This window comes from Phyllobates terribilis, unplaced genomic scaffold, assembly GCF_046119375.1.
Source record: "Phyllobates terribilis strain yellow unplaced genomic scaffold, ASM4611937v1 Scaffold_11__3_contigs__length_659146591, whole genome shotgun sequence".
NCBI classification, from domain to species: domain Eukaryota; kingdom Metazoa; phylum Chordata; class Amphibia; order Anura; family Dendrobatidae; genus Phyllobates; species Phyllobates terribilis.
Window position 1 is genome coordinate 330,902,680 of NW_027362771.1, and position 144,179 is coordinate 331,046,858.

The following is a 144,179-nucleotide window of genomic DNA, read 5'->3' on the forward strand; positions in this document are numbered from 1 at the left end:
TGCTGCCATTCACCCTCTAATATCTAACAGGCTGGAGAAACTTGCACCTACTGCCACTCTATCTTCAGCTCCTTTGTGAGAAAATGTATTTGGACAGCCACTCAGTCTACCAAATAAAATTCCTGAGAAGGAAATTGGGGATGGCTTCGCTACTGGTCCTGGGGGCAGTGCTAATACCATGGCGTCATACCATAGTTTGCTGGAAATATTCCAGGCTGGTAGGAGGCAAGCAAATTCCCACAGAAAAGTACCAGCAGTAATGTTCAGGGACCCGTGCTTGTAGAAGACGGAGACAGCACCGGGAGAAATAGTGACGGCTGGGGACCGAGTATGGACACGAGGCATGTGGTTGTAAAAAGCTTCCGCCTCCACGAGCCTAAAAGGCCACATTTCAAGTGAAAGCAGCTTTACAGGACTTCCTGTGAGAAATGACACGCAGAGTAGATAGGGTTTCCCTCTATGCCAGTCCTTTCACCGAGCTAAATACAACAGTCAGCAAAAAAAGTTGTGGACTGGCTCTGTACCGTCCCTGGCCACATTCACCTGTCCACGTGTTTGTGGTTAGGCGGTCCTTCCCAGTAAGTGCACTGGGGAGGGCATGGGTAATGTTGTGGGACCCGTGCTTGTGGAAGGCGGAGGCGATACCGGGAAATATAGTGGCGGCAGGGGACCGAGTATGGACACCTGGCTGCCGCCGGCATGAGGTTATGAAAAGCTTCCACCTCCACGAGCTTAAAAGGCCATATTTCAAGTGCAAAAAGCTGCCCAGAAATCTGTCAGTTTAGTGTTGCGGCCTGTGGGTGGGTGGGTGGCTGGCTGCATACTTGCACTTGCATTCCAAGTAACAGAAAACTAAGCAGATGGTGGCCTCTATCATCATCATGGCCTCACCTCGGCACTATGAACTCTCCTGAAGGAGAAGCCAGGGCCCGCCGGAGGAGTCTCCGGTTCTCTGGTGGGCCCGTCCAACCCTGCCAAAAAGCAGCCCTGGCTAAGAAAAGTGTGGGGGAAGGTTCCCGGACACTCTATGGCTGCTTTTTTAATGTGGATCGGCCATGCTTATGCATGTTATTTCTCAAACCGCATTACAGATCAGGCCATTGTCCAACTCTGTATTCATGAAATTAAATGCGCAAAGAAAGATGTGTGTGTGTCAAAGCACCACCGACAAGTGCGAGTTGATGTTGGACGGGCTGCCATTGCTTCTGCAACAAGCTGCATTACAGGACTTCCTGTGAGAAATGACATGCAGGGTAGATAGGGTTTCCCTCTATGCCAGTGCTTTCACCAAGCTAAATACAACTGTCAGCAAAAAAAGTTGTGGACTGGCTCCGTACCGTTCCTGGCCACATTCATCTGTCCACGTGTTTGTGGTTAGGCGGTCCTTCCCAGTAAGTGCACTGGGGAGGGTATGGGTAATGTTGTGGGACCCGTGCTTGTGGAAGGTGGAGGCGATACCGGGAAATATAGTGGCGGCTGGGGACCGAGTATGGATACCCGGCTGCCGCCGGCATGAGGTTGTGAAAAGCTTCCGTCTCCACGAGCCTAAAAGGCCACATTTCAAGTGCAAGCAGCTGTCAAAAATTTGGCAGTATAGTATTGCAGCCTGTGGGTGGGTGGGTGGGTGGGTGGGTGCCTGTATACTTGCGCTTGCATTCCAAGGAATAGGGTAGGGACAACTGAACGCTGCAGTGGGACAAGGACATGGATGGTGATTGTTGCAAGTTTGCAACGACAGGTTCATGGTGGGAGGCATCTTCGCATGCGCCAAGGATCACTTATGATGGGCACACTTTTAGGCAGTGACCTGGGAGTCAGAGATGCTTCCAGAGGTCTGCCCCATGCTGTTCCCATGACTTTTCAGCACTGTATGCATGTGTCTGATGATGTGTCACACACCACATGGCCAGATAAGGTTGCAAAATGTTAAAATGAAATTTCCTGGTGAATGCATTTGTCTTGGTTGAAAGCAATTCAAAAGTGCAAAAACGCATCAAAAACGCTACGTGTGAACATAGCCCAAGGTGTGGAGGAGTATTTTTGTTTTTGGTTATTTATTTTGCTTTATATACATTGTACATGTCATGGAAAGGATGTTCTTTAACATATTTCCCAGGAAAATCCATTTTGGTTTCGTTTTGGTATGTTTTATTGTGAGTCCGTAAAAGTGGCGTAATACTCTGACAACATTGTTGGCAGCAGTGACCTGGGAGTCAGAAATGCTTCCAGGGGTCTTCCCCATGCTGTTCCCATGTCATTTGAGCTCTGTTCCCATCGATTTGGGCAATTTTTAGGCCCTCTGCAGACCGCCGGGGGGAGCCGCCTGAAAAAATGCTCGAGTTTCCCATAGACTTACATTGGGCTCGTTGCTCGGGTCGAGCACCCGAGTATTCCAATGTGCTCGACCCAAGCAAGGAGTACCTGAGCATTTTAGTGCTCGCTCAATACTAATAAAAATCTATATTCATTTGTACTAGTTTTTGTAGGTTTTTGTTAAGTGTTTTTCAGCCTATATCACAGTTGGGATTGGTGCCTTAACGTCTTATTTTATTTAAAATTATCGCTAGGTTTGCACCAACCATTTGATAGCTGCCCTTTTTGTTCATCCAAAAGACACTGGTTGGGTGGTATGCAGGGGCTAGACCCCAAGGAAGTTGGGTGCGGAAGACCAGTGAATGACAATGTAAAGACTAAAAACAAAAATAATTTCAAAGGGTTAGAACCACATTGCTCACACAAACTGAAGCAAGGTTTTCGATTGCAGGGCTAAACCTTAACAGACAGAGGCCTATGGGCCTTAAAGAGGCCCATAGGCCTCTGTCTACATATTGAACTGGACACGATATAACAGAGGCTGCAAAGCAGAATAAAACGTTTGCTAATATCTCCAACAGAGAGGCAAAATTAAAAACAAAGTATTTGGCACCTTATGTGTTGGACTTAGCTAAAAGTTAAGTAGGTGTTTTCACTGCGAGTGTGTATGTGTCTCTGTATGAGTTGCTATGCTATCTGATGACACCCACTTGTACTTAAAAGTTAACTCATTATGTGCCAATACTTTCATTGCTAATATCTCCTCAGCAGAGAGGCAAAATGAACCCTTTCACAGCCTTTGAGGTACCCATACGTCATGGTTAGGTAGGGGTTCCCGATCTTTGACGCATGGGTACGTCATGGTGATCGTGTGCGACCACTGTGCGCGATTGTCACTGGGAGCTCAGCTCATGTGTCAGTCGAGCCCCGGCTGTCAGTGTCAGGAGAGGTGTCCGCTGTTTAACCTTCTAAATGCCACGATCGATGTAATAAAAATTATAATATATCATTTTTATTTTAGGACTTTTTAAAAAAATATATATAAATATTATATATATTTTTTTAAATAAAAAAAATGAAAATAATATTATATCAATAAATAGGTATATTTATTTAAAAACAAACAAAAAAAAGTAAACATTTGGTATCGACGAGTCCGGAATGCCCCGCCCTATAAAATTGTCATTCTAGTTAACACCGTAAAAAAAAAAAAAAGAAGTGGCAAAAAAACCCTGCTTTTCCATCATACTGCCAAACAAAGTGGAATAAAACGTGACCAAGAAGTCGAATGGAAATAAAAATGGTATAGCTGAAACAGTCATCTTGTCCTGCAAAAAATAAGCCGCCATACAGCTTCATAAGTGGAAAAATAAAAAAGCTGTAGCTCTCAGAATACGGCAATGAAAAAAGAATTGTTTTTGCTATGAAATGTTTATCGCGTAAAAGCACCAAAACATAAAAAAGCGATATAAATGGTGCATCGCTGCAATCGTACTGACCCGAAGAATAAAGCAGCCTTATCGTTTTTATCATATGTTGAACAGCATAAAGAAACTCCCAAAATACAATTTCTGAACTGCTGTTTTTTTGTTCATTCTGCCTCCCAAAAATCGGAATAGAAAGCGATCAAAAAATCCGAAAAGGACACCAATAAAAACTCGTCCTGCAAAAAACAAGCTCTCACATGACTGTCAACAGAAATATAGAAAAATTATAGCTTTCAAACTATGGCTATGCAAAAACTTGTTTTAGTGTATGATAGCAGTCAAACATAAAAAAATTATATAAATCTGGTATCGCTGTAACCCGAAGAATAAAGTCGCCTTATTACTTATACCGCACGAGGAATGGCGTAAAAAGTAAATAAAACCATTCTTAACCTGCTCTTTTTTTCATTCTGCCTCCCATAGATCGCAGTACGGCTCGGCTCCGAGCGCTTACACCGGGTTTTACGTGTAAATCTCTGAAATTTGTGATTCGGATGGAAACCTCCGGCGGAAGATTCCCTATAATGAGGCAGATGGAGACACTGTTGACACTGTCTCGCCTATGACCCAGCTGTGTCCGTCTTTTTAAAAGTGTATAAAAGCGCGGTTGGCCACAGTTTTGTGCTCCTCTGAAAAGGACACCGCTGAACAGATGCTAGACGGAGTGCAGAGTAACTCTGCTGCCTCATTATAGTGAATGGATCCTTTGGGGGTTTCATTTGAATCACGTCCCTTTGAGATTTAGATGAAAACCCCAATGTAAGTGCTCAACGTAGAGCGCAGGATAAATGTGATCCAAAATGTTAGGTAAAATGTTCCCAACAAAAGGTTCAACTCAAGCCACAAAAAGCCCCCACTCAGATGCATCATCTGTAAATGGAAATATAATGGGCTTCCACGTTACTTGTAGCACAAAAATCTCTAGTAGAGCGTTTCTAGCCCCCCAAAAGAAATCCAGCAAATGATGCGCTCCCAAATTCAAATGCCCCCTCCCTTCTGAGCCCAACCGTGTGCCTAAACCACATTTAGCGGCCACATGTTTGCCATTTCTGTAGCGATGAGAGCCCGCTTAAATTTATGGCTGCATGTCTCCAGAAGCACGAGCTGGGCACAATGTATGTGCACTACAATGTACTGGGCACTACAATGTATGTGCACTTCAACGACAGATTTGAAATTTTCACTTGGCAACATCCATCTGCTGCTTGTTTCTGGAAAACAGCCATGGAGTCAAAATCGTCACTAAACCTGTAGATAAATTCCCAAAAGGGGTATAATGTCCAATATGGGGTCACTTGAGGGAGATTATATTCTTCTAGCACTTAACTCTGTATATGGAGTCCTCCAGAGTCTTGCTGTGTGGCTAAGCAGTACTGTACAGCCACATATTGGGTATTTCCATGTTCAGCAGAAATTGTGTGACAAGTTTTGGTGCCATTTTTACCCAGTTCCTCATGTGAAGATGAAAAATCTGGGGCCAAAACATTTTTGTGGTAAAAATTTATTTTTTTCTTCACTGGTCATATGGTATAAAATTCTTTAACACACCTGTCTTGCTAATACTATCACTGCACCCTTAGATGAATTCAATGAGAGGTGTAGTTTGTAAAATGGTGTCACTTAAAGTGGAGGTTCCACTGTTCTGGCACCTCAGGGGCTCTGCCAATGTGACATGGCACCCTCAAACCATTCCAGCAACATCTGAACTCCAATATGGTGCTTCTTCCCTTCTGAGCTTTTCACTGTGCCTCAAAAGCAGTTTTTAGCCACATATGGGGTATCTCAGTACTCAGGAGAAATTGCATAACAAATTGTATGGTCCATTTTCTCCCATTATTCCTTTTGAAAATTGAAAACGTGGGGCCAAAGAAACATTTTAGTGGGAAAAAAAATGGTAATTTTCCAAAGACTCAGCCAAATGTTATACAATTTTGTGAATCGCCCGAGTATTAAAAAATGCTCACTACACCCCTAGATGAATTCTGTAGTTTCCAAAATGGGGTCACTTTTGGGGGTTTCTGATGTTTTGGGACTCTTCAAACGTGACATAGCATATGCAATCTATTCCAGCCAAAATTGCGCACCAGAATTCAATTGGTGCTCCTTTTCTTCCAAGCCCTGCCGTGTGCCCAAACAGTAGTTTTCCACCACATATGAGGTTCTGGCATACTCAGGAGAAATCACACAACAGATTTTGGGGTCCATTTTCTCCTGTTATCCTTGTGAAAAGCAAAATTTAGGGCTAAAATAACATTTTGCGGGGAAAAAATACTTTTGTGTTTTCACGGCTCAAAGTTATAAATTTCTGTGAAGCTCCTGCAGGTCCAAGGCGCTCTACATAAGTTCCTCTACATAAGTTCCTTGAGGGGTGTAGTTTGCAAAAAGGGGTCACTTGCGGGGGGTTTCATTGTTTAGGCACATCAGGGGCTCTGAAAATGCAACATGGCGTCAGCTCTCTTCCAGCCAATTTTGCGCTCCAAAAGTCGAATGGTGCTCCTACCCTTCCAAGACCTGTTGTGCACCCAAAACAGTAGTTTTGCACCATATATAGGGTATTGGCATACTCCGGCTAAACTGCACAACAAATTGTACAGTCCATTTTCTCCTGTTAACCCTTTTGAAAATCAAAATTTGGGGCTTAAGCAATGTTTTTGTGCAAAAGAGTACAATTTAAAATTTTTCCTTCCACATTGCTTTAATTCCTGTGAAGCACCTGAAGGGTTAATAAACTTATTGAATGTGATTTTGAGCACTTTGAGGGGTGGAGTTTTTAAAATTAAGTTACTCTGGGGTATTATGTCATGTAGGCTTTTCAAAATCACTTCAAATGGGATGTGGTCCATAAAAAAAAAGCTTTTGTAAATATAGTTGGAAAAATTAGAAACTCTTGATTAACTTCCTAACAAAAAATATATTGTGTAAAAGATGCTGCTGATGTGAAGTAGACATGTGGTAAATGTTAACAAATTTTGTGTGATATAACAATCTGGTTTAACCCCTTTACGACCTATGACATACGTACATCATAGGTAACCTCCTCCTATTTGGTGTGGGCTCTGGCGCGGAGCCTGCACCTTTTCAGGCACATGACAACTGATTTTATTAGCTCCTCCCGTCACATGATAGCGGGGCGCCGATGGGTTGGCAATGCCACCCGGGGTCGGCAGGAGGCCCCTGTGGTCGTCATTGCCGAACTGCCGGCGCTCATAGCAGATGAGCAATTTTGTTACACATAGGAGACTTGAAGCTGCGATCATCTGCTATGGAGACTATTGAGACATGTAAAATATATAATATATATTTATATAATAATATGTAATATATGTATGTTCAAATCACCCCACTTTTGCCCCATTCAATATAAAACAAAAAAATAATCAAATACACACATTGGGTATCGCCGTGTTCTGAATCGCGCGATCAATATATAAAAAAAAAAATTAATCCGATCGGTAAACTGCATAACGAGAAAAAAAATAAAAACGCCAGAATCACTTTTTTTTGGAAGCCGCAACATTGCAATAAAATGCAATTAATGGGTGATCAAAACATTGCATCTATCACAAAATGGTATCAATAGAAAAAAAAGACAGCTTGATGCGTAAAAAATAAGCCCTCACCCGGCCCCAGATCACAAAAAATGAAGACACTAAAGTGTCTCAGAAAATGGCACCATTTTTGATTTATGTTTACAAACGTTGGATTTTTTTTTCACCACGTAAATAAAAAAAAGAACCTATTCATGTTTGGTATCTACAAACTCGTAATGACCTGGAGTATCATAACAACTGGTCAATTTTAGTATTTAGTGAACATGGTAAAAAAAAAAAAACACTTTGTGGAATTGTGCTTTTTTTTTGCAATTTCACTGCACTTGGAATTTTTTCCCCGTTTTCCTGTACATGTTATTGTAAAATCAATGGTGTCGATCGTAAATACAACTCGTCCTGCAAAAAACAAGCCCTCACATGGCCATATTGATGGAAAAATAAAAAAAAAGTTATGGCTCTGGGAAGAAGGGGAGCGAAAAACGAAAACGCAAAAACTAAAAAATCCAAGGTGGTAAAAGGCATACAAATTCAAAGTTATTTGTAAAAATGTTTGATATTTTCATGAATAAACGGAAATCATATTGACCAAAAATTTACCACTAACATGAAGTATGTGTCACGAAAAAAACACAAACATTCTCAGAAATCACTGGGATATGTTGAAGCGTTCCAGAGTTATAACCTCAAAGTTACACTAATCAGAATTGAAAAAATTGGCTTGGTCATGAAGGTGAAAACAGGCTGGGGGTGAAGGGGTTAAAAACAAAAAAACAAAACGTTATTTTCCGCTCTGCAGCCACTATTATATTGTGTGTTCAGTTCAACATAAATAATTTGGTGTTAGGTCTTCTTTAGATGACGACTGTTCAAACTTAATCTCGCTGCTCGGTGCTTCACGGTGGAACCCATCTGCTTTGATTGACAGCTTTGGCTTCATAGGCCCAGAGAAGGGTGGAGATGGAAAACAAGCAGGTGGGAATGTGTACATAAATGATTGGTCCCGCCATGAAGCACTGAGCGCCTGTACTTGGTTTGAACAGTCGTTCTGTGCTGACAGAATCCCTTTAAACATCCGGATAACAAATGTCTCCACAACCATGCTGGAAGACGTAGCTGTGGAAAGGTAAGGTGGAAAGGTGTACCTAGAGAAGGAGAGTGGAGCCAAAAGACATAGGCTACAGAACTGCAGCAACCAAATGAACCAAGTAGAAAAAAAACAGGCTCGGCACGGCTAGAGTGTAGAGATGTGCATAAAAAGGACTCCACTAATGACAAATTGGTGGAAACATATCTAGAAGACAAGCCTACTCTTTTGGATCCATTGCTTTTTCACAGAGAAATCATAATAAAAAAAAAAACTGTGGTACAGCAGACCACTCCAGAGATGTGGACATCCCAAGTTCTGCTCAGTAGAAAAGACTAGTATCCTTCTTGATAGTGGAGAGTCCCCAGGTGCCCCCTTGGAGTGCCCAACAGACTAGAACCATAGACCGTGGCTCAAAAGGAGGAGGCCTATAGGAGGGTAAACCAGTTTGAAATATCTGGGAAGATAGCTTTCAGTTCCATGAGAATGCACAGACACTCCCAGTGACCAGAGATCCTATACAGTGTGTTTGACAAACAATGCTGCCCAACCCAAAGGAATAAAATGGTAAAAATGCATCACTACCTTCACAGAGCGGCAAGGAAGAAGTTGGACAAGAGCTAAGGGCTCTTAGTCCCAAAGGAGATCGCTACAAACTTGTACAAGATGAATGAGAGACTAAGGAGCACACTGATTTGTCCCCTACAGAGGTCCTTTTCTGTCTCTATGCTAAAAGTGGGAAATTGGGCACAGTGAACTGCTTCACAAAACAAAGGTTGTGCCCAGGCCTTTCATGCAGATGGAAACATATCATCATGTATGAGATCTGCACTCACAGATTAGATCCTCTGGACAGAAGGGAGGTGAGCTTGCTTGAAGTGTGGGGAAGGGGGGGGGGGGGACCTACTGAGGGGCTTCATAACAGACCCTATTGTAGCTGTCTAGACCTGTCAGTGTAGACCCTTTGTCATTGGAAAATGTGTAAAAAGCAGTATATAGAGTGGAGCCTGCTGCAGGAAAAAGGCCACCATGGAGACGTCTGCCTTCTTCAGTGGATCACTGAAAGACGCTTCATCTCTTAGAGGCAAAGTGATGTTGATCCTCAAGATCCTCTATATAAAAGTCTATATAAAAGACAATTCCCCCACAAAAGGAAATAAGGCATCAGACCTCCTAGAGGTCACATGCTGGAAGGGTCTGTACTATTTTCCAGCAAGGAGGTAATCAACGTCCGTGTGAGTAAGACAGGACAATTGTGGCCACAAGCACTCACAGAAAGAAAACCAGTCTCCTGGCAAGGAGAGAACAATTTTGCTTGTGGATGTTCTCGCACTACCAGTGTGCAGTCCTGAATGGCTGAGGCCAGCTTGACATTCAGCTCAAACTCCGAGTCGGAAATGTTCCCTGAAGATTCAGACTGGGCAGGAGGTGATGACCCAAGTACCAGGATATTATTATAAATAGCTGGCTACCATGAGAGCTGTTGCAGAAGAGAACAACTAAATCGCTAACTAACGCCACGGAAGTGACTAGGTGGAAGAGAACAGTAATATACTCACCTTTCCTGATATATAAGGGCACCCGCGGTTCCCCTCTTTTGGTATCCTCGCACAATTGTGGAGACAACATCACTCCGCTGTGGAGCTCAGCCATGATCGATGGATGACCGGTGGAACTGTGGCGCCCGCAGGAAGGTGTGTCCTTCATAGGATGAAGGGAAGAAAGCGGGGGACAACCACGCAACCCTAGAGAAAAAAGACCCAAAACAGGTCGTGCCTGCCTCCTACAGAAACTAGACTAAAATTGAGCTGCTAAGCGTTTAAGGAGAGGGAATAGCCCATTGGGCAGAGCATTCATTTTTTATACTGCATAGTGTCAGCCTCCCAGTGGCAAGGGGTATACCCATGGTACTATGTGACCCAATGTTATTAATAACAAAAATGTGTGTGCATGAACTAAATCTTCATGTTAAAAGAAAACCAGGCAAATGAGTGTGAAAAAGCGACCAAAATATCTAATAAAGTATTATTCACCATTAAAACCCTTATTAAAATTTCCTTTCAAATATCAGCAAGTTAAATACAAAACGAGGGTAAGGATTTAGGCATCTTTATTTCAGAACATATTTAATAAGTCTGGTGTTACCACAACCAAACGCAAGCATCTTCCTTTCCATACCAGGATGGATACATAGAGTTCATCAAATGAAAGGATAGTTTTTTTTTCTTAATTTAATAATTTTTTTTTTAATTTATTTATTTTTTTTAAATAAAATGGTATTGATCATTCAATACTGCAGCTACCGGAAGTTCAAAAATAGCAGTTGCGTGACTTAAAGAGCAAAACTGTGCACAAGGCTTCAGGATAAGTCAAAAAGTACACCTGCAAATGAATGTGCAAGTAGGAATAAATGCGATGATTGTTGGTTGTCCCTAGGAGGGACTAAGGAAGGCATGCCCATAGCACCAGTCTTCTATTGAAAGTGCTGGAAGAAACTTCAGTGACTCTTTTTTCCACCAACCAGAGTCTTTAAGGAGGCAAGAAAAGTACAAGCACACAGGAAGCATCTGTACAATCTGAGAGAGTTCATAGTTTCTCTTTGCTGACATTATTATAAGTATTTCCGGGCCACATAACTTAATATTCCTCCGTGCTTGTAGAACGTGACTTCTGCTTCATTGTTAAAGGCTGCAATTACTTGGAATATCTTTCCGGTGTTTGTCTGAAAATAATAATAATAAAAAGTGCATTATAAATCAAATCTTTGTTTTCCTCACAAAAGAAAAAAAAATGCAAGGACTGCACAATCATTTTAGTAAGAAACAAACATCCAGACTCGCCCATCCTATCACAACTACATTATATTTTTTAGTTTTACTTTGCTATTCTTGCCTTCAAAAAGACCCAACAGTTTCATTTTTCAAATCGACAAAACTGTAAAAGCTTGTTTTTTTTTGCTTTTTTTTTTTTATTTTTTTTTAAAGGAAATCAGAAAAAAATAGTGGTGGAAAAAAACAAAAAACAAAACAAACCACAGCAATTTTGACATGTTTATGTTTACTGTGCAATAAAATGGTTTAGTTATCTATATTCTGAACAGTAATACCAAATCAATATAGTTTGTTTTGCTATTACAAAAATGTAAAATAAAAGTAAAAATGTAAAATAATAAAATCAGGATTGATGTAAGGTTTCTGACAATAATGCATCTTACAAATATCAGAACAGAACAGGAAACCATCATCAGAAGCTGGCAGTACTGCAGCCTTAGAGTATGTTTACACATTGCGTTTTTGCACCAGATTTTTTCTGCACCAAAAATCAGAGTGGTGGCAGGAAAAACACCTTTTTGTTGTTGCATTTTTACATCTCTTTTTGTAGCATTCTTACTTGTCCCCCCCCCCCATTAATATTAAGAAAGAATTGACATTCTATGTCTTGGCAAAAATGCAACAGAGCTCAAAACACCCACAGGAAAAAAAAAACAGCATTGATATTGCTGGTACTGTAAAATGCTACGTATTTTAAGGACAAAATATATTGCGTAAAATATGCATTGAAATGCCATGTGTGAACATGTCCTTAGGCTTTGAGAATGTAACTTGAGGCAATATTTTTTAACACAAACTACAGTGGCTTGCGAAAGTATTCACCACCTTGGCCTTTTTTGTGTTTTGCTACTTTACAACCTGGAATTTCACTTTTGTTTGTGAGGGTTTGCATCAGTTTATGTAAAGAATATGCCTAAAATTGTGAATATTTGGTTTTCTTTTTATTGTGAAAACATCTGAAAAATAACTGAAAACATCAGTGTGCATAATTATTCACCCCCTAAAGTCAGTACTTTGTAGAGCCTCCTTTTGCTGCAATTACAGCGTCAAGTCACTTTGGATAAGTCTCTGAGCTTTCCACTGAGATTTTTGCAGATTTCTCAAGGTAAAACTGCTCCAGCTCCTTCAAGTTAGATGGTTTCATCTTGTGAACAGCAATCTTCAAGTCTGACCACAGATTCTCAATTGGATTAAGGTCTGGGCTTTGACTATTCCACTCCAACACATTTACACATTTCCCCTTAAACCACTCGAGTTTTGCTTTAGCAGATTGCTTTGGGTCATTGTCTTGTTGGAAGGTGAACGTCCTTCTCGAATCACTGACAGACTGAAACAAGTTTTGCTCAAGAATATCACTGCAATTCGCACCATCCATCTTTCTCTCAACTTAGGCCATTTTCCCTGTCCCTGCTGCCGACAAAATGTGGGAGTGGTGTTCATGGGGTGATTAACTGTGTTGGGTTTGTGCCAGACATAAATGTTTTCCTTGGTAGCCCAAAAGTAAAATTTTGGTCCGATCTGTCCACTACACCTTCCTCCACACATTTGGGGAGTCTCCCACATGTCTATGGGCAAACTCAAAACGAGCCTTACAATTTGTGTGTGCAAGTAAAGGCTTTTTTCTGCCCACTCTTCCATAATGGCCACCTCTATGGAGTTTATGGCTTATTGTGGTAGTATGGACAAATACTCCAGTCTCAGCTTGGGAACTCTGCAGCTCTTTAAGGGTGACCTTTGGTCTCTGTGCTGCCTCTCTGATTACTGCCTTTCTTTGCCTGGGCTGAGAGTTTTGGTGGGCGACCCTCCTCTTGGCAGGTTTGTTGTGGTACCATATTCTCTCCATTTGATGATAATGGATTTGATAGTGCTCCGGGGGATCAGATTGAATTTTTTTAAAATTTTTATAAGCCAAACCTGGCTTGTACTTCTCAACAACTTTGTTCCTCACTTGTTTGGAGATCTCCTTGGTCTTCATGGTGATGTTTGGTTAGTGGTGCCTCTTGTTTAATGGTGTTGCAGCCTCTGTGGCCTTTCAGAAAAGGTGTGTATATACTGACAGACCATGGGACACTTAGACTGCACACAGGTGGACTTATGAAGGTAAATGCTTGCACCAGAAATGTTAAGGGACTTGATAGCAAAAGGGGTGAATACATATGCACATGACAATTTTTAGTTAGCCATTTGATACCATAAATGTAAGCCTATATTTTTCTCACTTCACCAAACTAAAGTATTTAATACTGATGCATCACGCACAAATCAGATTATAAAAATATTTATAACACAGGTTGTAATGTAACAAAATAGGTAAAAGGCCAAGGGGGGGTGGGCGTGGGGGAATACTTTTGCAAGCCAGGGTATATACATACTACATATATATGTAGTCATAACGTTGCACAGCATAAGCACGATGTTAGTGAATTGTACAATAACCAGCATGTAATGTACAGCTAAATCCTACCTTGACTTTCAGACTTTCTCCAGATACTAGTTTGGCAGGAATAGATAAAGAATACTGTTCTTTCCCAGAAAGGCTAAGAGATTCTGCATTTTCTCCAGGAAGAAACTGAAGAGGTGCAATTCCAATTCCCACTAACTGATCCTTATGGATATTCTCATAGCTTTCAGCTATCACAGCTCGGACACCCTGATGGCAGACAGTCATGAAAGAATGAATATTTATGGAGAGTATGAAAGTAAAAAGTCCATTAACAGAAAATGTTCAAACATTTTCAGCTAACCCATTGCTGCAATTTATTTATTCACTTACCTTTCCTGCAGCTGGTGAGAAAAAAATATATAAAACATATTCCCAAACTATTACAAAAAGTATTTGCTCATTTCCAAGGTTTCTACTAGGTCTCCCCAAAAATATAGTAAACTGGTGTCCCTCTTCATATCTGCTGCATAGTGGACAATAGTAGATCCAGGGGAAGTTAAGAGCAATTCCCTCCTCTAAAGCCATATCTAGAATGTGAGATAATCCGCAGTTCAAAAGCATAGTTGGTATATGACACAACATGGTATAGAAATATGAGGCTCTATGGTCAACATGAATTTCCACCTGACCTGCATATCTGGGGTTTTTCTGGTTTATGAATTTCTGACACACAACTTTTTGGTCACCATTGCTTTAGTGGGCTCAGGGTTGTATTGTATTTACATATCTACCATATGTGTTTTAGGCTATTGCTCAACTAAACTGTTTGTATTATTGGTCCTTGCTTTATGACAAATAACTAAATATTTCCACCCAACTTTCTGCCACCCCTCCCCAATCATTAGCCTATTCATTGTTGTCACTTATGAGCCCTAATAAGATTCTGTATCCCCGAGATGTTTGGAAATTTCCCCGATTCAACCTTTCTAAACAAGTTAAAAAGTTGCAACTTCAGACTTGACCTAGGATATTCTAGATTCAGAGACTAGAACATTAAATACTGGTCTTGGCAATATGGAAAATGAGGATATATAAATATAAAGTAGCAAAAACATACCAGCAGGAATGGTCCCTTGGCTGCCCAGTCTCTTGAGTTACCGGATCCATATTTTTTCCCAGCTAAAATAATTAGGGGGATATCAGCTTTCTGATACAAGTCTGCTGCTTCAAATACATCCATCTAGGAAAAAAACAGGAACAAGTTTAATTCCCAGTGTGTTCAGAGTCTTTAGAAAGTTTGTTCTGATTTTACATGTTTCATTCAGCTGGTGGAAAATTTCATAGAAGTAGGGAAAAGCTAGAAATCTCCACATCAATCTCCTTCAAGACCTGGATAAATGTGGTCCAGTTCATGTCCACAATTCTGTAGGCACTTTGTTTTCCTGATATAAATCCCCCAAGTCCCCTCAACACTCACAGATTTAAGAGACAACATGCTGGCTACCGACAGCGACTAATAGAGGGAGAGAGCATACAGCATACACTGAACTGAACTAGTACAACGTAAGCTTCCATGTTGCAACTACTGGGGGCAGCACGTAGTCACCATGTTATGTATATGCCCAATATTAAAAAAACAACTCTCTAATGAAATTATGGAGGAATTTTCACTTTACACATCAGTGAAAATGACTGATAATTTGATTTTCCTAAAACCCAAGACAGCACCTGAGAGTGTGGGATCTGCCTGCCCCCATCAAAGGACTGGAAGCCAAGAGCACAAAATAAAAAGGCAACTCACTTCCTCCTTCAATATGGTTTCCAAGAAGTCATGTAGGAGTCACCCAAATTATCATCATTATTCACACATTCACTCAAGCCCATTCTTCATTGTGAGAAGAGAAGATGGAGAACCACCACCAGTTATAAGCCAGATGGAGGGGAGAAAAAAAATAGGGGTGACGTCATTGGGTTTCAGGAAAATCGAAATTACCGGTAAGTAATTAGCATTCTTCCCCTCCCCCATGACAGCACCTGAGAGATGATGAACAAGGAATCCTCTGATAGGGAGGGATACCAAGAATATCCTAGTTCAACGGATAGTGCTTGAGAAAGGAAGATTGTGAAAGCTTTAGATATCATTCAATCAAGATAATGTCTATCGACTTGGAGCTCTAACAAAAAGCCCCAAGAGCAAAAAAAAAAGAAAAAAAAAAGAAAGGAATTTTTTTTACTGATTACAACAATTTTTTTTCCCACTGAGAGGGTCTATATCTGAATTTCATCAGATATTCTGTACTTGTTAAATCACCTAACCAACAACTTAAGTATATAGGAACTGGTACTAAGATTTAGCATGTTAATGGAACCAGAAGTCAAGTGATTCAAAGAACCTGGTAACCTTAACAAGGCCTTGACTAGGGTTCCTATTGGTAATGGGCCCAGCAACTGTACCTGTTTAAATATTACGTAACATCAGACACAATATTGTTGACATTTTCCATTGAAGTGAGGCCCCCTCCAAGACCAAGATCGGGCATCCACCGCTTGTTCTGTGGCATGTGACAGGCGATGGATGCCGCATTCCATATGCTGTCTCCTCTCTTTCCAGATCACATGCTTGAAGATTCTATTACTGACAATGGCACACATGCCTTTGCTCACAACTAGCCTTGCACTATGGTTACACTGATTAAGGTCCTTGTGGACCGAAACGTTTGCTAGACTACTATTTTCTATCATCAATAAATTACTCAAGAATTGCAAAATCCTTTGAATACAAAGTTTCTTCTACATGGCCCAATATACAAGACATGAAGCCAGAATGAGGCAGGTCCACCAGACACTACCGAGATTCGAACACAGGATCTCCTGCTGACAAGACAGGCGCTTTAACCAACTAAGCCACAGCACCTAAACAAGAAACCAAAGGCTGCAAGGCCACGCGCCCCCAGCTGCAAGGCATGCGAGAATCACAAGGCCCCAGGCCGGACATCAAACATAGGTAGGTACTGAAGCATTGAATCTAGATTCTCCCAAACGGATATTAGCATTTCAGCACCCAACTGCCTGTACTCACTGCCATTCTTACTAGCTACAGAACACGTTATGGTGTTGTATGATTCGCGGCTGCTCCAGCCGTATGCTCAAGGCTTCTAAATCCAAAGGACAGGAAATTGGAAGTGGGAATTGTCTTTTTATTTTGTGCTCTTGGTTTCCTGTCCAGTGATGGAGGCAGATTCCACTGGAATATAACTCCTATTGGTTATATCTGCAATTCAACAGCTTTGTACACTGCGGGACGTGTAGAAATATTAGCCAACATTCTTAGGTACATGCAAAAAAAAGTATTACATTTTAAGGGGTGCATTCTTTTATAATGGCTCAATGTTAGAGTGCTTTATTAAAGTAATTCTGCCAAAGTTAAAACACATTACATTACAATACATTTTATATCATGGGTTGTCAGAGAGATGTCAAATCCATTTCATTATAGGTGTGTATTCCAAAACTTTGTCACATACACAGGCATCAGTAAAAGCAAATCTTCAGATATTTTTTAACAGATATTTTCATGGAAAGTCATGGGGGTGCCTTATTTATTTTTAATGGACAGTCCTAAGTAAAGCCCCAAACAATCAGCTTAATAAAAGTGCCAGTGGTCACAATGCAGAGACTGACACAAAGAAATACCCTTCTGTTTATTTATACTTCCTTAGATATTACGATCAGGATCATGGTTCTCCCAAGAGATTTGGGTGCCATTCAGACATTCACAACATATACCATGGATTTATCATTAAGGCCTAAAACGTCTCTTAAGTAACTGATCTGGGTGAAATCTATTGATAAGAAATCTACAACGGTAAAGGTCTTATAATGGTCATAAATAGGCTCCCAAGATGTCAAAGTCTTCCCTGAATGGACATGATCATTGTATGCAGCAGAAGTATTTCCAGACTTATATGACAACTGTGCACAACAGATGTGGTGTACACATAGGTCAAGTGATGTTAACCCCTATTTTGAAAGTCACATTCTCAGAGTATTTTATTACTCACCATCTGTCCTGATGGAAAATAAATGGTTTTTGGCCCGGTTTTTCCAACAAGTTTGTTAAAAAGTTTCATATTAGCAAATGTTCCTCTAGTCATCACAGCATCATTGCCTCTGCGGGCTCCATATGAGTTGAACTCCCTTGGCGCTAAGCTTAATGGGGAGGAAAAAAAATAAAATCACTAAAATGGAGAGGATGAAAACAGAAGAAACAGTGCTGAAATGGCCACATAAGTGGTTGCATGAAGGTGGTTTACTGACGATAACATACTTTTTCTGAATCAAGTACTTGGCAGCAGGACTTGTACGAGAAATGCTTCCCGCAGGCGAAATGTGGTCAGTAGTGATGGAATCCCCTAAATAAAGTAATACATGGGCTCTTTCAATTGCTGGCAGGGGTGCTGGGGCTTTTTCCTAAAATTGAAAGATTGCAAAGAAGTTATTCATAATATACATATTATATATACATACACACATAAAAGTTTGGGCATCCCTGGTCAAATTACGGTTATTGTGAACAGTTAAACAAGTTGAAGATGAAACGATCTCTAAAAGGGCTTATTAACCTAAAGAAGACACATTTCCTTTGTATTTTAGGCAAAAAAAAAGATATGTTGTAATTTTTTACATTTTAAAAATTACAAAAAAGGAAAATGGGCCAATGCAAAAGTTTGAGCACCCTTGAAGATTTGTGTGCGGAGATAACTTTGAGCAAGGTTTCAGACCTCAGTTAGCCTGTTATGGCTACGGATTGTTTACTATCATCGTTAGGAAAGGCCAGGTGATGCAAATTTCCCAGCTTTATTAAAAACCCAGCCTCCTCTAACCTTGTGCCAAAAGCCTGCAGCCATGGGTTCTTCTAAGCAGCTGCCTAGCACACTGAAAATGGTGGAGCCCACAAAGCAGGACAAGGCTATAAGAAGATAGCAAAGAGTTTTCAAGTTGCCCTTTTCTCAGTTCGAAATGTAATTAAAAAATGGCAGCTAACAGGAACAGTGGAGGTCAATATAAGTTTTGCACTAAGCACATAGCACTTTACACGGAATTTGGGGTTGGTCAATTTTTGACCTTGTGGTTTTGAAACCATATAAACTCAAGCAAACCAGCAATATGGAGTAGGGACAATTCTGATGTGGACTGTGTTTCCGCTTTTAGCAGCACTGTGTGATTTTAATGTTTTTGTATGTATGTATGTGTTTAATAAACAATTAATGTTTGGATATTAAGACTCTGGTCTACTGGGCTTTGTTAGGCTCAGGTTTTGTGATATTTATATTTTACATGCCACTGTGTATATATGTATGTAAATTAAGTAGAGAGAATAGTGGGGGCAGTTAGCTTTTAAGCTCTGTGGTATTGCTAAATCTAAAAACCCTGATTGTGTCACAACTGCTGCACCCAGTAAGCTAAGTGTAACATATCATTAGATTCAGCGTCTCTTTGCCTACATCATGCTGTTCTCAGATAAGGTAGCAAAAACCTGGTGACAGATCCTCTTTAAGGCTATGTGCACACATTCAGGATTTGAAGCAGAAATTTCTGCAGCATTTCTGCATCTCCTTGGCAGGAAAAACGCTGCAGAAAAAAAAGTGCGTTTTTGCACATCAATGAATGCTTTTTGGAGCTAAATAAAGTTATTTGAAAAGGAACGTGGGACATTGCTTTAACAGTTGGATTACCATCAGAACTGGGGTGAGTATATTGGTTAATTTAAGAATGTGTCTGTTGTATTTCAAATCAAGTGTTTGCACTGTGTCTGGGTGTTTATTTAACTCTTTACTTTAATTAGGTTTGGTAATGCAAGGGTCTGATTGACACCTTGTCATCACCAAACAAGATACCTAGGTGTCAGCTAATCCCATATACCCAATCTTCATTAGCCTTCCCATTCATGCATTTTCTGGGGCAGCTGAGAGCAGCTATTTTTAGCCTAGCAAGGTGCCATTAGGCAAACATGTTCCCTGGCTATTAACAGCTCACAGCTGTTTCGTTAGCTGCTACGTCCCCACGAACAGCAACAAGCAGCACTTTGGATGCAGCGTATTTTTGCTGCGTCCAAAATGCGGTGTTCTAAAGGCGCACTTTTGTTGTCGGTACATGTGAATCCATCGAATATAATGACACTTCAATTGGTCAAAATCTGCAGCGGAGAATAGAGAGTGTCCGCTACAGAAATGGACATGCTGAGGGCGAGTTTGGGTACGTGGCCACGATCAGGAGCCGCTGCAGGTTTGACGCTGCGTATTTATACAGCGGGCAGGTGTTACAGCATAGTGGATGGGATCTCTAGAAATCTCATATCCACTATGCGTGCATCAGAGGCTGCGAATCACCTGCGGACACGGACATGCAGTGTGTCTTTCAGGACTGCAGCATGTCAAATTCTCTTGCGGAGTCATACATTTGACCACTAGAATGTACTGAATGCGGTAAATACGCATTGTTCAGTGAACACATGAGGATTTACGTGCGTTCAATAGAGTGCAAAGTTTTGGACGCAGCAAAAATATGCGTCCAAAGCCCTGCTAAGTCTGAATCATGGGCACAGAGCCTAATTTTTTTTAAAAAAATGGCATGGGCTCCCGTGTCATTTTCATAACCAGGTAAAGCCGACCGCTGGAAGCTGATATTAGTAGCCAGGGAAGGAGCCATTAGCCAAAAATGTTCCGTGGCTATTAACAGCCCACAGCTGTTTGCTTAGGCTTTACTGGCTAGATTACAGGGGGGGGACCCCAGAAAAAAATTGACATAGGGTCCCCATATAAATCTAACCAGAAAAGGCTAAACAGCTGTGGGCTGATATTAATAGCCAGGGAAGGGGCCATGGATCCTGGCCCCCTCCGCGGCTAATAATATCACCCCCCAGCAGTCTTATGGATGCGCCAGTTCTGAGATGCGCCAAATCTGGCGCTTAGCCTCCACTCTTCCCACTGCCCTGTGGCGGGGACGAGTGGAATGGGGTTTGGGTTCATGTCAGCCTCCGCATCATGTGCACAGCACATCAGGATTGCCATTGCATTAGCTGGCAGACCGATTACCAAGCGTTTTTGATGCATTTTAGCGCGGCCACAAAAAACGCATCAAAAACGCTATGTGTGCACTTAACCTAAAGGGGATCTGTCAGGTTTGTGTTAAGTAGTCTAAAAGAAGCATGATATAGGGCAGAGATCCTGATTCCAATTATGTGTCACTAGGCTGTGTGTGGCCATCAATAAAATCAGTGTTTATAAGCAGGAGAGTATCACTACAGGACAAGAGGTTTTGTGCCTCCTAGTTAACAGCTATGTATAACCAAGCCAACAACATTTATTAGCAGCTTTCCATCAATGAACAGATGACACATGATTCAGTGGTCTGGTCAGAAGTTATATAGAGCTCAGTATTCTGTGAACTGGTTGATCTGCAGCAAATGAAAAAGGGGGATTGTATAAAAATTACAGCATTCCAGTCAAGCAAACAACATAGCTAGAATCAGGGTGTCTGTTCCTACATCTTGCTGCTCTCAGATTATATAATCTGGTGACAGATTACCCAAAATGATGAGCTACCCCATAGTTTCCCAAGAACTGTTTATGACATTCTTGATTAGCCACTCCCCTGTTTGTCACTCATGTCATAGTAGTCAAAAAGAGCATGAGTGTAGTGCTTTCCTTAGGTACTTTGTATTTCACTCCGATAAATATTTTATCCCTAAATGGGAGGGAGGGAGGGATGGATTTATATTATTAGCCCCAATGGGGACAGATGATGAGGTCTATAAAGTGCTGTAGAATATGCTGGTGCTATATAAGGCTATGTGCCCACGATGCAGAAATGCTGCATATTATTTATGCTTCTCCCTGGCAGGAAAAATGCATGCGTTTTTTACATGCGTTTTTCCCGCCAGGTAGTAGCGTTTGTCAAGCGTCTTTGCATGCATTTCTGCATGCGGGTTATCAAGCGCTTTTCCAAGCGATTTTAGCATCACTTGGAAAAGTGCTTGACAACTTGTTCACACTATATAAATCCATGCAACCCGCATGGATTTATAGTAGTGTGACCAAGTTAGTTAAAAAAAAAAAAAGAATAAAATGGTAAAAAATAAAAAAATAAAGTTTATACTCACCTTCCGGTGTCCTCCCGGTGTTCTCTCTGCCGCGTCCGGTGTGTTGGGCGGCTCGCGGTGACGTCATTGAGCCATGTGATGGGTCACATGACTCAGTGAAGTCATGGCAGGTCCTTCACAACAGCGGGAGCATTGCAATAGACTGGACGGAGCAGACAAAACACCGGGAGGACATCGGAAGGTGAGTATAAACTTTATTTTTTATTTTAAATTCTTTTTTTTTTTTACAGTTTCTATGGTACCCAGGTCTGGATGAGAGTCTCCTCTCCTCCAGACTTGGGTACCATCCGCACATAGAAACGCATAAAATGTACTGACATGGATATTATGCGTTTCAATGCAAGTCAATGGCGGCGATTACGCTGTGTGTCCGCAAAATTAATGGACATGCTGCGGATTTTTGAACGCAGCATAAACGCTGCGGATTTCCGCAGCATGGGCATTGACATTGCGGCTTGTCATTGGGGACCATGGGGGACGGATTACCAAGCGTTTCCCAAGAGTTTACGCTGCGGAATTCCACAACATATACGCTTGTAAAAAGCTACGTGGGCACATACCCTAAAAGTGAGCATAAGAAATAAAGGATTAGATAAATAGGAGTTTTACATACCAGCCTGTTGAAAAAGGGAGGACTTCTGATATAGGTGGATCTAAGATCCCAAGGAAATAAAGTGCTGTCTGGTGCATCCAAAAGGTTCCACCTTGTATTTTGTTTCTTTGCAAAGAAGATAGAGAATAGTTACCAAATACTGTTTGAATGGAAAAGTAAAAAAACACATGCTGCAAAACACTTTTCCAAAAATAATGTACATCACGTATTAGATTAATTTAGCTTATGTAGTATTCCAATGACACTAATGTTATATCTCAAACAAATAATTTATTTAGAAGTCAGATCACGCATAACAGGTGTACGTTAAAGAAAAAAAAATGTTTTCAGATATTGTTGTTCGATACTTGTTAGGGCGCCCTCTACTCTTGATTTTGAACATCAACCCAATATGGCCAGTGCAGATAGTCAGACGTTCTTCGTATCCCAGTGACATCTGGATCCTTTAGTACAGAACACTAGAAATGGCTTATGATCACTAGCGCTGGACATTCTATGCAGACATTCTGAAAAGGAGTTTAATCCTTCCCACATTAGGACAGGAAGAGGTCCGCAACGTGTGGAGAGGCTCAAGAGTGGAGCTACCTCCACATAAGGCTATATTGCATAGCCTGCATCAGCCTTTAACAGCAGAATTCGGCAATGACTTAAAAGGGGTATTACCATCTCCAAGATCCTATCACAATATGTAGTAGGTGTAATAACAGCAATATTAGCAAATCCCTCCAATTAGAAATTTAGTATAGTTCTTCAGATTCGCTATGTCGCTTACCATGTCGTATGTCACAACCATGTAAGCTACTGCAATGCCCTGCATGAGGTAAGCGATATAGCAAATGTGAAGAACCTTTTTTTGAACTAGAAGATGCACCGGACCATAAGATGCACCCAGGTTTTAGAGGAAAATAGAAAAAAAAAAAAAAAACGCAAGCAAAAAATGTCACGACATACTGTTATGACGCACTGCTGCTGACACGATTATGGTGGTAATATCTCCACCCTTGTATGCACGGGCCCCTCCACCCATCCTGGTGTGCACGCCCCTCCCTCCCCCTCATCCCCATCCTGGTGTACATGGGCTCCCCCTTACCATCCTGGTATGCATGACCCCCTCCATCCCCATCCTGGTATCCATGGCACCCATAACGCTGTACACAAAAAAATAAAGGATTCTACTCACCTCCCCTCTACTCCAGCGCTGCATCCTGTTCTGCGGCTAGCAGCTGATCTCAGCGTGTAAGCTGCGCATGACGTCGCAGTCATGCGCCCTCACACGCTGAGGTCACCTGCCGTAATATTTACTGTTCCCCACGCCCGGGACTAGGGGCATGGAGAGCAGTGAATATTAATTTACTTTAATAGCGGGCACATGCGTTAGTTGCAGCTGCTTGGCAATCATGTATGCCCACTACTAAAGAGAATGAATACTCACGGTTCCCCAATCCCCCGGGCGTGGGGAGCAGTGAATATTCATTTTCTTTAACAGCGGGCAGTGTTAGCTGCAGCAACTACTTCCCATGACCCGCACCTCCGCCGCCCCCCCATCTACAGCAATATAACGTACATTCGGACTATAAGACGCACCCCCCACTTTCCTCCAAAATTTTGGAGGAACTAAAGTCAGTCTTCTAGTCCGAAAAACACGGTAGACTAAATTTCTAATTGGAGACATTTGCTAAATATTATTATTACACCTACTACATATTGGGATAGAATCTTTGAGATGGGAATACCCCTTTAACACTTTCGATGCCGCTGTCAATCTTTGACAGTGGCATTTAAAGGGGTATTCCCATCTCCAAGATCCTATCCTAATATGTAGTAGGTGTAATAATAATATTAGCAAATACCTCCAATTAGAAATGTAGTATAGTAGTTTTGATTTGCTATGCCACTTCTCATGTGCAGGCAATACAGGACCTTAGGTATCCACGGTTACGACCACTAGCAGCTAGCTACCTGTCACTTTATCAGTGGACATAACCATGGATACCTAAGGTCCTGCAATGCCTGCCTTAAGGAAAGATAACCTAGCGAATCAAAAAGACTATACTACATTTCTAATTGTAGGTATTTGCTAATATTATTATTACTACACCTACTACATATTGGGATAGGATCTAGGAGATGGGAATACCCCTTTAAAAGTAATGCGCGACAGTGCTCACGTGCGCCAGCTCCCATCGGCCGCTGTCTAACCACGATAAGTCTGTTCTTGTCGCTGAACCCCATAGGAGACAGACATTTACCTCATGTATTGCAATACTACAGTATTCCAGTATATTGTACAAGCGATCAAATGAACACAGGTTTAAATCTGTAAGGGGACTAAAAAAAATAAAAAAATTGTTATATAAAAATTCATTATTACCCCCTTTTTCATTAAAAATAAAATAAAAAAAAATACATATTTGGTATTGCTGCTGCTGTAAAAATCCAATCAAAATATAGAATTAGTTAACCCCTTCGCGACCTTGGGATTTTCCGTTTTTGCATTTTCGTTTTTTGCTCCCCTTGTTCTCAGAGACCTAGCGTTTTTATTTTTTGGGCAATATAGCCATGTGAGGGCTTATTTTTTGCGGGACGAGTTGTACTTTTAAACGCCATTACTAGTTTTACCATATCACGTACTGGAAAATGGGAAAAAAAATTCCAAGTGCGGTGAAATTGCAAAAAAATGCAATTCCACAGTTTGTTTTTTTTTCTTTCCACATTCACTGGATGCTAAAACTGACCTGCCATTATTATTCTCCAGGTCATTACGAGTTTGTAGACATCAAACATGTATAGGTTCTTTTTTATTTTAGCGGTGAAAAAAAATCCAAAGTTTGCTAAAAAAAAAAAAAAAAAAAAAAAAATGGCACCATTTTCCGAGACCCGTAGCGTCTCCATTTTTCAGGATCTGGGGCCGCGTGAGGGCTTAGTTTTTGCGCACCGGGCTGACGTTTTTATTGATACCATTTTGGGGTAGATATTATGTTTTGATCGCAAGTTATTGCAATGTTGGGGCGACCAAAAAAACGTATTTCTGGCGTTTGGAATTTTTTTCTCGTTACGCCATTTACCGATCGGATTAATTCTTTTTTTATATTGTTAGATCGGGCGATTCTGAAAGCGGCGATACCAAATAGGTGTATGTGGGGTTTATTTTTTATTTTATTTTTTAATGGGGCAAAAGGAGGGTGATTTAAAATGTTATATTTTTTAATTTTTTTAAAAACATTTTTTTTTTCCACTTTTTGCTCGCTTCTATAGTCTCCATAGGAGACTAGAAGCAGCAACTGTCCGATCGCCTCTGCTACACAGAGATGATCAGCAGATCACCTCTGTGTAGCAGAAATGGTTCTGTGCTATAAGCGCCGACCACTAGGTGGCGCTCATAGCGATCAGTACATGACAAACACTGGGGTCTGCTGCAGACCCAGGGTTGTTATGACCACCCAACGGTGACCCGCGATCACGTGACGGGGTCACCGATGGGCGAGTCTAATGCCTCGCTTCAGGCGCGGCGATGTTAAATGCCGCTGTCAGAGATTGACAGCGGCATTTAACGTGTTAATAGCCGCGGGTGGATCGCGATTCCATCCTCTGCTGTTGCGGGCACATGTTAGCGGTAATAATCAGCTGACATGTGCCCGGTTCAGTGCGGGCTCAGCGCCGGAGCCCTCACTGAACCGGGGGGTGAAGGCCTGGGGCGTACTAATACGCCCTGGGCCAGTAAGGGGCTAAAAGGGTTGTCCACTACTATTCAAAATAGCCCAATGTATTTTTATGATGAAAAGAAGCTTCTTTATAATTACCTCCTGCTGCTGTTTCTGCCTGTGAGCGGCGCTATCACTGGCCGCTCACAGGCAGCACGTGACCCCCCGCTGACGTCACGTCAAGTGAGGCGTGACTCAGCGCTGGGGTCCCCGCGGTGGCTGCTGGGTTGTGGGCGGCTTAAACCCACCCACAGCCCAGCATCCACCGTGGAACGCAGAAGAGGGAGACCCCCGGCTGCATCCGGAATCATGACATGACATCAGCGGATGTCAGAGCCGGGTGCAGCCGGGGGTCACACGATGCCTTGAGCGTCCAGTGATAGCGCCGCTCACAGGCATAAACAGCAGAGGGAGGTAATTAGAAAGAAGCTTCTATTCAGCATAAAAAACACATTGGGCTATTTTGAATAGTAGTGGACAACCCTTTTAACCCCTATGGTAAAAACCAAAGAGAGTAAAAAATCAAAAAGCCAGAATTGTGTTTTTAATTTTCACTCCCACCTCCCCACCAAAAAATGCAATAAAAATGCGATCAAAACATCGTATATACACCAAATTGGTATCAACACAGTGCAAAAAAAAATCAAGCCCTCACGCCGCTCCGTCAACAGAAAAAAAAATGTTTGCAGGGGTCAAAAAATGGTGACAATGCAAAAAATATATATTTAAAAAAAAATAAAAAATTATGCAAAATTCATAATGTCAGTGCTGGGCTGCCAGTTAGTAATCCATGACTGCTGGAAAACTGCACTGCGAAACTCCTACTAACATGGCAGCTAGACCAGGGTCCTGTGAGTCTTTTAGCTCAACTCCACACAGAAGTATTGTTTAGTGTGATCTAACAGAGTAAATTATTCATTGCTCATTGGAAAACGGTTTTAGAAATAAGTGACAAATCAGATATACTTTTGTACCTCAATTTTCATTTTTAGCTCTTTAAACATGGACGGTATAACAAAATTCTCTTCTACAAGTAAAACCTCTTCACGGCTGGGCCAAATGTCCCGTAGGAAGACCTTCTCACCCTGAGCATTTACGCCTGAAAAAATACACAACATTGGACCTCAACATAAGTATATTAATGTACATGTTCCAAATGCAATAATACGATTTCTAGGATTAAGAGGTATCTAGGGGTAATATTTCTCCTTGCGGCGAGTGATGTGTTAAGCAGATCTGGTGAGGAGACTTAAAACTGCAATGCTCCTCTGGGAAATATGCAAATTGTCTCTTCAGAGACAGAGAGAAGAGGACTGAAACTCTAGTGCCACCTACAGGAAGTAGCAATCCTAAGCTTAGCTTATGATGCAGATACTGCCTGTGAGCGGCGCTATCTGTGGCCGTTCACAGGCGTCATGTGACCACGCGCTGACGTCACGACAAGTGAGGCGTGACTCAGTGCTGGGGTCCCCGCGGTGGCTGCTGGGTTGTGGGCGGGGTTACCCCCCGTGTCACACCCAGCATCCACCGCGCGTTATCCCAATGAATGGGGAGAGGCAGAGCGCGCGGTGGATGCTGGGTGTGACGTGGCGGGGTAACTCCGCCCACAGCCTGGCATTCACCGTGGAATGCAGAAGACAGACTCCCAGCTGCTGCCAGCACTTGTGACGTCAGCGAATGTCAGAGCCGGCTGCAGCGGGGGCCACGTGATGCCTGTGAGCGGCCAGTGATAGCGCCGCTCACAGGCAGTATCTGCAACGTATTCTAATTACAAAAATCCTTAGGAGCCCCGGGGGGATACATTGGGGGGGGGGGGAAATAATCTAAAATACTGGACAACCCCTTTAAAAAGTCTCCTCACCTGACGTGCTTAACACGTCACTCTCCGAAGGAGAAATATCATCCCTAGACACCGGTCTGAAGCCTCTCATCCAGTCGAACCAGAACTCTCACTTTGCACTAACTAGGGGCAGTACCCCGAAACAATGTCTGCAAGCTGAGTTTCTGGTATTGGCTTTTATCCTAAGTCATGTGACAAGGCTGGTTAAAGGGTCACTATTGACTTTTAGGATTGCTACTTCCTGTAGGTGGCACTAGAGTAATGTACTCTTCCTCTGAAGAGACAATCTGTAGAATTAAGAGAGGACATTGTTCTTTTAAAGGGGACCAGGTAAAAAAAAGGAAGCAGTTATGTGGTTTTATTTCTTGTTAATAAGAAAAAAGTTGAATTTTTTTTAAACTTTCCATTTTTTCTCCTGTGCATGTGTTTTGCACTACAGAAGCAGATAAAACTATTCTACTACAGCCCAAAACATTACACGTTATGTAGTTCATACTTACCCAGAGCATCTGTTTGCAGGTCTATGTTTACTGTGCCCGCCAGTGCATAGGCAATAACCAGAGGTGGTGAGGCCAGATAATTGGCACGAATACAACTACACCTACTTCCCTCAAAATGCTTGTTTCCTGAAAAAACACCACATGCCACCAGCTCCCCCTAGAAAAAAAAAATGCAGGTAACACATTTAACATATCCGATTCATATGTATTTGCAGACCTTTAAAAAAGGACAGACTGTACCAGCATACCTCTTTAATAGCAGTGACAATTTCCTCAGGTAATGGATTGGTATTGCCAACACATCTGGAGCATCCATACCCAATAATATCAAACCTGGATGAACACAAATGCAAAAATTACAATTTGTCAAGTCAAAGTTATATTTAAAAGGATCTCAAAATAACGTATTCATCTATTTTTTTCCCAACAGTTAAAGCAAAGCTTCAGATCAATATTCCTAATAGCCAAAACAGCACAGAGAATGCTGTACAGTTGTGCTGAAATAATGCATGGCACAAAGTTTATAAGTCCGGTGTATTTACGAGGAAAGCGCTCTCTGCAGTGGCTGATAAATTGCTGTAAATACATCAGACTGACATTGTGCCCCAGTAGGCAGGTTCCCCGTGGGCCAATGGAGTCCATTCCCCATTACTGTATAGTATTACCGCATTCTCTAGTATAGTGACTGCCCAGCGCTTCTACACATTAGATCCAAATCCCTTCCTCTTCTCTTATTATGAACAGAGGAAGTCAGAACTGAGAGCATAGGGAAGGGAAGAAAATGACAGCTTTAGTGACTAGAGGTCTGACATCTGCATCGGTAAATAGTTCCAATAGTGTGTATGAATTGAGAGATTCCATAATTTTTCCCCACTGCTTGGTCTGAAAAAAATTACCCTAACTGAGTACCACATTTTTCATCTTGATTTCTTTTAGTGTTTCTTAAAGCCCTAAAGTTGCCATTTGAAATGACTTTAGTTTTGTGCCATGTCTGTGATCTGCTTTTTTCTCAACAACATTAAGCAACTGAATGAACATCCTCCGAGCCCGGTGATTCCAGAATTTTTGCCAGGGGTAGTATGTGGGTGGCTGACATCCATTTATATGTTCGCTATTACAGGTATCGCCATCATTGTGCTTCTCTGTTCAGAAGGACATCTATTTCTACAAATTTCTTAGATTGTCTTTCATGCATATACTGTATATCATGTGTAGAAGATTCACCATTAGCTGTGATAGAGTATTCCTGTGGGGTATAGTGCTATCCTTGTACTAACTGCTTTGTTTTACTCTAAAAAAAAAAAAAAAAAAGTCTGTCTAGCCGAGGCCTGAGTGAAATCTGTCTTACCATCCCACTTGTTAACAAAATCAACGATTGGTCAGTATGTAGGGACATGGGCTTTTCACATTGGAAGGGTAGTAGTACTGATTACATCCTGCATACCTGTAAGAACATGTGCATAATAGACATGTATTGTGAAGATCCTATTCTAATGAAAAGACACGTGAATGTTCCTGACGATTGTGCATACATCCTCGCAGGTATGTGCAAACATTAGTGCTGCTCACCTTTTAATGTAGAAGTGAGCAACACCAACCCCACAATCCTTGAAGGAAGTGATGAGTGGCATGCCAAGCAAATAAAATGGCATCATACATGTGTTGCTCTCAGTTTTTTGAGGTTTGGGTGGGAGACAAAATGATATGTGGGCTGGTGTGGTTGTGTGCCAGGGCTGCTTTTTAGTCCCAGTCTGGCACTGCTGTCAATCATTTCAGAGAGGGGCAGGAAGGAGCACCCTCCTAGTTTTTGCTACAAGTAGTATTGATCTATAGCTATTAAGATGACAGATCCACTTTTCTTCAAGAATTAAACGTGGATCACTTTAGAATTTCTTTCTGCTACATCTTGCACTAACCCCAGTTGGTTCAAGAAGGGCAGCACTCCACTGGCAGTGAGGTAATGTGTGACTGTTCCACTTCCAGGTGATAAGCTTGTCCTGATATACGGCTTCACCTTGAGTCCAGCTTCTGCAGCCTTTTTAGCCAACAACCCTGTGAGAGAGTGTCACCGTCATATTTTGTTTTTACATAAAATCAGTGTAAAAATAATCAACTTGAATATGTAGTTTTGTTTTCTGGAGCCAGGGAAAAGCATCTACAGCTTATTGTGAACAATAGTTTGAGCTTTGCTTAGGATGACAAACCCTGTCAATGTACCAGAACAGGGCATCCGAGAGGCAGGTGTTAATGGCTCTCACGTGATATTACGGTGAAAGCCCAGAATTTCTGAGGGAACTAATGCTAACAGGGAAAAAATTAAGGCCAAAGCCAGCCAGACATGTAAGGGGTTGTCTGTACTGAGACGAGCACTCATTTTTCTCCATGTTAAAGCAGATGTGTATCAGCAGCAAAGCAATGTCGGTAGAAAGAGTAGGAGAGACAGTCTGATTAGAACCACTCCGATGAGCATGGCATTATTGAATCCTAGAGCGATCTGAAAGTACTTAAAGGGGTATTCCCATCTCCAAGATTCTATCCCAATATGTAGTAGGTGTAATAATAATAATAATAATAATATTAGAAAATTCCTCCAATTAGAAATGTAGTATAGTTCTCCTGATAAACTATGACGCTTACATAATGTGCAGGGCAATGCAGTAGCTTAGGTATCCATGGTTACGACCACTAGCAACTAACTGTCACTAGATTAATGGTTGTAACTATGGATACCCAAGCTACTGCAATGCCCTGCACATGTGGCAAGCGACATAGGTCATCAGGAGAACTAGACTACATTTCTAATTTGAGGTACTTGCTACTATTATTACACCTACTACATATTGGGATAGGATCTTGGAGATAGGAATACCACTTTAAAGAGAACCTATAACCACAAATACCTAATCATAACTAATTTGAAAAAAAGCTGTATAAAAAGGTACACCGGTACCACCAGAACAGCAGATATAAAATGTCAGCCTAATATTACCTGCAGTTAGCATGACAGAGGGGTTGCAGTTGTTGGTACAGCTGATCACAGCAGCAATAAGCACACAACCATGAGACAACATGTATTCTGTTCTGCCACATGTAACAGGAACCTCCACCTTCTGCTTTTCAGCTGGGATTTGAAACCCTCTCAGACCCACCTGACAAGACAAAACAAAAAAAAAGATGATGCACAATACCACAAAATGGTGTGAATATAGCACACTGCTACATTTGCCTGAAAAGAACATTTATGTTTGCCATACACTATCAAAAAATTCTAGAAGAAAAGAATAGCATAGAACCTGAAGACGATAGATGCTCAGCTTCTTATAGACTTCTATTAAAATCAAAGGAGCCTATAAAAGTCTGTTAAAAGCTGCGCACACAGTCACAGTTAGGGCACATTCAGACATCCGTACAAATCGATACGAGATCAGACCACAATGCACGGACTGGCATCAGCTTCATAGAAATATATGATGCGGTCACACTCTGGTCGGGAGACCAGTGGCCAGTCCGTGCATTGCAGTCCGTGTCACAATGCAATCACATTCACTTAGAAAAGGGGACCATTGCGATCTTAATGTAACATGGTGTGGCCCTTATCCTTAATTGGCTGCATTAATTTTGTACCAAATGAACATCTAACTCTCTAAAACAAAGCCATTGATAATAGACAAGAAAAACCTAGATGGATTTGCGTTCATCCCAATGTGGCCGGTCTCTATCACTGCAGTTCTCACTAGAGCTTTTAAACTGTGATAATTCTGTTAAATAATGTGGAGGATTTTGCGGTGATTTTACCCTATGCATTGCAAAGGTTAAAATATGAATAAACCAACAAGGTGCAAATGTAAATTTCTGCAGCAGATTTTTTCCAAAACACAGAAATGAGATTTCGTTGACTCTCATTCACACTAACACTGTAATATGCAGTGGATATTCTGCAAGTGAATCCTCAACTGTATTTATGGCTAACGGCTGCAGATCCAATTAAGTATTGCAACAAGTCGCTAAAACCCTGATGTAAGTGGGTTAAGAACTGGCTCAGTGATAGGAAACAAAAGGGTGGTTATTAATGGAACACACCAAGACTGGGTCTCAGTTAACAGTGGGGTACCACAGGGGTCAGTATTGGGCCAGCTTCTTTTTAACATATTTATTAATGATCTTGTAGGGGGTATACAGAGTAATATTTCAATATTTGCAGATGACCCTAAACTCTGCAGGATAATCAATACAGAGGAGGACAATTTTATATTACAGGAGGATCTATGTAAACTAGAAGCTTGGGCTGATAAATGGCAAATGAGCTTTAACCCCTTTACCCCCGAGGGAGGCTCGCACGTTAATGACCAGGCCAATTTTTACAATTCTGACCACTGTCACTTTATGAGGTAATTACTCTGGAACGCTTCAACGGATCCCCCCCGATTCTGAGACTGTTTTATCGTGACATATTGTACTTCATGATTGTGGTAAAATTTCTTCGATATCACTTGCGTTTATTTGTGAAAAAAACGGAAATTTGGTGAAAATTTTGAAAATTTAGCAATTTTCAAAATTTGAATTTTTATGCCCTTAAATCAGAGAGATATGTCACACAAAATAGTTAATAAATAACATTTCCCACATGTCTACTTTACATAAGCACAATTTTGTAACCAAAATTTTTTTTTGCTAGGGAGCTATAAGGGTTAAAATTTGACCAGCGATTTCTCATTTTTCCAACAAAATTTACAAAACCATTTTTTTAGGGACCACATCACATTTGAAGTCACTTTGAGACGTCTTTATGACAGAAAATACCCAAAAGTGACACCATTCTAAAAACTGCACCCCTCAAGGTGCTCAAAACCACATTCAAGAACTTTATTAACACTTCAGGTGCTTCACAGGAATTTTTGGAATGTGGAAGAAAAAAAATGAACATTTAACTTTTTTCACAAAAATGTTACTTTAGACCCAATTTTTTTTTATTTTCGCAGGGGTAACAAGAAAAAATGGACCCTAAAATTTGTTGTGCAATTTCCCCTGGGCACACAGATACCCCATATGTGGGGAAAAACCACTGTTTGGCCGCACGGCAGGGCTCGGAAGGGAAGGAGCGCCATTTGACTTTTTGATTGTAAAATTTGCTTGAATAATTAGCGGACGCCATGTTGCGTTTGGAGAGCCCCTGTGTGCCTAAACATTGGAGCTCCCCCACAAGTGACCCCATTTTGGAAACTAGACCCCCCAAGGCACCTATCTAGATGCATAGTGAGTACTTGGAACCCCCAGCTGCTTCATAAATTAATCCGTAAAGATGAAAAAAAAAAACATTTTTATGGATTAATTTGTGAAGCAGCTGGGGGTTCCAAGTGCTCACTATGCATCTAGATCGGTGCCTTGGGGGGTTTAGTTTCCAAAATGGGGTCACTTGTGGGGGAGCTCCAATGTTTAGGCACAGGGGCTCTCCAAACGCAACATGGTGTCCGCTAACAATTTGAGCCGATTTTCCATTCAATTTGTTAGCGGACACCATGTCGCGTTTGGAGAGCCCCTGATGTGCCTAAACAGTGGAAACCCCCCACAAGTGACCCCATTTTGGAAACTAGACCCCTCAAGGATTTTATCAAGGGGTATAGTGAACATTTTGAACCCAGAGGTACGACACAGAATTTGATAACATTAGGTCATCATATTGAATAAGTTGTCATTAGTCTTGAGCGCAAGTGCTCGCTACTTGAGTTTGCATCGGGTACTCAGGTATGCACCATGTACTGCGTGTGCTCGAGTGACATGCTCGAGTCCCTGCCCCGCATGTTTCACGGTTATTAGACACCCAAAAAAAAACCATGCGGGGATCGCTCGTGCATGGCAGGCAATCCCCGCAAAGTTTTTTTGGCCGCGAAGCATATGGGGCGGAGACTCGAGCATTTCACTCAAATACCCACGATACTCAATGCATACCCAAGCACGCGATGCAAACTCAAGTAGTGAGCACTTGCGCTCAACACTAGTCGCCATATCGTCATCTTTTTTTCTTACTTTTGAAAAAAATCCCAACCCCATTACAACCTTAACCCCTAGCCCAACCCTAACCCTAGCCCAACCCTAACCCGAGAGTTTATTTTTTACGCCATTCCTCATGCGGTATAAGTGATTAGACGACTTATTCTTCGGGTTGGTGCGATTACAGTGATACCAGAATCATATGGGGTTTTTATGATTGACAGCTGTCACACACTAAAAGACGCATTTTTTGTAAAATCTAGTTTTTGCATCGCCATATTTTGAGAGCTATAATTTTTTCAGATTTTGGCAGACAGTCATGTGACGGCTTGTTTTTTGCGGGATGAGTTGACGTTTTTATTGGTGCCATTTTCAGGCACGTGACATTTTTTGATCGCTTTCTATTCAGATTTTTGGGAGGCAGAATAAACAAAAAACAATTCAGGAATTGTTTTTTTTTTTATTCTGTTCCGCGTGTGGTAAAATTGATAAGGAAGCTTTATTCTTTGGGTCAGTACGTTAACAGCGGTACCACTTTTACATCGTTTTTCTATGTTATTCACTTTTACATAATAAAAGCAATTTTATAGAAAAAATAATTTTTTAGTATCGCTTTATTCTGAGAGCTATAACTTATTTTTCGGCTGATGGAGCTGTATGGCGGCTTGTTTTTTGCGGGACGTGATGACGTTTTCAGCGGTACCATTTTTATTTATATTAGTCTTTTTGATCGCTTGTTATTCCATTTTTTGTTTGGCGGTATGGTGATAAAGCATTGTTTTTTGCTTTTTTTTTTTTTTTTTTTTTACCGTGTTCACTGAAGGGGTTAACTAGTCGGACAGTTTTATAGGTCAGGTCGTTCCGGACGCGGCGATACCAAATGTGTACTTTTATTGTTTTTTTTTTTCATAATAATATTTATTGATGGGTACATTATATTTTTATTTTTAGTGGATTATTTTTTTTATTTTTATTTTTTTTTATATTTTTACAATTTTTTTTTTCACTTTATGACCGTTTTTTTTACTTTGTCCCACTATGGGACTTTCACTTTTTTTTCTCTGATCGCCTGCATGGCACAGGAACGGAGCACCATCCCTGTGCCATGGAGGCTGTCAGCGCTGGACAGGGAGAAGATAGTTTGGAAATGCACTGCGCATGTCCAAAAAATCTTCCTGCTGTCTGGTGACCCGGATGTTGTCATGACGACATCGGGTCGTCATGGCAACATCCAGGAAGCCGCGGCAGACAGCGCTCGAGGCTGGAAGAGGAGATGAGTACACCGATCACCTCCCCTTAGCCACCGCAATGCTGTGATCGACTTCGATCACAGCATTGCGGGGTTAATGTGTCGGGAGCGGTACGGGACCGCTCCCTGCACATTGTCACAGATTACACCCGGGGCTATCAGCTGACACCCGGCGGCGATCGCGCCCGCACAACCTGTGTGCGGGCGAAATCGCCATGGCGTATTAATACGTATCTGGTCCATAAGGCCCAGGGCACAGATACGTATTAATACGCCCTATGTCGTAAAGGGGTTAATGGGGATAAATGTAAGGTAATGCACTTGGGCAGAGGAAATGAAATGTATAATTATATGCTTAATTGTAAAACACTGGGCAAAACTGTAACTGAAAAAGTCCTGGGTGTATTGGTGGACGACAAGCTCACATTTGGTGGCCAGTGTCAGGCAGCTGCTGCAAAGGCAAATATAATAATGGGATGCATTAAAAGAGGCATAGATGCTCATGAGGAGAACATAATTTTACCTCTATACAAGTCACTAGTGTGACCACACTTAGAATACTGTGTACAGTTCTGGTCACCAGTGTATAAGAAAGACATAGCTGAACTAGAGCGGGTGCAGAGAGAGCGACCAAGGTTATTAGAGGACTTGGGGGGGTCTGCAATACCAAGACCGGTTATGACACTTGGGGTTATTTAGTTTGGAAAAACGAAGGCTTAGGGGTGATCTTATTACTATGTACAAGTATATGAGGGGACAGTACAAAGACCTTTCTACTGATCTTTTTACTCTGAGGCCTGAGAGGGACAAGGGGGCATCTTCTACGTCTGGAGGAAAGAAGGTTTAAACATAATCACAGACGGGGATTCTTTACTGTAAGAGCAGTGAGCCTATGGAACTCTCTGCCGCATGATGTTGTAATGAGTGATTCACTACTAAAATTTAAGAAGGGCATGGATGCCTTTCTTGAAAAGTATAATATTACAGGTTATATATACTAGATTCCTTGAAAGGGCGTTGATCCAGGGAACTAGTCTGATTGTCGTATGGAGTCGGGAAGCAATTTTTTTCCCCCCAATGTGGAGCTTGGTGTTTGCCACATGGTTTTTTTTGCCTTCCTCTGGATCAACATGTTAGGCTATGGGTTGAACTAGATGGACTTAGTCTTCCTTCAATCTTAAAAACTATGTTACTGTTTCATATCCTCTGCACTGTGCAAGCTAGGAAAGTGCCACATGGCTGTAATATGAAAAGTCACTGAGCCAGGAGAAAAATTATGAGGCGTATGGTCATAATGAGCACCAGCACTAAGGATCTTAGTGACAGTACACATAGTAATTTACACTACTTTTAATGACTGAAAGATATATTCCATTTAAAACGTGGGTAAGCGTTTTAGGCCAAGTTCACATTTCCACTTTGTCTGTTCCTTTTAGGCTATGTGCCCACGTTGCGGACCTGAAGCATATTTTTTACGCTTCTCCCTGGCGGGAAAATCGCATGCGGATATTACATGCGGTTTTCCCGCCAGGTAGAAGCGTTTGTGAGGCGTCTTTGCATGCATTTCCGCATGCGGGTTATCAAGCACTTCTCCAAGCATCACTTGGAAAAGTGCTTGACAACTTGTTCAGAATGGTAAAAAATAAAAAAAATAAACTTTATACTCACCTTCTGATGCATTCTCTGCCCCGTCCGGAGGCTTGAGCGGCTCACGCTGTTGTGTGCAGGACCTGCGGTGACGTCATTGAGTCATGTGGTGGGTCACATGACTCAATGACGTGGCAGGTCCTTCAGACAACAGCGAGACGGAGGGAAAACATCAGAAGATAAGTATAAACTTTATTTTATTCTTTTTTTTACAGGTTCTTTGGTACCCAGGTCTGGATGAGAGTCTCCTCTCATCCAGACTTGGGCACCATCCGCACACTGATTCCGCTGCGCTTCCGCAAAATTAATGAACATGCTGCGGATTTTTGACCGCAGCATATACGCTGCGGAAAAATCCGCAGCATGGGCATTGACATTGCGGAATGCCATTGGGGACCATGGGGTGCGGATATACATGCGTTTTTCAAGCGTTTACGCTGCGGAAATTCCGCAGCATATATGCTTGAAAAAAGCTACGTGGGCACACAGCCTTAGAAAAAAAAAAATGTGCAAAATGGGTCTGTTCAATAAATGATTCAGACAAAAACAGAGGCCCCATAGATTATTAACCCCTTAACGACCGCAGATACACCTTTTAACAGTTGCCGATATGGGGCCTTATTCCTCAGTGCTGCTTTTTCACAACACTCAGGAATAAGTGAACAGCACCACCAAGCGGGTGCAAATCCCTCAGGTGACAGCTGTATGTGACAGCTGACACGCTGCAGCATCAGCTCCGACCAGCTTTGGATCCGATCAGAGCAGATTAACCTCTTAAACAGCGCCGTCAATCGCAACAACGGCATCCAAGTGCTTAAAAGTGGGTTGAAAGGATTATACCCACGATTGAAATTGCAGGTACCGATTGTTGCCATGGTACCTTCAGGTCATCTGATGACCGCAGGGTACGATGGCCTGTTAGACCCAGTTATAGGCAGGGTCCAACAGGCACAGTCTGTGAGTCACTGACTGACAAGTCTCAGGCACTGCAGTCCACAAGTACTGTGATGCATGAGGTCAGCGTAAAAAATATTCATGTACCACAGTGGGACCAAGTGAAAAAGTAAAACAAAAGTGGAAAAAAGTACCGGTATGTAAAAAAAAAAAAAAAAAAAAAAAACAAACCCCACAAAGCGCACACAAATCACGAAAAGCTGTTTTGCCACTAAAAATGCAGCATTTCTGATAAAACAAAAATAAAGAAAAAAAGTACACAATTGGTATTGGCGCGTCTGGAACAACCCGAACTATAAGACTGTCACGTTATTTATTCCGTACAGCGAACACCATAAAAAAAAAATAAATAAAATGATTGTCAGTTTTTTTTTTTTTTTTTTAAATAAACCTGTTGCCTTTTCATCATAAGGACACAAAAAAAAAAACTGAACAAAAAGCAATCAAAAATCATATCTAAGAAGGAAAAAAAAGGCAGAAATGAGAACGCTAAACCGTCCTGCAAAAAAAAAAAAACCAAGCCTTAATGTGTCTCATTCGGGGAAAAAATAATTTACAGATCTCAGAATATGGCAATGCAAAAACAAATACATTTTTGTAAAATATTGTTTTTACTGTTTAAAAGTAGCAAAGCATAAAAAAAACGATGGTATCGCTGTAATCGTACTGACACGACAAATCAGTCTTATTCCTTTTTTTTTTTACTTCACCGTACGGTAAAAAGGTGATAACTGAATTGCTGTTTTTTTGTTAAATCTGCATCTGAAAAATCCCAATAAAAAGCGGGCAAAAAAAAAAAAAAAGGCACCAAAAAAATCTCACCTTGTCATACAAAAAATAAGTGTGGTTGACCACAGTTCTGTGAATAATGATGGCTGGATAACACAGGAACAGACCCCAAACAGGAGTCAAAAGTGTCTCCATCTTCTTCAGAGTGAATGGTTCAGTTGGGGGTTTCGTCTGAATTGCAATTTTGTAGGTTTTAAACGGAAACCCCGACGCAAGTGCCCAGCGTAGAAGACAAGAATGTGATTGCAGCCTTAGGGCTCACTCTCACTTGAGATTAAATCGGACGAATGTCCTTAGCATATCGCCTTCAGATGCTCTTGCAGCGAATGCCATACGCTAGTGGGACACCAGCCTTATACTGAAAGCTATGAAAAAATGTTACGTACCCAAAAACATTACCAATAAAACCCCTAACTTATCCTGCACAAAACGAGCCCCCACTCAGATCAGTCATCTGTCACTGGAAATATAGGGGTTTCTCACATTACTGGTAGAGCAAAGACTTTGGAAAAGGGAACACAGCTCCCACGCCCTCAAATAAAATTGAGTGAAATCTGCGCTCAAAAAACCCAATGCCCCCTCCTTCTGGGCCCCTCTGTGCCTAAACTGCAGTAAGCGGCCACATGTTTGGCATTAAAGAAGTTGTCCACTACTCTGACATTGAAGCCCTATCCGTAGGATAGGGCATCAATGTATGATCGGCCAGGGGTCCCGCACGCGGCACCCTCGCCAATCATACATTGATAGCATCAATACATCAATGTCAAAGTAGTGGACAACCCCTTTCATGTAATGGGGAGAGCGCACTAAATTTATGGGGTGAATGTCAGAAACACAAGCTGGGCACAATGTATGAGGGCACAATGTATGGGCACTAAACCGGCACATTTGCAAGTCTCCAGAAAAAAAAAATGTTGTGGATGTTACAAAATAGTCACTGCAGCCATAGATAAATTCATTGAGAGGTGCAATTTGTACAATAGGGTCACTTTGGTGTTTGCTGCTGTTCCGGCACCTTAGGTGCTCCGCAAACGTCACCTGCAAACTATTCTAGGGCTCCAAAAGCCAAAATAGCGCACCTTCCTTTTCAGCCCTGACATGTGGCCTAACAGTAATGTCGGACGACATATGGGGCATCTCCGCGTTCGGGAAAAATTGCGCAATAAATTGTGGGGTCCAGTTGCACCTATTAACCCTTGTGTAACTGACAAATTTGCAGCAACTTTAAAAATAAAAAAAAAAGAAGACATTTTTAACCATCAAAATTTTATTTTTCCACGTCCCAATGTTATAAAATTCTGTGAGGCACCTGTGAGCTCAAAATATTCTCTACATCCCCAGATAAAATCCTTAAGCAGTGAAGTTTCCTATATAGGGTCACTTGTGGGTGTTTCTGCTGATCTGGCACCTCAGGGGCTCAGCTAATGGAGGTCACAATCTTTCAAATGGAGTCTGCATTCTAAAAGCCAAGTAGCGCTCCTTCCCATCCGACCCCGGCTGTGTACTCAAACTGTAGTGTACAACCACATATAGGGTACTGCCATGTCCAGTAAAAATTGCATAACAAATTATGGAGTCCATTTTCTCCTATTACCCCTCATGGAAATTATAAATGTTGTGCTAAAACAGTATTTTAGTGGAAAAAATGCAATTTTTTGTTTTCGCCTTTATATTCTATAAAGCTTTGTGAATCACCTGTAGGTTAAAAATGTGCAGTACACCCCTAGATTAATTAATTGAGGGGTCTAGTTTCCAAAGTTGGGTTACTTTTGGCAGATTTTTGCTGTTTTCACATCTCAGAGACTCTGCAAATGTGACATGGCATTCACAATCTATTCCAGACAAATTTATGCTCCAAAAATCAAACAGCGCTCTTTCCTTTCAGAGCACTACCATGTGCCCAAACAGCAGGTTTTGGCCACATATTAACGTGACCGAAAAAAAATTGCGTAACATATTATGGGGTTTGTTTTCTCCTATTATCCATAGTGAAAATGACAAATTTAGGGCTCAAACATTTAGCGGGAAAAATGTAATTTTCATTTTCACATCCACATTTTAAAAAGTTCTGACGCACCTACAGGTTCAACAAGCTCAACACACCATTAGATAAATACATTGATGGGTATAGTTTCCAAAATGGGGCCACTTGTGGAGGTTTCTGCCGTTTTGGTACCTCAGGGGTTCTGCAAATGAGACATTGTGCCTGCAATGTATACTGTACAAAAATGTCGCTTCTTCCCTTCCTAGCCCTGCCATGTGTCCAAACAAAACTTTTTGACTGCATGTAGGGTAACGCCGCACTGAGAAGAAAGTGGGTAACAAACTGTGGGGTCCACTTTTTCATGTTTCCTCTTGAAAAGGTGAATTTATTTTGGCTAAAGCAACATTTTTGTGAAAAAAATGAACATTTTCAGTCAAAAGACCTAATGTTATCAAAATTTTGTGTAGTATCTGTGGGTTCAAAAGGCTCACTATACCCTTGGATAAAATCCTTTAAGGGTGTAGTTTCCAAAATGGGGTCACCTGTGGGGGGGCTTTCTGCTATTTAGGCACCTGAGGAGCCCTGCAAATGCAGCATGGTGCCAGCAATCTATTTCAGCCAAATTTGTGTTCCAAAATTCAAATAAATAGTGCTCCTCCCTTCCGAGCCCGGCCATTTGTCCAATTTGGGGTATCAGTGCGCTCAGAAGAAACTGGGTAACAAATCGTTGGGTCAATTTTGTCATGCTATTTCTTCTAAAAGTGAAAAAAAATTGGAGCTAAAGCAACATTTTAGAGGAAAAATTATACTTTTTTTTTCATTCCACTTTGCATTAATTTGTGTGTGGCACCTGAAGGGTTAACATATTTTACTGACAGCAGTTTTGAAATACTTGAGGGGTGCGGTTTTAAAATGGTATCACTTTTAAAGGAGTTTCCGATATATAAGCCCTGAAAAGTCCATTTAATCCGAATAGGTCCCAAAAAAAAAAAAAAAAAAAAAAGATTTTGTAAATTTCTTGAAAAAAGTTAGAAATTTCTCGCAAGATTTTAACCCTTCTAATACCCTAACAAAATAAAAGGACATTTGAAAAATGACAGATGTAAAGTAGACATCTGGGAAACGTTAATTAACCCCTTCACCCCGAGCCTATTTTCACCTTCCTAAACAGGCCAAATTTTACATTTCTGACCACTGTCACTTCATGCAAGGAGTCTCAAACTCAGCTGGGTAAATGGGCCGCACACAGAAAAAAACTGAATATGAAGGGCGCTTTTTTTGCAGGAGAAGATGACGCCTTCAGTGATACCATTATTTTCCTATACGACTTTTTGACCATCATTTTTTAACATTTTTCAATGTTTTTTATTCTTTTTAATGGTGTTTATCACATGGGTTATGATACAGGTCTTCTTTTACTTCAGATTTTACATAGAACAACTAAATTAGTGGCCTAATATTTTTCGGGTTGTTTTTTTCATTCCTTATTTTGAATTTTTCTTCTTTTTTTTTGTCCCCCAATCGGCCCCATACAGTAACATTGTTTTACAATTAGCCTCTTATAGTAATTCTGCCTCCTCCATTGTGGTCTCCATTCCGCAATAATATTCTCTATCCAGTAGTAATGTCCCCATGTCCTGTCCTGTAGTAACGGTCCCCATCTTGTAACAATGTCCCCCATTCTGCACTCTTTACATACACATAAAAAATAAAAATAAATGTAACCTCACTGCCTCAGTGAACAGCGGCCTCTTCCTCCTCCACAGCTGAGGCGCTCCGCAATGATATGTGCGGCCACGCCACCGACGTTAACTACTAACTGTTGGCCTCCGATTGGCCAGGGGCTGGTATTGCGGAAGTGCTGAAGTCAGCGACCCCTAACTCCTTGGATGCAATTGTCTCAAGGGCCTCGAGGGCCCGCGTGTTTGAGACCCATGTTTTATGTGGTAATAAATCTGGAAAAGCTTTTTCGTTTGTATTTTATGCTAGTAGTAAATTTAGGACGATATTTTTTGAATTTGTAAAAATATTACAATTTTGCAATTTTAAAATTTTTAACTTTTATGGCCATAAACCAAATAGTTGTATCGCACAAAATGGTTAATAAATAACATCTACCACATGTCTACTTTACATCAGCATCATTTTTCAAATTTTTTTTTGTTAGGAAGTTATAAAGGGTTAAAAGTTTGAGCTCGGAAAAAAAAAAAAAAATTGTACTTTTTTTTTTTTTTTTTTGACTAGATCACGTGTGAAGTGACTTTGAAGGGCCTATATGACAGAAAATACCTAAAACCCACACCATTCTAAAAACTGAAAAATATGCTCTAAACCACTTTCAAAAAGTTTATTAACCCTTCTGGTGTTTCACAGGTATTAAAGCAATGTAGAAGAAAAAAATGAAAAGGTTACTTTTTCCCACAAAAATGTTGCATTTTCACAAGGGTAACAGGACAAAATGAACCACCCAATTTGTAGTGCAATTTCTCCCAAGTACGCAGATACCCCATATGTAGTGAAAAACACTGTTTGGGTGCACGGCAGAGCTCAGAAGCGAAGGAGGACCAATTGAATTCTGAAGCGCAATTTTGGCTGGAAAAGACTGCGAATGCCATGTCACATTCGATGAGCTCCTGACATGTCAAAACAGCAGAAACCCCCACAAGTCACCCCATTTTTGGAAACTACACCTCTTGGGGAATTCATTTAGGGGTGCAGTGGGCATTTTTAACCCTCAGACGAGTCACAAAATTGTATAATAGGCTGAGTAAATGGAAAATTTGCATTTTTTCCATTAAAATGTTGATTTGGTCCAATGTTTTTAATTTTCAAAAGGGATAATAGGACAAAATGAATGGTATAATTTGTTATGCAATTTCTCCTGAGTAAACCAATATACCATATGTGGTCGAAAACTAATTTTGAGGCGCAGTACAAAGCTCAGAAGGGAAGAAGCGTCATATGGGAGTTCAGATTCTGCTGGACTGGTTTGAGGCGGCCATGTCACATTGGCAGAGACTATGAGGTGATAGAACAGTGGAACCCCGTATACGTGGCCACCTTTTACAAACTACACCCCCAATGAATTCATCTAGGGGTGCAGTGAGCATGTTGAAACACATGTGCCTCACAGAAATTTATACCATTGGGTGATTAAGAAAGAATAATTACATTTTTACCACTAATGTTGTTTTAGCCCCAAGTTTTTAATTTTTATAAGGGCTAATGGGAAAAAAATAGACCTCACAGTTTGTTCTACAATTTCTCCTGAGTAAGCCAATATGTACTTGGTAAATACTTTTCAGGCAAAGTGTAAAGCTCAGAAAGGAAAGAGCGCCATCTTATAGTGCAGATTTTACCGTTATGGTTTGCGGGTGCCATGACCCACTGGAAGATTCTGAAGTGCCACATCAGCAGAACCCCCGCACCCCATAAGTGACCCCATTTTACTAACTACACCTTTCGATGAATTCAAAGGGTGCAGTGATCATATTGACACTATGGGTGTGTCACAGAATTTTATACCACTGGGCAGTGAAGAAAAAAATACATACATTTTCAGAAGGGGAAAGGAGTAAAAAAATGGCACCAAAATTTGTCCCACAATTTCTGCTGAACGTGGAAATACCCCATATGTGGCTGTACAGTACTGCTTAGCCACACTCGGGAAGGACAGAGCGCTATTAGACTCAAAGCACGGATTTTCCTAGAATAGCTTGCAGACTCCATATACAGAGCCCTTAAAGTGAACCTATCACTAAAATTTGTGTCATTTTAAAGCGGATGTAATATTATTAACAATTTTACAAAAAACTCATAAGCAAAAGCATATACCAAACCCGAAAAAAAAAAAACTCCTCTTCATGGGACAAGCCTCTGAGTTAGATGAGCCGACTTCAGTTGAAGTCGCCTCCAGCCAAGGGGATTTCCCACTCTGCCATGCTCTGCTAATGTCACTCACTTTCCTTGATGCTAGGCATCATAGGAGAGTTATCTGCTGAAAGATCTGCGCTCTCTCCCCAGAACAGTGCTGAGACTTTGACTCACCCTATCCTGCTCTGAAAGCAGTGGAGCAAGATATGAAAATCAGCAGCCAGGTGATAAGAAGTGCTGACAGAAGCAGGACTGTGGAGTTGGAGTCGGTTCCCATTTTGGTGGAGTCGGCATCGGAGTATAAAATGGACCGACTCCAACTCCTAAAATATATAATAAATTGGGTACAGTAGTTCAATGTAGTTTATGGGGAATATTTTTTCATAAGAATTTGGGAAAGTTATGAAATGTCCTATAAATGTCTGTCCTATTCCTGATCTAAGGGTCTAGACTTTTAGCTGAGATTAATCTGTGCTACAGTAAATTCATCACTTAAACATGAGCCATGTATGAGGGAGTCGGAGTGGGTACAGTCGGTGTCATGGAAATTGAGGAGTCAGAGTTGGGAGTCAGAGGTTTGGCTTACCGACGCCACAGTCCTGGACAGAAGAGGTAATAACTTCTGCACAGGTCTGCTCCACGCAATGGGTCTTTGTGCTGCTGCCTCAAACCCTCCTCCACTGAACAGATACATTCTACAGGAGCAGTTATCTGTTGTAAATGCAGAAGAGGAGGATGTGCTGTACAGGTGCAGTAGGTGTTATAGTTGTGCTCAAAAGTTTACATACCCCAGCAGAATTGTTCCTTTCTTGACTTTGCTTCAGAGAATATGAATGATAACAAAAAAACTTTTTCTCCACTCATGGTTATTGGTTGGGTGAAACCATTTATTGTCAAATTACCGTGTTTTTTAAATCTTAATTACAACCAAAAACATCCAAATGACCCTGATCAAACGTTCACATACCCTGGTGATTTTGGCCTGATAACATGCACAGAATTTGACACAAATGGGTTTGAATGGCTACTAAAGGTAACATCCTCACCTGTGACCTGTTTGCTTGTAATCAGTGTGTGTGCATAAAAGCTGAGTGAGTTTCTGGGATCCAGACAGACTCTTGCATCTTTCATCCAGCCACTGACGTTTCTGGATTGTGAGTCATGGGGAAAGCAAAAGAATTGTCAATGGATCTACGGGAAAAGGTAGTTGGACTGTATAATACAGGAGAGGGATACAAAAAAAATATCCAAGGAACTGATAATGCCAGTCAGCAGCGCTCAAACTGTGATTAACAAATGGAAAATCAGGGGCTCTGTAAAAACCAAACCACGGTCAGGTAGACCAACAAGAATTTTGACCACAACTGCAAGGAAAATTGTTCGGGATGCAAAGAAAAACCCACAAATATCAGCTGAAATTCAGGACTCTCTAAAAACTAGCGGTGTGGCTGTTTCAAGGTGCACAAAAAGGAGGCATTTGAAGAAAAATGGGCTGCATGGTCGAGTCGCCAGAAGAAAGCTATTATTGCGCAAATGCCACAAAGTATCTCGCCTACAATACACCAAACAGCACAGAGACAAGCCTCAAAACTTCTGGAACAAGGTAATTTGGAGTGATGAGACCAAAATTGAACTTTTTGGCCACAACCATAAACGTTACATTTGGAGAGAGGTCAACAAGGCCTATGATGAAAGGAACACCATTCCTACTGTAAAGCACGGAGGTGAATCGCTGATATTTTGGGGATGTGTGAGCTATAAAGGCACAGGAAACTTGGTAAAAGTTGAAGGAAAGATGAATGCAGCACCTTATCAGCAAATACTGGACGCAAATTTGCACTCACCAGCCCGGAAGCTGTGCATTGGATGTACTTGGACGTTCCAACAAGACAACAATCCAAAACACAAGGCCAAGTCATTGGCTACAGCAGAACAAAGTGAAGGTTCTGGAGTGGCCATCTCAGTCTCCTGACCTCAATATCATTGAGCCACTCTGGGGAGATCTCAAGTGCGCAGTTCATGCTAGACAGCCTAGGAATTTACAGGAACTGGAGGCTTTTTGCCCAGAAGAATGGGCAGCTTTACCATCTGAGAAAATAAAGAACCTCATCCACAACTACCACAAAACACTTCAAGCTGTCATTGATGTTAAAGGGGGCACTACACGGTATTAAGAACTGGGGTATATGAACTTTTGATCAGGGTCATTTGGATGTTTTTGGTTGTCATTAAGATTTAAAAAGAGAAAACACAGTAGTTTGACAATAAATGGCTTCACCCAACCAATAACCATGAGTGGAGAAAGTTTTTTTGTTATCATTCATATTCTCTGAAACAAGGCCAAGAAAGCAAAAATTCTGCCAGGGTATGTAAACTTTTGAGAACAACTGTATGTAGCAGCAGGACTTCTATGGAGGAGGAGGCTGCAGTCCCCACTAGACAATAAACATACACTTTACCACAAATAGTGCACACATAGAAATAAATGTATTTATTAAAGAGGTTGCCCAGGATTTAACCCCTTCATGACATGGCTATGTTCTGTTTTGTTTTTTCATCCCCTTCTTCCAAGAGCTATAACTTTAGTTTTCCGTCCCCATAGCCGTATGAGGGCTTGTGTTTTGCAGGACGAGTTGTACTTTTAAATGACACCATCCATTTTATCATGTGATGCAGTGAGAAAAAAAACCATCCAAGTGCAATCCCCCAATTGTTTCTTGGATTTTTTTTTTTTTAATTTACCATGTTCACTTTACGGTAATATGATTGGTATCCGTGTACTCGTAATTTGCGAATTTACTTTTTAAACACTTGTATAGCTTTTTTTTTTTTTTTATTTAGGTTTGTCCAGGTCAGTACGTTGTTACTGATACCATTTTGAGGTACAATGTTTTGCTCGCCTCCTACTGCATTTTATTGCAATGTTGCGGTGGTCAAAAAAAGAAATGTAATTCCGGTGTTGATTTTTTTTCCTCGTTACACATTTACTGATTGGATTAATCTATTTTGATAGATCCGACTTAAGAACGCAGCAATACCAAATGTGGAATTTTTTTGTTTTATTTTTAATGGGGCAAAATGGGGGGGCGGGTGGGGGAGGGGTGATTTGAACTTTGTCATATTTTTCAACACTTTTTTCCCCACTTTTTACAGTATTCGTTAGCCCTCTTAGGGGACTTGAAGCTGCGATCATTCGATCACATGTGCTATACATAGCAGAGCAGAATCACAGTCTCCTATAAATGCCAGATAAACGCTGGCTTTCACAGGAGAATCGTCATTTCAAGCACGGAGGTCTTCAGCAGACCCACAGCGGTCATGGCCACGCCGATGAAAGCATGGGATGACGTGCCCCCCTGCCGAAGCATGTTAAATGCCTCTGTCAGAGATTGACAGCGTCATTTAACATGTTAACAGTAGTGGTCAGAGCTCTGCTCCATCCACGGCTGGTAGAGGCAGATGGCTGAATTAACCAGCCATCATCTGCAAGGAAAAATGAAGGTTTGGCTTGCAAGCCTGAATCAAAGTCTAGGACCCGACATATGAAGTAACTGTACATGGTATGTTGGGAAGGGGGTTAAAAAAATGGTAGCAGGAAAAAATAGAAAGTAATTTAAAAAAAAAAAAAAACACTTGTTGTTCTAGAGCTCAGCACTGGACTTGTAAACTAATTTCCATGGAGAAATCCCTTTACAAGCCCAGTGCTGAATGCTCATCAGCGATGCAGCAGTCCGTCTGCTCTCCGGCCAGCACTGTGACATTGGTAACACTGTATATGCCAAGGGCTTCTGACATTCACTTAGGGATATGTGGTGTTTCGGGAGTGGGGAAGCTTACCCTGTGCAGTAATGTATTGACTGCTGAACACTAATCAGGGGAACAAGCCGCGCAGCCCTCAATTCCTTGCATCAGGAGGCAGTGTCGCTTATAATTTGCAGATGCCACTTATTCCCGTCAGAAGCACCCCGCTTATACAGTTTTAGCGCTCTAAGTGCCGAGTAGGGTGCTAACTGACTGCGGTGTCGATAAGCGCTTAGCACTGGACTGGTAGAGAGATTCCCTCAGGGAATCCCTCCATAAGCCCCGCACTGAGAAGTCTTCATTACCACAGCAGTCAGTCAGTTAACACCCTGACCAGCACTGTGTACCTACACTGCATATGCTGAGCAATGTTAAGCCCTTGTTACACTCACTAGCGCTGGGCTGGTAGACGAATTCCCTTTATCAATCCAGCACTGAGTGCTCATCGGTATTGCAGCAGTCAATGCATAAGGCTGGAATCACACAAGCGTATAGCATCTGATGTGATATGCTAATGACACTCTGCTCCAGCTCTGCTGCGATCATGAGCCGAGTGTCAGTGCACTCTGCTCTAATCCTCTCACATGAGAGAATCGCAGCACAGGTGTGGAGGAGACTTAAGTAATTTCTCCATCTCCTCCATGGCTCAAAGTATATTGGGCTGCACTGGGATAACATCAGAGTGCTGTCTGATGTTTCACATGCACCCATAGACTTGTATTGGTGTGTGTGAACAGAATCACGCTGCCAATCGCAGCATGCTGTGATTGCATGAGAAAATAACAGCAGATGTGGGCTGCCTCATAGAATAACACTGGTCCGAATGCTATGTGATGTTTTATCGCATAGCACTTGGCTGTGTTATACGCTCGTGTGACCCCGGCCTTAGTCAGTCTCTAGCCCCATGGAATGGAACCGCTTATTCAGCGCAGTAGACAATTTATTCTGGTCAGTAGCGCTCAGCATATACAGTATTAGCACAGTGCCAGCCAGGGCACAGAAAAACCAAATCCCTCGACAAGTCCTGAAATGAGCAGTCAGTGTGTCCTGATCGGCACTGTGATTGTACCTATACTTTACATGCTGAGCAATGCTGACAATACTTACACTGCACAATAAATTGTAGGGATATTAATATACATCACTACAAATAACTGCTCAGTGTACAGTATATGTATAAGAATAAAAACAAAAACAAAAATAGCAAAGCAGCACCAATCCACAAAATGCAGGTGACCATTTGATGTCAAAAGTACAAAAATAAAAAAAACAGCACAGACAAAGAAAAGTTATTTATTCCAAGCCAAAGTATGCAACATTTTGTTTACAGGTTACAAGAGAGTAAACTGGCATGGGTAATCCATGCAGCTCTTTATTCTGTGATCTCAGGCGCTGCCTAGCAACCAGCCTGTAATCTGTGGGCGTGTCTCATTAGAACACAGCAAGCGGAGCTGGCAATCCCAAGATGGCCGCTCCCATGAACTGTGATTCTCTCAACATAATTCTTCTATTTACAGATATTATGCTTTCAAATGTGGTTTATTTATAGTACATTGTGCCCAGCTTATGCTTCTGGAGACAAGCACCCGTAAATTAAGAGGGCTCTCATCACTACAGCAATGTCCAACATGTGGATGCTAAATGTGGTTTAGGCACTATGGGGCTCAGAAGGGAGGGGGGAATTTGGATTTGGTAACTGGATTTCTTTTGGGGGACGAGGAGCAATAGCAGTTTTCCAGCGCCTTTGTACTACCAGTAACGTGGAAGTCCCCTATATTTCCATTGACAGATGATGGACCCGAGTGGGGACTTGCTTTTTTTGTGGATTGAATTGAAAATTTATTGGGAACATTTTACATGACATTTTGGATCACATTTATCCTGTGCTCTACGCTGAGCACTTACATCGGGGTTTCCATCTAAATCTCAGAATGACGAGATTCAAAAGCACTGCAATGCATCATATCTGACAGTGTTACAATGACAGAGAAGCCTCTTTGACCATGCTCCTGGCATGGTCTAAACAGGCTACCGTAGCTGGCAGACCCAGAAGTCATCATGAAGATCTCGGGTTGCCATGTCGATGCGCATGTGCCAATTGGACGGGAGCCCCCTTTCTTACTCAGGCTCCTAAATGTTGCAATAGATATTGATTGCGGAATTTAGGGGGTTAAAACAGCGGGGGCGCTGCTGGCATTGCTCCTGGCTGTGACAGCCGTGGCGCGGCTATCACGTAAGCCGAGATCCCAGCAGCGAATGTGCGGGCACAGCTACTGATGTATGCCATCACGGACCTATACATCATTGGTAGGAAACCTCTACTCGACCATGAAGTATAGGTACGTCAAATGTCGTGAAGGGGTTAATTTTTTTTTGTACAGCATGACTAAGCTATTTTAAGGATATAAAAATTGAAAGTTTAAAAACGGAATTTTTCCCAAAATGCTGATATTTTCACAAATAAACAGAAATCCTATCAACCTAAATTTACCACTAACAAAGTACAATGTGTCACAAAAAAACAAACCATCTCAGAATCACTGGGATTCGTTGAAGCGTTCCAGAGTTAACACCACATGAAAAAAACAGGTTAGAATTCAAACATTTCGCCAGTCACTAAGGTCAAAATTGGCTCCATCACTAAAGGGTGTGTTTTGTGTCAGTGTTTAGAACAGAGGAAAGTGCAGCAGGCAGAATTTTTTCTTCCATTATAAAGCAGACATAATGGAACAAAGCCAGACCCCATAATACTCAGTTGGGCCCTCTGCTTCAGCTTGCATCACTTAACAAAATTATTGTCCAAATTGGATCTGTTAAGTTTGTCTGTGCGTCTAAATGCAACAGATGGAATGTGAAAATGGAAATGTTAAGGCTGCGTGCCCACGATGCATTTTTCAAGCGTTTTTGCTGCGGAATATCCGCAGCGGAAACGCTTTTAAAACGCTTAGTAATACGTGTCCCATGGTCCCCAATGAAAATCCACATGTTCTGTGCACATGCTCCGGAATTTTCCACAGCGGATTTTCTATGCGGAAAAATCCGCAGCATGTCCATTATATGTGCGTTTCCGCATGCGGATTTCACTACTCAATGCATTTGAAAAAAGCAATTCAAATCCGCATGTAAAAACGCTTAAAAAACACGTGTAAAATCCGCAAGCGTTTTTACTGCCAAGGACATGCAGAAACGCTGCGGAAATTTTCTGCTTCAATTCTGCATCGTGGGCACATATCCTAACGCAGCCATAACCCCTTCCCTATATTTACAATATGATTCCAGCCTTAGTTTTTTAGTTTGTTATTTACTCACCTTTTCACTTAAACATGCTTCAAAATCCTTCTTCATATCAGTTACTAATACACGGTCTTGTGGTCTCTTGGGGCCACTCACATATGGTACAATGGTGTTTAAATTGATTTCTAAAACCTAAAATAATATAAGGAAAAACAAGTAAAAAAAAAAAAACATAGTAATTTATAATTATTGTGATATGCATTAGCCATTCTTTTTCCGACTGATTTGTTGACAATATAAAGCAGGAGTGGTACAAAAAACTAGAAAAATTATCAAGCAGTTTCTCTAACATTAATGTACAAAAATACACCATGTTGGTACAACCCTGAGTTGTTTTTTTTTGTTTTATAAAAACAACATTGCTGTCAGTGGCGTAACTTGAACCTCAAGGTGCCTGATGCAATAGCGCCAACGCCACAAAGACATTTGACATTAAATGGTCTTCTCATATGGACCAAAGGGATCTTTTTGGCCCCCTAGACTTAAGGGCCCTGGATACAACTGCAACCCGTGCACCAAATGTAGCTACACCCCTGATTGCTGTTGAATGAAGGCAGTCACTATGTACAGGGACTGCATTAACTTAAATGCGTGGAGGATGGGGAGGACAGGACCGGCTCTCTCCTCAAACATGCCAGACTTCTAGGCATGGGTCAGGCATATTCTTGCACAAGGAAATTAGACAAACCGTACAATTTTTGATCCTTCTGCCATAGTACTTGGCTTATAAATATGCTGCCCAGGACAAATACAACATATTATGCACACATCAATGCCGCTATGCATTTCTGACCCACATACTTTTATTACCTTGGAATATCTTTGTGTTATTGAACCATTTTCTTCTCTAAACAACTTTACTGCTTTCAAATACGCTTCAAATACTTTTATTCTGTATGGATCAACACCTAAAATGTGGAAGAAAAGGTAAGAAGGAAGCAGATGAATTAAAAACATGCCACATTGTGCAGGTTACATTTAGTGTTCTGAGGGCCTGTTCATGACATGTTTTTTTTGCATAACAGACAGCTACACGATACAACCCGCCATTCTGTTTTAAAGGTTTTGACCTAATCTTGAACATCCACCCCATCCCCCAAAATTAAATGAAAAATCAGTACCTTTTACCACAAAGCAAAAACGTGACATGACCAGAGCCTTAAAAACAGCACTGGACAAGAAGGATGAGGATGTGGATTGACAATGCTACATGTGATACATTTCAGTAGGCAGCATGTTAACAGGTATCTTCTACAACACACAAAATTTTTTTTCTAATATATATATACATATTATATTATATTTTATATATATATATATATATATATATATATATATATATATATATATATATATATATATATATATATATATATATATATATATATATATTTATATATTACACACACACACACACAATACAGACCAAAAGTTTGGACACACCTTCTCATTTAAAGATTTTTCTGTATTTTCATGGCTATGAAAATTGTACATTCACACTGAAGGCATCAAAACTATGAATTAACACATGTGGAATTATATACTTAACAAAAAAGTGTGAAACAACTGAAAATATGTCTTATATTCTAGGTTCTTCAAAGTAGCCACCTTTTGCTTTGATGACTGCTTTGCACACTCTTGGCATTCTCTTGATGAGCTTCAAGTGGTAGTCACCGGAAATGGTCTTCACTTCACAGGTGTGCCCTGTCAGGTTTAAGAAGTGGGATTTCTTGCCTTATAAATGGGGTTGGGACCATCAGTTGTGTTGTGCAGAAGTCTGGTGGATACACAGCTGATAGTCCTACTGAATAGACTGTTAGAATTTGTATTATGGCAAGAAAAAAGCAGCTAAGTAAAGAAAAACGAGTGCCCATCATTACTTTAAGAAATGAAGGTCAGTCAGTGCGAAAAATTGGGAAAACTTTGAAAGTGTCCCCAAGTGCAGTTGCAAAAACCATCAAGCGCTACAAAGAAACTGGCTCACATGAGGACCGCCCCAGGAAAGGAAAACCAAGAGTCACCTCTGCTTCTGAGGATAAGTTTATCCGAGTCACCAGCCTCAGAAACCGCAGGTTAACAGCAGCTCAGATTAGAGACCAGGTCAATGCCACACAGTTCTAGCAGCAGACACATCTCTACAACAACTGTTAAGAGGAGACTTTGTGCAGCAGGCCTTCATGGTAAAATAGCTGCTACGAAACCACTGCTAAGGACAGGCAACAAGCAGAAGAGACTTATTTGGGCTAAATAACACAAGGAATGGACATTAGACCAGTGGAAATCTGTGCTTTGGTCTGATGAGTCCAAATTTGAGATCTTTGGTTCCAACCACCGTGTCTTTGTGCGACGCAGAAAAGGTGAACGGATGGACTCTACATGCCTGGTTCTCACCGTGAAGCATGGAGGAGGAGGTGTGATGGTGTGGGGGTGCTTTGCTGGTGACACTGTTGGGGATTTATTCAAAATTGAAGGCATACTAAACCAGCATGGCTACCACAGCATCTTGCAGTGGCATGCTATTCCATCCGGTTTGCGTTTAGTTGGACCATCATTTATTTTTCAACAGGACAATGACCCCAAACACACCTCCAGGATGTGTAAGGGCTATTTGACCAAGAAGGAGAGTGATGGGGTGCTACGCCAGATGACATGGCCTCTACAGTCACCAGACATGAACCCAATCGAGATGGTTTGGGGTGAGCTGGACCGCAGAGTGAAGGCAAAAGGGCCAACAAGTGCTAAGCATCTCTGGGAAGTCCATCAAGATTGTTGGAAGACCATTTCCGGTGACTACCTCTTGAAGCTCATCAAGAGAATGCAAAGAGTGTGCAAAGCAGTCATCAAAGCAAAAGGTGGCTATTTTGAAGAACCTAGAATATAAGACATATTTTCAGTTGATTCACACTTTTTTGTTAAGTATATAATTCCACATGTGTTAATTCATAGTTTTGATGCCTTCAGTGTGAATGTACAATTTTCAGTTATGAAAATACAGAAAAATCTTTAAATGAGAAGGTGTGTCCAAACTTTTGGTCTGTACTGATAATATATATATATATATATAACTGTTCCTAGCAGCAGTAGTAGACACGCTTAACGAAGCACTCCCATCAAAGTTTTTATCATCTTAATATATTGCAATCATATTATATATCACTGTGTACTTACAATTGCTCATTTTGCCTTTCTACCCAGTAAATTCTTCTCTTTGCTCTGCTCTATGTGGAAACAGGAAGTCTCTTGTCCCTGCATTTATCATTCCCCTCTTCAACTTATGACCCAGCTGCTCTGTTCCTCCCCCAGCCAGGCACTTTTGCAGTGACTTATGACTCATACAGGGAAAATTGACCTCTTGTTTCTACATAGAGCTTAGAAGGATTCACCTAGTCAGTTTTTAATCACATGATGTCATAGATCTAATGGAAAAGAAGAATTAGCTGGGTAGAAAGGCAAAATTAGGTTTTGTAAGTACACAGTGCTATATAATACGATGATTGCAATATATTAAGAAAAGAATTTTGAGTGCTTCTTTAATGTAATGAGTATCCAGGATGCTCATATTAAAAGGCCAATCTGAGGCATTTGTTTGAAGTTTAATTCCCGACAAACATGATATGAACAGATTCCTAAAATAATTTTCCATGTTCACAGCACCAACATATTCCATAGCATCTTATAAATCATGCATCGTACATAACTGCCAGATAGCCAGTGAGGAATACTTACCAGTTTGTTTCAGGTGGCTAAGGGTTACTTGGTCCACTGGAAAGAAGGCCACTGTGGCACCATACTCTGGGCACATGTTGGCTATTGTGGTACGGTCGACAACTGAAAGCTGAGACAAACCCTCTCCAAAGAATTCCACAAATCTCCCAGCTAAATCAGCTTGTCTTAAGTGCTGGAAGAAAAAATTAAAAGGATTTGCTCCAAATTATTTTCGAGGAACTAGTTAAAGGGGTATTCCCATATCCATGATCCTATCCCAACATGATGTAGATGTAGTAGTAGTAGTTAGTAGTCGTTAGTAGTAATAAATACCTCCAATTAGCGAATTAGAAAAACTATACTACATTTCTATGTCGCTTACCCAATGTAAGGCATTGCAGTAGCTTAGGTATCCATATTTACGACCACTAACAGCTAACAGTCGCTATATGAGAGGTTGTAACCAGGCATACCCAAGCTACTTCAATGGATGGCCTACATGGGTAAGCGTCATAGCGAATCAGAAGAACTATACTATATATTTCTAATTGAAAGTATTTGCTTTTATTATTATACCTACTACATATTGGAATAAGATCTTGGAGATGGGAATAACCCTTTAAGGGTAACTTTTACACCATCCCCTTCACGTCAGCCATTTTCGGTTTTTCCTCCCCTTCTTCCAAGAGCCATAACTTTTTTTTTTTTTTTTCCCGTCAATATAGCCCCATGAGGGCTTGGTTTTTGTGGGACAATTTGTACTTTTGAATGGCACCATTGATTTTACCAAAGTGTAGTGGCAAACAGGAAAAATAGTTCTAAATGTGGTGAAAGTACAATTCCACAAATTATTTTTTTTTTTTTCATTTACCATGACGAATATATTGGTATAACTGACCTGGCAATAGGATTCCCCAGGTCAGTACAACTATGCAGATATCAAACATGTATAGTTTATTTTTTATTTCAGCAGTAAAAAAAAAAAAAAAAAAATAATAATAAATTCAGAAATTTGTATGAAAAAAAAAAAAGTTTTTGCGTTAGTCGCCATTTTCCAAGACCTGTAGCATTTCCATTTTTCAGGATCTGGGGCTGGATGATGGCTTATTTTTTGCGCACTGAGCTGACATTCTTATTGATACTATTTTGGGGTAGATACAATGTTTTGATCGCCTCTTACTGCATTTTATTGCAATGTTGTGGCGGCCAAAAAACTGCAACACTGGCGTTCGGATTTTTTCCTAGTTATGCGGTTTACCAAGCAGATTAATTTATTTTATATTTTGATAGATCAGACATTTCTGAGCGCAGTGATACCAAATTTTTTTTTTATTATTTTATTTTCAATGGGGAAAAAGGGGGATGATTTTAACTTTTTTTTTTCTTTCATATTTTAAAAACTTTTTCTCTAGTCACCCTCCACGACAGCAGCATAGGAGGATAGTCCCCAAACCCTAATGGGGAAAGGAAACACAAAGAGGTCAAATAGCCCCCGCTACTTCCTGTCTCCAATGATTATACAATATTATGGACAGAAAAAGGCCGCAAAAACCACAATTACGAATTGGATCAAGAAGGCGATTGTCGGAGCACATCACAACCAAAAATGGTTCCTTCAGAAAAATTTAAGGCACATTCTACCAAGAGCAGTATCAGTCTCATGGGCTGAGAGGGCAAGCGCGTCAATAGAGCAGATCTGCAGAGCTGCCACATGGTCCTCTGTTCATACCTTTCTGAAACATTACAGACTAGATTTAATGTCCAATGCTGATTTGGCCTTTGGGAGGAAAGTGCTCCAGGCCATTGTCCCTCCCCCCCCCCCCCCCCCCAAGAGTGATTATTTGGCATTCCTCCTATGGTGAGGTCTTGGAGGGTGACTAGAGAAAATAGAATGAGACTTACTAGTAATTTGATTTCCAGGAACCCTCCACGACAGCACGGGTAATCCCACCCCACTAATTATGTTGTATTATTCTTTGTTGCAAATAAATTTTTGAAGCAGTCCTACTGATGATCTCCTATGAACGGCAGTCATGAACCCGAACCGGCGTTCACCAGAGTCTTCTTCAGACCCCAGGCTGTCATAACATGCCATCAGCGCACCACTATCACATGACAGTGGCGCCCGATAAGTGGCCAGAATGACGCGCTTTCAGCCAGCACGTGTTAAATCCCACTGTCAGATTGACAGCGGGATTTAACTGGTTAACAGCTCCAATCCACCTGCGGCTATTAAAGGGATTGAATCAGGTGTCCTGTGCGGGGAAAGATGTGTGCTCAACGCCAGAGACCGCATCAAAATCAGGGATCACGTAAATATTAGTCATATGTTGTGAATTTACTAAACAGTAAATTCATTAAAACTCCCTTCACCTGCAGCATTTCACAACCAAAGACCCACACGGAGAAGGGCACCTCTAGGTACCTCTCTCTGCTTTAGCGCTAACAATTCTGGACTTTCATCTCTAGTTTTTGTCTTTCTGCAGCAAAAGAGACTCCAGAATTTATTTGTAAGGTGGCAATGATGACTGATACAATAAAGCATGATGGAAAAAAACAAACAAACAAACAAAAAGAAAACCTCTTCATTAAACAAGCCCATAAAACACTTTTGCATACAGTACAGACCAAAAGTTTGGACACACCTTCTCATTTAAAGATTTTTCTGTATTTTCATGACTATGAAAATTGTACATTCACACTGAAGGCATCAAAACTATGAATTAACACATGTGGAATTATATACTTAACAAAAAAGTGTGAAACAACTGAAAATATGTCTTATATTCTAGGTTCTTCAAAGTAGCCACCTTTTGCTTTGATGACTGCTTTGCACACTCTTGGCATTCTCTTGATGAGTTTCAAGAGGTAGTCACCGGAAATGGTTTTCACTTCACAGGTGTGCCCTGTCAGGTTTAATAAGTGGGATTTCTTGCCTTATAAATGGGGTTGGGACCATCAGTTGTGTTGTGCAGAAGTCTGGTGGATACACAGCTGATAGTCCTACTGAATAGACTGTTAGAACTTATTTTATGGCAAGAAAAAAGCAGCTAAGTAAAGAAAAACGAGTGGCCATCATTACTTTAAGAAATGAAGGTCAGTCAGTGCAAAAAATTGGGAAAACTTTGAAAGTGTCCCCAACTGCAGTTGCAAAAACCATCAAGCGCTACAAAGAAACTGACTCACATGAGGACCGCCCCAGGAAAGGAAGACCAAGAGCCACCTCTGCTTCTGAGGATAAGTTTATCCGAGTCACCAGCCTCAGAAATCGCAGGTTAACAGCAGCTCAGATTAGAGACCAGGTCAATGCCACACAGAGTTCTAGCAGCAGACACATCTCTACAACAACTGTTAAGAGAAGACTTTGTGCAGCAGGCCTTCATGGTAAAATAGCTGCTAGGAAACCACTGCTAAGGACAGACAACAAGCAGAAGAGACTTGTTTGGGTTAAAGAACACAAGGAATGGACATTAGACCAGTGAAAATCTGTGCTTTGGTCTGATGAGTCCAAATTTGAGATCTTTGGTTCCAACCACCGTGTCTTTGTGCCACGCAGAAAAGGTGAACGGATGGACTCTACATGCCTGGTTCCCACCGTGAAGCATGGAGGAGGAGGTGTGATGGTGTGGGGGGGCTTTGCTGGTGACACTCTTGGGGATTTATTCAAAATTGAAGGCATACTGAACCAGCATGGCTACCACAGCATCTTGCAGAGGCATGCTATTCCATCCGGTTTGCGTTTAGTTGGACAATCATTTATTTTTCAACAGGACAATGACCCCAAACACACCTCCAGGCTGTGTAAGGGCTATTTGACCAAGACTGAGAGTGATGGGGTGCTACGCCAGATGACCTGGCCTCCACAGTCACCAGACCTGAACCCAATCGAGATGGTTTGGGGTGAGCTGGACCACAGAGAGAAGGCAAAAGGGCCAATAAGTGCTAAGCATCTCTGGGAACTCCTTCAAGATTATTGGAAGACCATTTCCAGTGACTACCTCTTGAAGCTCATCAAGAGAATGCCAAGAGTGTGCAAAGCAGTCATCAAAGCAAAAGGTGGCTACTTTGAAGAACCTAGAATATAAGACATATTTTCAGTTGTTTCACACTTTTTTGTTAAGTATATAATTCCACAGGTGTTAATTCATAGTTTTGATGCCTTCAGTGTGAATGCACAATTTTCATAGTCATGAAAATACAGAAAAATCTTTAAATGAGAAGGTGTGTCCAAACTTTTGGTCTGTACTGTACATTGGCCAGATTCAAGCACAGCAGTCACAAATAGTTGGGGCTAATGTTCTATCCAATTTTAATTCTCACCTTAGTGATGCTTAAAACGACATCTATGGATGTGGAAAGCTCTGGTACCGAGCCAGTCACCTCACATCCAATTATTTCTGGTATTGTTAACGTGATGGGTATGCCCAACATAGCTGCTTCTGATTCTATTCCTCCGACACCTTAAAAAAAATAAAATAAATAATAATTAAAAGTGGTGATACAGTTTATTAAGTTGAACATTATTTTATCAAGGGTAGTAAATTATTGACAAACACACAATAAGCGTCAGAAAAGAAAAGCTAAATGACAATTTATAATATTTTACAGTCGGTTTCTTTATACAAATGTCATTTTGTACAAGATATATTTTCTAGGATTCCTATTACATACACATCTTCTACATGAAAACTGAAACTCTTCCTAGGAAGACAACATAAATACAGTGCAGCATAGATAAAGTACCCCTAAAGTGTCCCATGGTTAAGACCTTCGTATCTAGTCATAAAGCACCGGTAGGCGCAAGAACATCCTCACAATATCCTCACTACCAACACCAGGCTGGACTTAGAAAGTTAATAAAGCATTTGTATCAGATCTGATTTCAAACTAATACCATAAAAAGCTTGGAGGTCTTCAAGATGTGATTGTTTATATTGCTTTAAGAAATTTATTAGCCAACATTTAAGAAAGTGGTGAACAAATGTAACTCACCTAAACCCAAGATTCCAAGGCCATTCACCATAGTAGTGTGAGAATCTGTACCAAGGACACTGTCTGGGTATAAGAAGCCTTTATCCTCCATAACTAATCTGGACAGGTATTCTAAATTCACCTGATGGACAGTTCCAGTTTCTGGAGGAATCACTGTGACATTCTTGAAAGCCTTGGAACACCACTGAAAAATAAATCACAGCGTTAACTTTTAAACATATGGATGAAAACCACTTAATTACAGCAGAGGACATAGCCACTAACAAATAATTGAAAAAGAAAATTATAGTTTTTTTTGGAGTGCCTTTTAACCTTAGATTAATATACATAGACACACAGAATAGCTTCAGTATTTTATGTGCTTATAGTTCTGTTTTAATTATGGCATATATCCCTATATTTGAGTGCATGATTGCGTAGTGTTCCCTGTCCAGATTTACTTTAACTCCATATAAGATCTATGATGTATATTTTCATCATGGCTTGCTAAGCCGGTTAGGAGCAGAATCTGCTTCATACAAGGCAAATGCTGGCTGTGTTACACAGCCAGCATTTGCCTGTAAATACATCAACTAGAGCAAGCTCTGATCACTGCAGTTTTACCAATTAAAGGGAACCTGTCACGTCCTAGTTGCTATGTACACTGCCCTCATTGCTTGGTTAGTGATGCCATGTGCATCACCAACAAGCTTTTTTCATTAAAATCGGAAGTAGTATAATGATTTTATAACTTCATATACACTTTGTCCTACCTGCTCGTATTCAGTTATAGGGGTGTGATTCGCTCACTCAATTATGGGTGGGCACAGCATTCAGTCACTGCTGGCGCCGCCCATGTATTTGAATACTGCTCCTCCCGGCAAGGTTGTGTCTAGATCAGAGTTGATTTTTTGTGCTCCTCACTTTAGCCACTCCGATCTAGACACTTCACTGCTGAGGAGACTAGATCAGAGTTGCTGGAGTGAGGGTCTCAAAAAAATCCCCTCCGATGTAGACAGTTCAGCACTGACACTACTAGATGGAGTTGATTCCAGGATCCTCATACTCTCTGCTGTCTAGTTGCCTCTTCTGGCTTTTTAATGTTTTTCTTGTGCTTATTTATGCAATTGCTCATGTTTTTAATGGAGCAAACATCACAAGTCAAAAATGATTTTTTTTACACTGTTATATAATTGATGTATTTTTACAGTGTTAAAGAATTTTGCCCAAATCCATAAAATTATATAAGTGTAAAAATACATAAATTATACAACAGTGTAAAAAAATCATTTTTGACTTGTGATGTTTGCTCCATTAAAAACATGAGCAATTGCATAAAAAAGCATAAGAAAAACATTAAAAAGCCAGAAGAAGCAACTAGACAGCAGAGAGTATGAGGATCCTGGAATCACCTCCGATCTAGACGCAACCTTGTCGGGAGCAATATTCAAATACATGGGCAGCGCCAGCAGTGAGTGAATGCTGTGCTGCCCACGACTGAATGAGAGAATCACACCCCTATAACTAAATACGAGCAGGTAGGACAAAGTATATATAAAGTTATAAAATCATTATACTACCACCGATTTTAATGAAAAAACTAGCTAGTGATGCACATTGCATCACTAACAAAGCAATGGGGGCAGTGTACATAGCAACTAGGACATGACAGGTTCTCCTTAAACGCTGCTGTCAATCTCCAACAGCAGCATTTAAATTACACCATCGGCCCTCTGCAAATTGAAAGATGGGTTACTATGGCAGGCAGGAGCCTGCTTAATGTCCCTATAACTACAATTTTGTTCCCATGTGAAGTTCAACCACAGGCTGAGTCTCATAGAAGAACAATGACTTCACTATATATTGCATTGGGTCACACCGCCACCGATCAGACATTGATGACCTATCCTAAAGATAGGCCATCAGTGAAACTCGTGGACAACCCTTTTAAGGCTCTTGGCCAATAAGTTGCTGCAATGGTAGCAATATAAAGACTAAATGTCCACTATAAAAGACAAGATCAGTCATAGGACTTACTGTCCCTATTCTAGCAGTTTATTAATTGTATCAAAAGCTGCTGAAGTTATTTGAATTGTATCTACATGAGTGATGTGTCTGCAGTACACATCAATATGATCATGAAAGACTTCAGATAAAACTAAATTCAACCCCCCACCGCCTCCAACATGTTTCATCGCACTAGTGGCATTATCAAGGGGCTGAAGGGTTATGACGTGGACTGTTGGTGTGCAAAAGCTTACATCAATTACTATTCTTCATCATGTGAATGAAGCCTTAGAATATAACCAGCCCTTTGGGGGTTTTTTAACCTTACCTTAAAAAATTGAAGCCTTTCCTTATTTCGGTTAAATTCTATTTCAAGACTTTTGAGTGCAGCATCTGGTCTTTAAAAGTAGAAAGTGCAAATAGACAAATGTAAATGTGGGCACTATAAAGAACCGGGGGGTAGCATGTAAAGAAGGGTCTTACTCTGGTATAGGTTGTAAGTGGAAAGGACACAACATTGGGGTGTTTTCAATCTGTTCACGAGAGCTCCTGCTTGAGGCTCCTGAATCACAGGCTCCCTTGCAGGTACTTTGTCCCCTACAGTAGGACTTAGCACCTGCTGATTTGGCTGGCGAAAGCTTGGACGCTGGTCTGTGTGAATCAACTGACGTTGCGATAGGAAAGGTCTGTGCTGTACTGGTGACAGAGACATTCATGTGACTAATTATATAATATTTCATTATTAAATTCACTTATAAGTTCACTTAAAGGGGGAAGTCAAGGACTGTAAAAACATTGCAGATGTGTTTTCCCAAACACTACCACACCAGTCTATAGGAAGTGTCTGGTATTGCAACTCAGCATAAAACAGCCATGTTTTTCTAATCCTCGACAAACCCTTCAATAAAATTCTAGTTTTCAATTTATTCTGAAAAGCTCACAAGAAAAAACAGAAGACTGTACAACACAAAGGTCTAGATCACACATGTCAAACTCCAGCCCATGGGCCAAATCTGGCCAGCAGGTTGGTTACATTTGGCCCAGACACCAGAACCACCACCCCTATGTGGGGCCATTATTCTGTATGGAGGACTACTGTAATTCCTTAAGTCAACACAATTATTTAATAAGAGACAAGTTAATATTCTGTAACAGAACTGGACACATTTCTAGGCTTTATTTCACCCCCTGTCTTATATCTGCATTATACAGACAATGGTGATTAAAGGGAAAAGTATGGTGGCTGCTAGGACTAGATTGATTGATTTATGTAAATAAATACAGTACAGACCAAAAGTTTGGACACATCTTCTCATTTAAAGATTTTTCTGTATTTTCATTACTTTGAAAATTGTACATTCACACTGAAGGCACCAAAACTATGAATTAACACATGTGGAATTATATACTTAACAAAAAAAGTGTGAAACAACTGAAAATATGTTATATTCTAGGTTCTTCAAAGTAGCCACCTTTTGCTTTGATGACTGCTTTGCACACTCTTGGCATTCTCTTGATGAGCTTCAAGATGTAGTCACCGGAAATGGTCTTCCAACAATCTTGAAGGAGTTCCCAGAGATGCTTAGCACTTGTTGGCCCTTTTGCCTTCACTCTGCGTCCAGCTCACCCCAAACCATCTTGATTGGGTTCAGGTCTGGTGACTGTGGAGGCCAGGTCATCTGGCGTAGCACCCCATCACTCTCAGTCTTGGTCAAATAGCCCTTACACAGCCTAGAGGAGTGTTTGGGGTCATTGACCTGTTGAAAAATAAATGATGGTCCAACTAAAAGCAAACCGGATGGAATAGCATGCCGCTCCAAGATGCTGTGGTAGCCATGCTGGTTCAGTATGCCTTCAATTTTGAATAAATACCCAACAGTGTCACCAGCAAAGCACCCCCACACCATCACACCTCCTCCTCCATGCTTCACGGTGGGAACCAGGCATGTAGAGTCCATCCGTTCACCTTTTCTGCGTCGCACAAAGACACAGTGGTTGGAACCAAAGATCTCAAATTTGGACTCATCAGACCAAAACACAGATTCCCACTGGTCTAATATCCATTCCTTGTGTTCTTTAGCCCAAACAAGTCTCTTCTGCTTGTTGCCTGTCCTTAGCAGTGGTTTCCTAGTAGCTATTTTACCATGAAGGCCTGCTGCACAAAGTCTCCTCTTAACAGTTGTTGGAGAGATGTGTCTGCTGCTAGAACTCTGTGTGGCATTGACCTGGTCTCTAATCTGAGCTGCTGTTCACCTGCGATTTCGGAGGCTGGTGACTCGGATAAACTTATCCTCAGAAGCAGAGGTGACTCTTGGTCTTCCTTTCCTGGGGCGGTCCTCATGTGAGCCAGTTTCTTTGTAACGCTTGATGGTTTTTGCAACTGCACTTGGGGACACTTTCAAAGTTTGCCCAATTTTTCAGACTGACTGACCTTCATTTCTTAAAGTAATGATGGCCACTCGTTTTTCTTTACTTAGAATTTGTATTATGGCAAGAAAAAAGCAGCTAACAGTCTATTCAGTAGGACTATCAGCTGTATCCACCAGACTTCTGCACAACACAACTGATGGTCCCAACCCCATTTATAAGGCAAGAAATCCCACTTCTTAAACCTGACAGGGCACACCTGTGAAGTGAAAACCATTTCCGGTGACTACCACTTGAAGCTCATCAAGAGAATGCCAAGAGTGTTCAAAGCAGTCATCAAAGCAAAAGGTGGCTACTTTGAAGAACCTAGAATATAAGACATATTTTCAGTTGTTTCACACTTTTTTGTTAAGTATATAATTCCACATGTGTTAATTCATAGTTTTGATGCCTTCAGTGTGAATGTACAATTTTCATAGCCATGAAAATACAGAAAAATCTTTAAATGAGAAGGTGTGTCCAAACTTTTGGTCTGTACTGTATAAGCAATCACTTAATATCTCTAGTCATTCCCCCTGGCTTTCACACTATTTAAGTACAGTACGCCTGCCACAAAAAACAAAAAAAAAATTCTGGAAGTATAGCCATTTTTATATTTTGGTGGGCAATACAAATATATCGAAGTAAACCAAACATATGGCTTTTTTTATGGTTCATGTAAAAGGGTTTTCCAACTCTGAAAAATAGTTCCCTAAAAAGTCACAGTCAATTACTTTCGCTATGCTGAAAGTATAGCGACATTACCATTGTCAATCAATGTAGCACCACATGTGTAGAGATCCCAACATTCAGGGATTCGCGTTCCTCACAGAAATGTGGTCTACAGTCATAGAACAGTCATATGCTAAGTGTGTGTATTTACAATAAATGCAAAATACCATTTAGTAAAATCCAGCTGTAAAGAATGATCGGCTATGAGGTCTGTTGGACAGACTGGATTCACAAGTTTTGGATCTCGGTCAAATTTCTTCACTGCATCTCTCATTGCAGCAAAGTCAACCATCGCAGGAATGCCACTATAATGAGAAATACACATTAAAAACACATTAAGATTAATGAGAAAAATACAAAGCATTACAACTGTTTCAAAGAAGTTAAAAGATGACCAGGTCAAAAGTAGCCAGATTTTGTTCTTATTTTATTCCGGCTGCTCACCTGAATAGGTCTCAATTTTTCCTTTAAATCCACCATACAGTTCAAGAGGTATGGCCTTTACATTTAGTGCTAATTTTCTGGTCTTTACAAGGGGGCGGTGGTCACAGCATCCTCTGGGGTGTGTTTTTAGGTTGCTCTGCATAATTAACTTGTGAGCCACGCCCCCTTGGTAGATCATAAACATTAGAACTAAATAAAGAGGATTCAGCAAATTCAGTTTTCAAAATAGAAACTGAGAAAAAAAAAAAAAAAATGATATCTTCTCTTAAGAAAAGTTACAAGTAGGTACAGCAGGATTAGGAAATATTTAACATAACTTAATTTAAAACCTTAAAATACCACAACTCAGGTATAGAAGGACACAAACATATATAAACCTGACTAAAGCCCCCGTCACACTAAGCGAGATCGCTAGCGAGATCGCTGCCGAGTCACAAGTTTTGTGAGGCAACAGCGACCTCAGCAGCGATCTCGTTACGTTTGACACTTAGCAGCGACCAGGCCCCTGCTGTGAGATCGCTGGTCCCGCTGGGTAGCATGCATCGCTGTGTTTGACACCTTACCAACGACCTTGTTGACGACTTAGACACAGAAACACATAGGCGTGCATCGTTATACAGATCGTTACGGGTCGCTGCATCGTTGCTGTGTCGTTGGGAAGATCTGACTGTTTGACATCTCACCAGCGACCACATAGCGACGCAGCAACGATCCCTGCCAGGTCGTATCATTGTAGGGATCGCTGTAGCGTCGCTTAGTGTGACGGGGCCTTAAGAGATACAGGTACTGATAAATATATGGGCGTTTATTCTGCAATGGGAGGCTGAAAACCTCACAGCAAACAAAACAGATTTCCCACTACAGCAAAGATGAGATAGAATTCAATTTCCACAACAATAATCAGACTCTGATAACACACTTGATCAAGAGAATGCCAAGAGTCCAATGTTAAAAATAAGATGGAAAAAGGAACAGTACGACCCAGATTCAGCAGACCTAGAGACAGCAGGTATCAAAATTTCAAGATCCTTCAGGATGTCGGCAAATCCATGTGCCCAACAGTCATCCAAGTGACTTGAGAAAAAAAACTGTTTTGTTAATGAACAAACTCCTCCCAACGAGTTTCTTCCCTGTTTGAGATTCATCAGGGAATGAAGTGAATTCATTTAAGATGTGTCAATAAGTCCACCTCCTATGTGTCCGCCTGTTTTACAGACTTTCTCCGAGCTTTTTAAACTACCCGGCACCATTCCCTCACTTTCTGATGCTATGCGCATCATTTCCGTTCAATGGAACACACACAACTCATTGCGAGTGTGCTGCATCACTTCTGGTGCGCAGTGTCCGCGATCCGCATACGTCATCACACCACATCGGGTCAGTGCTCACGATCCATGTACGTAATGTCCGGCACTTCACATCAATGCAGCGCTTTGCCCATGGACCGCACATATAAATTTACTATACCATTGCCTATAATGGGTGGAACAGATGACGCCACATTTGTCAACCACACATATTACTTTATATACCCCATTTTTGCGCACCAACCCCCCCCCCCCCCAAAAAAAAAGGGTGCCTAAACAAGAGTTAAAAAGTAAAAAAAAGACCATTCATAAGTTAATAAAGGCTGATTCCATGCATATTAAACATAGGAGGTAAGGATTTATAGCAACCAAGCGTGTCCTTAATGTCCAGCTTATGCAAACAATATTATTAGAAAAACACACGGCTTGAACATTTATTTTTATTTTTTTAAGGAGTGCTCAGATAAAACTCAATAAAAACAGTATTTTGGCAGTTACTACAAGGATAGATACAGCGATCACTGGTAGAAGGTTAAAGACTAGAATGAACTCAGAAAGTATAAAATAAAGGGGGTCATATCTCTGAAACCTTATGGCAGATTTTTTATTTATTTTTTTTTTTTTAACTGGGAGTCAAGGGAGTAAATAAAACAAAAGCAAAAACCGCCCACTTTTGACCTGAACAAAATCACTGATTAAACAAGGATGGTAAAAAATGACACTGACTAAACACTGATTAAAACAGGTATAAACCACTTATGACACGGATTGCTTTATGCGCACGTGAAAATTCACGAACGTTTGAATCATAGCTAAAAGACAAAATAGTTTGTTATAGGGGAACATGTATTAATCCCCTTTAACTATATGCATTTCTCATTTACCCTTCCCTAAGCCAACATCCACCACACAGACAGCACAAGTTGGTAGCAGCCCACACAAAATAGACAGATAATGGATGGGACACACAGCGAGGACCTGCCTTTAACAGCCACAGGCCGAGTGGAGATCTGCGCATGACAGTTAAATGGGTATTCCCAATCTCGAAGATCCTATCCCAATATGTAGAAGGTGTAGTAACCAGGGCTCTGGAGTCAGAGTCGTGGAGTCAGTGTCCATTTTGGTGGAGTCGGTATAAAATGAACCAACTCCTAAAATATATAATAAATTGGGTATAATAATTCAAGAATTTGGGAAAGTTATGAAATGTCCTATAAAGGTCTGTCCTATTCCTGATCTGAGGGTCTAGACTGAGATGAATCTGTGCTACAGTAAATTTATCAGTTAAACATGAGCCTATATGAGGGAGTTGGAGTCATGGAAATTGAGGAGTCAGAGGTTGGGATTACCGACACCACAGCCGCCAGTGGACGGGCTTCAAAGGACACGGATTTTTACTATATGTAGCAATACTATGGTATTGCCGTATATGATACAAGAGACCAGACGAGCATAGGTTCAAGTCCCCTAAGGCTGTGTGACCACGATGCGTTTTTAAAGCGTTTACGCTGTGGAATTTCCTCAGCGTAAACGCTTGGGAAACCTTCCCCCATGGTCTCCAATGCAGTTCTGCACTTTCAATGCCCATGCTGCGTATTTTTCCGCAGCGTTTATGCTGCGCTCAAAAATCCGCAGCATGTCCATTAATTCTGCGGAAGCGCTGCGTTTTCGCCGCCATTGACTTGCATTAGAAAGCGCCAATTCCGCAACACTGCATCTGTACTTGCGTTAATTGGCACGTTCTAATGTGCGGATGGTACCCGGGTGTGGAGGACAGGAGACTCTCCTCCACACCCAGGTACCATTAAAAGCTGTAAAAAAAAAAAGAATAAAATAAAAAATAAAGATTATATTCACCTTCCGACGGCCCCCGGACTCCTTCTTTGTGCTTACCGACAGATCGCGCAGGACTGAAGGACCTGCGGTGACGTCACAGTCATATGACAGCAGGTCCTTCAGTACAGCGTAAAGCGACCTTTTGGCAGCCAGGAACGAGCGCAGCAAGACTCGGGGGCCATCAGAAGGTAAGTATAGGTTTATTTTTTTATTTTTAACCATTCTCTCGCGTCACACTATATAAATCCATGCCGTTTGCATGGATTTATATAGTGTGACCTAGTTGTCAAGCACTTTCCAAGTGATGCCAAAATCGCTTGACACCCCGCATGCGGAAATGCAAGTGAAGAAAGCTTCACTTCCGCATGTCCCTGGCAGGAAAACGCATGTACAATCCGCATGCGTTTTTTTCTGCCAGGGAGATGCAGAAACGCTCAGGAAAAAATCCAGAGCATTTCTGCATCGTGGGCACATAGCCTAAGGGGACTAATAAATATGGAATTTAAAAAAAAAAAAGAAGTTCAAATCACACTCTTTTCCTTCATCAAAAACAATAAAAAAAAATATACATGTGGTCCAAAAAAGTTCACTCAAAACATAAGATTTACCCAATCAGTAAACACGATAAACAGAAAAAAAAAAAAAAAAAAATGCAGTATTGGCACTTAAGTACACGCAGCACAACAAAAAAAATGCTGTAAGAAGCTATCAAAAGGTTATATCTATACCAAAATGGTATCAATAAAAACATCACGACACCACGCAAAAAATAAGAAATCACACAACCCCATTAACAATGAAAATGTTATGGGTCTTGGAAATTGTTGACACAATCATTTAAATTCCTGATTATTTTCACTCCTAAAATAAAAGAAAAACTGGATAGAATTGGCATCAACTTAATCGCCATTCCCCATTTTCCAGTAGACTATCTGGTGAGATGAATGGTGTCATTCAAAAGTACAACTCGTCCCACAAAAAAACAAGCCCTCGTACGTCTACGAGGATCGAAAAAAAAAAAAAAAGGTAATGTTTCCTTAGAAGAAAGGAAATGGCCATGTTGGGAAGGGGTTAATAATATTCACAGAGTCATATTTAGACTAGTTTTGTTTTTTTTCAGGACCATTTGTAATTTTAAAAACACTACCATTTATTTTTAAACCTTTTATGACCAGACTAATTTTAATTAATTTTTTTGCACACTTGTCTTTTTTCTCCCCCTTTTCAAAAGCCATAACATTTTATTTTTATACTGATAGAGCCATGAGGGGTATGCTTTTGCGAGACCAATTGTAGATTTGAATGACAATGTTCTTTTTACCATATAATGTACTGAAAAACAGAAGCGCAGTGAAAAAGAATGCCATCCCGCAATCACCTGCACCATTATTCTCCAAGTCTGTATAGCTATAGAGATGACAAATTTGTAAAAAAAACTTCTTATTTAGGAGGTGAAAAAAATTCAAAAGTGTTAGTGGTAAATTTAAGACTATGTTTTGTGGGGTTTTTTTTTACGAAAATATCTCAAATTTGATGGAAATTGAAAAAAAAAAAAAAAAAATTAAGCAATTTTCAAACTTTGAATGATTACACCCTTAAACCAGATAGTAAATAACCTTTGCCAGAGGTTAATTTTATGTCAATTATATATTTTTCAAACGTCCTTTTATTTTGTTAGGATGCTAGAAGGTTTATTTTTTTTTTATCCTAATATACATTAAAAATTATATTTTGATACAACTCTCCTTGCTACATATACAATATATTTTCTGAGAGGATTGTGACATTCCCCATTACCTATAGGGTGTCAGTACATTTCTTGGCTGTTTTTTGGTTTTATATGAGAACTATCACTAAACAATACTCACGTGAAATCTTGCAGGACAACACGGGCTGGAAGGAAGGGAATTTCTTGGCATTCACAGTTCGTTTTCCACTTCAAAACTCTCATGGCATCATCCTGCTTTACCAACACACCATCACAATTACGTATCACAGCTTCAAGCACCACTCGGATGCAAAAAGGCAAGGTATCTGCAGTAGAAGATAAGTTAGTAATTAAATGAGCTGTCTTAAAAAGTCAATCATTTAGACATCATTGGTGGAGGTATGGAGGTACCTCATTTTAATCCGTCCACCCTACCTCTTAGACGGACTATCAGAATTTGGCTAGTATTTTTTCTCAGGAATGGGAGACAAAATCAGGAGTGGGTGATTTTAGTTTCTATTATACCTTTTCTCTGATTGTTCCTCACCTCGTTTTGGCTCCCACTCCTGAGAAAAAATACTGACCAAATACTGATAGTGGGGCCGTGGCCTAAGAGCTAGACTGCAGAGCCTTCCTTAAAAGGACTGTCAGCACAGAATGACTGTTCAAACTAAGGACAGTCACTCAGGACATCATGGCAATCATTTAACCTCTACATGACGTACAGTTACGTCATATGTCATGTCTATGCCTTTGATGCAGGCTTGCAAGCAGAGCCCAGATATTTTCCACCACATTATGGGTGTTTTATTCAGCAATGTAAGGGCTCGTTCTCATCTGTGTATAAATCATATGAGTGCAATCTAAAATAAAAAAATAAAATCAAATTGCACTCCTGTTAATGTTATTCAATGATTCTGTGCTGTTCTGCAATCCGGATGAGGTAAAAAAAAAAATAAAAATAAACAGCATGGTATGAGTGGCCGCATATATCGGATGAGACTCACCAATGCAAGTCAATGGGTGCGAGAAAAAAAAAAAAAAATACACGGCATATGGACCTTGCGTGTGCCATCCAATTTTTACGCACACATCTCAAAAGGAAACCCCGGCGCAGTGAAGTTTCCAGCTTCATCGTGTACCGCTGGAGCCGCTCGTCACAGCGCATGCGCAGTGAAGCTGGAAAGTACACAGCCTCACTGCGTAGGCGAGGGGAGCAGCTCCATAGCGCATGCGCGGCTCCCAGCGCTGGAAGCTTTACTGCCTGGCCGTGATACTGCGCAAGCGTCCATAACTTCAGTACTCGCCGGGAGCAAAATTCAAATAAATGGGCGGCACCAGCACTGAGTGAATGCTGCGCCCGCCCATGACTGAATGAGCAGGTATGATTATAAGTACATAAAATATTATATCTTCATTATATTACCACTAATTTTAATGAAAAAAGCATGTTAGTGATGCACATGCAATTCTGGCGCTTAGCCTTGGCTCTTCCCGATTGCCCTGGTGCGGTGGCGAACGAGGTAATAGTTTTAGGGTTGATGTCAGCTGTGTAATATCTGCTGACATCAAGCCCAGGGGTTAGTAATAGAGAGGCAACTGTCAGACATTCAAATTACTAACCCCGTAGTCAAAAGAAAAACACGTAAAAAGCACTCCCTGACAATTTCCCGCTTTTACCCATTAACACAGGCCAGCAGGGGAACACGTCATTCCATGCGCCCATCAGCGCTCGTGATGTGATCGCGGGGTGCTGATGGGTTGCCATGACAGCTGGGGAGTGTCTGCTGAAGACCCCCGTGCCTGTCATTACGATACTCCAGGGAAAGGCAGGGTTTAGCTGGCGATCATAGGAAATAGTGATTTTAACTATACATGTACTGCTATGTATTTTACAAGTGATCGGATGATCCCTTAAGGGGACTAACAAGTATTGAAAAAACTAAGCTAAAAAAAAATGTTTTTGCTTGTGTCGCCGGTCTGTGTGTCCGCTATTCGAGACCATGAGTATTCACTACAACCCACTCCCATGGGAGGAAAAAAGTGCGTCTTATAGTCTGAAAAATATGGTATTTATTAACTATTTTGTGTGGTATAACTCTCTGGATTAAGGGCATAAAAATTAAAAGTTTGAAAATTGCAAAAATCTCCAAAATTTGAGCCGAAATAATGATATTTTCACAAATAAACGCAAAAAAAAAAAAAAAAAGACAAAAAATTTACCTAGAATCAGTGGGAAGCGTTCCAGAATTATTACCACAAAGCGGCAGAATGGTGAAGACAGGCTTGGGGGTGAAGGGGTTAAATAAACAATATACCAAGGACACCATGGCTGGCAAGTTTTTCCCCCCATAAACAAATATTTTCTCCAAGTAAGACACTGTAATGCTACAATTTTATTGCAACTGGCACACAAAAGAATGTCAATCTTGGAACGATAGAATAATACACAGCTTTTAATTTGTCAGTCCACTACTTACCATACTCCAAGCCCTCCAATTTAGAGATATTGAAAAAAGTCTTATCCGGACTGCACTCAAGAGATTCAAGCAAGTACTTGAAGGGGTTCTCTGCAACTGATATGAAATGAGAAGGATTATTTAGATTATCAAATCGTTATATCTCAAGTTAGTGAACTCTGGAACCGTGTACCCAGGGCCGGCGTCAGCACCCGGCGTACCCGGGCAAGTGCCGGGGCCCTGGAAAATCAGAGGGGCCCAGCCGCCCACTCACTGTCGGGGCCCAGGCCCACACACCCACCCGCCCACTCACTGTCGGGGCCGGGCCCACACACCCACTCACTGTCGGGGCCGGGCCCACACACCCACCCGCCCACTCACTGTCGGGGCCGGGCCCACACACCCACCCGCCCACTCACTGTCGGGGCCAGGCCCACACACCCACCCGCCCACTCACTGTCGGGGCCGGGCCCACACACCCACCCACTGTCGGGGCCCTGGCTGCTTCCCCGGCACCTGTTCAGGGACGCAGGCGCTGCTTGATTGCCGGCACTTCCCCCAGACATGGCCGCGCGCTGTCCGGCTGTGTCTGCTAGTAATGACACGGCAGGGTCGACGGCACTGCACCTTTAATTGTGCTTGTGTGTCGCTCCTGCCGCGTCATTACTAGCAGACACAGCCGGACAGCGCGCAGCCATGTCTGGGGGGAGTGCCGGCAATCAAACACCGTCGGAGCGGAGGTCCTGCACAGATGGGCGGGAGGGGCCCGGACCCGACCGCAAGTGGGCCCCTCTGATGTTCCAGGGCCATGAAGTCTGTGACACGCCGGGGGCCCTGCACTGCCCAATACCCGAGGAGCTGCTGGACAGGACACTGGACCGGGGACAGGTGAGTGAGGATTCCCCATTCCCCATATTAAAAATATTAGTAATGGGTCTGTGTGAGTGCATGTATGTGAATGTCAGTGTATATGACTGTGTATATATATTTGTCTGTTTTATCTATGTGTATGTCTGTATGTGTACATATGTCTGCGTACCGTGTGTGTGCGCGCATATGTCTGCGTACCGTGTGTGTGCGCGCGCATATGTCTGCGTACCGTGTGTGCGCGCGCGCATATGTCTGCGTACCGTGTGTGCGCGCGCGCATATGTCTGCGTACCGTGTGTGCGCGCATATGTCTGCGTACCGTGTGTGCGCGCGCGCATATGTCTGCGTACCGTGTGTGCGCGCGCGCATATGTCTGCGTACCGTGTGTGCGCGCGCGCATATGTCTGCGTACCGTGTGTGCGCGCGCGCATATGTCTGCGTACCGTGTGTGCGCGCGCGCATATGTCTGCGTACCGTGTGTGCGCGCGCGCATATGTCTGCGTACCGTGTGTGCGCGCGCGCATATGTCTGCGTATGTGAAGGATGAGGGGGCAGGCTGGGCCATGTGTAATAAAACAATATATAATTATATATATATATATATATATATATTTCTCCGCCGTATCTGTGCATCGTGTATGTGTTAAAAGGGCCCACACAGACTTTCGCCCGGGGCCCAGAAAAACCTGGAGCCGGCCCTGCGTGTACCTTTAATATTAGTGGAATTCATCCTCCTCTTATCTACTTCACTGTGCCAGTCTCCACCCTGAGAAAGTAAACATAATAAATACTAAGAAATCCATAACTCAATTGTTTACATATCTTCATTAGAAGCAAATAAACTAAAAGGAGAATAAAGCATAGTTATTTTAAGCACCATTATTTACATAATATGTAGAATTACACTATGCGTTTGTTGTAAGTTACTGCATTGAGGAGAGTTTGAAATTAAAGAAGCACTCCTTCTCCCATCAAAGTTTTTATCCTCTTAATATATTGCAGTCATCATATTATATAGCACTGTGGACTGACAATCAGGGCAGTGGCGTCGGTAAGCCAAACCTCCGACTCCAACTCCCTGATACACGGCTCATGTTTAAGTGATAAATGTACTGTAGCACAAATTCATACCCCAGAGGAAGCCTGAAAAGGCGTAAAGCGGGGGGGGGGGGGGGGGTTTCCCTTTTGTATCTTCAGGTTTCCACTCTTTTCTAATTCACAGGTTGCTGCAATGCCAGTTTATTCCATATATATCTCTAGACACTCAATAGTCATGGGTGGTAGATAGGATCTGATTATTAATCTAGAAACGGACCGAGGGGTACACTACTGGTCTAGAGGTATATTGATACATGTATAGCTATAATACTTATGCTGTACCTTTTTAACATTTTATATGTACCGTAATATGCATGTTTGTTATACTTGTATGCAGGAGGTATTTGTTGCAAAAACCCTGTGTGCACAACCAACTTGTCATTTGTACTTGGCGGCTTACACAGAGGTGGAAACTTCACATGTACTCACATTTTCTCATTGAGGTTGTTGTTTGTTTTTAATTGTTTTTCAATGGTGTCCACATGTTAGCCAAAAAGTATATACAAACTTTCTTAGGTTAACTCATGGGCTACATTTATTGGTACTATAGAAATATTTTATGTTCCCGTGCTTCATATTGCACTATAGTAGGTTACAGTTCAGCAGATTCATCTCAGCTAAAAGTCTAGACCCTTAGATCAGGAATAGGACAGACATTTATATTACATTTCATAACTCTCCCAAATTCTTATGAAAAAATATTCCCCACAAACTGCATTGAACTACGGTACCCAATTTATTATATATTTTAGAAGTTGGAGTATATATATTTATACAGACTCCACCAAAATGGGCTCCGGCTCCGACTCCACAGCCCTCCTTAAAATTGCTCATTTTGCCTTTCTACCAGCTAATTCTTCTCTTTTCCATTTAATCTGACACCACATGATTAAAAACGGACGAGCTGAATCCTTCTAAGATCTGTGTAAAAACAAAGTCTAACTTTTCCTGCATGAATCATCCACTTCAACACCTGACCCAGCTGCTCCGGTCCATTCCCCCCAAACACCCCCCCCCCCTCGCCAGGGACTTTGTAGTGATGTAGAATTGTAGTTCTAATGATGACTCATGTAGGAAAAAAATACTTCCCGTTTCTACATAGAGCTTAAAAGGATTCAGCTAATCTGGTTTTATTTATGTGATATTGTACACCTAATGGAAGAGAAACAAATTAACTAGGTAGAAAGGCAAAATGGGCAATTGTAAGTGCACAGTGCCATATAATAATATGATTATTGCAATATATTAAGGTTAAAATTTTGATGGCAGTGCTTCTTTAATAAATATATTCATTTTAGAAAGGGCCAATTTACTCCACTAAATTCTTTCCATAATCCATAAGGCCAAAAGCCTTCTAATAGTATAGACCCCCCCTATATGGGCCTGTGGTCCCAAAGTAAAGCAGGCCATATACTTTATGTTTATGTGAGGCAAACCTGATGATCATTACAACTCTCCCCAGACTACAGCTGCAGGGGAAGATAAGGACCAGGTAGTTTTATTTCCACTGCCGGAACTTTTTGTCCTCAGATAGCTGTGCTGCCGCTAATAGCAGCTGCTACCGCCTCTTTTCCTACTGAATACATACATGCACGTGTATATGTGTAGGTGGGTGGGGAGAGATAGCTGTTGATTAAAGGAGCATTTGTAGTTATTTTATTTTACTCACTTATATAGCCCATTAATTCCACAGCGCTTTACAGACATTATGGGCACTGTCCCCATTGAGGCTCACAATCTAAATTCCCTATCACTGTCTTTGGAGTGTGGGAGGAAACTGATGAACCCGGAGGAAACCCACGCAAACATGGGGAGAACAAACTCCTTGCAGATGTTGTCCTTTGTGGGATTTGAACCCAGGACCCCAGAGCTGCAAGGCTGCAGTGCTTAACCAGTCAGCCACAATACAGTGCTAACCCCTGAGCCACCATGCTGCCCATTTGTATGACTGCTATCTGAGGTTGGTGCTCATCACCTCACTGTTCAGACTGCTTTAAACCAGTTTAGAAATGAGATGGTCAATGGTTGCCTCTATGAAAACAATAACAATCTAAAAGTGCATCTACACTGCAAGAAAATCGCAAACAAGCGTTGTTCAAAAAGCTCATTTCACAATTATCTTGCCATGTACACAAGCCTTGAACTGCCAAGAACCATGACAGCCTAAGCACACTGAGCCATCTACATACTTTGCTTTGGTCTGCCTGTGCAAACAGGCATTTAAAAGACCAACGATCAGCAGTCGTATCATGCCGCTGGTCGGTCCATGTAAACGGACCTTTCTTTAGTTATACTGAACACTAGACCAAAAAGGTACAAACTCCAACCAGCCCATAGAGATCAGTCAAGAGATTTTTGACTTTCAGTGACTGAGGAGCCAACGATCCAGAATACCATTTAGCCAGGACAGGACAGTGAAGAAAAAAAAAATTATAATGTAATATATAGTGCATTGTGATAGTATTTGCCCCCCTTGAACTTTTCTACCTTTTGCCACATTTCTGGCTTCAAAGATATAAAATTCTAATTTTTGGGGGAAGAATCAACAAGTGGGACATAATCGTGAAGTGGAACGAAATTTATTGGATATTTTAAACTTTTTTAACAAATTAAAAACTGAAAAGTGGGGCGTGCAATATTATTCGGCCCCTTTACTTTCAGTGCAGCAAACTCACTCCAGAAGTTCAGTGAGGATCTCTGAATGATCCAATGTTGTCCAAAATGACTGGTAATGATAAATAGAATCCACCTGTGTGTAATCAAGTCTCCGTATGAATGCACTTGCTCTGTGATAGTCTCAGGGTTCTGTTTCAAGTGCAGAGAGTATCATGAAGACCAATGAACACACCAGGCAGTTCCACTGTTGTGGCGAAGTTTAACCCCTTCCCGACCGCCCACTGTATATAAACGTCAGCGCTGCCTGGCCTTCTGTGCAGCGCTGACGTTTATAAACGGTCGGTGGTCCCGCAGCGCTCTGGACCCCCAGGGTCCTACAACCCTGCGGGTGCGGTGCAGAGCGACAGCTCTGACAGAGGACATCGGGACCTGATTGGATCAGGTCCTAATAAGGTTAACTCTTTGCTGTCTTCTAGATGCCGCGATCTATAGCGATCGCAGCATTTAGAAGATAGTGAGAGGAGAGGGGGTCGTCCACTTATCTCTCCGACGGCCCCCCTGATGTCTGAGAGGACCTGGTGTTGTCATAGCAGCAGGAGGTCACATGACCGCCTCCGGGTCTGCCATGTACGGTGTCCTGCTAGGCTCAGCCTGCAGCTGAGTCTAGCAGGAGACAATGACAGTTTTACACTGTCAGCAGAGCTCTCATGCAATGCAATACATGTCTATTGCATTGCATAAGAACAGTTATTAGAAAAATAAAAATTGATGTCCCATACAGTGACTAAGTAAAAATGTAAAAAAAAAGTCAAAAAATGTTTTCAAACCGTTTATAAAATAAAAAAAAAATAAAAATCACAAAATAAAAAATAAATAAAATATTAAACCAATAAATCTGTATATTTATGCAAAAACAAAAAAAGTACACATTTGGTATCGCCGCGTCCGAAACAACCCAATCTATACAACTGTCACACTAAATAACTCCTTCTGTGCACACCGTAAAAACAAAAAACAAACACACTGCAAAAAACTATGCTTTTTCATCATATCACCAAATAAAAAGTGGAATAAAATGCGATCAAAAAGCCAAATGGAAATAAAAATGGTACCGCTGAAAACGTCATCTTGTTCCACACAAGAAAAGGCCCCATACAGCTCCATCAACCGAAAAATAAAAAAGTTAAAGCTCTCAGAATAAAGTGAGGTACAAAAAATATTTTTTGTATAAAATTGTTTTATTGTGTAAAAGCGCCAAAACATAAAAGTGTAGTATCGCTGTAAATGTACTGACCCAAAGAATAACGCTGCCTTATCACTTTTACCACACGCAGAACGGCATAAAAAAACCCTCAAAAAACAATTCCAGAATTTTTGTTTTGTTCATTTTACCTCCCAAAAAACGGAATAGAAAGCGATCAAAAAATGTCACGTACCCAAAAATGGTACCAATAAAAACGTCAACTCGTCCCGCAAAAAACAAGCCATCACATGACTTAGTAGTGTGTGACAGCTGTCAATCATAAAAACCCGATATAAATCTGGTATCGCTGTAATCACACCAGAGTTTCCGTGTAAATCTCTGAAATACATGATTCAGATGGAACCCCTGAAGGAAGATTCCCTATAATAAGGCAGATATAGGCCATTGTGGATGCCGTCTGGCCTGTGATCCCACGGTGTCAGTTTTTTTTTAGGCGTGCATAAAAGTGCGGTTGGCCACAATTTTGTGCACTTCTAAAAAAAAAGGACACCGCTAAACAGAGGCCAGACAGAGTCCAGAGTAACTGTGCTGCCTCATTATAGTGAATGGATCCCGCAGGGGTTTCATCTGAATTACATCACTTAGAAATTTAGATGGAAACTCTGATGTAAGTGCTCAGCCTAGAGTGCCGCATAAATGTCATGTAAAATGTTCCCAATAAAAGTTTCAACTCAGTCCTCAAAAAAAGCTAGTTCCCACTCAGGTCCGTTATCTGTTAAAAATATAAAGGGACTTCCAAGTTACCGGTAGCAGAAAGGCTCTGGAAAAGCGAAATGGTCCTTGCCCCCCAAAAGAAATTCAGAAAATTTTGTGCTCCCAAATCCAAATGCCCCCCTCCCTTCTGAGAACCACAATGTGCGTAAACTACATTTAGGGTCCACATGTTTGGCATTCCTGTAGCGATGAGAGCTTGCCTAATTTACAGGTGCATGTCTCCAGAAGCACGAGCTGGGCACAACATACTGGTCACTACAGCGTACTGGTCACTTCAACAGCAGTTTGAAATTTTCACTCAGCAACATCCACTGCTGCTTGTTTCTGGAAAAGACCCATGGAGTCAAAATTGTCACTACATCTGTAGGTAAATTCCCAAATGGGTATAATTTCCAAAATGGGGTCACTTGAGGGGGGATTCTGCTCTTCTAGCACTTAGGGGCTGTGTATATGGAGTCCGCAAACTATTCTACAATAATTTGCTCTCCAAGAGTCAAATAGTGCTCCGTCCCTCCTGGATCTCGCCGTATGGCTAAGCGGTACGGTACAGCCACATATGGGGTATTGCCACGTTTAGAAGAAATTGTGTGACACATTTCGGCACCATTTTTACCCATTACCCTGTGTGAAAATGTAAAATCTGAGGGTAAAACATTTTTTTGTGGTAAAAATATAATTATGTTTTCTTCACTACCCAATGGTATAAATTTAAAAATTATAAAATACTCACTACTTCCCTAGATGAATTCCTTGAGAGGTGTAGTTTACAAAATGGGGTCACTTGTGAGGGCTTCTGCTGTTTCGGCATGTCAGCGACTCTTCACATGTGACATGGTGTCGGCAACCTATCCCAGTCAACATAGCGCTCCATTCTCTTCCAAACAATGCCGTACACCAAAGCAGTAGTTTTCTCCCACATATGGGTTATCGGCGTACTCCGGAGAAATTGCACAACAAATTTCATGGTGCAATTTCTCCTGTTATCCTTATGATAATGCAAAATTAGGGGATGAAAAACATTTTTGCGGGAAAAATGTGAACATTTTATTTTTACGGCTCAATATTATAAACTTCTGTGAAGCACCTGGGGGTGCAAGGTGCTCACCACACATCTAGATAAGTTCCCTAAGGGGTCTAGTTTCCAAAATGTGTCACTTGTGGGGGATTTCCACTGTTTAGGCACCTCAGGAGCTCTCCAAACGCAACATGGCATCCGCTAATTATTCAAACAAATTTTACATTCAAAACGTCTAATGGCACTCCTTCTCTTCCGAACCCTGCAGTGGGCCCAAACAGTGGTTTGCCCCCACATAAGGGGTATCAGCGTGCTCAGGAGAAATTGCACTACAAATAGGGTAGTCCATTTTTTTCCTGTTACCCTTGTGAAAATAAAAAAATTGGGTCTAAAGTAACATTTTTGTGAAAAAAAGTTAAATGTTCATTGCTTTCTTCCACATTTCAAAAATTCAAGTGAAGCACCTGAAGGGTTAATAAACTTCTTGAATGTGGTTTTGAGCACCTTGAGGGGTGCAGTTTTTAGAATGGTGTCACTTTTGGGTATTTTCTGTCATAAAGACCCCTCAAAGTCACTTCAAATGTGATGTGGTCCCTAAAAAAATGTTTTTGTAAAGTTTGTTGGAAAATTGAGAAATCGCTTGTCAACTTTTAACCCTTATAACTTCCTAACAAAAAAAATGTTGGTTCCAAAATTGTGCTGATGTAAAGTAGACATGTGGGAAATGTTATTTATTAACTATTTTGTGTGACATACAGTACAGACCAAAAGTTTGGACACACCTTCTCATTTAAAGATTTTTCTGTATTTTCATGACCATGAAAATTGTGCATTCACACTGAAGGCATCAAAACTATGAATTAACACATGTGGAATTATATACTTAACAAAAAAGTGTGAAACAGCTGAAAATATGTTATATTCTAGGTTCTTCAAAGTAGCCACCTTTTGCTTTGATGACTGCTTTGCACCCTCTTGGCATTCTCTTGATGAGCTTGAAGAGGTAGTCACCGGAAATGGTTTTCACTTCACAGGTGTGCCCTGTCAGGTTTAATAAGTGGGATATATTGCCTTATAAATGGGGTTGGAACCATCAGTTGTGTTGTGCAGAAGTCAGGTGCATACACAGCTGATAGTCCTACTGAATAGACTGTTAGAATTTGTATTATGGCAAGAAAAAAGCAGCTAAGTAGAGAAAAACGAGTGTCCGTCATTACTTTAAGAAATTAGGGTCAGTCAGTCCGAAAAATTGGGCAAACTTTGAAAGCGTCCCCAAGTGCAGTTGAAAAAACCATCAAGCGCTACAAAGAAACTGGCTCACATGAGGACCGCCCCAGGAAAGGAAGACCAAGAGTCACCTCTGCTTCTGAGGATAAGTTTATCCGAGTCACCAGCCTCCGAAATCGCAGGTGAACAGCAGCTCAGATTAGAGACCAGGTCAATGCCACACAGAGTTCTAGCAGCAGACACATCTCTACAACAACTGTTAAGAGGAGACTTTGTGCAGCAGGCCTTCATGGTAAAATAGCTACTAGGAAACCACAGCTAAGGACAGGCAACAAGCAGAAGAGACTTGTTTGGGCTAAAGAACACAAGGAATGGACATTAGACCAGTGGAAATCTGTGCTTTGGTCTGATGAGTCCAAATTTGAGATCTTTGGTTCCAACCACCGTGTCTTTGTGCGACGCAGAAAAAGGTGAACGGATGGACTCTACATGCCTGGTTCCCACCATGAAGCATGGAGGAGGAGGTGTGATGGTGTGGGGGTTCTTTGCTGGTGACACTGTTGGGGTTTTATTGAAAATTGAAGGCATACTGAACCAGCATGGCTACCACAGCATGTTGCAGTGGCATGCTATTCCATCTGGTTTGTGTCTAGTTGGACCATCATTTATTTTTCAACAGGACAATGACCCCAAACACACTTCCAGGCTGTGTAAGGGCTATTTAACCAAGAAGGAGAGTGATGGGGTGCTACCAGGCCTCCACAGTCACCAGACCTGAACCCAATCGAGATGGTTTGGGGTGAGCTGGACCGCAGAGTGAAGGCAAAAGGGCCAGCAAGTGCTAAGCATCTCTGGGAACCCTTCAAGATTGTTGGAAGACCATTTCTGGTGACTACCTCTTCAAGCTCATCAAGAGAATGCCAAGAGTGTGCAAAGCAGTCATCAAAGCAAAAGGTGGCTACTTTGAAGAACCTAGAATATAAGACATATTTTCAGTTGTTTCACACTTTTTTGTTAAGTATATAATTCCACATGTGTTAATTCATAGTTTTGATGCCTTCAGTGTGAATGTACAATTTTCATAGCCATGAAAATACAGAAAAATCTTTAAATGAGAAGGTGTGTCCAAACTTTTGGTCTGTACTGTATCTCTCTGATTTAAGGGCATGAAAATTCAAAGTTTGAAAATTGCTAAATTTTCAAAATTTTCGCCAAGTTTACAATTTTTTCACAAATAAACGCAAGTGATATCGAAGAAATTTTACCACTATAATAAAGTACAATATGTCACGAAAAAAACAGTCTCAGAATCAGGGGGATCCGTTGAAGCGCTCCAGAGTAATTACCTCAAAGTGACAGTGGTCAGAATTGAAAAAAATTGTCCTGGTCAGGAAGGTGAAAACAGGCTCTGGCGCAAAAAGGTTAAAGCCGGATTTGGATACAAAAAGATTTCCCAAGTTTTAAACATCCTCAAGGGGCACTGTGCAAGCGATCATATTGAAATGGAAGGAGTATCAGACCACTGCAAATCTACCAAGACCCGGCCGTCCCTCTAAACTTTCATCTCGAACAAGGAGAAGACTGATCAGAGATGCAGCCAAAAGGCCCATGATCACTCTGGATGAACTGCAGAGATCTACAGCTGAGGTGGGAGAGTCTGTCTATAGGACAACAATCAGTCGTACACTGCACAAATCTGGCCTTTATGGAACAGTGGCAAGAAGAAAGCCATTTCTCAAAGATACCCATAAAAAGTCTTGTTTGAAGTTTGCCACAAGTCACCTGGGAGACACACCAAACATGTGGAATAATGTGCTCTGGTCAGATGAAACCAAAAATCAAACTTTTTGGCCACAATACAAAATGATATGTTTGGCGTAAAAGCAACACAGCTCATCACCCTCAAAACACCATCCCCACAGTCAAACATGGTGGTGGCAGCATCATGGTTTGAGCCTGCTTTTCTTCAGCAGGGACAGGGAAGATCGTTAAAATTGATTGGAAGATGGACGGAGCCAAATACAGGACCATTCTGGAAGAAAACCTGTTGGAGTCTGCAAAAGACCTGAGACTGGGACGGAGATTTGTCTTCCAACAAGACAAATGATCCCAAACAAAGCAAAATCTACAATGGAATGGTTCAAAAATAAACGTATCCAGGTGTTAGAATGGCCAAGTCAAAGTCCAGACCTGAATCCAATCGAGAATCTGTGGAAAGAGCCGAAAACTGCTGTTCACAAACTCCCTCCCATCCAACCTCAATGAGCTTGAGCATTTTTGCAAGGAAGAATGGGCAAGAATTTCAGCCTCTCGATGTGCAAAACTGATAGAGACATACCCCAAGCGACTTGCAGCTGTATGAGCAGCAAAAGGTGGCGCTACAAAGTATTAACTCAAGGGGGCCCGAATAATATTGTACGCTCCACTTTTCAGTTTTTAATTTGTTAAAGTTTAAAATATCCAATAAATTTTGTTCCACTTCACGATTGTGTCCCACTTGTTGTTAATTCTTCCCAATAAAATTCTAATTTTTTATCTTAATGTTTGAAGCCAGAAATGTGTCAAAAGGTATAAAAGTTCAAGGGGGGCAAATATTTTCACAATGCACTAATATATAATATAATATACACTGTGTTCCAAATTATTATGCAAATAATATTTTCTCAGATTTTCCCAAATTACCTATATGAATTGCAGTCATTGTAATTTTCCAGTCAAATAACTATTAGAGTACAATTGAAAGGTTTTTGTACAAACTGCCTATGATAACAGTATATTTTTAAAAAAATAAAAAACTCAAACTGCACTCAAAATGCATGTTCCAAATTATTATGCACAGCAGAGTTTTCAACCTTTTCATTTTAATAAAGAACAAAAAAAATGGTCATTTTTGAAATTATAAGCATTAGCAGGTTATTACAAACTGAAATCAAACAGTTTTCAACTCAAAACTTTATTCTAGGTGATGTTACATTTGCACATAGGACCGCTTGTTCGAAAGGAGCTTCTGAACTCTCTCGTCCATTGAATTTGTCAGGTTTTGGATGGTTTCTGCTTCAATTGTTTTGCATGAGGACAGAATACCCTCCCAGAGCTGTTGCTTAGATGTGAACTGCCTCCCGCCATCATAGACACTCCTTTTGATGATGCTCCAGAGGTTCTCAATGGGGTTGAGGTCAGGGGAGCATGGGTGCCACACCATAAGTTTGTCCCCTTTTATGCCCATAGCAGCCAGAGATGCAGATGTGTTATGTGCAGCATGAGACGGGGCATTATCATGCATGAAAATGATCTTGCTGCGGAATATATATATTCAAAAAAAATAAAGGGAACACTAAAATAACACATCCTAGATCTGAATGAATGAAGTATTCTCATTGAATACTTTGTTCTGTACAAAGTTGAATGTGCTGACAGCAAAATCACACAAAAATCATTAATGGAAATCAAATTTATTAACCAATGGAGGCCTGGATTTGGAGTCACCCCCCCCCCAAAATTAAAGTGGAAAAACAGGCCTGTGTGACCTCCCTACAACGCCTGGGCATGCTCCTGATGAGGTTGCGGATGGTCTCCTGTGGGATCTCCTCCCAGACCTGGACTAAAGCATCCGCCAACTCCTGGACAGTCTGTGGTGCAACGTGACGTTGGTGGATGGAGCGAGACATGATGTCCCAGATGTGCTCAATCGGATTCAGGTCTGGTGAACGGGAGGGCCAGTCCATAGCTTCAATGCCTTTATCTTGCAGGAACTGCTGACACTCCAGCCACATGAGGTCTGGCATTGTCCTGCATTAGGAGGAACCCAGGGCCAACTGCACCAGCATATGGTCTCACAAGGGGTCTGAGGATCTCCTCTCGGTACCTAATGGCAGTCAGGCTATCCCTGGCGAGCACATGGAAGGGTGTGCAGCCCTCCAAAGAAATGCCACCCCACATTATTGACCCACTGCCAAATTGGTCATGCTGAAGGATGTTGCAGGCAGCAGATCGCTCTCCAAGGCGTCTCCAGACTCTGTCACATTTGTCACATGTGCTCAATGTGAACCGGCTTTCATCTGTGAAGAGCACAGGGCACCAGTGGCGACTTTGTCAATCCTGGTGTTCTGTGGCAAATGCCAAGCGTCCTGCATGGTGTTGGGCTGTGAGCACAACCCCCATCTGTGGATGTCGGGCCCTCATACCACCCTCATGGAGTCGGTTTCTAACCGTTTGTGCAAACACATGCACATTTGTGGCCTGCTGGAGGTCATTTTGCAGGGCTCTGGCAGTGCTCCTCCTGTTCCTCCTTGCACAAAGGAGGAGGTAGCGGACCTGCTGCTGGGTTGTTGCCCTCCTACGGCCCCCTCCACATCTCCTTGTGTACTGGCCTGTCTCCTGGTAGCGCCTCCAGCCTCTGGACACTACGTTGACAGACACAGCAAACCTTCTTGCCACAGCTCGCATTGATGTGCCATCCTGGATGAGCTGCACTACCTGAGCAACTTCTGTCTGTTATAGAGTCCGTCTCATGCTATCAAAAGTGACCAAAATATCAGCCAGAAAGCATTGGTACGGAGATGTGGTCTGTGGTCCCCACCTGCAGAACCACTCCTTTATTGAGTGTGTCTTGATAATTGCCAATAATCTCCATCTATTGTCTATTCCATTTGCACAATAGCATGTGAAATTGGACAGTATAATTTCACAGAAGTTTGATTTACTTGGAGTTATATTCTGTTGTTCAAGTGTTCCCTTTATTTTTTTTGAGTAGTGTGTGTGTGTGTGTGTGTGTGTGTGTGTGTGTGTATGTGTATGTGTATGTGTATGTGTATGTGTATGTGTATGTGTATGTGTATGTGTATGTGTATGTGTATGTGTATATATATATATATATATATATATATATATATATATATATATATATATATATATATATATATATATATATATATATATATATATATATTATACACACACTTATTTGGGGCACAAGGTTCTTTCCATTTTTTTTTTTTTTTAATATACCAAGCTGGAAACTTTAAAGGGATATTTTGGTTCTAACAAGTTATCACTTGTCCACTTGATAGGTCATAATGACCAGATTCAAAGGTGCGGTCCGAAATGCAAATTTATTTTCGCCCTAAATTTAATTTTCATTCTAAATGAATCTATTTAATGTCATAAGCTAATCTATTTTCTGTTACTTACTTTAATTAAAAATTAACTGTTTTATTTTATTTTTAAAACTTCCTTTTTGATGACAAAGCATCATAAAGGGGCTGGGCCACAGAGTAGACCTCTCCTTGAAACAAAGCATCATTGATGACATTTGTTTCAGGGGCTGGGCTAGTCCCAGCTCTGTCACTGTAAGATGTTCATAATGACAGTGTACTCTCTTGCCGGCTCAAATCTGTAGTAACAAGCCGGAAACAGAGCGCACTGTCAGTGTATGTTGTAAGACTACCCGAGATGCAGAGACCAGCACCGCCCCCGCAAGTGACGTCACATGATGTCCACACAATGGAATACTGCTGACCACATTAAGTGGTCAGCTGTTGCAAACTTTGCATAAATTAATATTACAGGTGAATATAAGAATCTTTGTAATACAGTGCCTAGAAAAAGTGTTCATACCCCTTGAACTGTTCTACATTTTTTTCACGTTACACTCACAAACTTAAATTTTTTTTATTGGAATTGTATGTGATATACCAACACAAAGTAGCAGGTATTTGTGAAGTGTAAAGGAAATAATACATGATTTGATAATTATTTTAAAAATATAATTCTGAAAATTGGAAAATTCATTTGTATTCGTCCCCCAAGTCAATACTTTGTTAGACCATCTTTCACTTCAAGTCTTTTGGGGTATGTTTCTACCAGCTTTGCACATCCAAAGGCTCACATTGTTCCCCATTCTACTTTGCAAACCAGCTCTAGCTCAGTGAGAATTGATGGCGATCATCTGAACAGCAATTTTCAAGTGTTGCCACAGATTCTCAATGGAATTTAGGTCTGAACTTCGACTGGGCCATTCAAACACATGAATATGCTTTGATCTAAACAATTCCATTGTACAGTTGCTCTGACAGCATGCTTAGGGTCGTTGTCCTGCTTGAAGGAGGACAAAGACCCTATATACCCTAGCCTCCACTCCAGTCATTAAGCCTACTTTCCCACAAAGAATTTTTGGTGAGTTTTTTTACGCTGCGTATTTTTGAAACAATGCAAGTAACCTATTTTACTAGGTGCAGAAAATCTGCAACATCAAAAACTCATCAAATGCTCATTGTGGGAACAAAGTCTAACAGGTATTTCTCCAGAATTGCCCTGTATTTAGCTGCATCCATCTTCCCATCAAATCTGAGCAGCTTCCCTGAGCCTGCAGAAGAAAAACCTCCCCACAGCATGTTTGATGGTGGGGATGGTGTTTTCAGAGTGGTGTGCAGTATAAGTTTTCCGCCACACAAAGAGTTTTACATTTAGCCCGAAATCTTCAACTTTGGTCTCATTTGACCAGAGCACATTCTTCCACTTGCCATGTAGAGGACACAGCTAGCATGTGGAAGAAGGAGCAACACTACTGCAACACTGGCTACCTGTGTGATGGAGGCTGAAGCAGTGAGAGGACACCTGTAAATGTGTCAAGTTATAATCACACACAGCTATGCAATGAGATCAATAAAGCAGAGAGCGGCTGTGAAGACACAGGGTATTCAGTGGGCGCAACACTACTCAGACAACACAGGGTGAGGGTAAAACAGCGTGCCAATAGTTTATTGAACCACAAAAAGGACAATAAACAGAACAGTCCCAGCTAATACAACATTACAGTCTCACCCTTCCGCCCCGCCCGCCTGGGATAGAACAGCTGCTACTTTGGGACTTCCAGGGACATCTACCCCAACCAGTGACACCCCTCTTCTGGCGGGCCCCCACAGAGAGAAGGTAGTGGCAAGCTTAGGAAGTTAGCAGTCCATCGAGGTACAAGGCTAGAAGACCCGAGGGTCCCACCCTGGCCTCTCTAAGAGTTTCCATGGGGCCAGATGACTGGCTGGTCCCAATCTGGCTGCTCCGAATATCTCCATGGGTTCCAGGCGATCGGAGGGTCCCACCTGGCAACCCCAAACAACATATCCATGGGGCCAGGTAACTTCATCGTCCCAACCTGGTCTCCCCAAATGTATCCATGGGTTCTCTGATGGTCAATGGAGCAGATCCATATCTTTCCAGTCAGGGCCATATACCCTTAGGCCAGAATCAAAATCTGTGTCTCTTTGGTTAAAGCCATGCTTCCAAGCTAATGGTCTCAGAGTCTGAACCATGACTCTCCCTATAAAGTCACTTTCCAATTTCTGTGTCAAGTCTGACTGCTACAGAAGCATATCTCCTTTTTAAGTACACATCCACAGGTCAAGGGGTTAAGGAGGGCATTACTCACAGGACTCATTGTTTGAGCTAATCAATCTACATAGTTAGTATCGCAGGGGCTTTGGAAACAGTGCTATTTATTTATAAAACAAAGAAAAGTCAACATTCAGTTTTATACAAATACTGGTCTGTCCTTCTTGACTAGTCACAGAAATACACGTACATTTGCAAGTCAACACAAAGACAATAGTGTATTTCTCTTGGATTAACAATTCTAAACGTCTGGCTGATTAAGATTATAGGCTGTATCGTCACAGCGGCCATTACACTTGTAATGTTCTTTTTATTTATAAAAAGCTCTAGAGACAGATTCTCATGCAGATCAGTGTTCCATAGTTCTGAACAGCTCATTTACATATAAGAAAAATGTGAAATAAGACATCACAGTATCATTTTATTTAGCTTCCTATGACCTACATGCCCAAATAGCCAGCTTAGGAGGGTTGATCCTACTGACAGATTCCCTTTAATATAGATTTCATAGACAGGATTCTCTACATCCATGAGCCACAGTGTAAGGCCAGAGCTCCACAATCAGTATTTGGTCAGTATTTTATCTCAGGAGTGGGAAACAAAACCAGGTGAGGAACAATCAGAGAAAAGGTATAATAGAAACAAGTTACCAATTCTGCATTTATCACCCGCTCCGGGTTTTGGCTCCCACTCCTGACCAAATACTGATAGTGTGGCCGTGGCCTAAAGATGAATTTCAGACCACTATGATGTGTAAAAACTGATGTGAAACAGAGTGCTCCAAACTATACAAGCTACAGGGTAAAGATGAAATTCATATTGAGAGTCCCGACCACTATAAGCCACGGTGTAAAAAAATAAATACGCCATAGAGGGGATCCAGACCTTTATGTGACACTACAAGATGGATGCGTACACTTGATCATGACCTCGACGAGCCACAGTACAAAGATGGATGCCATTGTGGGGAGCCCGACCTCTATGAGTCACAGTACAAAGATGGAGGTCGTAGAAGGGATCCTGACATCTATGAGCCACAGTGTAAATATAGCTGTAATAGAGGGGGTTCCAACCTCTATGAGCCACAGTACAAAGATGGAGGTCATAGAGGGGGTCCTGGCCTTTAAAAGGGACAATAAAGAACTAAATGCACCAGTCACCAATATAAAACAAACAAACATATCTATAGTGACAATGTCAAACAGCCTGGGGGACTTCATGGCCCTAGGGGCAAGATATTACCAGGAGGCACCAAGAGGGGGCTTACATATTCTTGTGGTGAAGGGTCCCCCTTAATTCTGGGGTTTACTCTAATGAAATATGCGGTAAATACAAGGCATGCAGGACAAGTAATGGCCGCAGGCGGAGGATGAACCAGCACAGCACTGATAATCCCCATGGACGTGACATTACAGCAGGGCCTACACTACCAGGACTGAGGGGAGCGAGCAGCGGGCATGGAGCGGCACAGGGGGTGACCCGCAGCTAAGAATGCACAGTCCATGGCGATACGACACACAAAATGAACAACGTAACGACTATCGCGACATAGACGAGGCGGGCGGCTACAAGTACAGCACAACCGGAAGCTCACAGTGTCACGTCCCGAGGACAGACCCGATGATGTCTCCCCGTCACCTCCCGAGCCTGCAGTCGCCATGTTGACTCCGCCAGAGCCAGCTGCCCGATGACGTCAAATTTACTGTGTTTTGTTTTTTTTCACGCAACTTTATTGGAAAAGGTTCGGTTGACATAGCTTAATTTCAACAAGAAACTTTATTTAAAACGCTCCAGACCAACAACAAAAGCTGTGCTAAGTGCTGCAGGAGCTGGTGCAGACTTGTAGCCCATCTTTCTGCTCCATCTTGGTATCTGACACATTTATTACTTTGAATCTTTAGTTTTGTTTTCCTTATTTATAATCATTTTTGGAAAAGTTTTCTTAGAAGCATACACCACACCGTCTCCATTGTTTGCCTAGCCCAAAGTATAGGAAACACCGTAAGAGCTACTTTCCTATGAGGTCGAAAACCCGTATGCCAAAGCATGCCACCCCGACATAAGCCAAAAGGACCCTCATTAGTATGTACTATATACTTAGCGGGCAAGCAGCGCTCATGGAATTGTTGGGCAATGGTGCACACGACAACCTTACATAGCCTATGCCAAAGAAAAAAATAGCACTGGCAAACATGGCATAAAGACACTAGAGCGCAGCTGTCACCAGGTTTCACAATACAAATTGAATATATTATTAAACACATCTCTAAAAACTGAGGAGACTGGTGTACTTACTTTGACGCAAAACAAAGAGTCCCAGCGTCCACATCTTCAATAAAACTTCACTTTTATTACGTCCTCATAAAACCACAGTAATCATCGTTATGTACAAAATTAAAGGGTTGTCTCATTTCATAAATGGGTAAAATTGTAAAGTGCTTGCATGGTGTACAGTCACATTGTAGACACATCCTGGCCAGTTATCTAGGCAAGGAGCTCACCGCATGAACAGGCCCCATGTTTTACAGCCTGCTTGTATGAAGCTGGCTGGATTGATCCGCTGGTTCCATGACCAAAAGACCAAATATAATGTGGAGCTGTTATTTTACCAAGAATGAAGAATAGAGGGGTCCGGCTACCATACGTTATGCCACACCACACCTTAACCCCTTTACCACCTTGGGTTTTTCAGTTTTTGCATTTTCGTTTTTTGCTCCCTGTCTTTCCAGAGCCATAACTTTTTTATTTTTCCATCAATATGGCCATGTGAGGGTTTGTTCTTTGCAGGACGAGTTTTACTTTTGAACCACACCATTGGTTTTACCATATCATGTACTGGAAAACGGGAAAAAATTCAAAGTGCGGTGAAACTGCAAAAAGAATGCAATTCCACATTTTTTTTTTACCATGTTCATTACCGTATTTTTCGGATTATAAGACGCACCTTGGTTTTAAAGGAGGAAAATAGGAAAAAAAAATGTAAGCAAAAAATGTGGTCATGATGCCCTGTTATGGGGGAGGGGGTCTGCTGCTGACACTGGTATTGGGGTAATGTCCCCCAATTCTGTTAATATCCTCCATCCTGGTATCTATGGCCCCTCCTTCCTGGTATAAGTGGCCCCCATCCTATCCTGGTATCCATGGCACCCCTTTATCCCCCTTCCTGGTATGCATGGCACCCCTTTATCCCCCTTCCTGGTATGCATGGCACCCCTTTATCCCCCATCCTGGTATGCATGGCACCCCTTGAGCCCCCATCCTGGTATGCATGGCACCCCTTGAGCCCCCATCCTGGTATGCATGGCACCCTCTGAGCCCAGTGGTGTACCGCCAATGGCGGCAGGCCACGCGACTGCTATGGGGCCCGTGAGCCGGGGGGGCCCGATAGCAGTCGCCCCCCTTCTGCAACCCCCGCTCCGCTGTTTGATTACCACCGCCACTGTGTTCAGACATGGCTGTGTGGCTGTGTCTTGTAGTAATGACGGCAGGGGAGACACTGCGCCTTTAATTGTGCTTGTGTCGCCCCTGCCGCGTCATTACTACCAGACACAGCCGCACAGCGCATGGCCATGTCTGAACACAGTGGCGGTGGTAATCAAACAGCGGAGCGGGGGGTGCAGGAAGGGGGCCTCTGTTTAAGGGAGGCCCCGATGGAGGAGGGGCTCTGTTTAAGGGAGGCCCCGATGGAGGGGGGGCCCTGTTGAAGGGAGGCCCCGATGGAGGGGGGGCCCTGTTGAAGGGAGGCACCGAGGGGGTCCCTGCTGAAAAGAGACCCTGTGGGGTCCCTGTTGAAGGGAGACCCCGTGGGGGTCCTTGATGAAGGGAGGCCCCATGGGGGTCCTTCATGAAGGGAGGCCCCATGGGGGTCCTTGATGAAGGGAGGCCTCGAGGGGGGGCCCTGATGAAGTGCCGGCAATTAAGCAGCGCCGGCGGAGCAGAAGGTGCAGGAGGGGGGCCCCGATTAAGAGCTGGCAATCAAACACCGCCGGAGGTCATCCCTGTGGACATGCTGGGGGAGCGGTCTGGGCCCCGACGGCGAGTGGGCCCCTCTGATGGTCCAGAGCCTGTGATGGCCATCAGACATGCCGGTGGCCCTGCACAGCTGGACCGGACACAGGACAAGGGGCAGGTAAGTGAGGCTTGCCACCAGATTCCCCAGTCCCCATATTAAATATATTTCTAATGTGTATTGTGTGTATGTCAGTGTGTATGACTGTGTATATATATATATATATTTATGTCTGTTTTATGTGTTTTTAAGAATGGATTCAAATATGTACGTATCTGTGTATGTGCTTGTCTGCATATGTATGTGTGCATATCTGTGTACCATCTGCATGTCTGCTTACCGTGTGCGTGCATGTCAGCGTACTGTGTGTGTACGAGCATGTCTGCATGCTATGTGCGTGTATGTGTACGTCTGCATATGTGAAGGGTGAGGGGGCAGCCTTTGCCCTGTGTTGTATACCTACATTTCTCCGCTGTATCTGTGCATCATGAATGCTGTATGTATTAAAGGGGCCCACTGAGACTCTTTCGCCCGGGGCCCACGAAAACCTGGAGCCGGCCCTGGTTGAAAGCAATGATGGAGGAGGGATAGTCATATGACACTCCATCTCCCATCATTACTCCTCTGCTTCTGATGCAGAGACGAGCTGCAGAGACTGAAGCAGCGGGAACAAGGAGCGGTAAGTATGTATTTATTTATTTTTGTAAATCAGTGAGTACTGATAATACTGGAGGACTGGGGCTGCATTTTACCCTATGTTGGGGGCTGCCTTTTACCCTATGGGGGGCTGCATTATACTGCATACAGAACCATGGGGAGTTCATTATACTGTGTGGAGGACCATGGAAAGTTCATTATACTGTGTACAGGACCATGGGGAGCGCATTATACTGTGTGGAGGACCATGGGGAGTTCATTATACTGTGTGGAGGACCATGGGGAGTGCATTATACTGTGTGCAGGACCATGGGGAGTGCATTATACTGTGTGGAGGACCATGGAGTGCATTATACTGTGTGGAGGACCATGGGGAATGCATTATACTGCGTGGAGGACCATGGTGAGTGCATTATACTGCGTGGAGGACCATGGCGAGTGCATTATACTGCGTGGAGGACCATGGCGAGTGCATTATACTGCGTGGAGGACCATGGCAAGTGCATTATACTGCGTGGAGGACCATGGGGAGTGCATTATACTGCGTGGAGGACCATGGCGACTGCATTATACTGCATGGAGGACCATGGCGAGTGCATTATAAGGCGTGGAGGACCATGGCGAGTGCATTATACTGCGTGGAGGACAATGGGGACTGCATTATACTGTGTGCAGGACCATAGGGACTGCATTATACTGTGTGGAGGACCATAGGGACTGCATTATACTGTGTGGAGGACCATGAGGAGTTCATTATACTGTGTGGAGGACCATGGGGAGTGCATTATACTGTGTGCAGGACTATGGCGAGTGCATTATACTGCGTGGAGGACCATGGCGAGTGCATTATAATGCATGGAGGCTCATGGCGAGTGCATAATACTGCGTGGAGGACCATGGCGAGTGCATTATACTGCGTGGAGGACCATGGCGAGTGCATTATATTGCGTGGAGGACCATGGGGAGTGCATTATACTGCGTGGAGGACCATGGCGAGTGCATTATACTGCGTGGAGGACCATGGCGAGTGCATTATACTGCGTGGAGGACAATGGCGAGTGCATTATACTGTGTGGAGGACCATGGCGAGTGCATTATACTGCGTGGAGGACCATGGCGAGTGCATTATACTTCGTGGAGGACCATGGCGAGTGCATTATACTGCGTGGAGGACCATGGCGAGTGAATTATACTGCGTGGAGGACCATGGCGAGTGCATTATACTGCGTGGAGGACCATGGGGAGTGCATTATACTGCGTGGAGGACCATGGCGAGTGCATTATACTGCGTGGAGGACCATGGCGAGTGAATTATACTGCGTGGAGGACCATGGCGAGTGCATTATACTGCGTGGAGGACCATGGCGAGTGCATTATACTCAGTGGAGTGTGGAGAGGTGTGGGGGCCATTATACTGTATGTAGGCCCACTATACTGTATGTAGGCCCACTATACTGCATGGAAGGCTGTGTGGGGGTCACAGTTGGGGGATTATACTGTGTTGGGGTCATACTTTGCCCTGGAAGTTGAGGTGGGGTACAGTAGGCAGGGCTGTGGAGTCAGTAATAGTGTTGAGCCACCCCCGTAGTGTTCGAGTTCGGTTCGGTTCGTCGAACACCCGTGTGTTCGCCGAACTGTTCGTCGAACTGTTCGTCGAACACCTTCGAACACCGTTAAAACCAATGGCAGGCAAACAAAAACACATAGAAACACATAGAAAACACCTTCAAAGGTGTCCAAAAGCTGACAAACTGCTCAGAAGACACAACTAACACATGGAAAAGTGACAAGTACATATAGTCATGCGAAAAGAAAAGAGGTGGAGGAGTAAAAGGAGGGGGAGACACAGATATAGGCATGTCATGCCCTTCTAAAATCCAAAAAGTGAGAAGCCGAGACGGCCAGTCCGCTCCTGCCCGTGCCACCTCCGTGTCGCCGGGTTTGTGCCAGAGCCGCGGTGAACCCTGACGGCCAGCCCCCCTCTCCCAATACTGGTGCCTGTCCGCTGGTGGGTCGAGAGAGCCCCCCTGTGGTGGAGGCAGCTCTAAGCTTTTTAATTTAAATTGTCCCTCTAATTTGAATGAATACACTTTGAATCCATTTACAAGGATCTATTGGAGGGCAAGTCTCATGCCAGCAGCCGCGTAATTCCAGCTCCAGTAGCGTCCACTAAAGCTGCTGCAGTTAAAAAGCTTTTATAAGGATCGAGCTCGGCTGTCCACCGCAAGGCATCCTAGTGCCAGTCCCAGCCCCTATGCCTTGGGGTGCCTCCTGATGCTCTTCACTAAGTATCCCGTGGTCCCGAAGCATTTCCTTTGAAAAAATTAAGTGTCCAAACTACAGGTGGTGTAGCTTGCTTAACAGCCGGGATAATCCGCTGACTAGCAGACACTGCTACTAGGCACAAAGTATTTCCTGGGCTAGATGCAGTTAAAAATTTGTAAGTAGATACTCTCGTTGGATGCTGAGAAAGCATTCCATAGAGTCTCCTGGCACGCCATATATGATTCTCTTAAAAAGCTTGGGGTAGGGGTCTAGGGGACCCTTTTATAGCCAAAATCACGGCCCTGTATCACAATACGTCACCTAGGCTGAAGATAAATGGAACTGTAGCACCGAGGGCTCGGTTGCTACAGACGTATTGCACCTCACCCAGAGGTGTGATATCTCACTCTCAGATAAGGATGGAGTGTGGATCAGGACCCGACACCTGCATGCATTACACCACATTGCCGTGGGGCAGGGCGACCAATATGCCCCTGAGATGGGCACGACAGTCCCTGTCCCTGGCTGGAGTGGGGGGAGGGAACACTGAGGAAGGGGAACCCTGCAGTGCAGGAGCAGGGAGGAAGCAGTTCCTGGGTGCATTGAGAAGGGAGTATAAAAGGTGGGCACCATCTTAGTTCAGTGCAGAGAAGTCTGAGCAGAAGTGGCAGGGAGCAGGGGCTCTGCATGAGCTCTGCTCCGGAGGCGGGCCTAGTAACAGAGGCCCAGGCCTGCAAGAGGGAGAAGGAAGGAAGAGGAGCGGAGAAGGCTCCAGGAACGAGGAATGAAGGGATCCCAGGGGTGCGGACGGGCGAGTCGCCACCGCACGCCCGAATCCACCTGCGTGGAGGGGTCAGGCCAAAGGGGGAGACCGGTCCCCGAACTAGTGGAGGCAGGAAACGACCCTCAGCTAGAAACCGGAGGCTCTGACATTTTATGTGGCGCAGCCCCTTGCTCCACCCGCTAGGAAGGCACCACATAGGGTCAGGGAAACTGGCGCCAAGTTTACCAAGAGGAGGCCTGAGGCAGCCGGACAGAAGTGTTGGTAAGAAAGGCCAGACAAAGGACACACAAAGGGGGTCCTGTGAAGCGCTCCAAAGTTATCTGGGAGTTATCTGAGCCCCTCACCTGGTGAGCACAGTACGACGTGGGCAGCCGTTACCTGCAGACGTGGTCTGGATAATAAGAACTGTGAGTAAAGGCCCTGAACTGCATCACTGACTCCGTGTCGTTACTGCTGCTGCCCTGCACCATCACCCCCATCCTCCGCATACACTGCCCTGAGGCTATACTCCTCCCGTGGGGAGTTATGCTACGCTCTGCTGCACCCACAACACCAGCCTTAGCGGTCTGCCCTGTAGCGGCGGTTCACTCTGACCGCAATCCACGGGTGGCGTAGTCGGACATTTAAACATCAAAACCACATAAATAGTTCCGCCACTGGTTTGACCGCCCTGAGCCACGGAACCGGATCGCCGCCACGAAGACTACAACCACCAGCATCCACCAAAAAGGGTCCGGCTCCGGGTGTCCCAAGGCCCAGGGGGTGCGTCAGAACATTTTCATCACCTTTCACAATCACCAATGGGACAAGGCAGGGATGTCCTCTGTCCCCTCTCTTATACATCCTAGTGACGGAGCACCTGCTCTCATCAATTCGCCATAACCCCAATATTAGGTGGATTGAGGTGGGAGGCACCGAGTACAAGTGCTCTCTATTTGCTGATGATGTCCTAGTATATATCACTCAATCACATATATCCATCCCTGCTGTTATGGCTGAAATAGATCACTTTGTTACATGGTAAAATTTTAAAATCAATGCAGCGAAGTCTGAGGCCCTCGATGTCTCCCTCCCTAAATCCATATAGGATTCCATCCAGTCCAACTTTCCCTTTGCCTGGCCCTCACAGGGTATCAAATACTTAGGAATTCCTATTCATAGAGACCTCTCCCATCTATGTTATCTTAATTTTGGGCCCTTTATTGAACAATTCCATACAGACCACGGTTGGCAAGTTAGAACTGTAAGATTCACTACGTGAACCACTGGTGTTTTGTGGAAAAGCACATGTACACCGCGTTCCAAATTATTATGCAAAAAGTGTTTAGGAGTGATAAGGGAAGAATTTGTTTGTTTGTCAGTTAAACTCATTGATGGTGATGTGTGTCAGGGCTCTTTATATCACTGTAAGCAATTGCAGACACCTGTGCTAATTAGTTTGGCAGGTGTGTCCAATGAAAGGCAAGACTACTTAAGAAGGCTCTCTCACATTATTAAGCAGCCTACATTTTCTGCCAAAATGGGAAAGAAAAAGGATGTGTCGGCTGCTGAGAAGCAACAAATTGTGGAGTGTTTAGGTCAAGGCATGACTACAATCAACATTGTGCGATGATCAGGATGAAGTGTCTTGGCAATCAAGAAGTATGTAGCTGATTCACAGTACACACGTATGCGTGCTGATAAGGGCAAATTGAGGACTCTTTCCTACAGGCAATTACGTCAGGTTGAAACAGCAGCGGCAAAAAAGCCTTGTCATAGCAGCAGACAAGTTTTTGAAGCTGCTTGTGCCTCCAACGTCCCCCGAACAACAAGATGCAGGGTCCTTCAGAGGTTTGCAGCTGTGCATATGCCATCCTGTCGACCTCCTCTATCCACTTCACACAAGCAGAAACGGCTCCAGTGGGCCAAACATTACATGAAGACTGATTTCAAAACTGTTTTGTTCACGGATGAGTGCCGTGCAGCGCTCGATGGTCCAGATGAATGGAGTGGAGGATGGCTGGTTGATGGACACCCCACGCAAACACGGCTACAGCGCCAACAAGGAGGAGGTGGAGTAATGTTTTGGGCTGGAATCATGGGGAGAGAGATTGTCGGCCCCTTTAGGATCCCTGAAGGCGCTAAAGATGAACTCCATAATGTATGTGGATTTTCTCAAACAGCACTTCCTGCCATGGTTCAAGAAGAAGAACCGTGTATTTCACAGCAAGATCATTTTTCTGCATGATAATGCACCATCTCATGCTGCACATAAAACATCTGCATCTCTGGCTGATATGGGCATAAAAGGGGACAAACTTATGGTGTGACCCCCATGCTCCCCTGACCTCTACCCCATTCAGAACCTTTGGAGCATCATTAAAAGGAGTGTCTATGATGGCGGGAGGCAGTTCACATCTAAGCAACAGCTCTGGGAGGGTATTCTGTCCTCATGCAAAACAATTGAAGCAGAAACCATCCAAAACCTGACAAATTCAATGGACGAGAGAGTTCAGAAGCTCCTTTCGAACAAGGGGTCCTATGTGAAAATGTAACATCACCTAGAATAAAGTTTTGAGTTGAAAACTGTTTGATTTCAGTTTCTAACAACCTGCTAATGCTTATAATTTCAAAAATGACCATTTTTTTGGTCTTTATTAAAATGAAAAGGTTGATCGAAAAGTTTGGGGGATCTTAGAGTGTGGCAACCCAGTAGTCATGATTACTTCGAATTCTGACAATATGAGGGTCATGCTGCAGGTAGTGCAGCAAGAAGGCACTTATGTGTCTTGCGCATCTCGGAGCCCCAAAATTATTTTCCGGGCTAGATGCAGCTAAAAATTATTTTTAATTTTAAATCTGGTGAAGCTTATTATAGATGGCCTAATAGGATCAGTGCTGCACACTGCTACAAAGCCCAAATTATTTTCCAGTCAAGATACAGATAAACATGATTAGTAATTTGAAAGCTTAAAACGGTTGGTAGGGTGATTTTAACCAATCATCAAGCTTTTACTCTCCCCAGGATGACACAGGGGTAGAAAAGTCGTTTCGGATCCATGATTTGTTCATCTTTATGAACGTGAGTCTGTCTACATTATCAGTGGAGAGCCGCGTGCGCTTATCTGTCAGCACACCACCAGCAGCGCTGAACACACGTTCAGACAGAACGCTGGCTGCGGGGCATGACAAGATCTCCAAGGCGTAAGTGGCTAGCTCCGGCCATTTATCCAGATTGGAAGCCCAAAAAGAGCAAGGGTCCAGTGACACAGTCGTGGCTTCAATGTTTACTTGGAGATACTCCTGTACCATCGTCTCTAGGCGTTGACTATGTGTCAGACTTCTTGTCTCCTGTGGCCTTGCAAAGGATGGGCTAAAAAAGTGGTGAAATGATTCCGCAAAATTGATGTTACCAGCAGATACTGTGGTTCTGTTACGGTTTGAGTGCTGAACACTTGACGGTCCCACGGTTGGCAAGTTGGAACTGTGAGATTCACTACGTGCACCACTGGTATTTTGTGGAAAAGCACATGTAAGATTCTGCAACAGTCTCTGCTGATACTCCTGCATGCGTGCATCCCTTTCTATGGCAGGAATAATTTCTGCAAATTTACTTTTGTACCGGGGATCTAACAGTGTGGCAACCCAGTAGTCAGGATTATTTCTAATTCTCACAATTCGAGGGTCATGTTGCAGGTAGTGCAGCAAGAAGGCACTCATGTGTGTTGCGCATCCAGGAGCACCAAGTCCCTGTTGTGTTGGTGGCGAGGTAGCAATCATGCTTCCTTCCTCTGTCCTCTCCCCCCAACCTCGCACAACAGAAATGTGATCAAGGTCTCCCTCATCTGATGAGTCTTCCATCAGTTCGTCCTCCACTTCTTCCTGGGCTCCTGCACCTTCCTCACTAGTTTGGCTGCTACCATGCGCCCTGGTAAAATCATCTCCCCCACCCTCACATGCCTGCCGCCTTGGTGCTGCCGACCGTCTGGACCTTGCAGATGTTAGCCCTTCCGCATACAACTCCTCCTCCTCTACTTCCTCCACTTCCTCTTGTGCCACCACCTGACTCCGAATTCTGTTTAACATGTGCTCCAGCATGTAAATCACCGGAATAGTCATGCTGATAATGGCATCGTCAGCACTAAACATCTTCGTCGCCATTTCAAAACTGTGCAGAAGGGTGCATAGGTCCCTGATCTGAGACCACTCCTCCAGCATGATTTGCCCCACCTCTGAATCTCGTTGGCCCAGGCTATACGTCAGAACGTATTGCACCAGGGCTTGTCGGTGCTGCCACAGTTGCTGCAACATGTGCAGAGTTGAATTCCACCGGGTAGGCACATCGCATTTTAGCCGGTGAAGTGGCAGGCCCAACGACTTCTGTAGAGATGTAAGTCGCTGAGCTGCGGGATGCGAACGGCGGAAGTGAGCACACAGCGACCGTGCCCTCTGCAGAAGGCCATCTAGTCTGGGATAGTGGGCTAAAAATTGCTGGACAACCAGGTTCAACACGTGAGCCATACAAGGCACGTGTGTGACATTGCCCCGGCGAAGGGCCGCACCCAGGTTTGCAGCATTGTCGCACACGGCCTTCCCTGGTTTCAGGTCCAGTGGAGACAACCATTCATGAAATTGGTTCTCCAGAGCTGACCACAACTCCTCAGCTGTGTGACTCACATTTCCCAGACATTTCAATGTAAAAACCGCCTGATGACGTTGAGCCCTACTGCCAGCATAGTAAGGAGGTGTGCAGGATCCCTTCTGCGCAGTTAGAAAGCTTGTGGCATGACCAGACAGGCTTTGGGTGCAGGTGGAAGACCGAGAGGAGGTTGAGGAGGCAGAAGCAGTGGAGGAAAAATGACATAAAGAGGATTGACGCACAACTCGTGGGGACGGCAAGACTTGGACAGCAGCCCCTTGTCCTGCTGTCACCATAGTTACCCAGTGCCCAGTCAGCGACATGTAACGCCCCTGTCCATGCCTACTCGTCCAAGTGTCTGTGGTGAAATGCACCCTGTCACACACAGAGTTTCTCAAAGAAGCGGTGATGTTGTGTGCGACATGCTGGTGGAGCGCAGGCACACCTTTCTTTGAGAAGTAGTGCCGACTGGGCATCTGGTACTGGGGCACTGCGACGGACATAAGGTCTCGAAAATCCTCTGTGTCCACCAGGCGGAAAGGCAGCATTTCTGTAGCCATGAGCTTGCAGATGGTGAAATTCAACCTCTTAGCTTTCTCATGGCTAGGAGGAAATGGTCTTTTACTTGTCCACATCTGAGGGACCGAGGGCTGGCTATTGTGCTTAGACGGGGTTGATAAGGGTGTCCCCGGCAAACTGCCGGTCTGTGAGGAAGATGCAGGCGGACATGTTAGGTTGCCTTGATCCAAAGGTGGTGCTATCGATGTCGGACAGCGCTCAAGACCAGCTGGTGTTACCACCTCCAAAGAAAATGATGACCTGCCAATCACGCTGGCTGTTGCGGGTAAAGAGGTGGCAGGTCTGCGCCCCAAAACAGGTGTGACTGCTGTCCCCCCAGTCACAGAGGATGAAGAGGCCGCGGATGCACAAGATATGGCAGACGGTGGTTGGCCCGGCCGGCTAGACCGCATTGTAGCACACTGAGCTTCCCACTGCAACTTATGCTTCATGTCCATGTGCCGGTTCATGCATGAAGTACTCAAACTATGTATTTTTTGGCCTCTACTTAGCTTTTGCTGACAAATGTTACAGATAACACGAGTTGGGTCATCTTTATCGATCTGAAAAAATGCCCAGGCTATGCAAGGCTTAGCACCCATGCGACCTGAAGAGCCACCACGACTTGTGGTGAGAGGCAGAGTTGTGTTTGAGGATGCAGTTGTTGACGTGCTTCCAGTACTACGTCTCTGTCCAGGAAGGCGCAACCTGACCTCGTCGTCACTAGCATCTTCCTCCACCTCCTCTGCTGACCTCATCTCTTGGCTGACTGTGGGTTGACAGTAAGTGGGATCTCCGACCTCATCATCATCACCCTGTGCGTTATCACACCCGTCGTCCTCAGAGCCAACCTGTTCCTGCCCTGACAAAAAACTAAAGTTGTCGCTCCAATCAGGTATTTGAGTCTTATCATCGTCTTCCTCATTGTCTCCACCAACAGGAGTTACAGTTTGGGAATGAGGGTCTACATTATGGTCAGAACCTTCTGCGTCTGGTCCTGGATCCGACTCATAAAGATTCTGGGCATCAGTGCAGATCATTTCCTCGTCTGGATTCACAGAAGCGCTGGAGTCGACCTCTGATTCCCAGGCTATAGTATGAGTAAACAGCTCTGCAGACTCAACCATCTGTTCTACCTCATACTCAGACGGGCAGCTGGAGATTTGGGAGCTGTGAGGAAGCAAGTGCGATTTGGGTGACACCTTTGAGGACTGGAGTATTTGTGATGTTGAAGTTGATGTGGAGGAGAGCCCACTTAAAGGAGCACTTGATATCCGTTGAAGCACCTGCTGTTTTTGTGCCTCATCTGGAATTTGTAGCGATTGGCGTGGCCGTAAGAAAGGGATCTTATCACATTGTCCGCTAAAAGAAGTAGACATTTTAGTTTGGCTGGAAGATGGTCTTTCTTCTGCACCTACCCCACGGACACAACCTTTTTTCCCCTTCCCAACACGCCTATTCCCCTTTCCACCAGCAGCAGGCCTTTTTCCACTCATTTTGGTGGTTAACTAATTCACAACTCTGGAGTTGTTTGCACAAAAAAACAATGGATGGTAACCGAGCAGAGCTGAGTGGCCAAACTGTGGTATTAGGCCAAAACTATTGGCTGGGTTAGATGCAGAAAAAAATTATTTTTAATTTGCAACCTGATGGAGGTCAGTATAGATGGACTAATAGACCAAGTCCCACACACCGCTAGAAGCCCAAATATTTTTTCAGAGCTAGATGCAGAAAAAAATTATTTTTAATTTGCAACCTGATGGAGGTCAGTATAGATGGACTAATAGACCAAGTCCCACACACCGCTAGAAGCCCAAATATTTTTTCAGAGCTAGATGCAGAAAAAAATTATATTCAATTTGCAACCTGCTGGAGGTCAGTATAGAAGGACTAATAGAACAAGTCCCACACACTGCTAGAAGCCCAAATATTTTTTCAGAGCTAAATGAAGAAAAAAATTATTTTTAATTTGCAACCTGATGGAGGTCAGTATAGATGGACTAATAGACCAAGTCCCACACACTGCTAGAAGCCCAAATATTTTTTCAGAGCTAGATGCAGAAAAAAAATATTTTTAATTTGCAACCTGATGGAGGTCAGTATAGATGGACTAATAGACCAAGTCCCACACACTGCTAGAAGCCCAAATATTTTTTCAGAGCTAGATGCAGAAAAAAATTATTTTTAATTTGCAACCTGATGGAGGTCAGTATAGATGGACTAATAGACCAAGTCCCACACACCGCTAGAAGCCCAAATATTTTTTCAGAGCTAGATGCAGAAAAAAATTATATTCAATTTGCAACCTGCTGGACGTCAGTATAGAAGGACTAATAGAACAAGTCCCACACACTGCTAGAAGCCCAAATATTTTTTCAGAGCTAAATGAAGAAAAAAATTATTTTTAATTTGCAACCTGATGGAGGTCAGTATAGATGGACTAATAGACCAAGTCCCACACACTGCTAGAAGCCCAAATATTTTTTCAGAGCTAGATGCAGAAAAAAATTATTTTTAATTTGCAACCTGATGGAGGTCAGTATAGATGGACTAATAGACCAAGTCCCACACACCGCTAGAAGCCCAAATATTTTTTCAGAGCTAGATGCAGAAAATTTTTTTATTCAATTTGCAACCTGATGGAGGTCAGTATAGATGGACTAATAGACCAAGTCCCACACACTGCTAGAAGCCCAAATATTTTTTCAGAGCTAGATGCAGAAAAAAATTATTTTTAATTTGCAACCTGATGGAGGTCAGTATAGATGGACTAATAGACCAAGTCCCACACACTGCTAGAAGCCCAAATATTTTTTCAGAGCTAGATGCAGAAAAAAATTATTTTTAATTTGCAACCTGATGGAGGTCAGTATAGATGGACTAATAGAACAAGTCCCACACGCTGCTAGAAGCCCAAATATTTTTTCAGAGATAAATGAAGAAAAAAATTATTTTTAATTTGCAACCTGATGGAGGTCAGTATAGATGGACTAATAGACCAAGTCCCACACACTGCTAGAAACCCAAATATTTTTTCAGAGCTAGATGCAGAAAAAAATTATTTTTAATTTGCAACCTGATGGAGGTCAGTATAGATGGACTAATAGACCAAGTCCCACACACCGCTAGAAGCCCAAATATTTTTTCAGAGCTAGATGCAGAAAAAAGTTATATTCAATTTGCAACCTGCTGGAGGTCAGTATAGAAGGACTAATAGAACAAGTCCCACACACTGCTAGAAGCCCAAATATTTTTTCAGAGCTAAATGAAGAAAAAAATTATTTTTAATTTGCAACCTGATGGAGGTCAGTATAGATGGACTAATAGACCAAGTCCCACACACTGCTAGAAGCCCAAATATTTTTTCAGAGCTAGATGCAGAAAAAAATTATATTCAGTTTGCAACCTGATGGAGGTCAGTATAGATGGACTAATAGAATGATGCTATGCCCAAAAGATTTTACTTCACTAGGTGCAGTAAAAAAATTGGTATTCTATACACAGGTGGTATATCTTGCAACACAGATAGGCTACTCCACTGACTAACACACTCTGCAATAGGCCAAAAAGGATTAGCTTTGCTAGATTCAGCCAAATGCTGTGAAAAAAACTTGCACAGCACTGGCACAGACCTGCCTGGCAAAAACTGATAGGAACTGATGTAACCTAGTCCTGAAAAGGACTCCAATTACAATTAGTCTTTACTCCCACAATCTATCTATTTAAGAGCACAGACCTGCCTGATAAAAGTCGTAGGAAATGCTGTAACCTAGTCCTTAAAAGGACTGCAATCACAACTATTCCCTACTCCCAAGCTATCTGTATATTTGTGCGAAAATTGGCTTGAAATTAACAAGGTATAGCGCACACAGCAACAGCGGTGCCGTCTAACACGCAGCTGCAGCAGTGAGAAAATGGTGGCGACGGGGAAAATGGCTTGGTCTTATAGGGCAAGGACATGTGACATACACTGCCAATCACACATGCCCTTGCTTGTGTGAAAAAAAGCACTTCGCTCCGTGTGTGCGCTGCTGATAGGCTGACAGATTGCACCTCCCCACTGCAAATGCGGGAAAGAGAAAAAAAAATGGAGATCTTCATTGTTCCTGCAGAGATCCATCCCCTGCCCCTCCCCCCGCCCCGCTGTACACTCAAACTGCGTATTAACATTAATTTTCATCATTACTGAGAAAAAATCCAGTTATGATTTTGGTGCACGAACAGTTATCGAACATAACCTCGAACAGCCGAATTTTTCTCAAATTGTTCGTGTTCGCCGACCGGCTCGAACACCGCCCAAAACAGCTCGAATTTGAGATTGGCGAACAGTTCGAGTAGAACAACGCTCATCTCTAGTCAGTAAGCCAAACCTCCGACTCCTCAATTTCCATGACACCGACTCCTACTCCTCAATTTCCATGACACTGACTCCACGACTCCCTCATACATGGCTCATGTTTAAGTGATACATTTACTGTAGCATAGATTCATTTCAGCTACAAGCCTAGACCCTTAGATCAGGAATAGGACAGACATTTATAGGACATTTCATAACTATCCCAAATTCTTATGAAAAAAATATTCCCCACAAACTGCATTGAACTACTGTACCCAATTTATTAATTGCTATGCAAAGGCTGGAAAGTTGTGAGATCTGCTCTTCTGTGCCCGCAACAATTATTTACATTTTTCTTTTGGGGGGGTGGGGGCCCAATTAGAACTTCTGCTATGGGGCCCCATGATTCCTATGTACGCCCCTGTCTGAGCCCCCATCTTAGTATGCATGGCACCCCTTGAGCCCCCATCCTGGTATGCATGGCACCCCTTGAGCCCCCATCCTGGTATGCATGGCACCCCTTGATTCCCCATCCTGGTATGTATGGCACCCCTTGAGCCCCCATCCTGGTATGCATGGCACCCCTTGAGCCCCCATCCTGGTATGTATGGCACCTTCTGAGGCCCCATCCTGGTATGCATGGCACCCTCTGAGCCCCCATCCTGGTATGTATGGCACCTTCTGAGCCTCCATCCTGGTATGTATGGCACCTTCTGAGCCCCCATCCTGGTATACATGGCACCCCTCTGAGCCCCCATCCTGGTTGCATGGCACCCCTCTGAGCCCCCATCCTGGTATGCATGGCACCCTCTGAGCCCCCATCCTGGTATGTATGGCACCTTCTGAGCCCCCATCCTGGTATGTATGGCACCTTCTGAGCACCCATCCTGGTATGTATGGCACCTTCTGAGCCCCCATCCTGGTATGCATGGCACCCCTCTGAGCCCCCATCCTGGTATGTATGGCACCCTCTGAGCCCCCATCCTGGTATGTATGGCACCCTCTGAGCCCCCATCACGCTGCCTACAAAAAAAAAATGAACAATCATACTCACCTCCTCTCTCCTCCGGCGCTGTCCCGCTCTGCTGCTGACACTCACTGTGTGAGCGGCGCATGGCAGGGCGGGCATGGCGTCCCTGCCATGCGCCCTCACACAGTGTGAGACGCTGTGCTGGAATAGTCACTGCTCCCCACACCGGGACTCTATGCGTGGGGAATAGTGACCATTCAGTCTGTTCAATAGCCGGCATACTGTACCGCAGCGCGGCTCCTGCTGCCGCTCTGTAGTCAGTGTGCCTGCTATTAAAGACCATGGATATTCACTACAACCCATGGGAGTGGATTGTATATTCATGAGCTTTAATAGCGGGCACACTGACCGCAGAGCGGCAGCAGGAGCCGCGGTGTGTCAGCTATTAAGAGAAATTAATATTCATTGCTCTCCACGCCCATGGGCGTGGGGAGCAGGGAATATTCATTTTCTTTAGTAGTGGGCACAGCTAGGCTAAAGCAGGCGGCTGCTGCCTCCTGTGCAACGCTGATCCCCCGCTGCCGCTCCCCTACACCCACCACCATGCGGCCATACAATAATATAGTATTCGGACTATAAGACGCACCCCCCACTTTCCTCCAAAATTTTGGAGGAAAAAAGTGCGTCTTATAGTCCAAAAAATATGGTAAATTCTAAAACTGACCTGCCATTATTATTCTCCAGGTCATTACGAGTTCACAGATACCAAACATGTATGGGTTATTTTTTATTTAAGTGGTGAAAAAGACCACTAAAGTTTGCAAAAAAAAAAAATGGCGTAATTTTCCGAGACCCATAGCGTCTCCATTTTTCGGGATTTGGGGCCGGGTGAGGGCTTATTTTTGGCACACTGAGCTGACGTTTTTATTGATATCATTTTGGAGTAGATAGAATCTTTCAATTGCTTATTATTGCATTTTATTGCAATGTTGCAGCGACCAAAAAAACGTAATTCTGGCGTTTTGATTTTTTTCTCATTACGCCGTTTACTGATTGGATTCTTTTTTTATATTGATAGATCGGGCGATTCTGAACTCGGCGATACCAAATATGTGTATATTTGATTTTTTTTATTGTTTTATTTTGAATGAGGCCAAAGGGGGGTGATTTGAACTTTTATATTTTTAATTTTTTAATAACATTTTTTTTTACTATACAATAGCTTTAATAGTCTCCATGGGAGACTAGACGCTGCGATCTTCCAATCACCTGTGCTACACACAGCAGGGCTTCAACCGGCAATGACAACCACTGGGGTATCCTGCAGATCCCGGGTTGTCATGTCAACCTATCGGCGACCCGCGGTCATGTGACACTTGCGCCGATGGGCGGGATTAGTGACGCGCTTGTGGTAAGCGCTGCTGTCAGAGACTGACCGTGGCATTTAACTAGTTAACAGCCGCGGGTGGAACGCAATTCCACCCGTGGATGTTAGGGGCACATGACAGCTGTACAGATCAGCTGTCATGTGCCCGAAAACATGCGGAGTCAGCGCCGGAGCCCGAATGGAGTGCAGGGATACAACCTTGGACGTACTTATACGTCCAAGGTCATAAAAGTATGGTCTGAAGGCAAAGTAATTTTCATTCTAAATCCCTATCTATTTAGTGCCATAATCTAAACTATTTTCTAATATACAGTTGTGCTCAAAAGTTGACATACCCCTGCAGAATTTTTCCTTTCTTGGCCTTGTTTCAGATAATATGAATGATAACAAAAAAACTTTTTCTCCACTCATGGTTATTGGTTGGTTGAAGCCATTTATTGTCAAACTACTGTGTTTTCTCTTTTTAAATCTTAATGACCACCAAAAACATCCAAATGACCCTGATCAAAGGTTCACATACCCCAGCTCTTAATACTGTGTATTGCCCCGCTAACATCAATGACAGCTTGAAGTGTTTTGTGGTAGTTGTGGATGAGGTTCTTTATTTTCTCAGATGGTAAATCTGCCCATTCTTCTGGGCAAAAAGCCTCCAAAAAGTCTTCAGTTCCTGTAAATTCCTGGGATCATTGTCATGTTGGAACATCCAAGTACGTCCAATGCGCAGCTTCTGGGCTGATGAGTGCAAATTTGCCTCCAGTATTTGCTGATAATGTACTGCATTCATCTTTCCTTCAACTTTTACCAAGTTTCCTATGCCTTTGTAGCTCACACATCTCCAAAACATCAGCGATCCACCTCCATGCTTTACTGTAGGAATGGTGTTCCTTTCATCATAGGCCTTGTTGACCTCTCTCCAAATGTAACGTTTATGGTTGTGGCCAAAAAGTTCAATTTTGGTCTCATCACTCCAAATTACCTTGTTCCAGAAGTTTTGAGGCTTGTCTCTGTGCTGTTTGGTGTATTGTAGGCGAGATACTTTGTGGCATTTGCGCAGTAATGGCTTTCTTCTGGCGACTCGACCATGCAGCCCGTTTTTCTTCAAATGCCTCCTTATTGTGCATCTTGAAACAACCACACAGCTAGTTTTCAGATAGTCCTGAATTTCAGCTGATGTTATTTGTAGGTTTTACTTTGCATCCCGAACAATTTTCCTTGCAGTTGTGGCTGAAATTTTTGTTGGTCTACCTGACCGTGGTTTGGTTTTTACAGAGCCCCTGATTTTCCATTTGTTAATCACAGTTTGAATTCTTCTGACTGGCATTATCAATTCCTTGGATATTTTTTTGTATCCCTTTCCTGTGTTATACAGTTCAACTACCTTTTCCCGTAGATCCATTGACAATTCTTTTGCTTTCCCCATGACTCACAATCCAGAAACGTCAGTGGCTGGATGAAAGATGCAAGAGTCTGTCTGGATCCCAGAAACTCACTCAGCTTTTATGCACACACATCGATTACACTGATTACAAGCAAACAGGTCACAGGTGAGGATGTTACCTTTAGTAGCCATTCAAACCCATTTGTGTCAAATTTTGTGCATAATATCAGGCCAAAATCACCAGGGTATGTGAACTTTTGATCAGGGTCATTTGGATGTTTTTGGTTGTCATTATGATTTAAAAAGAAAAAACACAGTAGTTTAACAATAAATGGATTCACCCAACCAATAACCAGAGTGGAGATATTTTTTTTTTGTTATCATTCATATTCTCTGAAACAAGGCCAATAAAGGAAAAAATCTGCAGGGGTATGTAAGCTTTTGAGCACAACTGTACTTGCATTAAAAATTCCCTAACTACACTAACTGCTTTTCAAATTTTTTTCCTATTTCCTCTTTGTTGATGCTTCCTTTCAGAATCCCAGAAACTCAACAAAAAACAGGTGCAAATGCAGTAATGAATCGGTCCCTAAAGGTAAGATTTTTTATTAGGGCTATCTCCCTTACAAGGAGCAGTGCTTGGTTTGATCAGTCATTTTGAGCTGACCCTCTACCTTTAATAAACATTCAAACCTAATGCAGACAGAAATGGCCACCTCCGTGGTTTGCATGTGATGTATTTGCTTATCGCAGAGCATGTATTGTAGAATTATACCTGCGCAGGCACATGCTTAATCAGAACTTCAAAAATCCCATTTGAGTTTCATCATTCTCGATGTAAAATACAAAAGCACATAATTTAACATATCTGATGAAACATGCATACAAAGTCCTCCATATTTGCTATGGGAATATCATCATAAGTGAGCTCAGTTGTGCAGTTAAGTCATATAACCACTGAAAAGTCCTAAGTATATGGAATACCGATGGATTGGCGTGCATGTGCATAAAGATGCCGATCTATGTGTCGCACAGTCCATATATGTTGGGTGTTATGAGCTCACCATGTGAGGTGCGTTCTCTAAGCCGCAGGTCTGAATGAGCAGCACAGACTGGAGCTGAACTGCCTAACGGCAGGTGGATCTGCGGAGTATGGGAACAACAAACTTGTGCCAACAATCTAGTGTCTTGTTCCTGGAGTACAATAATATATAGGAACAGCAAAGTTGTGAGTGTGAAAAGAAACCCCACAAAGCTACCGTTATTTAGCGACCTGCTGAAGGTTTCTTTTCATTTGGTGACATGTTGGAACTTTTGACTGACTTTTCATTCACATCAGAAATTAGGTCATTTTGTGTCTGTGACAACACTGTAGCACTGCTAGCACCTTATTAGAGGCACTGACACTTCATCAAATTGGATTTATGAATATCTGTATTATACCTCTATATCATACATGCCAAACTCTTTCCCTAGGGGCAAATCTGGCCACAAGGTGATTATATTTGGCCCGCGACACCAGAACCACCGCCCCTATATTGGGCCATTATTTTGTATAGAGGACTTTGTGGAGCCCATTATACTGTATGGAGGACTATGTGGGGCCCATTATTCTGTATGGAGGACTTTGTGGGGCCCATTATTCTGTATGGAGGACTTTGTGGGGCCCATTATTCTGTATGGAGGACTATGTGGAGCCCATTATAATGTATGGAGGACTATGTGGGGCCCATTATACTGTATGGAGGACTATGTGGGGCCCATTATTTGTATGGAGGACTATGTGGGGCCCATTATTCTGTATGGAGGACTATGTGGGGCCCATTATACTGTATGGAGGACTATGTGGAGCCCATTATAATTTATGAAGGACTATGTGGGGCCCATTATACTGTATGGAGGACTAGGTGGGGCCCATTATACTGTATGGAGGACTATGTGGGGCCCATTATTCTGTATGGAGGACTTTGTGGGGCCCATTATTCTGTATGGAAGACTTTGTGGGGCCCATTATTCTGTATGGAGGACTATGTGGAGCCCATTATAATGTATGGAGGACTATGTGGGGCCCATTATACTGTATGGAGGACTATGTGGGGCCCATTATTTGTATGGAGGACTATGTGGGGCCCATTATTCTGTATGGAGGATTATGTGGGGCCCATTATACTGTATGGAGGACTATATGGAGCCCATTATTCTATATGGAGGACTATGTGGGGCCAGTATTCTGTATGGAGGACTATGTGGGGCCCATTATACTGTATGGAGGGCTATGTGGGCCCATTATACTCTATGGAGGACTATGTGGGGCCCACTATACTGTATGAAGGACTATGTGGGGCCCATTATACTGTATGGAGGACTATGAGGGGCCCATTATTCTGTATGGAGGACTATGTGGGGCCATTATTCTGTATGGAGGACTAGGTGGGGCCCTTTATACTGTATGGAAGACTATGAGGGGCCCATTATTCTGTATGGAGGACTATGTGGGGCCCATTATACTGTGTGGAAGACTATGAGAGGCCCATTATTCTGTATGGAGGACTATGTGGGTCCCATTATTCAGTATGGAGGACTATGTGGGGCCCATTATACTGCATAAAGGACTATGTGGGACCCATTATTCTGTACGGAGGACTATGTGGGGCCCATTATACTGTACGGATGACTATGTGGGGCCCATTATTCTGTATGGGGGACTATGTGGGGCCCATAATTCTGTAGGGAGGACTATGTGGGGCCCATTATTCTGTATGTAGGACCCATTATTCTGTATGGAGGACAATATGGGGCCCATTATACTGTATGGAAGACTATGAGAGGCCCATTATTCTGTATGGAGGACTATGTGGGGCCCATTATTCTGTATGGAGGACTATGTGGGGCCCATTATACTGTACGGAGGACTATGTGGGGCCCATTATACTGCATAAAGGACTATGTGGGACCCATTATTCTGTACGGAGGACTATGTGGGGCCCATTATACTGTACGGATGACTATGTGGGGCCCATTATTCTGTATGGGGGACTATGTGGGGCCCATAATTCTGTAGGGAGGACTATGTGGGGCCCATTATTCTGTATGTAGGACCCATTATTCTGTATGAAGGACAATATGGGGCCCATTATACTGTATGGAAGACTATGAGAGGCCCATTATTCTGTATGGAGGACTATGTGGGTCCAATTATTCTGTATGGAGGACTATGTGGGGCCCATTATACTGCATAAAGGACTATGTGGGACCCATTATTCTGTACGGAGGACTATGTGGGGCCCATTATACTGTACGGATGACTATGTGGGGCCCATTATTCTGTATGGGGGACTATGTGGGGCCCATAATTCTGTAGGGAGGACTATGTGGGGCCCATTATTCTGTATGTAGGACCCATTATTCTGTATGGAGGACAATATGGGGCCCATTATACTGTATGGAAGACTATGAGAGGCCCATTATTCTGTATGGAGGACTATGTGGGGCCCATTATTCTGTATGGAGGACTATGTGGGGTCCATTATACTGTACGGAGGACTATGTGGGGCCCATTATACTGCATAAAGGACTATGTGGGACCCATTATTCTGTACGGAGGACTATGTGGGGCCCATTATACTGTACGGATGACTATGTGGGACCCATTATTCTGTATGGGGGACTATGTGGGGCCCATAATTCTGTAGGGAGGACTATGTGGGGCCCATTATTCTGTATGTAGGACCCATTATTCTGTATGGAGGACAATATGGGGCCCATTATACTGTATGGAAGACTATGAGAGGCCCATTATTCTGTATGGAGGACTATATGGGGCCCATTATTCTGTATGGAGGACTATGTGGGGCCCATTATACTGTACGGAGGACTATGTGGGGCCCATTATACTGTATGGAGGACTATGTGGGGGCCATTATTCTGTATGGAGGACTATGTGGGGCCCATTTTACTGTATGGAGGACTACATGGGGCCCATTATACTGTATGGAGGACTATGTGGGGCCCATTATTCTATATAGAGGACTATGTGGGGCCCATTATACTGTATGGAGGACTATGTGGGGCCCATTATATTGTATGGAGGACTATGTGGGGCCCATTATTCTGTATGGAGGACTATGTTGGGCCCATTATTCTGTATGGAGGACTATGTGGGGCCCATTATTCTGTATGGAGGACTATGTGGGGCCCATTATACTGTGTGGAATACTATGAGAGGCCCATTATTCTGTATGGAGGACTATGTGGGTCCCATTATTCTGTATGGAGGACTATGTGGGGCCCATTATACTGCATGAAGGACTATGTGGGACCCATTATTCTGTACTTAGGACTATGTGGGGCCCATTATTCTGTATGGAGGACTATGTGGGGCCCATTATTCTGTATGGAGGACTATGTGGGGCCCATTATACTGTATGGAGGACTATGTGGGGCCCATTATACTGTATGGAGGACTATGTGGGGCCCATTCTTCTGTATGGAGGACTATGTGGGGCCCATTATTTTGTAGGGAGGACTATGTGGGGCCCATTATTCTGTATGGAGAACCATGTGGTGCCCATAATACTGTACAGAGGACTGTGTGGGGCCCATTATTCTGTAGGGAGGACTATGTGGGGCCCATTATTCTGTATGGAGGACTATATAGGACCCATTATTCTGTTTGGAGGACTGTGTGGGGCCCATTATACTGTTTACTGGTTGACTCACGACTTTGTCCAAGTTTTTCATGTTGGCCCTCTGTGTGTTTGAGTTTGACATCCCTGCTCTATATGTATCAGTGAATAGCTTTATGTGCGGTGTAAGCCATACCTTTGTCTTGTGCACTGTCACTTTATATGCATTTGCAGAAGACTCGGCTCTTTTCTAATTTCATCACCCAGATCTTGCTGGGCTTAAATTAAAAGGATTTTTTCCTGCTCTGTTTGTGAGGTGTAATTAATATCCAGGATCATCTAGGGTTAATCAGGGTGAGATGACTGTGAGCGGGGGCACCACAACTTGCATGCTTGTTTAGGGTGCCAACCTCTGTGGCAAGGAAGGGAAAATGTGTCACCCTGGCCTGGATGCCACAAAATGTAATAAAGCTGTGTCTGAGAGCAAGGGGGAGGTTCTCTAGTCAGGGGAACATTAGCATGCAGTACCTCCTGTCTCAGGCCAGCAGGGGGAGCAGGCTGCCCCTATAAAAGCTGGTGCTGGGGGCAGGGTTAGCGGGAGCTGGACGACCTGTCTCAGGATTCAGGTCCCAGAGCAGAGAGGGACAGTTGTATTGCACCTAAGAGGAAGTGTGGCAGGAGGAGAGCCACAAGCCAGAGACAAGAGGCGAAGAGAGCCTGTCTTGGCAGATAACGGACTTAATTTACCAGACTTTGGTGTCTGAGGCTGGGAGGATTCCACATCCCCCAGCAGATAACCAGTCCTCAGTGGATTGTATATTCCTTGGCCTAAGAAGCCTGGAGGCCCTGCCACAACAGAAGGGACCAGCAAAGCCGTACAAGGCTGGGAGCAGAAAGGAACCCACGTCGCAGGCCATACAGGCGAGAATACACGGAAAGCTCGGAAACGTGGGCTGTTACCCTATAAGGAGGAGATAGCCAGAAGGAGCACAGAAAGCACGGTAGGCCTACACCCTCACCCTGACCAGGGCCAATTTCCCCGTTGCTCTCAGACATCCAGGTCCCCTCCTAGCCGGGACTGTTTGTGGGTCAATTTACTTGTTCTAGTAAAGACCCTGGACTGCAACCTGTTGTCTGCGTGCTCCTTGCTCCTCCAGCACTATCAGCACTGGGACTCTCACTACCATCACTCCCAACATCCACTACACTGCCCTGGGGCCGCACTCTTCCCGTGGGGAGTCACACTACCCCAGCTGCACACATCATCAGCCCCAGCGGTCTGCATGCAGCGGCGGTTCCTAATAACCGCAATCCACGGGTGGCGTAGTCGGACATAATCATCAGCACATAACGGACTACCACTGGCCTGACCACACTGAGCCACGGAACCGGGTTGCCACTACTACTCCCACCGTTTCCCTATTGCCCGGATCCCAGTGCCTCACGGCCCAGGGGGCGAGTCAGCTTTGGCGCAGTCGGCAGGATTGCAACCAACCCGCCACAAACGGTACTGCGTGCCTAGAAAAGAGTTTGCACTTACCTGAAAAGAGGTTTCCCGCCATCCGGAGCCATTTCCCGCCATTTCCAGCCGTCTCCCGCCATCTTCCATCGGTTCCCGCCATCTTCAGCCGCTTTCCCGCCATCGGACTCCATCTTCAGGACGCCGCGCGGGAAGAAGAGGGGCGTGGACATCCAAACCGCGCGAGATCCGAAGCTCCTCCCCACGCACCGACACTGCGCAAGGTCCTGGAAGGGAGAGAGAGCGACGCTGACGTCATCAGGACGCGACGCAAGGTCCTCGTCCAGAGCAGCAGCAGCGGAGCCGCGGCCTACAGAAGAGGATCGTCGGAAGGTAGGCCACGCTTAACTAGGGGGGAGGAAGATGTCGGACACAGAGGCGCCCACTACCACCAACGCAGCTGCAGCAGCGGTGATGCCCTTTTCCCTGCCCTACATCCCTGGAGCGGCCTGGCTGCCCAAGTACTCAGGGGAGCCCCATGCCCTAACTGACTTTAAGGAAAGGCTGTACAGTTTGTTCCAAGTCTACCCCCTGACAGAGGAACAGAAGGTCAGCATACTAACAGGGCAGTTAACTGGCGCAGCCCAAAAGGGAGGTAAAATCATGGCCCACTGAGGAGAAAAGGACTGTGAAGGGTATTCTGGCCCGGCTGCGGCGTACCTTTGACACACGTACCTCCGCTGAGATTAAAATGAGGTTCTATGGATGTAAGCAGCAGGCACAGGACAGCATCAGAGACTATGCCCTAAATTTGCAGGAAGCCCTGAGGGCCATCCAACAAACTGACCCTGGCAGCGTGCAGGAAACGGATAAACTACTGACAGAGCAATTCATAGAAGGTCTGCTGTCTAGCGCCCACAGGGCCCAACTGCGCCTCATGTTCTTTCAGAACCCTGATCTGACCTTTGCCCAATTTAAGGACAGGGCCATAAGGGTGCTCCGTGAACCCGCAACCAGTGGCGCTATAAACCCCCGGCGCCCTGCTCTCACCTACCACCAGGAGGCGGCGCCCTCCTCTATGGACCCCGTGGGGGCTGATGCACAGGCCCTGAACCAAGCCCCATCGAAAGACCTGCACCACCAAGTCCAGGAGCTGACCAGGAGCGTCGCGGCGTTGACCAGGACCGTCCAGGCGTTGCAAGTGGACCCGTCAAGACCCATCGAGCTGGCTTCAAGTCCGGAGGATGTCCCGTGGCGTCGACAGAGGAGGATCCCGTCGTTCCGAGGGAGGCCCACAGACCGCTACGCAGAGGATGGACAGCCCATTTGCCGCCGATGCAACCAGCCCGGACACATTTCCAGGTACTGTAATTTAAACGAGTCCAACCTGGGGCAGAGGGCCAACCCTCAGGCATAAGATCACCAGGCCCTTATAATTGGCGTGATAAGTACGCCCCGTTTTACCCGTGGTGCTGGACGGTATCCCCATGAGCGCCTTGCTGGATACTGGGTCGCAAGTAACCACTATCCCTTATGTACTTTTTAAGCAGTATTGGACTGATGCTGATATCACACGGTATCCAGACAGTAACTTGAGCATCGTCGCCAGTAATGGCTTACCCGTGCCGCAGATGGGGTTAAAGGAGATGACCATAAAAATTGGTAAAGTTGAACTACCGGCACAGGGAGTGATTGTCGTGGACATTGACCGTCGTGAAAGTCACCCTAAAATAACTGTGGGTACTAACGTGATTGAAAATTGTCTTTCAGAGGTAATTGTAATTCTACAACAGGTGGCGGTGAATGCTAGTTCCAGCCAACAGAGAGTCCTCAACAAAGAGATAAAAGCCCTGATGAGACGGCAGCAGGTAGAACTGTCTGGTGGTGAGATTGGTAGCGTAAGACTGAGTGACCCATTCCCCATTTCCATGCCTCCCAAAAGTGAAATGATGATCTGGTGTCGGACTGCAATCGGGTTGAGAGGTAGAGACTACCAAGCCATGGTAGAACCCGTGTACTCAGACAGCAGGCCCACCATTTTGACAGCCCAGGGGGTGGTTGATGTCCGTCATGGGAGGGTGCCCGTCCGCATCCTCAACATTGGGGAGAGGGAAGTACACTTACCCAGGTACGCTACACTCGCCAAACTGTTTGTTGTCGAACACAAAGCTATCAGGGCCGTGGAACCCTTGCCTCCATCTTCACAGGCGGAGGGTAATGGCTCCCAGAAACAAAAGGAGGACTGGTGCCAGAAACTCCATGTGGGTGCTGACTCCACTCCCCTGCACCAAAAACAAGGAGTCTACCGGGTGGTACAGGAGTACGAGAGAGTCTTTAGTAAGCACCCGCTAGACTTCGGCAGAGTAAAAGGGATAGAACACCACATCCCCACAGGGAGCCACCCACCAATAAAAGAAAGACACCGACCTGTACCCCCTGCACATTATCAGAACGCCAAGGGTATGCTGCGGGAAATGAAAGAAGCTGAGGTCATTCGAGATAGCTGTAGCCCCTGGGCAGCCCCCTTGGTTCTGGTGAAAAAGAAAGACGGCACCATGAGAATGTGCGTGGACTATAGACAAATCAACCGTATCACCCACAAAGACGCATATCCGCTGCCTAGAATAGAGGAGTCTTTAGCCGCACTAAAATCTGCTAACTTCTTTTCTACTTTGGACCTTACTAGCGGGTACTGGCAGGTTCCTGTGGCAGAGGCTGACAAGGAGAAGACCGCCTTCACCACCCCGATGGGACTGAGCGAATTCAACTGTATGCCTTTCGGGCTCTGCAACGCACCAGGAACCTTCCAGCGGCTGATGGAATGCTGTCTAGGGCACCGAAACTTCGAGACGGTCCTCCTTTACCTGGACGACGTGATCGTCCATTCAAAGACCTACGAGGACCATCTAAAGCACCTGGCCGAGGTGTTCGAAGCCCTGGCAGGCTATGGCCTGAAGGTGAAACCATCGAAGTGTCACCTGCTGAAACCAAAGGTCCAGTACCTAGGGCACGTGGTAAGCGCGGAAGGAGTGGCCCCCGACCCTGACAAGGTCACGACAATCAAGAGCTGGCCATGCCCCTCGAACATCAAAGAGGTGAGACAGTTTCTCGGGTTGGTAGGCTACTACCGAAGGTTCATCCCCGGGTTCACCAAGATGGCAGCTCCTATGCAGGACCTCCTGATCGGACAGTCTAAGTCCAGAAGTCAAAAGCCACCCTTCAAGTGGGATAAACCGGAAGAGGAGTCCTTCCGCCAGCTAAAGATGGCCCTCACGGGGGATGAGATCCTGGCCTACCCTGACTATGGCCAGCCTTTTATCCTCCACACAGACGCCAGTAATGTGGGACTGGGAGCCGTACTGTCCCAAAACAAACAGGGCAGAGAACGGGTGATCGCGTACGCCAGTCGGAAGCTGAGGCCCACCGAGAGGAACCCGGAGAATTACAGCTCCTTCAAGCTAGAATTCTTGGCAGTGGTGTGGGCCGTGACGGAACGCTTCAAGCATTACCTGGCCTCCGCAAAGTTCACCGTGTACATGGACAACCACCCGTTGACACACCTGGACAATGCAAGACTGGGTGCCCTGGAACAGCGGTGGATGGCGCGACTCTCGAACTACGACTTCGTGATCAAGTACCGGGCAGGCAAAACCAACGCCAACGCGGACGCCCTATCAAGGATGCCTCACTTGCCTGAAGGTGACGAAGACCCAGAAGAGCTGGAGGAGGTAGAACTCCCCGCGTTTCACCGGTATGGAGCCGCTCAATACTCCCACCGCATGAAGGAGGAGGATCTAACAACCGTGATGATCAATCCCCTACCTCACCACAGCTGGGCCGAGACCCAAGATAGTGACCCTGCAATCCGCCTGGTGAAAGATCTGCTGACCCGGGAAGACGCCCACTTAGATCCAGATGCCCCAGAGGAAGCCAAGCAGCTATGGAAAGAGAAGAGCAAGCTGTTCCTCTACGAAGGCAAGTTGTGCAGAAGGATTGTCAACCACCGGACGCACGAGCTGACCTGGCAAGTCGTGGTCCCAAGGCGGGATGCAGCTATGGTCCTGGGGGCTTACCATGACAGAGCGGGGCACTTCGGTTGGAAGAAACTGGAGTTCCTGCTAAGAGGACGGTTCTTTTGGGTGGGCATGAGAGGAGCTGTAGAAAAATGGTGCAGAGACTGTGGCCCTTGTCACCTAAGGAGGAAGGACCGTGCCAGCCAGAAGACACCCTTGAGGCCCATCGTCACCACGCAGCCTCTTGAGCTGGTAGCTCTGGACCATGTCAAATTGGCTCCCAGCCGGTCAGGATACATCTATGCCCTGACAATCGTGGACCACTATTCCCGTTTTCTAGTGGTGGTCCCGGTAAAGGACTTGACAGCCCAAACAGCGGCCAGAGCTTTCCAGCAATACTTCTGCCGTCCACACGGGTATCCGGAACAGGTCCTGACAGACCAGGGTCCAGCGTTCGAGGCTGAAATCTTCCAAGAGTTCTGCAACCTCTATGGCTGTAAGAAGATTCGGACAACGCCTTACCATCCACAAACCAACGGGATGTGTGAGAAGATGAACAATATTGTTATTGATCTCCTGAAGACGTTGCCCCTGGAGGAACGCAGCCTGTGGCCAGAAAAACTGCCGGACCTGATAGACTTATACAATCATATCCCGGTGAATGCTACCAACTGCACCCCGGCTTACCTGATGCGAGCCAGACCGGGTAAGCTGCCCGTAGACCTGGAGATGGGAGTCCTAACACCTGAGGACACCTCCCCGGATGCAGACTGGGATACGGAAAGGCAACTGCAGTACAAGAAGGTACAGGAGAGTGTGGAGAAGAGCCTGGCCCAGGTGAGAGAGAAGCAAGAAAAACTCTTCAACCAACACGCCCCTGCTGGTCCCCTAGAACCTGGTGAGCAAGTCCTGAAGCGGAAGAGAAGGGTACAGAAGTTGGACGACCAGTGGGAAAGGGAACCCTACACCGTACTGCAGTCTGACCACGACAACCCAAAGGTGTGCGTAATCACCAAGGACAGAGGAGAAGCCACTAGTGTCGTCTCCAGAGACCACCTCAAAAGGTGCCCCGAGCAACTCCGTAGTGCAGAAGAGGATCAGAGTGACCTTGAACCCGCAGAGTACAAGGAAGAAATGATCAGCACCGTTCTCGGAGAGTTCCCTCAGTCCTGGACTCGCATAAATGATGCCATAGTGGTGCCCGTCCTGCATTTCCTGCAACCGGCCCAGCAACAACCAACACCAGAGCCGGAAGGTGAAGAGGAGCAAGCGGTTCCAGAGGCAGAAGAGACTGTACCAGCAGCCCAGGAGAGTCAACCCTCTGCTGACAGTGAGCCTGCCATGCCTGCGGTAAGCCAAAGGACCCGCAGACAGCTGCCTGCCCTACCTGTACATCCAGCTGGTAGCTGTACCCCTAACGCTAGTGGGGAAAGCCAGGTTGGTCCACCACCAGACAGTGGGCTACATAGATCATCCAGGAGCACAAAGGGGCAGATACCCGCTCGCTGGAAAATATAGAGCGTGCTAAAATTGTAAATGACCCTGTTACCAAATGTTGAATCGTTTGCAAAGTTACATGCTTGTTTGGTAATTCTGTGTTTCAGTTTCTTGCAGTTACCGTAAGGACTCACAGGTTATGGACTTTTTATAACCAGGACCTTGTATGGACTGCGTTCGGAGCCTAACCCAGGAATGAACTAAGACTGTAAAGGACTTGGGGTAGGACAGACCCCCACCTGGTTAAGGCTCCTGTTGTTCTGGTGATATGGACACCCGGTCACAGACCACACTGTGACCTAAGGAACTTAATCTGTGCGTCGTCTGTCTGTTAATGTTTTATGGTTATGCAAATTGTCTTTGTTTCTTGTTTAGTCCCGGAGTACTAAATTTTACTAGGGGGGAATGTGTCACCCTGGCCTGGATGCCACAAAATGTAATAAAGCTGTGTCTGAGAGCAAGGGGGAGGTTCTCTAGTCAGGGGAACATTAGCATGCAGTACCTCCTGTCTCAGGCCAGTAGGGGGAGCAGGCTGCCCCTATAAAAGCTGGTGCTGGGGGCAGGGTTAGGGGGAGCTGGACGACCTGTCTCAGGATTCAGGTCCCAGAGCAGAGAGGGACAGTTGTATTGCACCTAAGAGGAAGTGTGGCAGGAGGAGAGCCACAAGCCAGAGACAAGAGGCGAAGAGAGCCTGTCTTGGCAGATAACGGACTTAATTTACCAGACTTTGGTGTCTGAGGCTGGGAGGATTCCACATCCCCCAGCAGATAACCAGTCCGCAGGGGATTGTATATTCCTTGGCCTAAGAAGCCTGGAGGCCCTGCCACAACAGAAGGGACCAGCAAAGCCGTACAAGGCTGGGAGCAGAAAGGAACCCACGTCGCAGGCCATACAGGCGAGAATACACGGAAAGCTCGGAAACGTGGGCTGTTACCCTATAAGGAGGAGATAGCCAGAAGGAGCACAGAAAGCACGGTAGGCCTACACCCTCACCCTGACCAGGGCCAATTTCCCCGTTGCTCTCAGACATCCAGGTCCCCTCCTAGCCGGGACTGTTTGTGGGTCAATTTACCTGTTCTAGTAAAGACCCTGGACTGCAACCTGTTGTCTGCGTGCTCCTTGCTCCTCCAGCACTATCAGCACTGGGACTCTCACTACCATCACTCCCAACATCCACTACACTGCCCTGGGGCCGCACTCTTCCCGTGGGGAGTCACACTACCCCAGCTGCACACATCATCAGCCCCAGCGGTCTGCATACAGCGGCGGTTCCTAATAACCGCAATCCACGGGTGGCGTAGTCGGACATAATCATCAGCACATAACGGACTACCACTGGCCTGACCACCCTGAGCCACGGAACCGGGTTGCCACTACTACTCCCACCGTTTCCCTATTGCCCGGATCCGAGTGCCCCACGGCCCAGGGGGCGAGTCAAAAGCAATAGGGGAAATTATTCGGTAAAGGATTATGTTCCTTCCCCCTACCTTCCTATGAACCCTGATTTGATACATTTAAGACTTATTGCTTTTTGATGGATTATATATCTGTTTATCTACTGTAAGTCTCAATTGTCTTTGTTTGTGTTTGTTCGGGAACATATACAGTTAGTTCCTTTTTTAATAAGGTATTAATGAATATACAACTTTTAATGAATGAGATTTTTTCGTGAGACATAATAATACTCTTCAATATACCCTCTTTTGTTAATTTGTGATAAAAGATAGGTAGAAGTTCACTATACATGCCCAAAGTAAGTGCCACTTCCTTGCCGTCTCAGCACTAAAATACAGCAGTGCGTCTTCTGTGAGCTCGTAGAGGGAAGCACACCGTTGTCAGACTTCGGGCACAGAGTGACCCTAATGCAGTGGCGCATTGACAGAAGTTTACTGTGCATGCCCAATCACAGCTGTAACCATGCATTTGGGTGATTTAGGGAGCAGAGAGGGAACTGGAAAGACATCAAGAACATTTCTTTGGGCACCATATCGGCTTACTGAGCTGGATCCTGGACTAGTCCTGCTAATTATAATATGTTGCACTGCCAAATGATTTTATAATTATGCTGGGATCTTTGCCTAAACATTGGGGTTACTAGAAAGCAGTGTTAAATGATAAATGCTGCACTGTAATTATTTAAGAGAAGTAAATCCTACTGTGAGGTTCCCTTTAACTATTTACATGTTAAAGATCTGAAAAAAGTTTCAGCTTTAATTCTGTGTTGAAATCCTTATCAAATTTCACAACAATTCTCATACTATGCATGTAAATGGGGTTTCTGAAATCTACATGGATAATTTAACTGCTCCACAGAAAATCAATCTGCAACAAAAATAGGTATCTTGTTACTAATTTTACACGGAAAGTCACTATAATATTACAATTGAGCTAATGCTTGTGTGATCTGCTGTCATTATATGATAATACAGCTAATACCAAAGTGATTTGCTGCATACCCATGTGCTATTTTTTCTGCAATGAATCTTGTAATAAAATACTTATTTGAAATATGCAATTCCCAAATGTGAACAAATCCTGACAAGTTGTTTCCAAAGATTTTTTAATTATACTTGCAATTATAAAAAAATGCCACATGGTGGGACTAGTGGTTAATAAATTCCAATAATGTACAGCATATGGACAATGTTTGGATTCCCTTCTAAGGCTGTGTGCCCACTATGCGTTTTCCAAGCGTTTATGCTGCGGAATTTCCGCAGCGTAAACGCTTGGGAAACGCTTGGTAATCTGTCCCCTATGGTCCCCAATGACAAGCCGTAATGTCAATGCCCATGCTGTGGATTTTTCCGCAGTTTTTATGTGCGCTCAAAATCCGCAGCATGCCCATTAATTTTGCGGAACGCAGCGTGATCGCCGCCATTGACTTGCATTGGAACGCTTGGATTCCGCATCACTGCATCTGTACATGCGGAATCCAAACGTTTCAATGTGCGAATAGTACCTGGGTTTGGAGAAGAGGAGACTCTCCTCCGGACCCGGGTACCATAGAACCTGTAAAAAAAAGAATAAAATAAAAAATAAATATTATACTTACCTTCCGACTCCTTCTCTGTGCTTGCCGGCAGATCGCGGTGGACTGTAGGACCTGCGCTGACGTCACAGTCATGTGACGGCAGGTCCTAGTGCAGTGTACCGCGATCTGCCGGCAGCCGGGACGGAGCGAAGCAAGACTGCGGGGGCCATCGGAAGGTAAGTATAGATTTATTTTTTTATTTTTTACCATTCTTTACGGTCAAACTATATAAATCCATGCCAGTTGCATGGATTTATATACACTGTGTTCCAAATTATTATTCAAATAATATTTTCTCAGATTTTCCCAAATTACCTATATGAATTGCAGTCATTGTAATTTTCCAGTCAAATAACTATTAGAGTACAATTGAAAGGTTTTTGTACAAACTGCCTATGATAACAGTATATTTTTTAAAAAATAAAAAACTGAAACTGCACTCAAAATGCATGTTCCAAATTATTATGCACAGCAGAGTTTTCAACCTTTTCATTTTAATAAAGAACAAAAAAATGGTCATTTTTGAAATTATAAGCATTAGCAGGTTATTACAAACTGAAATCAAACAGTTTTCAACTCAAAACTTTATTCTAGGTGATGTTACATTTGCACATAGGACCCCTTGTTCGAAAGGAGCTTCTGAACTCTCTTGTCCATTGAATTTGTCAGGTTTTGGATGGTTTCTGCTTTAATTGTTTTGCATGAGGACAGAATACCCTCCCAGAGCTGTTGCTTAGATGTGAACTGCCTCCCGCCATCATAGACACTCCTTTTGATGATGCTCCAGAGGTTCTCAATGGGGTTAAGGTCAGGGGAGCATGGGTGCCACACCATAAGTTTGTCCCCTTTTATGCCCATAGCAGCCAGAGATGCAGATGTGTTATGTGCAGCATGAGACGGGGCATTATCATGCATCATGCATAAAATGATCTCGATGGTCCAGATGGATGGAGTGGAGGATGGCTGGTTGATGGACACCCCATGCAAACACGGCTACGGCGCTAACAAGGAGGAGGTGGAGTAATGTTTTGGGCTGGAATCATGGGGAGAGAGATTGTCGGCCCTTTTAGGATCCCTGAAGGGGTAAAGATGAACTCCATAATGTATGTTGAGTTTCTCAAACAGCACTTCCTTTCATGGTTCAAGAAGAAGAACAGTGCATTCCGCAGCAAGATCATTTTCATGCATGATAATGCCCCGTCTCATGCTGCACATAACACATCTGCATCTCTGGCTGCTATGGGCATAAAAGGGGACAAACTTATGGCGTGGCACCCATGCTCCCCTGACCTCAACCCCATTGAGAACCTCTGGAGCATCATCAAAAGGAGTGTCTATGATGGCGGGAGGCAGTTCACATCTAAGAAACAGCACTGGGAGGGTATTCTGTCCTCATGCAAAACAATTGAAGCAGAAACCATCCAAAACCTGACAAATTCAATGGACGAGAGAGTTCAGAAGCTCCTTTCGAACAAGGGGTCCTATGTGCAAATGTAACATCACCTAGAATAAAGTTTTGAGTTGAAAACTGTTTGATTTCAGTTTGTAATAACCTGCTAATGCTTATAATTTCAAAAATGACCATTTTTTTGTTCTTTATTAAAATGAAAAGGTTGAAAACTCTGCTGTGCATAATAATTTGGAACATGCATTTTGAGTGCAGTTTGAGTTTTTTATTTTTTTAAAAATATACTGTTATCATAGGCAGTTTGTACAAAAACCTTTCAATTGTACTCTAATAGTTATTTGACTGGAAAATTACAATGACTGCAATTCATATAGGTAATTTGGGAAAATCTGAGAAAATATTATTTGCATAATAATTTGGAACACAGTGTAGTGTGACCAAGTTGACAAGGACTTTCCAAGTGATGCTAAACACTTGGAAAGCGCTTGACACCCGCATGCGGAAATGCATGTGAAGAACTCTTCACATCCGCTTGTCCCTGGCAGGAAAACGCATGTACAATCTGCATGTACAATCCGCATGCGTTTTTTTCTGCCAGGGAGATGCAGAAACGCTCAGGAAAAGATCCTGAGCATTTCTGCATTGTGGGCACATAGCCTTATTCATGAAATTCAGGTTTTTCGTTGTAATATCCAGCCCCTAGCCATGCAATATATCTCTACCAACATTTGTTAAGGAATGGCTTGTTCTAAAGAGCTCACTGAATGTGGGTGCAGTACTGTAACGGGACGCCACCGCTGTAACAAGTCAGTTTGTGAAATTTCTACTCTCCTAAATATTCCATGATCAACTGTGAGTGGTATTATTGAAATGTTTAAGCGTTTAGGAACTACAGCAACCCAAACACAAAGTGACAGTAAAGTTACAGAGTGGGGTCACTGAGTGCTGAAATGCAAACTGCATGAAAGTCTCCTTTCTCAATAACTGTAGATCTCTGAACCTCCTCAGTCATTACCAGCTTCATAAAAACTATATAGCAGGAGCTTCATGAAATGAGTATAACGCTGGTGGGTGTGGACACACTGCGCCATGGTCCGGACTTATCTCGGAGGTGCGTGACTAAGCGACTACCTGGCGTTCACTAGAGTCTCTGATGGTGAACTTAGGCTTGGCCGCAGGTAGTCACCAGGTACCACTTCAAGACAGTCCCCGGGACTACAGTTAACAAACAAAGTAGCACTCTGTAACGCTAAGTATGTGAACATGAAATATATGAAATATGAATAGCATTACTGCTGTAGAAAATAGAAATAAATGAGAAATCCTAACGCATAAATTGGCCAATTCATGTGTACCTGGTAGCCGTGATAAAGCGTTTCTCAAAATACTAGGACTCTATCAATGTGAATACCTCTCTAAGAGACATCCGTCTGCTTATGTGTGGGATAATAAGATCCTGCTGTAATTAAAATCGCCTGTGGCATAAAGGCGGAGTGCTCAGTCATAATATTATCAATTTCAAAATGCCCTTCAGTAGGGTTATCAATAAGGGAACAACTAAAACATTAAACTTTAGGAGGGCGAAGTTTGATCAGCTGAAAGAAAACCTTCAACTTATAGACTGGGACAAAGTTCTTAATCAAGGAAATACAAATAGTAAATGGGAAACCTTCAAAAGAATTCTGAATACTCAGTGCGAGAGGTATATACCGTATGGGAATAAAAGGGCCAGAAATAAGAGGAAACCAATATGGTTGAACAAGAACGTAAAAGGGGCGTTAAATAGCAAAAAAGAGGCATTCAAGAGATTAAAACAGGAAAACAGCAAGGAGGCACTAATGTGTTACAAGGAAAAAACGAGAACCTGCAAAAAACAAATAAAAATAGCAAAGGAGGAAACAGAGAGACGTATTGCTAGGGAAAGTAGATCAAATCCCAAACTGTTCTTTACGTATATAAATAGTAAAAGGATTAAATCGAATAATATTGGACCGATAAAAAGTGATGAAGGCAAAATCATAGAGAAAGATGAGGATAAAGCTAATCTATTAAATAAATTTTTTTCGTCAACTTTCACAAAGGAAAAAGAACTAACAGGCGAAATGAGAAGTGACAAACTTAATCCTCCACTAAATATGACAAATCTAACCCAAGCTGGGGTACAGAAACGCCTCAGTAACATTAAAATAAACAAATCACCAGGACCTGATGGCATACACCCACGGGTACTAAGGGAACTAAGTAATGTGATAGACAGACCCTTATATCTTATATTTAAGGACTCTGTTGAGACTGGGTCTGTGCCACTTGATTGGCGACAGGCGAATGTAGTGCCAATATTCAAAAAGGGAGCGAAAAGTGACGCCGGAAACTATCGGCCGGTGAGTCTGACGTCCATTGTGGGCAAAATTTTTGAAAGCTTCATTAAAGAGGCAATTACGGAGCATCTTGATGCTAATAATCTTTTAATCCCGTACCAACATGGATTCATGAGGAATCGCTCCTGCCAAACAAACCTGATTGACTTCTACGAGGAGGTTAGCTCTCGAGTAGATCAGGGGGAACCAGTGGATGTCGTGTATCTCGACTTCTCAAAAGCGTTCGATAGCGTGCCACATAATAGGTTGGTATACAAAATGAGAATGATGGGGCTGGGGGAAAATGTCTGCAAGTGGGTAGCTAACTGGCTAAAGGATAGAAGGCAGAGGGTGGTTATAAATGGAATATACTCAGATTGGGTAAGCGTCACTAGTGGGGTACCACAGGGGTCTGTACTAGGCCCAATGTTATTTAATATCTTTATTAACGACATAGTCAACGGGATAAATAGTAAAATATCAATATTTGCAGATGACACAAAGTTATGTAAAACAATTAATACAAAAGAGGACAGTGCAGACCTACAGAGGGATTTGGATAAGCTGGGTAGGTGGAGCATTAAATGGCAAATGAGGTTTAACGAGGAGAAATGTAAGGTCATACATATGGGAAGGAAAAATGGAAGTCACCAGTACTCACTGAATGGGAAATCATTGGGGAATTCAGAGATGGAGAAGGACTTGGGCATCTTGATTGATAGCAAACTAAATTGGAGTGCCCAAAGTCAGGCGGCTGCTGTAAGGGCAAACAGGGTAATGGGATGTATCAGAAGAGGTATAGCTGCAAAGGATGAGATCATTGTTCTTCAACTGTACAAAGCACTGGTCAGACCACACTTGGAATACTGTGCTCAGTTATGGGCCCCACTATATAGAAAGGATATAATTGAGCTTGAAAAGGTACAAAGGAGGGCAACAAAATTAATAAAGGGAATGGAGGGACTGCAATATCCAGAGAGGTTGGCAAAACTAGGACTATTCAGCCTGGAAAAGAGAAGGTTGAGGGGGGACATAATAAATGTGTACAAATATGTTAGGGGACAGTATAGAGACCTTGGCCGGGATTTGTTCAAAAGGAGGGATATTACGGTAACAAGAGGGCATTCACTAAGACTGGAAGAGAAAAGGTTTCAGCACCAGCATAGGAAGGGGTTCTTTACGGTAAGAGCAGTGAGAATATGGAATTCACTGAGTGAGGAGACGGTAATATCGGATTCACTAAACCAGTTCAAGCGGGGACTGGATGCATTTCTAGATACCAGGCAGATTTCTGCATATACTTAAAAATAAAATAAAATAGTAGGTTGATACAGGGATTTATTCTGACTGCTGGTTTCAGAGTCGGGAGGGAATTTTTCCTCAGGTGAAGATTGGCTAAATCATTTGGGGTTTTTGCCCTCCTCTGGATCAACTTTAGCAATTACAGAACTAACAGGTCGAACTTGATGGACGCAAGTCTTTATTCGGCTTTACTTACTAACTATGTAACTAATGCTTATACATAGAAACAGAAAAAACTGACTGGCACTTCCAAAAACAAGAACTATGTGTGAACAGTGTCGGACTGGCGTGTATGGGGCCCACAGGAGGAATTGATCCTCACGGCCCACCCTACAGCAATATGCAAATAACTGTTAGCCGATATCCCCGTTATAGTGGAGCGTCGACTGTAAATCACAGGCTGCTCCTGCACATCTACTGTGCACATGCTATAACTGGGATGTACAATTACGGCATTTTGCATGAAAGGGGTTCTTTGGTTAAAACAAGTTATCACCGATCCATGGGATCCACAGGATCGGTGATAACTTATTGATCGTTTGGGTCCGAACATTGGAAAATGCACCTATCGGAAGAGTGGGGAAGTTTTATCCCTAACAACTTATCCCCAATTTAAAATGCATCGGCAGGTGGGACGTCTGACTGCAGCTCCATTCATTCTCTTTGGGGCTTCCAGAAAAAACACAAGAATAGCCACTGAGGGAATGAATGGATCAGTGGTCAAGTCGCACATGAGCTCCAGTCTAATGGGGATAAAAGCTCCACATTCTACCAATCGGTGTGGGCCCCAGCAGTCAGACCCTCACTAATCAATAATTTATCACTTATCCTGTGGAGAGGTGATTAATTGTTTTCCCCGGAGATCCCCTGTAAGTGCATCTTGTTCTATGTATTTAATCACTAATGGAAATAAAGAATCTTCTCCTAATTAATATCAGAGAGAACAAATGACCGCCATACACAACACAATCCACTATATCAACACCAATAGTACCACATACAAGGGAGAAATACTGCCACACCATGACCAGATCACATTACCACCACATAGTGACCGAATAATACTACATACAAGGGAGAAATACCACCACACCATGACCAGACCACATATTACCACCACATAGTGACTGAATAATACTACATACAAGGGAGAAATACCACCACACCATGACCAGACGACATATTACCACCACATAGTGACCGAATAATACTACATACAAGGGAGAAATACCACCACACCATGACCAGACCACATATTACCACCACATAGTGACCGAATAATACTACATACAAGGGAGAAATACCACCACACCGTGACCAGACCATATATTACCATCACATAGTGACTGAATAATATCACATACGAGGGAGAAATACCACCACACCATGACCAGACCACATATTACCACCACATAGTGACTGAATAATACCACATGCAAAGGAGAAATACCACCACACCATGACCAGACCACATATTACCACCACATAGTGACCGAATAATAATACCACATACAAGGGAGAATTACCACCACACCGTGACCAGACAAGATATTAACAGCATATAGCGTCCAAATAATTCCCCATCATTTCTCTCCCCCACCTCCATCATTGCTCTCCCCATCCCCATTATTGCTCTCTCCCCACCTCCTCCATCATTGCTACCTCCCATCCCCATCATTGCTCTCCCCCACCTTCTCCATCATTGCTCTCCCCATCCTTCTCCATCATTGCTTTCCCCCACCTTCTCCATCATTGTCATATCTCCCCACCTCCTCCATCATTGTCATATCTCCTCCATCATTGCCATATCTCTCCCACCTCCTCCATCATCATTGCCATACCTCCCCCACCTCCTCCATCATCGCCGTATCTCCTCCCACCACCTCCATTATCATTGCCATATCTCCCCCCACCACCTCCTCCATCATCATTGCCATATCTCCCCCCACCACCTCCTCCATCATCATTGCCATATCTCCCGCCACCACCTCCTCCATCATCATTGCCATATCTCCCCCCACCACCTCCTCCATCATCATTGCCATATCTCCCCCGACCTCCTCCGTCATCATTGCCATATCTCCCCCCACCTCCTCCGTCATCATTGCCATATCTCCTCCCACCTGCGCCATCATCATTGCCATATCTCCCCCACCTGCTCCATCACCATTGCCATATCTCCCCCACCGCCTCCATCATCATTGCCATATCTCCCCCTCCTCCAGTGCCATGTCATATCTCCCCCCACCTCCTCCATCACAATGCCATGCATATCTCCCCCTACTTCCTCCATCACCATGCCATGCATATCTCCCCCCACCTCCTCCATCACCATGCCATGCATATCTCCCCCCACCTCCTCCATTACCATGCCATGCATATCTCCCCCCACATCCTCCATCACTATGCCATGCATATCTCCCCCTACCTCCTCCATCACCATGCCATGCATATCTCCCCCACCTTACCCATTGCCAAGCCATATCTTCCCCACCTCCTCCATCACCATTGCTCTCCCTCATCTCCCCCCACCTCCTCCATCACCATTACTCTCCCTCTTCTCCCCACACCTTCTCCATCACCATTGCTCTCCCTCATCTCCCCCACCTCCTCCATCACCATTCCTGTCCCTTATCTCCCCCCACCTCCTCCATCACCATTGCTCTCTCTCATCTCCCCCCACCTCCTCCGTCTCAATTGCTCTCCCTCATCTCCCCCAACCATCACCATTGCTCTCCCTCATCTCCCGCCACCATCACCATTCCCCTCCCTCATCTCCCCCCACCTCTTCCATCACCATTGCTGTCCCCATTTCCCCCATCTTCAGTCCAGTGTATTAGTTTTAAAAATAAAAAAAACACTTACCTCTCAACCCGCTCCCCCGCAGCATCGTCCTCTGCTTCCTGCCCAGCATCTTTCTCCCTGACCCAGGCTTGCGCTGCATGATGACGTCATCAAGCAGCGCGAGCCTGTGTCAGGGAGGAAGCGCCGGGCAGGAAGCAGAGGACGGATCCCTCCTCTCCGCTGCCATTCTCCTCCTGTCGGCATCAGAGCTGGAGGGTTCACTCCCTGCCCGACACACAGGATGAGGGCAATCTGGCCATGGACCCCCCAGAGCCTGGGGGTCCGAGAAGAAGGCCAGATTGCCCTCATCAGCCGCACTGCAAGGACCCTCCTGACCCTCCGGGCCCTTGCAGTGCGGTGCACCGGCGGCCATGTTAACCAGGGGCCCCGTGCATCCTGCTCGGGGGCCCACTGAGGACTCGTGCCCACCGGAGAATTCTCTGGTGTCTCGGTGCCCCAGTCCAACCCTGGGTGTGAACATGTGCTTACTAGGAGCAGCCATCTCCATATACAACTAACAAACAAAGTAGCACTCTGTAACGCTAAGTATGCGAACATGAAATATATGAAATATGAATAGTATTACTGCTGTAGAAAATAGAAAAAAGAGAAATCTTAGCGCATAAATTGGCCAAATCATGTGTACCTGGTAGCCGCGATAAGGCGTTTCTCAAAATACCAGGACACTATCGATGTGAATTCCTCTCTAAGAGACATCCGTCTGCTTATGTGTGGGATAATAAGATCCTGCTGTAATTAAAATCGCCTGTGACATAGAGGCGGAGTGCTCAGTCAAAGCTTATACATAGAAACAGAAAAAACTGACCGGCACTTCCAAGACAAGAACTATGTGCGAACAGGTGCTTACTAGGAGCAGCCATCTTCATATACAAGTAACAAACAAAGTAGCACTCTGTAACGCTAAGTATGCGAACATGAAATATATGAAATATGAATAGCATTACTGTTGTAGCACCTGTTCACACCTATTTCTTGTTTTGGAAGTGCCGATCGTTTTTTTTCTGTTTTTATGTATAAGCTTTGACTGAGCACTCCCATGTGCAAGGCATTGCAGTAGCTTAGATATACATGGTTACGTCCACTAACAACTAACTACCACTGTCACTATATGAGTGGTCGACTCGTAACCATGGATACCTTAGCTACCCCTTTAAGTCCATATAAGTGTAGTTGGGTAACAGCATAAAGATTGTAGTGCACACATATCCCCCAGCTCCTTATAACATCAAATCTTCAGCTTTTTATAATTTTATTTTCCCCTAAACATTTAATTCCCCTATTATGCTTATAGTACAGCTCAGCATAGCAAAATATCAAGTGACTGATAAAATAATAATTGCGTAAATCTGGAGTAAAAATTACCCTTGCACTTCATGCAATTTATTTATTAGGAAATAAATTAATGCATGTAAAGTATTAAATTCTGAGATGTTTCAGACAAGCATATTAATGGTGCATTTGCATACCAATTTTACAGCTGCATGGATACCTATAGGGATCTACAATACTAGCAGGGCTGCTTCTGCCATGAGGTGAAATAAGTGTGGCGTCCCTGTGGGTCCAGTTGCCACAGAGGTACTGCAGCTCATCCAGAGGTGTGGTACCCCACTCTCAGGTAAGGAGGGAGCACTACCCGGGACCCTCCCACTCACATCCAACACTACACCACTTCATAAGGGAAGGTCCAGATAGCTCCTAAGGGAGAGCACAGGCCTGATCCCTGTTAGGAAGGTGGAACTAAGTAGAGGAGGTGGGTGGAGGAAGTTGTTTAGGGGAGCACTGAAGGAAGAGTATAAAAGGAAGGGTAGAAACATCTAGAAGGGTCGATTCCTCCTTCCAGTCCTTGGAGCAGGAGTTCGTTGGTTGTTCAGAGGACCGTGAGGAGTAAGGTCCTGACGACGAGAGGGCCCAGTCAAAGGGGCCCAGGAGGAGAGTGAGGAGAGAACACCGGAGCAGTGAGAAAGGCTCCAGAGATAGAAGGAATCCTAGGGGCACGGCAAGTGCGGGATGCCACCCGTGCGCCCGAGTTCACGCTGACCGTGAAGGGATCAGGCCGCAGTAGGGGACCGGCCCCAGACTAGTAGGGGACAGCAAGACTCAGCTAGCAAACCGGAGGTTGCGGTATCTTCATGTGCCGTAGCCAAAATCTATACAGATTCGCTGAAAAGGTGGCCATTTAGGACAAAGGGGACATACCGGACGTCGCCCAACAAGGCCCGCAGCCACTGGCTCGGAACACTGTGTGTGAGGCACAGGACAGGAGGGCGAGAGCCAGCGCAGAGAGAGACGACCTGGAAAGGTACATAAGAAAGGGGTCCCGTTCAAGTGCACCTAAGTTATCTGAGAGTTGGCTGGATCACTTCCCCGGAGGACACAGGACGACGTGGGCGGTTATAATCAGGCAAATGTAACCTGGAGCATCTTGATAACTGTGAGTAAATACTTGAAGACTGCACCCCACTGTGTCCTTGACTTAATTGCTGCGCCACCTGCCTTGCACTACACCAGCAACATCTACCTCATCAAGTCCTATATATCGCCCTGAGGCCTAGCTCTACCCGTGGAGAGCTGAACTATCTTTCTTGCGTCACCAACAGCCCCAGTGGATCTGAATAGCAGTGGCGGCCACATATAGCTGCCTACCACGGGTGGCGTCACGAGTCTTTATTTTGACTTTTTTTTAATAACCGCCCTGGGCCACGGACCGGGTCACTGCCACCGTGACTACCCCAAAAAGCACCGGCCCGGCTACCGAGTACCCCACGGCACCAGGGGGCGCGTCAACTTTGGCGTCACGAACAGGATGAACCGACCCATTACCACGGGTCTTGTGCTCCTATAGAGTATGCTTGTTACCTAGCAGCGGCGCCCACCCCAGAAGAACGGGTGCCATTATGTGTGTGCAAAAGGACGAAAAGAAACCTCCCATCGTGGGCCAGGCTCCAGAATGGCGCCAAAAATGGAGCCCGCCCCATGCACCTGTGGCCATATACATAGACTTGTCCATCAGTCTGGGGGAGCCGCCCCCTGGTGTGGCCGACAGCAAACTGGAGTGGGACCGCCCCCGAAAGGGGAGAGGAGAAGAAAAACTTTGGAGACTGGGCAGGGCCATAGCCAGAGGGGTCAGAATTCACCCGGCTGGCGCCATAGAAGGAGGTGCTGATCAAACTTCCGTCCGTGGCCTGCAGCCAGAAGACTCCCCCCTTAACCTGGAGGGGGTCCTGGGTAAACTACCCCTGGAGGATATGGGGTTCCTGCGTACCGAGGTACAGGAGCTGGGCCAGCGGATGGAAGAGGCCCAGAAGGCCGCCATCGCGCGCTGGAAAGACGAGTTGCTGGAGAAACTAACCCAGCAGCAGCCAACGCCCAGTCCTACCATCAGTACCCCAGCCCCGGCGGCGCCTGTCCTGAGCCCGGAGGAGACACACAGTACCGGAGCGACAGCGAGCGCAGGTAATAACAGTGCCCTGCCCCGCGCGCCTACGACACCGACACCCTGGAGGAGAGGAGACAGTGTGAAGAGAAGGCAGTGTGGGGGGACAATGTGAAGATGAGGACAATGTTGAAAAAGGACTGCATGAGGGCAGTGTGGAGACAGGCACAGCGTAAAGATAAACAGTGGAGAGGGGACATTATGAAGTGGGGATGATGTAAATACAGGAGGGCAGTGTGGAATCATAGCTCATGAGGCAACAAACAGTGAAGTGGTTATAGTCTATAAGGTGGATAGTGTGGAGGTTATAGTACATAAGTGTGGTGGTTATAGTTCATAAGGGGGGATAGAGTGGCAGTTGTAGGTAATAAAGGAGGATGATTTGGTATCATAGTTCATAAGGGGTGACGGTATGGAGGTCCTATTTCATAAGGGTAGTGTTATGATTGTGTAATAACTCACTTGGCAAAAAAAGGAAACAAACTAAAAGCTGCAACTGACCCTGCTGGTTCTTGTACAGTCTAGAGAGCCTAACGAGCAGACCCTAAAGGTTACTGCGTGAGCAGAGATAGCCCTAACCACAGACAAGAAGATGGCAGCCCGGACCTAAACTACCTGAAAGGCCGTCGAGCGCTTCACGTTCCTTCTAAAGAATCGGAGGGCAGTGCAGAGCATAAATTACCTACAAAAGGGAAAGGGAAAGTGTGCTGAAAAAAAGGAAAGAGTGAGTAAAGTTAACTATGAAATCTATAGAGTGGCAGTTATGGTTTATAAGGGGGTCAGAGCAGCACTTGTAGTTCCTAAGGGATTGGAGCTGGTACGCGCACAGAAATTGACAGCAGCACCTAAATAATTAACAGCAGCATTTAAAGTTTAGGTCTGGCAGGTACTACAACAGACAGATGCTTGCTGTGTAACATAGTCATCATCTATCGCATGTTGAATAGACTCAGCTTCTGAGCATAGACCACACTTCCTGACCCGCTCAGCTCATGGGTTGTGTTGCAGACCCCTTCGCTGGCATTTTTGCTCTTCTGTGCCAAAGACTGAGCTTCATAGGAAACTATGATTTGTCCTATTGTCTTGCAATGCCAAAGTATTGAAGTATATAGTATAAATAATCAGGCAATCATCTAAGAAACTAAAAAATAAAGTAAAAAAATAAAAAACGTTTTTTAAAAATATTGGAATCATCCCCCTTCTCATCAAAAGAAGTACCCGTTAAAATGTAACCTTTATTTCTATTCTTAAAAATACTCAATATAGAAAATAAAATATTTAGTGCCTAACCAAGCACAGTATAACCAAAATGGCTAAGAGTAGATTCCATACACAAGATAACAATAAAAGTTCTCTGCAATAGATTATATACATATAACTCAAAGGAGAAAATGAATTTTACACTCGAGTCAGTTCTTGTCTCACCCTAGTTTTGTCCTACACAGTGTCCCTGCCTTGCCGAGGAGGTTGGCACCCTAGTTTGTACGGGCTTCATGCATACACGATATGTATCTCTCTACACAAACCGAGATCATAATTTACCTTGATCTTTTATCTTTAACCTTGATCTTTTAGCCCCAGAGTTCCACCCACACACCTTCCCTGTGATGACCTCACATGGACTGGGTTGTGGTCTGTCCTCAGCCCTTTAGGATTTTATGAAATCCCCAACTTATGCGATAACTTCACTCCTGATGGTCACAGAAGTTTGAGATTTTTTTCCATCTGGATTTTACCTTTCCATAGATAGTAAACATGGCATAGCTGTTGTCAGTTATGTCTACATTGTGGATTTGTGGCTCATAAACAGGGGTTACAGTTATGAAATATTATTTGTCTTCCCCTATTACCCCGGTGCTGAAAATGTATGTTTCATCAATATTAGATTTATACAAATTTCGATATTCAATATTTCCTTTTGGAGACATTAAGTCTGAGCTGGCTTATTGTAACATTTCCCCTGCAGGAACCCACAGTGTTACTTGAATCCAACATGCCTCTCCTGTGGACAAAAGGGCTTCCACTGCTCTCGTTATGTATAAACATACAGTATGTACCCTTTTGTTGCCCAGCTCTTTGAAAAGACTTCTCCTGTCTTGATTGTAAATCGCAGTCTTTCTTACAAAATACATCTTATTTCAGTCATCTGGGGTTCAAAAGGACCTCCTGCATTTTAATTAGGATTGTCACTTCTCTTTGTCTCCAATCAATATATTCCGTAATCCTACATCTAAGAGACCAGGCTGTCAGCTCTTGCATGTTAATTAAGCTGGTTCACCATTGCTTAAATCTAGGAGATTGCTTACTGTTGAGGAAAAAGGAGGGGGGGGGGGTAACATAGTAACATAGTTTTTAAGGTTGAAGGAAGACTAAGTCCATCTAGTTCAACCCATAGCCTAACATATTGATCCAGAGGAAGGCAAAAAAAAACATGTGGCAAACACTAAGCTCCACATTGGGGAAAAAAATTCCTTCCTGACTCCATACGACAATCAGACTAGTTCCCTGGATCAACGCCCTATCAAGGAATCTAGTATATATAACCTGTAATATTATACTTTTCAAGAAAGGTACCCAGGCCCTTCTTAAATTTTAGCAGTGAATCACTCATTACAACATCATGCGGCAAAGAGTTCCATAGTCTCACTGCTCTTACAGTAAAGAATCTGCATCTATGATTATGATTAAACCTTCTTTCCTCCAGATGTAGAAGATGCCCCCTTGTCCCCGTTTCAGGCCTCAGAGTAAAAAGATCAGTAGAAAGGTCTTTGTACTGTCCCCTTATATAATTGTGCATAGTAATAAGATCACCCCTAAGCCTTCATTTTTCCAAACTAATTAACCCCAAGTGTCATAACCTGTCTAGGTATTGCAGACCCCTCAGTCCTCTAATAACCTTGGTCACTCTTCTCTGCATCCGCTCTAGTTCAGCTATGTCTTTCTTATACACCGGAGACCAGAACTGTACACAGTATTCTAAGTGTGGTCGCACTAGTGACTTGTATGAGGTAAAATTATGTTCTCCTCATGAGCATCTATGCCTCTTTTAATGCATCCCATTATTTTATTTGCCTTTGCACCAGCAAAGCAGTCTATTGGGCCTTGAGGCTCCTTTTGATATCTAAGTGTATCTATTGCTTTTTTCTTCCTTTGCAGCAGCTGCCTGACACTGGCCACTAAACGTGAGCTTGTTGTCCACCAATACACCCAGGTCTTTTTCAGTTACAGTTTTGCCCGGTGTTTTACAATTAAGCATATAATTATACATTTTATTTCCTCTGCCCAAGTGCATTACCTTACATTTATCCCCATTAAAGCTCATTTGCCATTTATCAGCCCAAGCTTCTAGTTTACATAGATCCTCCTGTAATATAAAATTGTCCTCCTCTGTATTGATTACTCTACAGTTTAGTGTCATCTGCAAATATTGAAATACTACTCTGTATGCCCCCTACAAGGTCATTAATAAATATGTTAAAAAGAAGCAGGCCCAATACTGACCCCTGTGGTACCCCACTGTTAACTGTGACACAGTCTTGAGTGTGTTCCATTAATAACCACACTTTGTTGACTATCACTGAGCCAGTTCTTAACCCACTTACATATATTTTCCCCTATCCCCATTGTTCTCATTTTATGTGTCAAGCTTTTGTGTGGAACCGTATCAAAAGCTTTTGAAAAGTCTATATACATAACATCCACTGCATTTCCTTTGTCCAGTCCGAAACTTACCTCTTCATAAAAGCTGATCAGATTAGTCTGACAGGAGCGGTCCCTCGTAAACCCATGTTGATATTGGGTCATGAGGTTATTCTTCTTCAGATACTCTAGTATAGAATCTCTTAGGAAACCCTCCAGGATTTTACCCACATTAGAGGTTAAGCTTACTGGCCTATAATTTCCAAGTTCAGTTTTTGTCCCCTTTTTGAATATTGGCACCACATTTGCTATACGCCAGTCCTGTGGTACAGACCCTGTTATTATGGAATCTTTAAAAATTAAAAATAATGGTCTATCTATGACGGTACTTAATTCCTGCAGTACTCGCGGGTGTATCCCATCCGGGCCCGGGGATTTGTCAACTTTAGTGATTTTTAGACGCCGCCGCACTTCCTGCTGGGTTAAACAAGTGACATTTAATGGAGAATTTTTGTCATCACTGATCATGTTTTCTGTCATGCGATTTTCTTGTGTAAATACTGTTGAGAAAAAAAATCATTTAGCATATTGGCTTTTCCCTCATCCACCATTTCACCCAGACTATTTTTAAGAGGGCCAACACTATAATTTTTTAGTTTTTTACTATTTATGTAGTTAAAGAATATTTTGGGATTATTTTTACTTTCTCTGGTAATGAGTCTCTCTGTCTCAATCTTTGCTGCCTTGATTTGGTTTTTACAGAATTTGTTTAATTTTCTGTATTTGGCTGTGTGCCCACTATGCGTTTTTTAAGCATTTTTGATGCAGAATTTCCCAGCGTAGACGCTTTAAAAACGCTTGGAAATACGCGCCCCATGGTCCCCAATGAAAATCCGCATGTTCTGTGCACATGCTGCGGAATTTTCCGCAGCGGATTTTCCTTGCGGAAAAATCCGCAGCATGTCCATTATTTGTGCGCTTCCGCATGCGGATTTGAGGTCACAATGCATTTGAAAAACGCAAGTCAAATCCGCATGTAAAAACGCTGCAAATATGCGTGTAAAATCCGCAAGCATTTTTACTGCCAAGGACATACAGAAACGCTGCAGAAATTTTCTGTTTCAATTCTGCATCGTGGGCACATAGCCTGAATTTAACGCCTCATCACTACCTACTTGCTTTATTTCTCTAAATATTTTTTTTGTCACTTATTGCGCCCCTTACAGCTCTATTTAGCCATAGTGGTTTCCTCCTATTTCTAGCATGTTTATTCCCATAGGGTATATATTGTGCACAGGTCCTATTCAGGATGCTAATAAATGTCTCCCATTTGCTTTGTGTAGTTTTATGTCTCAGGATATGATCCCAGTTTATTGCACTAAGATCATCTCTCAACCGTTGGAAATTTGCCTTCCTGAAGTTTAGTGTCCTTGTAACCCCTCTACTACTCATCTTATTAAAGGATACATGAAAACTTATTATTTTGTGACCACTATTACCCAAGTGACCCCCAACTCGTATATTTGTTATGCGGTCTGGCCTGTTGGTTAATATTAGGTCTAGCAGTGCCCCCCTTTTTGTTGGGTCCTGAACCAGTTGTGAAAGGTAATTGTCTCTCATAGTTGTCAAAAACCTATTACCTTTGCTTGAACTACAGGTTTCTGTTCCCCAATGTATTTCAGGGTAGTTAAAGTCCCCCATAATAATGACTTCTCCTTGAGTCGCTGCTTCATGTATTTGCTTTATGAGGATATTCTCCGCTGCTTCCATTATTTTTGGAGACTTATAAAAAACCCCTATCAGTAATTTATTACTTTTTCCTCCTCCCCTTATCTCCACCCACAGGGACTCTACATTTTCATTAGATTCACAAATATTCTCACGCAAGATGGGTTTTAAGGATGAGTTTACATATAAACACACAACCCCCCCTCCCCCCGCTTGTTTATACGGTCATTTTTGAACAGATTATAGCCCTGTAAATTAACTGCCCAGTCAAGGCTCTCGTCCGGCCATGTCTCAGATATCCCCACCATGTCATAATTATTTTCCAATAAAATTAATTCTAATTCCTCCATTTTGTTGGTGAGGCTTCTGGCATTAGTGTACATGCATTTTATGTATCTCTCTGTACCTCTATTCCTTATTACTATATTGACTGTTCTAACCCCACCCCCAATTTCTTTATTTGTGCCCAGGTCACTATCTGCACTATCTTCCCCACCTAAAAAATGAATACCCTCCCCCCCAATCCCTAGTTTAAACACTCCTCCAGCCTTCTAGCCATTTTCTCCCCCAGCACAGCTGCACCCTCCCCATTGAGGTGCAGCCTGTCCCTAGCGTAGAACCTGTAGCCAACTGAGAAGTCGGCCCAGTTCTCCAGGAACCCAAACCCCTCCTTCCTACACCAATTCCTGAGCCACTTATTTATCTCCCTAATCTCCTGTTGCCTCTCTGGCGTGGCACGTGGTACTGGCAGTATTTCAGAGAATACCACCTTGGAGGTCCTTGCTTTAAGCTTGCAGCCTAAATCCCTGAAATCATCTTTAAGGACCTTCCACCTACCTCTAACTTTGTCATTTGTGCCAATGTGCACCATGACCGCTGGGTCCTCACCAGCCCCTCCCAGTAATCTGTCAACCCGATCAGCGATGTGCCGGACTCGAGCGCCAAGTAGGCAGCACACTGTTCAACGATCCCTGTCTTTGTGACAGATTGCCCTATCTGTTCCCCTAATAATTGAGTCCCCCACTACCAGCACCTGCCTGGCCTGCCTTGCTCTCCTATTTCCCCCCTTACTAGAGCTGACACTCCTCCAGCTTTCAGAGGACATGCCTTGCTGCAGCAGTGCTACCGACACCCCCCTCATCTGCCAACTTTGCAAACTTATTGGGGTGTGCCAGATCAGGACTAGCCTCCCTGGCACTCTTCCTTCTACCCCCCCTTCTAACTGTCACCCAGCTAGCTGCCTCACTGTCCTGCAGCTCCCTACTACCACCTTCCCCCACATCTACCCCAGTGAGCAGCTGCTCAGTGAGCAGCAGACTCCTTTCCATATTGTCAATGGATCTCAGTGTTGCCAGCTGCTCATTTAGATCCAGTACCTGGGTTTCCAAATGCACAACGTGCACACATCTCGCACAGCAGTATGCACCCACGACCGGCTGTTCAAGGATTGCATACATGTGGCAAGATGTACACTGGATAGAGTTGTCAATAATGGAGCTCATTTCCTAATGGGGATTGCACTAGACAGAAAATGTTAAGTAAAAAGAAATGTAAAGAATTAATAAAATACAGACAACAATTCAGTCCAAATTCCTCCCTTCCAAACTCCCTGAATCCAAAGTCACTGAATCACAAGTCACATACTTACTTCCGTTTGCACTTACAATCCAGTCACACTCAGCTCGTTCACACTCGCTAAGGAAGAAGATTTAAAGAGTTTTTGTTTTTTTCCCCTTTAGCAGCAATCCAACCTACAGCTCAATGCTCTTCCAAAGGACTGGATGCCCCAACCAGCTGCCCCTTATAAACCCTTAATTATAACCCCTCACCCTTAATTAACCCCTTGTGAATATAGCTACACCTCAGGATTTAAGTGCAATGTAGTTAACCCTTAAATACACAGGTAGTAAAATAAGACTGTAAAACTATAGAGAGAAAATAGGTTTTAAAAAGCCCAATAAAACTAAACAGGTAGACAAGCACTTGACGCGCCCCCTGGGCCTGTGTTGTGCAGGGAATACCCGGAGCCGGATCGCTGGGGGTTGTAGTCTCC

General features: G+C 43.4%; 1 protein-coding gene across 1 annotated transcript; it reads right to left on the reverse strand.

Moving 5' to 3' along the window:
• Positions 1-10,528: 10,528 nt before the first annotated feature.
• Positions 10,529-91,532, reverse strand: IREB2 (iron responsive element binding protein 2). The gene is made up of 23 exons (XM_073652683.1): positions 91,402-91,532; positions 75,196-75,253; positions 73,640-73,735; positions 71,320-71,485; positions 66,032-66,169; positions 63,210-63,422; positions 63,055-63,124; positions 60,741-60,924; positions 60,069-60,208; positions 55,770-55,941; positions 52,854-52,951; positions 52,059-52,175; positions 31,454-31,613; positions 30,381-30,516; positions 28,713-28,797; positions 28,465-28,621; positions 27,099-27,223; positions 22,424-22,528; positions 17,977-18,119; positions 17,711-17,858; positions 14,767-14,889; positions 13,731-13,916; positions 10,529-11,157 (listed from the first exon to the last, which is right to left on the reverse strand). The coding sequence occupies exons 1-23, from the start codon at positions 91,465-91,467 to the stop codon at positions 11,047-11,049; spliced, it is 2,997 nt and encodes a 998-aa protein (XP_073508784.1). The 5' UTR covers positions 91,468-91,532; the 3' UTR covers positions 10,529-11,046.
• Between the last annotated feature and the right edge of the window lie 52,647 nt (positions 91,533-144,179).

Coding starts and splice junctions, on each gene's coding strand:
- IREB2 (XM_073652683.1), bottom strand. CDS start 91,467: ATGGCGACTGCAGGCTCGGGAGGTGACGGGGAGACATCATCGGGTCTG. Junction 60,925..63,054: donor AAAGGCTTCAATTTTTTAAG/GTAAGGTTAAAA, acceptor TTTATTTTTCAG/TGGTGTTCCAAGGCTTTCAA. Junction 31,614..52,058: donor AAGCATGTTTAAGTGAAAAG/GTGAGTAAATAA, acceptor TTGTCTTGTCAG/GTGGGTCTGAGAGGGTTTCA.